This window comes from Rhea pennata, chromosome 4 (genome assembly GCF_028389875.1).
Source record: "Rhea pennata isolate bPtePen1 chromosome 4, bPtePen1.pri, whole genome shotgun sequence".
In the NCBI taxonomy this organism is placed as follows: Eukaryota; Metazoa; Chordata; class Aves; order Rheiformes; family Rheidae; genus Rhea; species Rhea pennata.
This window is the reverse complement of record NC_084666.1, coordinates 24,594,358-24,716,406: the sequence shown is the minus strand read 5'-3', so window position 1 is coordinate 24,716,406 and position 122,049 is coordinate 24,594,358. Positions and strand designations below refer to the sequence as shown.

The 122,049-nt window shown below is 39.1% G+C and overlaps 4 protein-coding genes across 10 annotated transcripts; 2 read left to right on the top strand and 2 right to left on the bottom strand.

Moving 5' to 3' along the window:
• Positions 1-3,937: 3,937 nt before the first annotated feature.
• On the bottom strand, positions 3,938-40,219 carry FAM114A1 (family with sequence similarity 114 member A1). 3 transcript variants are annotated; one of them, XM_062575440.1, is made up of 14 exons: positions 40,136-40,219; positions 38,100-38,441; positions 36,291-36,378; positions 26,905-27,018; positions 26,643-26,749; positions 24,828-24,962; positions 22,185-22,337; positions 20,348-20,471; positions 15,558-15,643; positions 14,241-14,411; positions 12,941-13,080; positions 11,592-11,664; positions 8,642-8,695; positions 3,938-7,030 (listed from the first exon to the last, which is right to left on the bottom strand). In XM_062575440.1, exons 2-14 carry the CDS (start codon positions 38,433-38,435, stop codon positions 6,929-6,931), a joined length of 1,683 nt encoding a protein of 560 aa, XP_062431424.1. In that variant the 5' UTR covers positions 38,436-38,441; positions 40,136-40,219; the 3' UTR covers positions 3,938-6,928. The 3 variants fall into 3 exon arrangements, with proteins under 3 accessions (XP_062431424.1, XP_062431426.1, XP_062431425.1); XM_062575442.1 differs by having other exon boundaries at positions 15,558-15,640; XM_062575441.1 differs by lacking the exon at positions 40,136-40,219 and adding an exon at positions 40,038-40,056.
• Positions 40,220-41,071: 852 nt separating this feature from the next.
• On the top strand, positions 41,072-47,181 carry LOC134140378 (toll-like receptor 1). The gene is made up of 3 exons (XM_062575439.1): positions 41,072-41,137; positions 42,682-42,881; positions 45,116-47,181. Exon 3 carries the CDS (start codon positions 45,177-45,179, stop codon positions 47,136-47,138), a length of 1,962 nt encoding a protein of 653 aa, XP_062431423.1. The 5' UTR covers positions 41,072-41,137; positions 42,682-42,881; positions 45,116-45,176; the 3' UTR covers positions 47,139-47,181.
• A 3,384-nt stretch (positions 47,182-50,565) lies between these two features.
• On the top strand, positions 50,566-59,021 carry LOC134139834 (toll-like receptor 1). Its single transcript, XM_062574601.1, has 2 exons — positions 50,566-50,612; positions 56,523-59,021. Exon 2 carries the CDS (start codon positions 56,613-56,615, stop codon positions 59,019-59,021), a length of 2,409 nt encoding a protein of 802 aa, XP_062430585.1. The 5' UTR covers positions 50,566-50,612; positions 56,523-56,612.
• A 10,121-nt stretch (positions 59,022-69,142) lies between these two features.
• KLF3 (KLF transcription factor 3) lies at positions 69,143-94,956 on the bottom strand. 5 transcript variants are annotated; one of them, XM_062575433.1, is made up of 7 exons: positions 94,896-94,956; positions 90,749-90,787; positions 83,926-84,022; positions 76,211-76,706; positions 75,578-75,728; positions 70,945-71,105; positions 69,143-69,700 (listed from the first exon to the last, which is right to left on the bottom strand). In XM_062575433.1, exons 3-7 carry the CDS (start codon positions 83,980-83,982, stop codon positions 69,519-69,521), a joined length of 1,047 nt encoding a protein of 348 aa, XP_062431417.1. In that variant the 5' UTR covers positions 83,983-84,022; positions 90,749-90,787; positions 94,896-94,956; the 3' UTR covers positions 69,143-69,518. The 5 variants fall into 5 exon arrangements, with proteins under 5 accessions (XP_062431417.1, XP_062431418.1, XP_062431420.1 ...); XM_062575434.1 differs by lacking the exon at positions 94,896-94,956 and adding an exon at positions 94,437-94,545; XM_062575437.1 differs by lacking the exon at positions 69,143-69,700 and adding an exon at positions 69,751-70,103.
• Positions 94,957-122,049: the final 27,093 nt, after the last annotated feature.

The window sequence follows — 122,049 nt, the reverse complement described above, 5'->3', positions numbered from 1 at the left end:
ATAGGGACAGCCCTGCTCCTTGTGACCCCAATTTAATTTCATTCCCTGAAATTTAATTTTATTATTCTTGCTGCCTATAGCCCCCCTCTTTCTTTTCCTTGGATGGCCAAATTGTGAGTTATTATTTTATTACTTCCCCTTAAAACCATCCATCACATTTGTTGTTCTCTCCCAATTTTTCTTAATATTGTTTCTTTCTTGTTACGGGTTTGGAGTACCAGTATCTGAGAACATCTTTATAAGCGTGGTGTCATTTGCCAGGTTGTGAGAATGACTTTATCACTGTTACTCCACAGCTTTCTAAATAGTTAGTTTTACTACCTTGGAAGTTTGTATGTTCTAAGTTACCTTTAGAAAACACCATGAACAACTGAAACCAAGAAACTTATAACCTTTCAATCTCCAGCGAGTAGAGCTTATCTTGTCTCCTAAGTATAAGCCAAACTATAGAAAAGCAAATAATGGAACAATGCAGAGACATTGATAAAAATGATCAAAAAAATGTCATATGATAATTCAAGTTAGAAATACCTCGGGAGGTCTCTAGTCCAACCTCCTGCTCAAAGAAGTGCCAGCTGTGATATCAGATCAGGTTTCTCAGGGCTTTATTCAGTTTGGTCTTGAAAACCTCCAAAACTGCTTGACCTGTCTGGGACTGCTTGACTATGCTCAAAAAAGTTTTTCCTCATGTCCAGTCTGAACCTCTCTTATGCCAGCGTATGCCTATTATTTCCTATCTTGCTGCCATGCATCACAGTACAGTTGATGTGGCTTCATGAGTGCCAGCAGGGACAGTCACCCCCCTCAACGTCCTGGCCGTGCTCCTGTTAGCACAGCCCAGGAGGCTCTTGGCCTTCCTTGCCGCCAAGGCACACTGCTGGCTCATGCCCAGCCTGCCGTCCACCAACTCCTCCGGGGCCTCCTCAGCAGTGCTGCTCCTCAGCCAGTCTGCCTGTCTGTCTGAATGGTGAGACAATTTTTTCAGCTCACTAAGGAAGAAGCACAAATCAAGGATGTACATATGCAAATGCCTCTCTCCGCTGCCAAGGTCCTGCAGCTCTCTCCCTTTTAGGAGAGTGTCTTCTCTCCACTCTTTTTACTTCTGCATTTCAAAAGAGAAGCCATTCTGGAATATGGACGTGTTTTGGAACCAAATTTTTGCCACGGATGTGCCTCTCTTTAGGGCTCAGAAATAGCCAGAACTAGCTGTGAATGTTACCAACATGGTCTGAGGTCCTGAGGGAGGTTCTGCCTCTTCCAAACCACAACTGGTGATGCAGCTGTCATGAATAAGGCCTGAGCTAGGTCGCTGTGCAGGGGCAGGAGTGAGATGCTCCCCTGAAGGAAACACTCCTTTGGCCGACTGCTTACTGCACTGAGGGAGGAAAGAGGATGCCAAAAATCAATGAGCCTGTCAGTTTAGCTTCTTCCCACTCTCTCCTGAGATCCTCTTGGTTGCTTTCTCTCCTCACATGTTCTCTTTAATCCCTTGTCTTCATCTCCAGCTTTTTAAAACTGAACATGTAAGTGGGAAAGTGTGTCCTGGTGCAGCCTCGCAAGCACAGGAAGGCAGGAGGGAAGACCCCCAGAAACTGGGGGTGGGGGGGAGCAGAGGGGAAGCTGGAGTGGCGCGAGGTGAACAAAACTGATGGGGAAGGCAGAACCAGTGGTGCTGCACAGGACATAAGGACAGAACTCATGAAGGCACTAGAGGAAAGACACAGACCACTTTAAATAGTGGCACCTTACAAGCTCCTGAGACAGTGTCTGAAATGAGCGAGGGCAGAAGGAACAGGACTGCATTTTTGCAAGTCCAGCAAAGGGGTTGAGACACTCCTAAAAATGTGTAAAAACTGTTTGAATGACCAAGTGCTCCAGCTTTCAGTTAGGTGACACGGCCTGACCCTAGAACTGGCACCTTTTGTTGAATATCTTTTAGCCAAATATTCCTCAATAGCGAAAGAAAAACAGCTCACATTTGTTTGACTAATGTCTTCACGCTGCCTTTACAGCAGCAGCAAATTTATTTCACAAAAAATTATGTCTAGTTCTTGCTAGAGCTTCTTTAGAATCCTGTGCACACCACTGTGGTGTTGCATAAGAAATATTTTTTTCCTCTCTGTGGGTAAAATCTTTGAGAGGCAGAATAAATAGCTAGTGCTCTGCCTGGAGTCTCTTGGAGCATCTACTCAAAAGATTATAAGGGGAAGCTGTCAAAAGGAGATCAAAGTAAGGAGACTAGCAAGAAGTACTTAGTAGGTCTGAACACAGTGATTTTTGGTGTTGCAATGAAGGGGGAATGAGCACTGCAGATCTACAGTGATCAAATTAGCTGTCGTCTTTCCTTTGAACTTGACTTCTTTGAATGTTCTTGCCTTGCCTTCCTTCAAGCCTGATTTTTATTTCAGAAATATTTTGTTTCTGATCCTGCTGGAACTAATCAAATGTCATCTCTTGTTTACTTTGAACAATGTTGAAAAATTATTTTAAAAAGTCCTTTCTCTAATCCAACCCATAAAAATTATTCCTCTTTCCACAAAGCATGTCCTTCTTTCCTTTGAATTTTTTTTTCCTCTCCTGTCTTTTTAGTACAGCTCAAATTTTGACATTTTATTTTGTTACTTGCAATACTGCACTCCATCAACAATACATTTCTAGAAACACTGTGCATTAGGTATGGTGAGCTGGGTGTCAGAGCACAGAAAACGTACAGGTCACACAATAAAAGCAGCTGTTTATATCCTTATAGTCTCAGTGACAAAGGTTTTCTTGAGGTAGAAAAAAATACTTGTGTAGAGTCCAAAAGACCTAGTCAGACTACGAGAATTTCAAAATAGGTCAGATTAGCTGATGGTGTCACTTTAAGCATTGCTCTGAGATTGTTTTTAAAAAAACTAAGGAAAGTCCTTTTCTACTCTTCACATTATTTTGAGACTAAGAAAAGAGACAGGGCTGTCACTCGAAATAAAAGTGGAGTGTCTCAAAGATAATCCTATGAGTAGGGTGACTGTACGATAAAAATCACTTCTGTGAATCAGAAAAAAGGGTAAAAAATCTCTATTGTGTATCATTAAAAATCATCTCAACTTGTAATGATTGCAATTAAGTATTAAAAGATAAAGGCACGTTTTAGAAAAAGATATTAATGGCTTCAATGGATGAGCTAAGTAGCATGAAAAAAAGTGAAAGAGCCAGTTCTTTTGTTTAGCTGTCTCATGCAATGGATGCTGTGCGCAGGTGCATGAGGAGATGTTTACACTTGAATGGGCTATGGGCTATACCCTAAGAAGCAGAAAACAAATTACAGCTTCGTTTGTTTTTTTTAAAAAAAAAGACCTGTCAAATAGTTTATTTCTACCTGATCCTTGGCTGATGACTTGTAATGGTGGAATATTTGCAAGTGTGTAAGTGTGCAGACATTCCTTTATGTTTCGTCTTGATAAATTTTTCACTACAGTCTGCACAAAAGATTACCTCAGCCAAAGCATTCTGCTCTGCTTAAAAAAAAGATGTGCTTACAAGTGAACCAAATGTCATGCGTTACAAAACTAAATAATGAATCTGCTCAAGTGAACAGGTGATTTTCAAGACCAACGTTATTTTTTCAGTAAGAACCTAAAGCTTACTAGTTTGATAACTGCCAAAGCACACTAAATATATTGTCTGGAAAAAAAGTGGTCATGAAAGAAAGAAAAGTCTCTATTAAAAGTGGCAGACAAAGTGTGTTTTTGTTAGACTCTCAGTGAAATCACAGTCATCACTCCAAAGTCAGTCATAGAATCAGAAAATGAAAGGCCTTCTCAGAGTATATCCTGTCATCCCATTACTCTTCATAACTTTTTTTTTTTAGTATATTGTATATTATTCAGTATCTCAAATGACTGATTTGGCTGATGGAAAAAATACAAATATAAACAAAATATTCTGGTTACATTTATACTGAAGGTTAAGTCACATCACATAGCACTTTTCGACTGAAATATGGACTATTTAAAGGCTAAGCATTCAGTTTTCCATGGAAAAGATGATTGTAGCTGAGATCAAATGCTCCTATTTTGCCCTGCCTATTTCCTTTCCTAAACTATATGGAAGTTAATAATTAAGTCCTATTTATTTATTTATTTATTACTTTACGGTAAAGTACTCATGTAATTTAAGCAAGGCAGTGAAAGCTCTGGTAAAGATTATCTCAGACAAGAAATATTTTTCTTAAGAATGTCCCTGAATAATTTGAAACAATATTTCCCTAAGGCTTCTAATACTATATTGTTCAATCTCTGTTAAAGGCTGCCACTATTAGACAATTTATGTTCTTGACAGGCTTAATGCTATATATTCTGCATTGCATTTCAGAGAAAAATAAAGATCCATATGAAATAGTAATTAAAATAACTTATGTCTAAAAACATTAACTCAGCATAGGAACAATCTGAAACTGCAATGGCTATGTTCTATGAGTGATTCATTTGACAGTAATATCACATAGATATCCAATGCATAACTCTACTCAGATATGGACAGAAAGGCTTCTTGACTAAAATAAATAATCAAACTAAAGTAAAAATAAATCCAAGATGTGATCGATAGGTGAAAACACTGGAGTTTTCCTTACAATCTTAATTTGAAAATTAAAAAAAAAATAATGAACCAGATATTATATTCTGCATGCCAGCACAGAAACAGAAAAACAACAACAGAAAAACGACTTTAAACAAGTAGGCTTTTTCACAAGCTATTGGGTGTTTTAACTGATGTCCAAGCCTTTAAAATTGAATACCGCTAATGATCAAGTATATCATCTTCAGTAAACCACATTAGGGAGTTTTTCTTCCGAGTCAATGCAGGTCTACCAGAACGGCTCCCTGTTAAGGAAGTTCAAGTGTGGGCCTGGCTCCTTCAATAGCCAGAGTGGACTACTAGGGACTACTAGGGAAGAGCATGTTCATTCCCCTCAAAACGTGGAAGCCAGAAAAGCACCAGATACGACGTAGCGTTTTTTAATCAACTAAACATTATTTTGTAATACACTTTTGAAAATAGGATTTCAGAAATAAAGCAATACCAAACAGAAGCATTGGGGATGCAATGCTCAGTGGGAGTCGTATTCTACCTCTGGGCTAGTGCGTCTGCTCACCAGTTACATTTTCCAGTGTCCCTCTTTTCTCCATGTTGCACTAACGTTAGCTGTTCAATATGGCATAAATACCAACGAATGTCAAGCTTAGTTTGCCTTTTCAGCTGCCGAGGGATTTTCATTTCTGTTCCCAGTAATATGCTATAGGCTTTTTTTTATGTTCTTGCAAGTGGATTGGAAGACCGTATCTTTTTTACTTACCCAGAAAGATATCTCAAATCTGTTAAATTATGGGATGCCAGAATATAAATTTTGTATAATAAACCTTCTTGCATGGAGAGTGAAAATTTCAACGCTAAATAACAGAAGATGGAAAAACCATGATGCATATGGCAGCAGAGCACGGACCAAAGTCACGTAAGATATAGAGAGACCTTTCTGTCATCTCTTATTTGAACTTACAAAAGACACCATATGCAAGCAGATACATGATTTCTCATTTCTAACAAAAAGACAATATTTACTTGTGTTCTGTTTGATTATTTTTTAAGACGTATGTACAGTGCTTCTACGATTAAACATTGTTAGATCTTAGCTACAGTTAAAAAGCATTTAAATAGAATTCATAAGTGCATCAAGAGGAAAAAAAAATAACCACGAAAAATGTAATAAAATGAAAATCCAGGAGAATGGGCTACATGAAATATTGGAAGGTTCCTCCTGTCTATGAGGTAAACTAGACTAAATAAACTCTAAGGATCACAGCTGAGGATATTAAGCTAAGAATATGGACACATTATCATGATTACTAGTGTTATTCTCAAATGTCAACTCCTGATGTCTACTATGTTACAGAGCGAAGTTGGTTGCTTTGACATATGGCCTCCCTACCCAAAGCAATTCTCTCGTAACTTCTCTTCACAAGTTCCTTTTTATGCCTGCAAACTGCATTTCCAACCTATTAGTATCAGTAATTCGATTTGATAAAAAGCTTCATGATATTTACAGCACAAATTTATGTGGTAAGCTGGGAACACATTTTAGAGGAGACTATTTTGGATTTTTTTCCTAAACAGTTCCCAGACAAAAGAAGGAAAATTTTCTATTCCATGTACTTTTGAAAAATCACTTCAGCCTGCAATGTTGTTCAGCCACTTGATATCAAGAAATAGATATAAATGAATATAAAATAATGGGTCAGCAAATATACTGCTATACCCATACTCTAACTGGCCAAATTTCTTTTCAGTATATGCAAATCCTCCATAATTTTAATTAGATAAAGTTAATGCTTATTACTGTACAGCTCTGAACATTAAGTGTTATTTAAATGGTGATTATTACCAAATTATTATTTGTTACTATAAATAACATTCAACAAGCACAACACTAAGATAATTTGTTCACGTTGACTAAAGTTAAATACTGAAACCAACTTTTGAAATAAACATTTTTAACTGAGTTCAGATTCAAATAATGGAAATGGACTAAAATGTTCAAAAAAGCATTACATTCTAATTTGCTTCATACATCGTTTATAGATGAAAGGGTCAACATCTAGAAACTGTATTTAAGTCAATACTGATATCAATAAACCATTGCTTCAAATTAAATTAACGCAAAGGATATACTCTAATGAAAAAGAAATACTTTACACACTACATCTGAAGTCTAAAAGTCTAAATGAGATTTAAAATGTTATTCAATACTGTATGTGCAAAACCGCGTTTAGTGTCCTCAGAGGACTCTTAAGTGGCCAGACATCTCTCACAGCACCTCTTCTATCTGCAGACATTAAAGAGATTAGGTCTGTGGTTTCTATTAAGACCAGTAGTGGCAGCTGCTGGGAAACTGTCACTGATGTGTTTTCAAACAACTGGTCTGGATATGTGAAATCTGCAGAACTGGAAGCAATAGCTGGAAAGCATCCTGAATATAAGTAGTACTGTTGCAACCCTAATGGGAGAGAAAACATGGTCATTAGTATAGTTGTCATATAACTCAGGAATTATATTTCACCTCTTAAATAAACTCCATCTTTCTTAGATTGTCATCCTGCTATATTAGGATACATATTCACTCAAGGTTTTAGAATCTGTGGACTAAAAAAACTGTAATTTACAACAATTTATAGCTAGTAAGCACAGCTTGAATTATTATATAGAAATCTGATCGCCACTGCATTTGAATGTGAATCACTTCTTTGAGTGCTGTGTGTGTAATCTGAGTGGAATAAAATGTCAAGAGTGTTCAGAAGGAGATATGACTTTCTTAAAGCAAGCCAGCAAGCATTTCCATCGACAGAACTAAATCTGGATGTGGAATAGGTGGGAGAAGTGTCACTGAAATTAATGATTTAAATGATTACAGCAGTTTAAACACATTGTTGTACTACTTACGGAATTTCTAATACTGAACGGTATAGCAACTTGTAATACTCCACAAACCTCGGCTGTGCTAATACACATTTGTATACAAGTATCAGGGGCTTAAGCAGTACAAAACAGCTTATTCCCAGATTTTGGACATTCCTGGAGTTTGGAGTTCCTGGAGCTCAGAAAGGTATGTCAGCTATAAGAGCAAACCTATCCTACAACAAAAGGAACTACATAATAAGTCTTATAATCTTTACCACACCTCTATTCAACTTTCCATAATTTTCCTTTGTTATATTGGTATTGTTAATTCAGTGCAAAATCGTTTATTCTAAACAACCTTTTGAAACCTCTGTTTCCTCATTTTTTAAGGAAACACAGTTGCTAGGAGGAAGGTACAGAATGACAATTTGCAATCAGGATTTCATTTTTTTAATGTTTAAAGAGAAGTGTGCTCTAGTTAGTAAGAGTTAAAAGAATGCATGTTGCATATATATTTCATTTTAGTGCTTTATAAGCATATTACTGCCTCTTGACCTCTTCCCTCCAGAAAACAGAGGCATATTTTACTCACTGTGCTTTTCTGATCAAAAACAGATCATGGTGTCTAACAGAAGTTCCTCATGAACATTTTTGTGATGTCTGACACATGGTTATCCATGCGTTGAGCAAGCTTGCTTCTTTCTAGATAACTGTGAATCTTTGTAGAAATCTAAATGCCTGTGGGTGGGAAACATTGCAGCATTCCTGCAGCTCAAATTTTAAAGAAAAGAATAGGCTGAAACTATTTATCAGTAAAAATTATTTTGCAAGGTTAGAAATAGAAAACAGAGCAGTAAGGATAGGCTTATTCCTGGAAACTTGTGAATGGGTTAAAAAAAGGCTAAGCTTTTAAATAAACAGCATACTGCAAATTGTCTGCTGTGCTCTGACAAACATCAGAACTTTAAGAGCTAATCAGTCTCACTTCAGTCATATCATTCTTAAGAATTCTCAGAAAATGTAGTATTAGTACAGTGGTATTTGTGGAAGAGGCTGAACACAAAACTGAGGTTTATAAGCTGGCATTCAGCTACCAGAAGAATACTGATATTCCTTTCTATGTAGTTCTTTATTGCAATATAAATGTGACTGTTCATTTCAAAATCATCTTACTAGCATATTTCCTAATGTGAAAAAGGTGAAGGCTTACCTCTAATATTACAGAGTTGACGATGGGGTTAAGAACCTCTGCCTTCATACTGCTCTGTAAATCAGAAAACAGGGTTGCCAGGGCAAGAAATATATTTAACAGGAATATATTAATTTAGCAGTGGTTTTATGGATTCTAGAAAGGTCTTGTTTCAGCCTTCTTATACAGGCTATTTATTGTGGTATTGTGGTATAAGTGTCTCTACATTTCATACACACTTCAGTAGTATTTCTATTACCGGGTACAAAAACCTAAGATAGGCACATGGTTTTACCTTTTGATTAATTCAAGAGCCGCAGAGCTTCAAATTGCCTGATTTCCTATGGATATGAGATTTATGTTGTCTATCCATCTGTATGTTAGTCCTCTTTTCTCTCCTAATAATTTTTTAGTCCACTGCTTGATTTCAAGGTAACAAGACGGAGAAATAGAGGTCAGAAAGAATACTTAAGTTCTTACAAGTTTCATGTAAACCAGTGATTAGGTATAAGTGAAATGCCCAACTTCATTCCCCTACTGAAGGAAAAACACAGATGAAACTCAGATCCTCAGACTGGCAGTAACGTGTGTTGAGCTAGACAATGCACACTGGCCAATGAGCACGTGTGTGACTGGCTCAGCACACACAGCATTTTTCTCAACTGCTAGATAGGAATAGAGATGAGTATAATATGTAGTGAAGTTACTATGCGCTGCAGAAACCAAATCTCTATGAAAACAAACTTCATCAGTTCTTCTGCTTTTTAAAATGGCAAAAATCTTTTGCTTTTTTTCTTCTCACTGTTCTTTGCATTGTGCTTTTTGACAATGATAGCAATGTCCAGGAAGATTTGCTTTCTTCTAATATCAAACAGTGAACTTTATTACACTAAAGGAAATACAGTACCAATTAATTTCACCAAAACAACCTTATTACTTTTATATTATAGATTTAAAGAAACATGAAACATCTTAATTTTAGATTAATTTAATCAGTATCTAAAAATTTGATACTAATGTGTGACATGATAAAATGAACATAATCTCTAATGGTACAGGAGAGAAAGAAGGCAAAGGTGTTTGGAGAAAGGTGGAGGAGCAAAGAGAAGATGGTTTGAAAAAAGAGCACTTTTACTGTCAGTTACTAGAAAATCCATTACGTAGTGTACTGTTTAGTTGATTGTCAATAAACTGAAACATAGGGAAAACAGTATCAAGTACTATAGATTGTGCAAATCAATGATAAGTTGAAGTTTGAAAGAGAATTTGCATAGCAAGCAAAGCTGTTATTTCTTACTTCTGGATTACTGCTTTCTCTCAGAAACAGGGCCAACATTGTAAAACATAGGCACAGCCAGCACCACACCTGAACATCTGAATTGTACAGATGTAGATATAGTGATGGCACTGTCTTTGAAAAAAAAGTATTTTCTATTCTGACTCATTTCTCAGCTTCTCATGGTTCAATGCACACTGCAGGATGCTGGAATGCGTTTGTGAATCCAAGTGCCGATGGCAGCTTAAGAGAGAAGTGGAACCATTGGGACATGCGGGAAGATGCAGAGTTAGTAAAGTTCTGTGTGATGGCTGCTCCCTGCTTTTCTGACTGATCATGGTGAGCAGAAGGCTCACATCATCCTCCAAAAACTTGCAGGGATGGTACAGCACTTAAAGCTCACCAGACAAGCTAGCTAAAAATGTCTTCCGTATAGAATATGTTGGCAGTGGGAAGTGTCTTAGTACTCAATTTCTCATGGGTCTTCACAAACATCCACAAAAACAATCTGGTCTTAAAAATCTAGTGTAACGCTCATGAGAGCTTTAGTTTCCAATTTTCTGAGTCGAGGAAGCTTCGTATTTCATAGGCAATGTATTTTTATGTGTCTGTACTCTATTTATTGCAAGTGTCAAAGAAAGATATGCTAAAATACACTCCCAAAATGCAAAATAAGCAGATTCTTCCAGAGTAATGGGAAGGAATGTAAATTATTCAGAATAAAGGCAATCCAGTAAATCATGTTCTCTTACAAATAACTCTGACAAGACTTGTTCAGAGATGTGCTGGAAGAGCTCATGGGAGAATAGGGGAAACTTCCTCTAATGTGTTTTCACCTTCTCCTGGGGGTAATTAGGAGAGACAGAACTGGATCTTCTCTGACATTTACAGAACAACCTCAGCAATGATACAGTTTTTGTCTCTGAATCTTGCTAGAATACTCAGATGCCAGTTGTTTTTGAAACATTTTGAAAAGCTGGTACCACTTCTGCACTACAGGGCCCTGCAAAGGCCTTCACTGCTCCTCTACACGGGTCTCCCCATCTGTCATCATATCAATATCCTATCAGTGTGAAGGGGAAGGAGAAAGAAATTATGTTTTTAGCAAGGAAGGTCACAGATAAATGATCCCAAATGGAGTATCTTGAGATACAAGATAGTGATTTTTTAAGATAAAAGACCAAACATAGATTTTTTCATCTCTTAAATCTTTCACAAATGCAATGACCTTAGTCCAGGGCAGATAGCAAAGGCTAAGAGGACAGCTGGTGAAACCACTGAAAGGTATTCGAAGTATTATTGATGACTTTTACACACATGCATTCTAAAGCGATAGGCTGAGCAGAAGAAGATGTCCCCAGGTAATGGAACTTTTGCCATTCTTGGCAATGTGGGCCCCCTTCAGTGGGAGCAAGTAAGGACTACTGAATAGAAATAAGAAAAAATGTGAAAATAGTCTCTAGAAAGAGAGATTTCAGAAGGCAGGGGACACACTGCAGAGTCTCTCCAAGCTCACAAACTTCCTCTACTGCAGGGAATCTGCTACAGAAATGCTCCGCGTTCTTGAACTGAGGAAAGAAGTACCCCCTTTGCTGCTACCTCATATAAAGGCATAGCATTTCAGTAATAATACCTGTTTTAAGAAGTGAACTATATTTATAAAACCCCAAATGCAAGAGAAAACAGTTATCTTACCCCAGCTGCCGTTAAAGAATCAGAAAACTTCTTTGCTAAAGATGAAACTTCATTGCACATTGCACTTGTTAAGCTGGTTTTGAAAAAGAGAGACAAATATAAAGATACATACTTGCCCTGTCCAGGGTAAAAAGTCTATGACTGTTCCAGGCACCAAACTTCATCTTGAAGGTCAAGAATGTTCTTAAGGCAATTTTGCTTCTATTCATTTTTTAAGTGTCTTGAGGTAGATTTTGCTCATAATATTTATATTCTTCCACTGAAAATTTCAGTGCTGACTACAGCAATAAAATGATGCCATGTTAGCTCGGACATCAGTCTCTTTTGATATAGCAACTTTTTAATTTTTTACTTTCTAAACTTTTAGTTTAACTGCTGATGACTAAAGCAAAACAACTCCTAGAAATACTGCTACAAATAACTCCGACTTTAATGAGAATAATAAGTTTCCTCTGCAAGCATAGAAAACATCTCCTCTATACTAAAAGAGGACATACTGTGGTTAAAGTACAAGAGACCAAGGAGATATAGTTCTATTTCTAGATCTTCTACTGTTTGCTAGACCATCACAAGTTCATCATATAGCACTTGATCCTGCAAGGTGCAGCATCTCTAATTTTGCAAGGCACTTGGACAACTGCTTTATTTTAGACTGAAGTGTTCCTATGGACTTTGCCAGGGTTCCAACACTCCTAAAGATAAACACTTAAGTACTTTACTTACTCAGGATTCAAGTGCTTAAAACATCATAGAGTGTTTCAGCATACTTAGGAGGTAATCAAAACCCACTAAAATCAGTAGAAGCTCCTACTACAGAGAGCTTTTGATCTGAATTCTGAGTCCCATTATGAAGACTGGCTTCCTAAAGTTATGTATGTTTTGTTGTACAGTAGTATGAAGTTGCTGACAAATTTAGTCTTACTATTTAGAACCACTGACTGACTTTCGTATATTTGTGGCAGATAAGCACTAGATAAACGAGACTCTACTGGCAAGTAGTAAGGCTGCCTTATGCACCATAAAAGCAAATTCTGTTCTTGCTAGCACAGTACCTTTTGCAGAGATAAAGGAAACGCATCCCACATGAACACATACATATATTAACTTCCTCGAGCAGCAACAAATTACAGCTTGTGGATAGGTCATGTTTTCTGAACATACAGATGTTAGCCATGTCGAAAAATAACAAGCAGACTCTGTGATTTAATTACCTGAGAAAATACAGCAACAAGAACCCTAAAGCCAATGCTGTTTGTTGGACTTACCTTGCCTTTAAGTCCCATTAAGCTCAGCAGAACTGCATGAGTTTTAAGTAAACATTCTTATAAGAAGAAATCAACAGTACTCACTTCGTCAGTACTTTTGCTTGATCTTCAGCTGTTTTTTCAACTTCTTGCCCATGTAGGATTAATTCTGCTACTTTATGGAGCTGCTCAATACACCGAGCAGTAACCTCTGCCAGACTTTCAATGGACAGCATGTAGATTTCCTTATATGAAATTAAAAACAGGCAATAGTATCACCAATAATATCATCATCAATATATATACACATATATATAAATAAAATAATTTGAAACCTAAACCCTCCCACCCCACAAAATTGGAAATACCAGCACATACAGAGTGGAATAATATGTCATAATTCATCCTCATAAAAAATACTGAAAAATGAAATATCCATCAATTATAAAATAAAGACCTAACACTCATTCTGGAAAATCAGTGAGAAGAAATTCACCATTTATTTCAATCGGAGCTAGGATAGGCTCTTAGATTTTCTAAGACATCACTTTTGAGCCAGCCCCAATAAATACAAAAATTTCTTTATTCTTGAATAGAATGCATAATTATTTTAATTTGGAGCTGAAAGTATGGAGTCAATCCTCAGTAGCAGGAATAGATAACATTCTCAACAAAAAAGTATTTTTTAATAGTAACACTAAAAAATTCTACCTAGAACTCTGGCATCACAACTTTTACAAGCTTATGCCAGCTTAAAATCTGTATTCACATAAAAATCTGTGATATATACATACATACAGTGTGACTCAATTTACTTATTTGGATTTTTCTGCAAAGAAATATGGGAGATAATTTATTAGAATTCACTCAAAAATCTTGACAAAAATCCCAATCGTATTTAATGGTGTTATAATTTAGTGGAAGAAATTCAATCACAATTAATCACATCAACAGAAGGGAGTTGTTTAAATGGACACAGTACACCTGGTTTTAACTAATATCATTCATAAAGAGACTCAACAATGCTGAATAATACTTCTATTTTGTCCATCTGTGACAAGTTATTTGAGAGTTCAAAGAAAGTTTCAGATTTTTTTCCATCTATTGTCACTGGGAGAAAGAGATTCCAAAGAATGTTGAGATATGACTTTCAGTGAGCTACAGATATTATGTCACAGAAACCCTCAGCTCCTTGTACTTGTTTACTTGTACTTGTTTACATGCATGTGAAGACTTACAGTAAAAAAAATGTAAGTTCTCTATTTGAATTTATTTTAACAGTTCCAGCAGTTTAAAAATAGTAAAAAACAATATATAAAACCAACACACAAAGAAGCAATCTTATCTATCTTATCTAAGTAAGACAATTTGCTGAATCAAACTTATCCTCCAAAAGCTATTTTACCTCCACAGTTTTGTTTTTAACTACTTCTGTTTTATCACTGCCAATTTTGTCTTCTCCTTTTTCAGTCTTTTCTTCAACAGGTTCTTCAGGTTTTTCTTTTAGCTTCTCTTCCATGTCTACTGTGGTGGAAAAATTGGCTTCTTCCAGCCACTCATGAGCTTTTTTTCTAGCCTGCCAAACAAAGAACCCGACCCCAAATTACTTTTCAAATAGGGAATATCAAATTATATTCCTGAGCAACCTATTAACTATATTTACATATTTTCATTTTTCATTCAGAAGTTTCATTCATGTTAGTCCTCTGGATAATATTTAGTCAAGTGTATACTTAAGAAGTTGTATGGAGAAGTACATCCGACTGCATAAAGACGGATCAGCCAAAGATAATTCAGTATTCAATATTTTCACAAGTATAATGTTCCTAGCCAGCATGCAGAGTTAACATTAATACCAAGTCACTGATACTTCAGCTTTATCTGAAGTTTTTAAAGGAATTTACATGGAAATATTTCCCAAATTAAAAAAAAAAGATGGTGGTATAAAGAAAGGAAAAAAAAATTGGAGAGGATAAATGTCCTAAATTCTTAAAGAAAAAGACAATCACTGCATCTTCATCTACCTTCCCAGGCAGGAAAGCAGATCAAAGTGGAAAATTCTTAAAGTTGGCTTCAGAGATATGTACACCTACTGCTATGATTAGCAGGAAATTTATCATTTTTCTTTTTTAGTGTGAAGTTGAATTAAAATATGTTGGGACCTAAACCTAAGCTAGCTATCTGTAGTCTATCTATGTGTTTAGAGAGTGCTAAACATTCATCTCAACCTAAGATCATCAGATGAATTGCCTCTGAATGTTGCCTGACTAGAAAATTAGTTTTTAGCCATATAACTTTTAAATAATTAAAGCTAAAAGTGATACATCCAGGATGTTAATTCTAGCTGAGAAAGCCTGGAGAAATCCCTCGGAAGAATAAACATGAGGAGCAAGAAAAATAATTCTGAATCTGAACCTTGTCACTGTTCCTAATATGGTAGACCAGATCTGCTGTGCTCATAACCTCTGTTTTGCTGTTTCAAAGCTTTCTAACATGGCCCATTGCACTAGCTAGACACTGCACCCCTAGTGACTATCTAATCTCACTTCTTCTATCAAAGATTCCCTGCTTTTGTCACATTAGTCCCACCCTCCTAATCCTTGCTTTATGAACTGCCTGAACCAACCTAGTTGGCTCCAGTAGCTCCTTGTCAGATTTCAGAACACAGCCCTCCCCTGTCTTCATCCAAGAAACAGAGGGCAGCTCACTAACAGGCACGAACCTTGTTGAGTTTGTCAGGAGTAGCAGCAACATGCAATTCAAACAACAGCTCGGTGAGCATGCTGACAAACTCCTCTCCCATATCTGCTGCAACAAGAAACAAAACATTTTTTTTGTTAGGGTATTATCACTATAATATTTTACACAATCAGATACATCCAGCTGAATTATATTCCCAAGTACTCTTGAACTTGAAAATAATTTTGATTACAAACCAATGACAGTGACCAAGAAAGAGGGGGAGATAATGTTCACAGAAAAAAAAGAGAAAAAGCAACTGAAATAACTATACAACAAGAAATTCCAGCTTGACATTATGACTGTTCTTTCCACCTCATTCTAGATTCCGCTGAGCTTCACTAAGGCAAAGAGGCAAGAAGTAGCATGCTCTCTAGTTACCTGACAAGAATACACAAGCTACAAAATAACCAAGGAGGAGATGCCAACCTCTTCTTTCAAGATAAGAAATAAAAACTGCAGCAGGCTGAGATACAAATATAGTTTCGGAGAAAACGTACTAGAAAACATGTTCTCTACTTGTTCTTTCTGCAAACCACAGTTAAGAGGTGTGCTTCCTTTCTATTTTAAGGTCGAGCTTTGTTTAAGTGAAGAAAGTGTTCTGTTCTGCTTCAAAGTAATACGCCTTAAAGAATCTGCACTTCCACCTACTTCAAAAATGATTTTCTTGTTTTGCTTTGTTCCTACTTGTGTTTACTAGGCGGGCCAGTTTTTCATTTTTTACCTGATTCTCACTACTGACCTTAAAAGTGGAGGTTCATTACTGTCTCTCCGTAGACCTTTGGGATTTTGGTAAAACTATTTACAGTCCACAGTACCTTGCAACATGTGGAAAGGTGGCAGAATCTGACACTCACGTTATAATCTCCTTGAGTCAATGATACCTCACCCTTACTTGTAAAGGGAGTGCATATTTTTTGTGCTATATAGTAAATTGATATTTAATATCAAGAACTCTTCTGCTGCACTGACCAGGAGACTGAGCTTTCCTCTTAGTAGGAACTGGTCAGCCAAAGAGATGCACAGAATTCATTTCACTGCTGCTCTCATCAATGAGCTTCTCCAAAAGGTTTTTCACGTTTCATTCATTAAGACAATGCCAAATTGTTTCATAAAGTGCAGAATGCTGAAAACTGAGAAGCTGATCATGAGCTCAGTGCAGCAGTACCAAAACTGGTGATAACTGGCATAATCAATTCAATACCCAGTTTGGTTACCTTCTCCTTTAATTCACATGATTGCACATTAGTTATTTTGTCTTAATGCCTTTTACAATGTAAGTGGAGCTACTTCTACAGGTATCCTCTTCATTTCATAAATAACTGACAGGAAAAGAAAGTGCTGGGAAAAATACATGAAAGAGTTCCAAAATCAAAGCTAGAAGAAACATCAGAGAGAAAGGTAAGCATTTGGTGTTCTCCTACTTGTGTCAGAGGGTATCCTTTCCTTTTCTTTCTTTCGTTAGGTATTGGTTTTGCACCTGATTGATCTGAGCAGGGACAAAGGAGAGACTTAAAGACTCCAGTTTCAAAGTTGCCAAGAACAAAGTCTAGCCCCTATCCTTTTCTAAAACAGTCCTCTAAAGATCACTGCACTAATTCCTTTTCATAGAGGGCTGAAAATGTTTACAATAGAAACTAAAAGCAGCACTACCATCTCTGAATGAGATCTTGAGGGTTTAGGATAAGAACGTACCCTGACAGTTTACATAAAACAAAACACCTTCATACACTTAAATGCAAAGTACTGGTTTTCCTCTCTACTATTATTTTGAAGATCTATACACCACTGACAAATGACACCATATAAATAACATGACCTAATCATAAAAAAAAAGGTAGCAAACTAGCCAATAAGTAGTAATTAACTTGTTTTTAAATATTGCTCAGTGGCTAGGTAAGATTTAACATCTTCAAACACTACTAGTTAATCACTGCCTTCTGTAGGGGCATGCCTTCATTATGAAAAGGAAGAGGGGAAGTAGAAGTTATAATCCTACTGAAGACATGGTAGCTGTAGTTTTAAACTATTTAGCAAGCAGAATTAAAACACAGATACCTCAACAGATTTTAACAGAACCTGTTACTTCTTACTAAAATGACAACCATCTTTTAAGTCCAGTAGGACTCAAATTTAGATTAGCTAGCTTGCATAAAAATACATTTGAAAGATTATATAAAATAACAGAAAGAAATATGCCTTTAAAAGAAAACATGGCTTCATAACTTTTTTTTGTAAGTGTATATTCTATTAATGTGCTTCACAGGACCTTAACTTGCATTAACTAGCTTGAGCTAACAACATAAACTAGAAAATTGTCTCTTTAGAGCAAGATATGAATTGCATTTAACCCTGATCAGCCAACTTGTTCTTCAATTAGACTTTTATCTAAGCTATTTGCCAAATTATGTTTAAAACTTTTAACTAACATTACACACAGACCATTTTCTTAGTGTAAATATAGTTTATGCCACAGAAATATGCCTAAGGCCCAACGAAGTCATTTCAGGTAAAGAGTTCTAGTTGAAAAAAAACAACCAACCTAAATCCTTTAGGATCAAATGTACTGCCAGGAGGTTACATATCAATGCACCTCAGAAAGCTAAACTTATTTGTAAAATAAGACCAAAAAGTGTAGTCAATAGAGTGTCACTGGAACCCATTTTCAATTACATATTAGTACACATTGCACAGTAAACATTAGCAAAACAAAGTCTGAATGAAAGATAAAAGAGTTTAATAAAATCGCGCTCTATCAGGACAAATAGATACGCAAATTGCATATAGCATTACATGTAAAGGTGCTGAATATTGTATTTATCTAAAAATGACAGAAAATTGCCATTTAAAAGCCTATCAATTAAATTCTTTAAGTTTTATAGGCTTTTATGTATTTGCTGCCTTAATAAAAACACTTAATATACCGTGCATTAACAAATTCAGGAGAAGGCCTGCTTTCCTTGTCTCTAGTGATCCTATGGGGATCCTAAGAAGCTTTCACTCACTCTGATATATCTCAGTGAAGTTAATATCTCTTTTGTGACTGGGAAGGTTCACACACTAGGACATTGTCTACAGGGTCAAAGCACTGTACAGTGTTAAAAGCAGTTTCTCTGCAGTGGTGCATGTACTGTGGGTTATGTGTGAGAGGCAGAAGAAAGAAGTAAAGGCCGTGTGTCCCAGGTTGGAAGCCTCACAACAGAACTGTCAGCTCAGTCCTAATAGAAAGCTATTTTGAAAAGTAATTAACCTTTCTAGTCTTTTTCTATCCTCCGGTGGAACCCAAATTAATCCAACAGAATTACTGATGTATGAAATTTATTGGTAGCTCAATTACTGATAGATTTTTGAGCCTGATCCCACTAAAGGATATGAGTCATTGCAACCTAAAGTAACGCCCATTCAACTGTAAGGTTGATAGAACTTTTGTGTGGTTATTATTTCCGCTGTCGCAGAGGGGAGGATACATTTCACTTCTGATTGATTTGCTTTTGCAGGGGAAAGCCTGCAGCACTCTTGATTTTGTCCTTTTCTTCAAGGTGCTCGCTGCCTTGGTCTCAGCATATTTAAAAGGCCAGATAGTGTTTCAAGATAAGGACAGCAAGCTGCAGCTCTGCCTCACTGCACATCATTCATGCAGGAAACAAGTTTTCTTGGGGGGCTGGTTTCAAAGCAAGGAATATTTCCACTTAAATTAGTGAGTGACACACATCAAGTATCTTTACTCCTAAATATACACTACACTTTCTTGACTTCTATTTCTTGCAAAACCACAGTAGGATGTGGGCTTGTAAAGAATAACAAGGGGGAAAAAAGAAACAGCACAAACCCAAAACTACCATACTAAGACTTTATACTGAACTCTTGCTGTCCCCAGGAAGAAACAACAAACCACCTGTGACAGATGTAAAGCATACTCACTAAACACCACTAGAAAGAACACCATCTGAGTGGAAAAGAATTTCCTGTTAGAACATGTGGATGTTTACAAGAAAAATTTTCTAACTTTTCTGAAGGTTAGAGAAATCAAACCTCACCATCTTGCAAGATGTAGGTTGTATGGACAAACATCCCTGAGAATAGAGCAAGATGATGTGAAGGAAATAGTTTTAAAGTCTCTGAGTAAAGTGTGTAATGGCATGAGCCAAGCCTCAGTCAAGTCAAGGGGATTCTTTCTACTAGCTAGAAGAAGTTGATACAGATCTCAAAGGCCTAGAAAAATGAATCATGGTAGCTTTAAGCTGATGACTTATCCTTTTGATCCCAGCCTGTCCAGGAGATGGCCAAAACCCTAAGTCTGTTAGAGAGACCTCTTTTGCCCTAAAAAAAAAGACCTTCCTATTTTATGGTAACTTTTGTGAGCTGATTTACTGACCATCAAGCTCCTCCTGATCTCTTCAATGATGTGCACTATGACCCAAGTAAGGCATGTTTTTGCTATTTCAACCTCTTTCTCACTCTCCATATGCCATAATTGACAAGCAATATCTAGAAGGCAGCTTTGCCACTATTTTTCAAAGTGCCTTTTCTTCAAAAAGTTCAGGTTTTTAAAGTCCTTTTACTATACTCTAACCTTTTAATGATCATAAAGGGGAGGATGCATTGTGAGGATCAAGTTGCTAAAACAGAAAAGCATTGCTAAACTTTTATTCATTTTAGTTACTTCTTTATGAAGAGTACTAGAATAATACATATTTAAATGTAATTTGGATTATATTTTTGATTACTATTTACAGATTTAACAAGTCCTCAAATCTCTACATTTCTAATTACCTTTTTGATCCTTCACCACTTCATCTTCTGTATCTTTTGGAACAAAAATCTCTTTGATATCAATTAACGCATTTTTCACAGTCTCCAACTGCTCTCCATCGAGTGTTGCTAAATATGACTGAATCTGTGAAAGCAAGCATAGTGAGCACTCTTAACCAAATAACCTTTCTTAAATTGCTAATTTTTAAACCAAAACAGACCAAGAGATAGAAACTTCCATTAGATGCTCAAATCTTATTTCTAACCTTCCAACTCATGTTATGATTTTTTTAGCACTCAACAAAATTTGATGAGTATTGCAAAAATTACACAAGTCTTGCAAGCTCTTCAAGTCTCTGTCTTCTCCCAGAACTCTTATTTTAGATTATAAATGTTGGGTCTAATTGTAAACCACAATAAGTATTTTGGGACTGCTTGAATGAGAACAGTAGGCAAGAAGAACACAGGCAGAATTAATGCTCAGCCTGAGCAATCATGGAGGAGTTGGGAGAATAAGGCTGTTTCTCCTCCCTTCAAAATCCCACCAAAATTATAGGTAGCCTACCAGTCTCCCTGCTCTGAGGAATATACTGACAAATCTCAGATATCTTTGGGTGTCTTAGATATCTAGTATGGGTTCCTTCATATCTAATGGGATGGTATCCAAGAGGAATGGAAATAGATTCTTTGAATCACTGCTTGCGTTCTCTGGTTGCCCATGGAACCCAAGAGAAGGGTCTTTTTACGTTTGATACAAAGTTTTACTTTTAGGTTTGTTCTCAGTTTACTTTTTTAATTTTCTTGAAAGAAGTGCAGACTGGTACAGTTAGAGACTGGAAAGACAAGATACTTTTTGTGACATTATATTCTCTTTGGTGCCCCCTTGGTGTATCCAGCTCACATGCTCGGAGTTAAATGGCAAATTGGATTTGAGAGTCCCAACTCAGACAGAGAACTACTGTGGGGTTTGAATCTTACATGCAGGTTTTGAATTTATATAGTTAGACATAACTGCAAAAAAGAAAGAAACTACATGGACAGTAAGTACATACTTAATAACAAAACAAGTCTCTATTTGTGACAGATAATAAAATGCTAAGAAAAATAATGTGGTTATTTTGAATAACCAAGAGGATTATATAGTGATAATTACAAAAGAAAAAGGAAGAAGAATATAATTTAAGAAATGTGTTTAGAAAAATGTTTCAGTATAAAATGTTGCTTCTGAGAATTTACAAAGGTTCTACTGACCTACTGTGTAGCACAGCCAGTAAGCTGACAGCTGAAATTAAAATACAGATATATAATCATATATAGTAACCTTAGCACGTTCTTCAGAGAGATGTATAGCATTTGCATACTTTCAGTAATTATGTCTTAGGGCAGTCTTATGAAAATTTAAAAACTACTCCAATAAAGAAGAGTTAGAAATTGAGTAAGTAATCTGGAATCCGTTTTAGTTCATTAGCCTCCGGGGTAGTAGGTCTAGAATTCTTGAATGCAACTATTAGTGTCTTATACAAAAAGAAAAGACTTGAACCTTCCTGCAAATTCTGAAAAGACTTCTGCATTATGTCATGAGCCAAAAAAACCAGGATATATATGTGGTGTTTTAAAAAAAATAACTTTTAATGGTGATTTTCTTTGTTTCTTTCGAGCTAGTTTTTGAGTTAAATACTAGGGGTATCAAGATAGATTTCCTGAAGCCAAGGACTGCCATTGGGATCAACAGTTTCAGCTTTCTCTGATGCTGATGGAAAACCTTCTATTGGTTTCAAATGCAGTTGTGCAGGCAGATTAATGTTAAGAACATTTTTTTTTACCAAACATCATGATTTATGTTGTTGATATACTGTACCTGAGCTTCACTTTCATTTGACAGGATTTCTAGAGCTTCAAGATGGGACAAACCTTGGAACTCATCAAAAAGCAGTCCATAATGTGCTGTTCTCTCAACTGTTACTTGCTGGGCCAGTCTCTGCTTCTCTTTTTCTTTAGCTTCTCGCAACAGCTGCAAAAATATACATCATTCCTGTTGTTTTATTGGTGGTGCTGTAGCCATGACAGATTTTATTACTCTCTGCTTCTTCTTGTCAAGAAAGTAGTAATAAAACTTGGGACTATATCACATCTGCAGTGTTGAAATTTTAGTCTCTCTGAAATGCCTAATAATTTTTTGATAAACTTATCTAATAAAATATTTAAGTAGCATTCTAAGTGTCTCTCTCCCAGTGGTAATTGCTATCTTTTTAAAATAAAACAATAAACAGACAAACATTCTTGCTTATATTCTCAAAAACGATGTCAGCTATGCAAAACATCTCATAAATTTAGTTACCAATTACAGTGGAAGAAAAATAAGAGAATAATTTCATACACAGCCTTAGAGTCATGCAATCCACTCCACAGACCACGAAACTGGAAGAATATTATTTCCATGATCCTAAAATATTTTTAACAGATAATAAAACCAGTTTTACATGATAGCAGGACTGACAAAAGAGATTTGCCTAACAAGGGTAGGTCTTCTACCAAGATGGGTCAGAACTACAATCCATATACTTGGAGATACTTTGGAGTGATCTTATATAGCAGACTTCCCAGGAAGGAATGGCCTCTTGGACAAATTTGATGTTGGAAGACTGGTAAATACATCCTAAATTGCACTTTAAGGTGCATATAAACCTCTGAGAACAGGTAAGCTCTAACCACTTATACCACTCCATCTTTCAAAATTTCCATGATATTGCCTTGTTATTCATTTGATACAAAAGACTTATGATAACAGGTTTTTCTAAGTCTCCCACTTTCCTTTTAGAGCATTCAAAATGTTATGCATAAATCAGCTAAAAGGAAGGCACTGTGTTACAAAACCCCCAACAACTGATTTATGTCACTGCCTGCCACATATTTTATATACAGATTCAAGCACATCATTTAGGATGTGCTAGGCTACCTATACAGTCAGTGGAACAGCACAGACTGCTCTAAAGGCCAGTTCAAAGCCAAAACACAATTTATTGACTACTGGTGACTACAGTTACTACATACAATATAGCTATAGTAGCAAATTACAGAGCATTGGGCATAGTTAGGGCACTGGAACTTGATTATTCATACCGTTAAATTTTGTTGTTTCTGAAAGCTTTGTCCCATATAGACAGTATCTTGCATATTTTAAGCATTCTTTATTTTAAATAATCTGAAGATTCCACTTCTCTCTACTTTGCATGTGTTTACACCTTTTTAAATGTTAAAATTTAAAAGAATGCAGTCAGATTGTTGTCCCCATGAAGTTAGCAATAAAATCTCACTGACTTGCACAGAGCCAGCATTTCACTTACTGTATCAAATACGCCTGCATAAACAGCCTTTTGTTTGAAGAAATGAATCTTATAATCTGAATGGCTTTTTCTGCAGTAAAAATGTTCAGATGGATCAAAATTTTGAGTCTCTATTACATGCAGCAGTCCTTTTCATCGCTGCAAATCTAATGCTATTACAGTGTGAAGTGCCTTGGGATGCACTCCCCAGAATACATTCCCCAATCTTAGTACCTTAGTACAATGCCTTAGTACAATGCTTAACACTGCAGCATAAGGCATGTACAGTCCGAAACCACATCTCAGGGCAGACTTCAGCTGTGATACTGAGATTGTAGTGTGTTATGTCTGCATTTATTTCCACTATATCAGTGATGACTGTTTAAATAGAGTGCTGCTGCAACAGACTTACATAAGGTGTACAGTTTTATTAATATTCTTAGCAATAGTTACTTTGCTTTTGGCCTACTATATCAATCTGTTTCCACTTGCAATGGCCAGTACTAAAGATGGAACATCTCCTTAAAAAAAAAAAAAAAAAAAATCACTCCTTTCTACCATGGGGTAAACATGCAGCAGCTTTGAAAATTTCTTTCATTGTCTATCACTTTCCACAGCCTCCCTCCCACCTGTGTCTGGAGAGTTAAAGTAATGTTGTACTGGCAGCAATTATATTTCTGCTCTATTCTTACCATATCTCTGAACTTTGAAAGATGCGAGTCATGACTCAACTCCTATGTAAGGGTACCATTAGTTTAAATGAACATAAGATGCAACTTTTCAGAGCTTTGATTTCTAATGAAACATATGCCATATTCCCGTACTACTCGTTTCCAAGGCAATACAGAGTGCTGGAGGATATCTATCTACAGCTGTTACCAAAAAACACTAACAATTTGACTGTCTCTCCAGAGTATAATGATTTATCACCACAGGTACTACCTTACAAAAAATCAACTATTGTACATGGGATTATGCAAAAAGGATGATTTTGCAAAACATGATATTTTGTGGTTCTGTGAAGAAAAGGGAATTGGGGCAAATGTAAACATAGTATTTATTTCCAAATACCTAGCCATGATACACTGCAATAAATTTAATCTCTCCCTGAGCCATATAAAATTCTGGGAACTGAATTTGAACCTGCATTGACAGAATCATATTTAAATAAATCCAACCTGAGATAAGGAAACTGTTCTTGCCATCAGTGTTTTGGTTCTTTTAAATCCAGGATCACTTTCTGCTAGGACATTCATGGTTGTCTTCCCAATAAATTCCAAAGCATCTAAGCCTCCAGATAATACACTTTTCCCCTGTAAAAAATAATAAAATATGGTTATTTCTTTTCTACTTTATGTTAATATGAAACTGTGAAGAGTATTGTTTTTGCTGGCACTGTCTTTGAGCATTCAACTCCTTATAATTTCTCTGCTCTAACTAACAATAAAATTTGTATGTTTATAAAACCATGTGACTGTGTTCTGGATATATTTTCAAAAAGAAAATGAACTATACAAATATTTCTAATTAATAAAAAGACTTGTACTGGACCTGCACTTCTAAAATTTTGACACCTGCAATGACTCCAGAGCTGTTTACAGAAACGTAGTTGTTTGTTTTGTGTTTTCTTACTAGCATCACACACAATTTTTCAGCTATGGTGAAGAATAACTTTCTGGTTAATGATCTCCATTCCAATCTGGATTCTGAATCTGACAGACTCTCACATGCCAATGTAATCTGATCTATAATGGAAAATACTTACAAAAGTCTCAGATGGCAATGCAGTTCTTAGGACTGACGCATTACAGGAATCTTTTTAGTTAAAGGCAAGAGTTGCCACATAACCACTGAGACCCTAAGTTGTTCTTTGGTGACATTCAACATGAATAATAATATAGTATAGTATAGTAATAGTATAATGGCCTAATAGTCTCTGTAGGTCTGCATTTGAGCAAATTTCCTTTACTCGAAAATCATACCTATACAATGGTCAGGTAATCTTACTGATGCCCAGCTCTTGCAAGCCCTATGATCCTACAGATTCTATAGCAATACTCTGTTTGGGATTGTCTATAAAAGTATTCCCCTGCTCCCAAATGTTTGATATCAGAATGATGAGATGCTCAAAGTGAACTGAATAGGCACTGAAAAAGAACCACCATTTCATAAAATATGCTCAATGGGGACTTGGTCAGCCCCTTCTTTAGCTGATGCTTAAAATCTTCCAGAATTTTATGCTAAACACCATACAAACTCAGGGGAAAACATCTGCTTCGATAATAATGTGCAAACACTGCTGGTGAAGAAGATGACATGAAAATTGATTTGGAAATACAATGAAACAAATAGAGGATTTTGAAAAAGCTGAAACACGGAGGAAGAGAAAAAAATAAAATGCAACAGAAAATATATGTGGAAAATATACAGAAAATACAATACAAAGGAAGGGTGGAGAAAAGATTTTACCTCATTGAGTCTGCAATCAGACGACTTTTTGGGAGAGCCATTATGAAATGAGAGACTAGAAAAAGACGTAAAGATAATGACTAGGGAATAACAATACAGAAGTGGGGTAGTTTAGTAAAAAACTTTAAATAAACAAATAGATTATCTACTTATTTTATCTGTCTTCAAAAATAAAAAATCTTCCTATCATGCTTCATCTAGAAGGACTTAACAGCAAAAATCAGATGATGGTATCATGACTATAAAAAAGATTTCCCAAGAATCTGCAGAATTGCATACAGTTTAGAAGACGACTGTATTTTTCAGCTGAAACGGCCTTCAATGTTAATTTAAAATCAGTAACTCCTTACTTGCATTTGACTTTTTTTTAACTCGAGCCAGTTATTTTGGCATGGAAAAGACACTTTAAATAGACCTACAACTGAACTGTTCTTACAAAGACCTATGACCCAATAAAGCTGATATGAAGTTGCACCTAAAAACAAAGAAGAACTAGCGAAGAGAGGCCCACTGAAATGACTCACTGTGTTCTGCACAACATTACTGATTGCTGACAACATCCCACGAGATCCAGATGAAGGAGAAGAGGGAATATCCGCAGAAGTGCTTTGTTCTGGAGAATCTTCTGCTTCTGACAAGAAAGAGCAAACTGCTGTGTATTTTCATATCTACAAGTCACAAATTACAGTAGGCTGGATTTGGTGATCAAAAATTTAGAATTTTGTAAATTTTTTCAGTTTGGCAGTATCAAAGAGCTTTGCCCAATTTCAGTCAAATTGAACTTACGTAACACCGATGTTTCAGCTGCAGGAGGATCTGCTGCTTCTGAAGATGCTGAACTTGCATTATGAATTCTTAGGGTAGTTCCTGCTTTTTCCTTTACTGCTGTTATCCCATGACCTGCAGCAGAAACATATTTCAGATTACATGATTTGAAAACCTAGCATTAACAGTGCATAGCTATGCTCCACATATGATCAATTAAAAATAGCTGAAAATCAGAACTAGTATTAAATCTACCTCACTCGCTTAATTTATTTTCTGTGTTACTAGTTTGCTTGTACTACTACATTCAATATATTAATGTACAAGAAATTATAAAGTTGATATATAATACAAATGGCACTGAATCTGAAATACTGTAAATCTCGTTTCAGTAGTACAAACAAGTTTAGCTCCTTGCTTTTCAGGATTCTGAATATGTTCTATTCCCATTAGTTTAAACAGAAATTAATGGCCCTCCTAATTCCATATAGTTTGGCCTCATACACTTTTCAGAAGTTTAGAACAATTACCCTCATCCTGCCTTTTGGAAGACTATAGGTGACTGCAGGATTGAAGGAAAAAATCTATTCTTTAGTCTGCTCCATGGATGTTATGGCTGTTGGTATGTTCTTTAGGAATGCTGATCCAGATCATCAATGATATTTCAAGACTTAAGTTCCTCAGGTGATTATGAGCCAAAGTCAAATTCTAAAGTGCAAATCCTCAAAGCTGCTGCTTGAAAATACTTCCTGAAGTCTGTAAATGTCTGATGGCACAAAAAGACTTCCTGTTCCAGTGGCAGCCGATCTAAATTATATCTCCCACAGGGATTTTACCACCTTTATTTGATGCATATATAGCGGCTTCCTGACTATGTTCTGTTAAAATGGTCTAGTCTCATGTAAAGAATTTAGATATGTCATTAGTGTTTTTATGTGAATCGCTTTGACAGAACATGATTGCTTTGTTGCTTTTCTACATAGATTCTACACCAGCAGATCACAAGGACTGATAATATCTAGCTACAGGAAAGGATGAGATTGGCTTAGTTGACAAATGCAGGCTGTAAATTCTTAATCTGGATCAGCTGTAGCTGAAAAACACTGCCCTCAAAGAAATTATCTGCCTAAATTTCTGATTCTAGATATATCCGTATGTTCACAATATACTTATCTGATCACAAAAGATCCAGCCAGCACATTTAAAAGTTATCTACCCTCAGCTGGAAGTTGCTTCACATAGCTGAGATGCAGTAAGTAACCAACTGACCAGGTGAGTCCTCCTATTTCATTCACAAAATGAAAAGGCTTGAGTGACCTTATTTTATTTTTTCTTGCGTGTACACAGTTATTGCATCTCATGCAAGGCTGATCGCTTCTAGCAGTAGGACAAGGCTGAGTAATTTATCTATCTCTCTTAACTATCCATAAGGAACATTAATGACAATTTTGTACTTCTCCACTTCTCTATCTTAAGCTGAAATGTAAAGAAATATATTATTTAAAGCCATTAATACAGATGCTCAGGAAGATACCTAGTCATTTAGGGCATAAAGATTCATTAAATATTATCCATACTTTCCCACAATTATGTTAATTTTCTATTAAAAAAGTTAAAAACATCTTTTCTTAATTATTTTCATTACAGTAAAATATCTTATTGTTTGCTGGTATTCTGTATCTGGATATATGAATATAAAAATATATATACAGTCATCGTGTATGCCTCTTGAATATCTAATTAAGGAAAGGTGCAGAAAAACTATTTGGAATGGAATAGGACAACGGGAAGTTTAGATTTATGATCCTGTGACTGTCAGATGGGTTGCACATCAGAAGCTCTATGAATTCAATAATAAATACACTTTAGAAACCATATGTGAAGCAGCACTATTGAAAGATCACATACAGGAAAGGCAGGGTATCTGGAGGAAACCACAAAATAAAGAACAGATGTCCTTAAGGAATAGACCAGCAAAAATAAGTGATTTTCTCCATGGTAGTATATACTGCATAGGATCTTGATATTTTACACTGAAACAAGGACACTAGGCAGGTAAATGTTTTCACCCGTCTAAAGAAAATACAACCTTTGTTCATTCTATCTCACATCTTACAAAATGAAACATATTTCCAAACGTACAGGATGTTCTAGGTTATCAGTCACAGAAATATAAGTCATCCATGGGTAACTTCCTGTCTATTGCAAAATCTGTTCCAGAGCAGCTACTGAGGAGTGGAGTATTACTTTGTCTAGCCCTGGCCTCCTGCACAATGAACCTCCTGTTCAATGAAAATATTTGCATGAATACATTCTGGAATAATTTTTACTGAACAAATTCCTGGGACTCATTTAAGTAACTATTATTTGATCTTTTAAACTAACATAATAGATACCGTGTCACATTCCTTTCCATTTCTCCTGCTCACAACTTTTTAAATTACAAAAAACTCCATTCTTTACTTTGACATAAAATTTTCTTAAGAACTCTGACTTCATAACAAATATTACTGTCTTGTAGTTACATAAAAATGTAACTAAGAATATTAAGCAAAAATTCCCTTTTAATAACTCTTAAAAAGTGATGGACTTCCAGACTAATTTTGCAATTTTTTTCCCTGTATATAAAGAGGGTATTTTTTCACATTCTGTAATATGATTCTCCGTTTTGCAGATAAGCTTAAATAAGTAAATTCGTATTCACGAATTGCTGTATTATATTTACATAATTATGAGAAGCAACATGTTTATGGCTGTGGTTACATGCACTAGAATGATAAGAAAACATTTCAGGGTAGCTAGGGGCAATTTTGCTGAACTAAGCTACATGGCAAGTATCTCTGACTACAACACAACAAGATGAGATCAGAGTACCACAACTGAAACAGGTCAGCACTCTTAGAGATATATAAACGCATGAACTCTGTAGAATTACACACTGCTTTGGAAATAAAAATCATTATTTGTTATTTCTCTGCTTTTTACAATAAAACATTTGATGGGAGATAAGTCTGCATTTCAAGAGATAACGGTATGCTGATTTTGTTACACTGGGAGTGGTGACATAATTGAATTGATATTGTAAACTTGGGAGTATCTCTAATACCTCCATCTACTACTCCACTATAACAGCAGAGATAGAACAGCAACAAGACAAGTTTTTTTAAGTGCTCACTTTTTGGAGATAACACTTTTTTTTCTTGGTTGGTCTCCATTCACTTTAGAGCTTTAGTAAAACTGTCTTCCTTTAACTTAAAAAAAAAACAATACAGGCTCAATTCTGATAGTAATTATGCCATTCAGCCTGATTCAGGAACAATTCCAATTAAGTTGGCAAACGAGACCTCATTATTGCAACTGATATAAGGTTTTAATAATAAAGCAATAGGCACAAGATTGTTACAATACATTTTCGGTTCTCAACCTCTTCTAAATTACAAGAAAGTAAATGGGATTGCAATCCCCAAAAGCACATCCACAATTCCTCCTAGGCCTACTAGGTCTGTTACCTACATTCAGTATACTCTTAAAAAAGAACAACTGCGGAAAATAAGGGGGTATTTCTACAGCAGCTGTAATTTGTTATTTACAAAATAGCTGAGTAATCACCATGTGGCATAAATAGTTTTTCCTTAATCAGTTGTAATATATGTAGTGAAAGATATATCTTCTGAAGGGATTAACTGTCCTTTTTATGACCACATAAGGTATGAGCATAACATCCAGCCGTTGTTTTTTGTCATTCTTTATTTCCCAACAGGGAAATAGTATCCATAGGGCATGAAACAGATTTTCACATCATTTCAGTGCTTTAATTTCACATTATCTTAAGCATTTCCATTCCACATAGCCTTAAATTTAAGCTATATAACGTTGATTATTGCATATATCCATGTGTAATAATATTCATGTTCATGAACAAAGAGACATCAAAAGTGGCATTTCATTCTGTCATACTGAGTGTCAGGAAAAGAAGGAGCATATAGCAGAGATTTATGGTGTCTGGTATTTCTGTACATCCTTCTACCAGAGGAAGAATGAAAAAAATAGAAGAAAAATGTACATTAGCTAAATACTACTTATGAACAATATATGAAAGTTGCATTAAGTGGCTTTACAGTATGAATTTTAAAGACCAATTAAACAGGTGGGTTCTATTTCTTCTTACTTTTATAGTATAAAGGGTATTTACAGATAATAGTCTTACAAATGGCACCTGAATTAAAAAGAAGAAAACAACCAAACATACAAGGAGTCCAGCCGATGAACACCATGTTAAGGAATAGACTTCGCTTGGGAATACAGCCTGTTGAGCACCATAACTTAGGCAAAAATATGAACAATATAATTCATCCATATGAAAGACTACAGCATTTGAAAGGCAAAGCTTGTGGGAACAGGTAGTAACTTTCACTAAGCTAGCTGATAACTTAGCTGGAAAAAATAAACAGGCAAGCTCTCAAGCATACGATCTGTTTTTTAAAAAACAAGTTTCGAGCCTCAAGTATGAACTGAGAATACATTTTGCCTGACTTAAGTCTTGGGGTAAAAGGTTTGATGCCAGAGCTGAAGTGATCTAATGGCTTCTTGGTGCTGGTAAGGGAGGTCTTGCATCTCCTATATTGCCTATTTGTCCCTTCTGCTGGCACTAACTTCCTACACTTATCTCATCCCACACAGAGTTAACTCAAGGAACTAAATAGGCAGAAAATGGATCTTTCCTTCCTTCAGGGTTACTCTTCTTCATGAAGTGGTTTGCCAGAAGTTTGAGAGAACATGAGTGCTGACACAGAGAAAAGGAAACACACAGGGAGAGGTGCAGGATTATTCATTTCAGAGGCTGCTAGCCATTAAATTGGCTTAGCTGTAAAGGCAGCCCTGTGTCAGAGCAGAATTTTATCAACTTTACTACTGAAAGAATGGATTGTGTTATTTCTGATTTATTAAAAAATACAACTTAAATGTAAGAGGGTAAAATGACAGCAACAACTGCAACAACAGGGCTGTGTCTTAAAAGCACAGTAAGCTTAATTCTCCCATCTTATCATCCCAGTAACTATTTCAGTGGAGCTACTCCACTGTGGTTGCACAGGGTAGAAAACCAAACTTTTTGCACCCTTTAAAAACAAAACAATACTCTTCACCTCATCAGTGACAAAAAATCAGTGATTTTCTTAGTGTGACATCTAGCGTCAGACATTGAGCATGGTTTGAGGCACTGACTAATCCAAAGATATTATGGAACCTGTTGTGCAGAAGGATATCACACCCGCCTTTCACAGACAAAAATGTCACGGAAAAGGACCTCAATGATCGAAAAAAGGCCAAGGTCAGTTCATGTTTCCTTTAGAAGACAAAACCATCCTCAAAACAATCACTGGCTTTACACTAGCTGTGTAAAGTTAGTTAAGGAGAGATAAGATATATTTTATATGGAAACCACTTTATTATTGGAAATGAAATAATCAACAATGCTAGGCATATTATAGCCATGCAAAAATGCTAATCTGTTTGGGAGCTCTAAATGAGGGTTTGAAGGATAATGAAACTGAGATGCCTGAATAACCATTTCAGTCCAGTCTTAAAGAAATATATTTGGTAAAAGATGTATGTATGTGGTTACCTCTTCAAAATGTTTAGTCAATCACAAATGGTTTCTGATATTTCTACATTGTACAGTTGGTTTAAAAAAAATCAAAAAACAAAACAAAAAAGCTTGACAAGACAAACAGCTATGTTCTACAAATATAATGATAAAGAAAAAGAAAAATCACATAATGATGGTGCTGCTGGTAAGTCTAATTCCAGAAAAGCAGATTTATTTGTAACACTTGCTACACTGAATAAATAAGCAACATTCAAATGTCCTTGATCATGGCATGCCCATTTTCTGATGAAAGTAGATGAAGTGTTGGTTGAATTGTTCAGATACTAAACCTGGTAACTTTAAGGGGAAAAATAAATATTACTAAAAAGAAGAAAACTTGCAAAGATTCCCAATAGCTTCTTTCTCTCTCTTGGAATTATCATACTGAATTGGATACATGACAAACCCAGTCCCACATCCTGTCTATGACAGAGACAGGCAGTAAATATTTCACAAGCTCAAGCATGAATATCCATAATACACAAGAAGAAAAAATCTCTCTATATCAGGAATATAAACTATTACCTCCTTTAGTGATTTTTTTTAAGACCAAGTCTAAGATTATCTATATGGTCTTCAGAATTAATTTAGTTCAGTGAGCTATATTATAATATTACAGTCAACATCACAAGTTGTAATGTCCTAGAAAATAAATGTAAATGCTGTTAATCAAGATTCAAGGATCCAGTATTAGACTTAGGACACCCCTCAGAAGGAAAAAAAACACCAGAGTAAGAACGCAAAATGTAGTATGTCTGACTATGGGAGGCAAGAATGTAAACTTGACTTCTATTTTATTCAAAGTCTATTTTACTAATAAATTCATTAGACAAAATTAGACACAGAATTATTACACAGTAATATGTGGATTCAATGCCAGGGTGAGGTATTCTCTAAGTTGCAGGTTTCTGAAGGCAGGAGCAGAAAACAGGGGAAAGGGCTTCTTTATATACATCTGGTATTTGGCTGTTTCCAGTTGCTACTGGCCACTGCCAGAAACGGTGCCTTCAGTGTGATATTTTTCTTTTTTTTTCTTTTCTTTTTTTTTCCTTAGGTTGCTTCACCTATTCCCATTGTGCTCTTTTAAAAGAAATGATAATCATGATACAAATATATACTTGGGGATCATATTCCTATTTAAAACAGATATCATCACACCACCATATCAAGTCAAGCTGCATACACAACAAAAAAACTTGTATATTTACATATAATGAAGGTAGTAATGATGCTGATACAGTTAGATGGTATGTTAAGAAGCCAATGTGAATTAAACATGAATTTTTAATGTATATGAACCAAAATGTTTTATAGCCTATACATGAAACAAGATCATGCCAAAAAGAAAGAAAGATAAGAAAGTCCACTGAATGTAACCCATAGAGATACAATGCTGGCAGCAGGTTTTATAGACTAAGTGGCCAAGAGCTGAGAAAGGGATCTTATTTACTTATTAGACTTATTATAAGAAGGGATACTGCACGCATTGTGGTTGGAATCCCAACCCTTTTCCAACAGCATTCAAAATTTTCAGAAAAGTTCAAATTAGTTTTGCAGAAAAATATGCAAAGCCATACTGCCCCACAGACAATGTATAGATTTCTTTGTGATACTAAATTAGTCCTCCCAGAGGCCAAGACTTTAAAGCAGAAGATTGTGAGAGAGATTGCCACTGCAAGCCTGCAAGAACAATGTCTGCTTGGTAACAAATAATCTTGCTACTCACAAACAACATTAGCATGTCCATTTGATAACATGTTATCTTCTGCAAAAGCTAAACTGAATAGAAATATGGAGATCTCACAGGCAAGATGGAATCACCTGAATGAGCTCTGTTCCAAGAAACTCATCGGTACAACTGTAAAAAATGAACTGAAATATTTATTACCATTCCAATTCCAACTGATCAAGAGCAAATTTACTTTTAGGCACATAACTTTTCCTGTTTGGCTACGTACATTAGGCTGAATTCTTTTCAGAATGCTGCTGTAGCTATGTAGTCATGAGGAGCTGAGGGCATAAGAGAGGCAAAGCTTGTGGAAGTCTGATAGTATCTCTTATTAGACTAGACACTGTTGCTGGGGAAATGATAAACAAAATTGTAGACACCTAAGCATCTGTAAGTCTGAATGAGAAGCACTACACTTTGTGGTTAAACACAAGTTGAGAACACTTAAGCAGTTCCACCTTTAGTTAAGTTTTCCTTGTCCATATCTGCATGTTCTGTAACTTCCCATCATTTTCCTTTTTTCCTCACACCAGCAGTAGTATTTACATGATCAAATGGCGAGCCAGATTACAAATTAAATAAGATTTTCATTTGGATTGATTTATTAGTTCTGTACTTTTCAATGAAATCAGTCCAGTTCCATAAACTAGCTCCCCACATCACTACACAAATACTACTGTTGGCATAAAAGAAGAAAGAAAAATGTTGCTGGGCCTATCTTGCCCCTTTCAGTAGCAGTCTGCACTTACGTCATTTTAAAGAAATCTTAGAAACTCGTTCTAAATTTAATTAGGTAAGTTAATTGATTAGACTTTCTGAAAGAAATGGTAGTTAAGACCTGCTGAATGTGGGTGTAACTGAAAAAGAACGTGATAAGGAAGTTCCCTCTTTCTCTGAGAAACAGACAAATAATTTATTGCCCATGGTACAGAGGGTGGATAAGAAAGAGAATTATTTAGCCTTATATATGGGATCATAAACATACTCTCTCTATTGAATACATTATTTTTAGTGATCAGTAATTAATTTTAATTCTTAACCTAAGAATCTTTTAAAGGTGTTCTGTGTATCTCTGATTAGAACTGAGAAGTTAGCAACTTAGTAGCTGAATTTTGTGATAAATAATTTCCCGTTGGTACTAAGTATTTGCATCCTTCATTTATTGTCTCTGTGAGTTCTCTCTGGTGGGTAATAATCAAGTTTTAGTTAAACTCTTCATGAGGACATTTTGGGCTGACACACTATCAGAAATGAGAGCATGGGGTCCAAAGATTTTGAGATTTCTTTTCATCTAGAACAATTCAATATATGTTGATTTGCAACAGTTTGCTTTTGCTAAGGCTTCACAAAAGATAGAAGATAGCTTGGTACAACTGCAATGTAAAAAACATAAGGCATATCCCACAGGTTAATAGAAATGGAATCTGTTATAAACACAAGTGACTTAGTTGATTTGAGCAGGTAGTTAGAAAGGGATTATGTTTGAGATTATGTTTTTTAAAATATTTCAATATGTTCTTCCACTCTCTAAAGTCCAGTATGATATTTTAAGAGGTTCACTGACTGGCAATGAAGGCTGGACTGATTTACAAGAAATGAATTCATATTTTACAGACAGAAGTTTTAGTATATAAACCATAAACACACACATGCATGAATCTGGGATGGAGGGCTTTGACTTCAAAAATCCTGAGCTGGTAGTAATTGTAGTAGATCATATCCTTTCTGTGAGGTAGCCACTATGAACTAACTCACTTGCTCTATACACAAATTCATTACATTGTCCATAATCTAACCTGAAGAAATATTTACGTACATTGACAGTTTAGGAAGGTCCCTCTTGCCATTAATGTCATGGCACACCATGAACTTGCCAGGCATACAAGGACAAAAAGATGTATGAGTCTTACTAATCAAGGCAAGCAGTTTGACTTTAGTTGTTGTCTTTAAGAGTATTTAATGATGCATTAAAATGATGAGCATAAATGATGAATAAATGATTTCCAAGTACTTTACTGGTTGAACACTTACCCACTGTGGCAGAAGCTGATGACAGGAGAGACTTGCCCCAGGTACCCCAAGCTCCCCATCTACTCGCTTTAGATGAGGAGTCCACGTCCTGTGAGAGGAAAAATATTACACCATTGTCTACGATGCATACTATCTGGAGGCAGGAGGAAAAATAATGAACCTGCCAGGCTTCTTTAGCTTTAATATAGTGACTGATTTTATTGCCTCTGTGTTCATAGTTCTAAAGAGTAGTTTTTTAAAGGTCCTCCTAAAAATACAACAGATTCTCAATGGGATCTTAATATCTTATGGTCATTGCCAGATTGGGTCTTATGTGAAGTTCAGACTTCTGTGCCCAAGAAAGCAGAATAGAAAGCTTAGTTCAAGTCTCCTATTCCTGAAAGCGCCTAAAAATTAGGCACTCCTAACAATTCAATTCAACCAAAACACCAGCCAGAGGAGGTGATGCTCTTCTTTTTCATTAATATGTGATATTGAACAATTTTCAGTATTCCATATTTAAATAATACTAAGAAACTAGCTGCCTTGATAACATCTCCACTAACGTATCACCTCTGTAGCTTGTTTTTTTGAGTTTATTGTGAAATATCTCAAGACAGCTCTTCATTCTGTACAGTATACATCCCCTGTAATCTCTTTGAGGCAGGTCATTGTCTCTGGTAGAATGACTGAAACAAAGTTATTTAAACCTTTTCCAACGTGTGGACGCCTGAATATTTTTCAGTGGAAATGTGAACTTCTTTTAGCTATGTCAAGTATATTGAATGCTTTGTACACTGTAAAAAAAAATGTTTTTGTTAGTTTTCCTCTAAAAAATTCTTACAGTTAATCAAAGGACACCCACAAATCTGAGGATCACAAATTGAAAATCACTGGCCTAGAAAAAAAGGCCCCAGTTCGACTAAGTCCTGTGAAATATACACTATTTAGTCTATGAAATCTATGATTTGAAAATTAGAAAGTACAAGATTTAGTACTGCAGGTGTAACTTAAGTTCTGCCCTTTTCCAGGTTCATTCTGTGAACTGAAAAAAGCAGGAGATCAGTACAGAAAATTAGCAATATATAACTACTTAACAAAATCACTGGGGTATTGTGTATCTTTATAGAATCATAGAATCAGTAAGGTTGGAAGGGGCTCTGGAGATCATCTAGTCCAACCTCCCTGCTCAGCAGGGTCACCTAGAGCATGTCAGACAGGGTTGCATCCAGGCGGGCCTTGAATATCTCCAGAGAAGGAGACTCCACAACCTCTCTGGGTAACCTGGTCCAGTGCTCTGTCACTCTCACAGTGAAGAAATTCCCCCTCACGGTCAGGCGGAACTTCCAGTGCTTCAATTTCTGCCCATTGCCTCTTGTCCTGTCACATGGGACAACTGAGAAGAGTTTGTCCCCATCCCCTTGACACCCTCCCTTCAGATACTTATACATATTGATAAGATCCCCCCTCAGTCTTCTCTTCCCCAGACTAAAGAGGCCCAGCTCTCACAGCTGTTCCACATAGGGCAGATGCTCCAGCCCTCGGATCATCTTCGTAGCCCTACGCTGGACTAGATCCTTAGTAAGACTTAGGCTCTGATATGGCTTTTATTGCATCAAGGTTAAAAAGACCAAATTCATATCATACTGATGAAAAGAAATTCAACTCTTACCAGTTTCCAAAAGCTTGGCATGGTAATTTAATTAATTAATTAATTTTACATACATAAAAAAGTTGTAATCACTGCAAACATCACATACGTTTTACAAAATTCTGTTCTCCTTACAAAGCAGGGAAGGTAGCTTTTCCAGAAAATAAAATCTTACTTACTGGACTGCTTTGCTCATGTAGTGTTTCCTCAGATTCAGGTTCAGCATCAAGGCTTACAGTCTCATTACACTCAGTGGGTATGTTTTCAGTCACCTCTCCATTGGAAGACAGGCTTTCAGTTACTTTTTCAGTCAAAGGATTTTCAGCAATAAATATGTCTCCTTCCTGTCCCCTACTGGTACACTGAGTGGCCTGTTCATCTTGTGAAGGTGCAGGCAAGATCCCAGCTTCCATAAGGTGTTGCACTGACTCATGAGGCAATACATCATTGCTGGGCATTTCCGTTACTTCAGGTTTCTCTTTAGATGGGATGCCATCATGTACGTCTTCAGACATTTTCAACTTTGAATCCAGAAAATAAATTATAAATTACTCTTTCTACATTCCATGAACCTTTAAATGAACCCAAAATATGCAGTGTTTCCCATGAACTACTGATGGAAAAAAAATGGGTGGGGTGGAGGGAACCTTCGCATAAGGTCTTCTGAAGTATGGAGCCCTGTGGCACATGCAGCATGGCTGAAAATACCATGATATACTTTGAGTACTCTATTCACCTTGCAGGATCAAAGTCAAGTATGAAGAGCAGCAATATTCTTTTGTTTTCCAACATAAAGTTTGGTGACAGAAAAAGGATGTTCATTTGTCTGGAGAAGTAAGATATGAGAGCTTCCACAAGATTAATTCCTATGCTCTTTAGAGATGTGCCCACTGGAATGCAATGAACAGGCAGCTCTTGGTCTCATTTTCATTACTTCCAAATACACAAGCTCCTATTAGCCTGCTACCTGATGGAGAGGAGAATGACATGGAGCCAATAAAAGTATGTGACTACTACTGTGGTGATAGTAACATAATGGAGAAAGCACATAATTTGAGAATATTCAAATTCTCAGCAGGCTGGGAATCCAGGAAGTGCTCTGAGCAAGCGCTCTGAGCAAGCGCTGCAGCTGACTAAGGAGCAGCACTGACAGAGTCCAAACAGAATTCTATACCTGATTACTACTACTTACTTGTTGGCAACAATAGTATGCCTGGCACTGTACTCAGAAGATAACCCTTGACAAAGAGCTGTCATTGCAAGGTCTTGTCTATAGGCAGAGTTGCATGGCAAAACTCAAGCAATCCTCTCTGTAGATGGTGTCTTTTCACTGACTCCCATATGAACTAAATATGGTCCAAAGCTTTGTACCTCTTAGGAAGGACTAGGTTTCTAAAATATGGATTTAAAATAACTCGTCCTGAGAAAGGTGGATTTAAATTAGTGTAATTTATTAAAGCCTATGGAATCACATAAATCTGTGGCCTTAGTAGCTTGTTTATCTAATTCAGATGTAGATCAGCTGTTTGAACGGTTCCCAAGAATAGCATTCAGGATCAGTGAAAAAGGGACATATATAAGTAAGTACTTGATGCTACTTCTATTACTTCAGTTTACATTGTAACCGAATTACCTTTAAAAAACCTGTGTTTACAAGTGAGAATCTTCACATTAAGTATTTGCAGTATTCCATTACAAATATACCACATACTAGACAAACGCTCAAATGCCAGGTAAATATTGCCACTGTTTTAACAGCGTTTATAGAGTGATGGGCAGGATTACTTAAAAGAAAAATTTTCTGTCAGTATACCAGATTCCATGCTCAGGTATGATCAACTTCTACTAAAGTCTATAAATCCTGAGTGTATGTATATAGACAGCTTCAGGACATACTACACCTGCATCAGGGTAAGATCTGAGTAAGAACAGACATGCCACCGGTAAAATTCCTCAAAGACCACATCCTGAACACGCGCACCAGTTGCAGAGATGTGCACAACTTGTGCGGCACTGGGCCGTGTACTGGAAAACCCTTAGGGCCAAGAGCTCCCCGCCACCCCGGGCGCCGCGCTGCCCCGGCCCCGGCCCCGGCCCGCCTGCCGCCCCTCGCTGACCGCAGTTTCCCTTTTTCCTCTGGGGCAGACGAATGCGCGAGGCGCCCGCAGACAGTTTCGAGAGTGGGAGAGGAAGAAGAACCCCCTTTGCGCCTTACCGCTCAGCAGTCCCCTTGCCGGCGCGCCCCCTGCTCCTGGCCTTCCCCGCCCCGCCACGTCGGCAGCAACGCGGGGGGAGGCCGGGCCGGGCCGCGGGGCGGGACAGAGGGAGGAGGGAAGGCGGGGTGGCGGAGTGCCTCTGAGGGGCCGCCCGTTGCGAGGCCAGGGGGGCTGCTCTGCGCCGCCGGGCCCTGCCGAGGCTGCCGGCGAGGGCGGGAGCGGGAGCGCTGTCCCGCGGCGCGGAGCTGCCCGGCCGCCATTACCGCCCCTCAGCGGCGGGGGAGCGGCGACGCGCTTCGAGCGAAATGGTGGCGGCGGGCGGCGGGTGAGGCCGCGGCCTCGCTGAGCAGGCGGCGCGGTGACGGGAGCGTGGTCGCTGGGCTGGAGTTCCCGCAGGGTTTTCCTTTTTTGTGTTTTTTGTTTTGTTTGGTAGAAAGCTTAATTCTTCCTCAAAACAAGCAGGGGCTAAACCCTGACAGACTGTGTGGCTGTGGGGTTAAGCAACTGAGACGTGGCTTTTCAGGTACTACTTTGCACCCTAGTTCTCTCGGTGTTTGCGTGAGATGGGCTAAAGGAAACTCAAGAGGCACATACACTATTTTCCAGTAAGTTACCGCCTGCCCTGGCTGCCTGCAGTCTTGTGTGAAATAACGTGATTAAACAAGGAGATTGCACACTGTTGCCCAACAGCTGGTGGTTCCCGTTCCTAATTCCTCACACTCGTTCCTCATTTTACTTCCTCATTTTGAGGCAAAGCATACCCTTTTACAGTAATAAAAGGCATTTTGGGATTCATCACAGCTGTCACTAGTCTGCTGAAGAAAGGGGAAAAAAATACCATTACCATAGGGAACACAAGAGTATATTTTATCAGTCACTATGGAGGTCTCTGTAAGAAGTCACAAAACCTCTGTTGTCGGAAGTATGCTTCACAGAAAGATGGATAAAGCTGTGTAACTTACATACTTAGCAAGCAAAATTCTCTGCAGTTTCACATTAAGGTAGGTGATAGCAGAGCAAGTGCTTATCAAAAAAAAGCCTTATTTTTAAGTAAGAATATAAATAACAGGGCATGTTGGTAGTTCTCACATTTTCTTTTAGGTTAATTTATTCATGTTTTTAGTAACTTATTCAAGTTTTTATGTATTTATGAAACACAAATCTGGAGTGATTCCTAAAGATTTACTCTGCTTGGCATTGGAGTTTATGGAAGAGTAAAGTCAAACTCTTACAGGGAGCCATGACAGAGGAAGCATTGTAACTGGAGACTTTCTTTCCTCGTTACGGATGATAATTTTGACTGTAAAGCAAATCTTACAGTGCCGGTTTGGCAGATTCTCTAGAAGTTCATGCATGTTTTAGACATGAGAGGCAGTATTGATCACTATTGTAGTAGAAATGTTTTTGTTCAAGATGAACAAATACTGCATATGATTAAATGTGTGTGTTTGGCTGTGGGATAGATGGAAGTATGTGTTTATTACTTTAATTGAATTTAGCACTTTAATTTTCTGATACTATTAACCCTTTCAATAGTTAATTTCACTTATATTTTCTTACTGCAGTAATGTTGCAAACAGCTTTTTGGAATACAGTTTACACAGATAATGAACAATAAATAGAGATGGGAAGTCTTCTACTTACTTCAACTTTCACTGAAGTCCATTCTTCCTGTAAATGGAGTGCTGTCGTCTTTCTAGTGGGTCCTTGATGGGCTTTAGAAAGGATACTTATCTTTTAACAAATAGATAAATATAAAGAAAAGATGGAAGAAAACAAGTGTATTATGTGAATCGATTTGACTATTTTTTAAAATATACAAAAGTATGCATAACGTTGGGGAATATGTTCATTTTCCAGTGATTGTACTTGTAAATCTGTTTGGTAAGTATGACAGCTAATGGCATACAATTGATGATAATATACTTATTTTGCTTTTTAACTTATGCTTTATTCATCTTTGTATGTATGTAGGCATAACTATAAAACTCAGACTATGCCAATGGCCGGCCAATACTGTCATTTAATGAAAGAAATAAGGATAGGTAGCAAAATCTTCCCAGCTAAAGACAAACAGTGATGTAGCTTGTGTATAACAATGTTTTAAAGTGTAATTCGGGAACCAAGTCTGAACACTGTTGTCCATATTGACTGAAAAGGATAAAGAATCTGTAGAGTACCTTAAGGCTCATAGACATCTCAGCAGAGGACATGATTTGTCCATGTTCTATGGTGTACTGCCTAAGCTGTCTTTCCCTTCCTTTATCTGACCGCTTTTTTTTTCCACCCAAAACTGAGAAATGAGATAGGAATAAATGTTAAAGCAATAAATAAATAAATAAATAAAATAAAAATAACTTGTAAGATGATTTCCTTTGCTTCCTGAGACATTGTTATGTTAAATCATGAATGTGTTTTGGCATATTAAACCCAAAAGGTAGATACATGATGGCAAAATTAATTCTGTATTTAGATCTCAGGTAAGATGGAATTTCTGAACAAAATTATAGAGAAATAAAGAGAAGCTGTTTTATGTTTTTGCCAGGACAATAACCCAAGTGTTCAGGCATTCTGTACTAAAGTCCCTGCTCTGTTTTGATTCAACAAGAAGGCTTGATCCACTGTCTCCGTGTCCACTATTTGACCAGTCACAATACTGTTGGAGCAGAAGAGAGAGATCATTCTTCCTTTCCCAGTAAACTGAAATTCAAATAAGACAGACTGGACCTTTAGAAAACAGCCTTGGTAAGAACTTGACAACTGAATTCCTATAGCTAAATATGCATATAGACTTAGATCATTATTAAATTCAAAGGGGAAGGTGTTTAAATTTCAGTGTAAAACTTATTTAAAAGAAAAAGTACTTATTCTCATATTACTTTGATAAAGATAGAAAGTTGGTAAATGGATGTAAATGAAGATTAATATTTTAACCTGCTTTGTTCATTACAAACCATAAAAATATGCAGTTTAAAAGTATGATCTAATAATGAAGAAGTTGTATTAATGTTGTATGTGGAAATAAATCTGGGAGGAGACAAATGCCATTTTATAAACTGTCAGTAGATGGCACAAACAAGTTTTATAGAGAGTTTGGGTGTTCCTAAGTTTTCTTACAAGGGTAGAGTTACAGGAAGTTTCCCTTTTGACTTTTCCTGGACACATTTCTTTCTTTATTGGAGAGCACGGTTTTATGGTGAGAAACTTTTCCTTTTTTGGTTTTATGTGATTACTAGTTAGCTAAAACTGTTTTATAGTCTGCGTTTCATTTGAAAATGAACAATGTTCTCCATAGAAGGTCATTATCAAAAATGTGTGGTGTACGAGAATAGAGCTGCTTTCGTTCCATAAGTTTACCAAAGAGACTTGCTAAATAGGAGCCTCTTTAGATTAGCACTGCATCCACAGTGAGAAGATTGCAGTGATTTAATGGAAATCACCATTACAGAATTCAAGACTGAGTCTAGTGACATGTTTCATCTCTGTAAACTATGTATTTTAACATTAGAATTTCTGCATTTGTTAGATTTCTTGACTATGTGGAATTACTAGTTTGTCACCAAGGTTGTCATGAGGCACTTCACAAGTTTAAGCTGTAAGTAGTACTAGATTTTAGTCAGTTTATACCTAGTGGACAAGCTCGTAAAACCCTTCAATCTCTTTGAACCTATAAAAAACAGAGCAGTTCCTCTCCACGTTCTTGGTTTGTGTGCCCTGTTCTCTCCTTATATCTAGATAATGCTCTTTTTGTTAAACTTGATGACATTTCTGAATGAAAAATGATATATAAAATATAATATCGTCTATGTTAGCCTGCGAATCACAAGTCATGTGTTATAACGGTTTTTAATTTCATTGCTTCATAGAGTAATCTAAACAAAGTATAAATGTATGTATAGTTTGACTGTGAATGCCAGAATACAGTAATGTGGAAGAAAATAGCTATAAATTAAGCACATGTGGAAGAAGGTGTGTACCCTTCTTTCATCTAGTTGCTGAAATTTTGTCTTAAGAAGGAATAAAGATTTGGCGGTAGATTTTTATTCAGCTTTTCTCTCGAAGCTGCACAGTTTGTTTGGTTATATATACGCTTTAGGAGTAGTGTTGCCCAAACAATCAGAAGAATAGTGTAGAGGATGCTGATTATCTTTTGTTCTCTGCATAAACCAAAACGTCTTTTGAGGTTTAGGATGGTAAAACTGCATAAGTTTTTTTCAAATGAAAGTCTAGAAATAAGACTGGAAGAGATGTGCCTCTCTGTTTTGGTCTTTCTAGATGGTTTTCAAGTCTAGTTTCATGCATTCTGTGCAAAATAAGAATTCAGTAGTCTCTCTGATTTGATGACTTGTTGAGATTTCTTAATATAAGTTGTGTTACATCAATGAAAATATGTCTCTTATAACCAGTAATGTAAGTACTAAGAAAGCTTGCAGAATGGGTAATGGTATAGAGACTAGGGTCTTCCAGGTAGCAGCATGAGTCCCACCACTGACAGTGAATTACTATCTCACAGTATCATCATTGCAAGTCATTTGTTTCAGTCCAGGTTTTGTAGTCGCAAGTCCATTTTTAAAAATGTATACTGAGTATAGCTTGCATCTTCAACAGAGAATCTGGGGAGTGGTTGATATAACTGATCTTTTCAAATTTTAAATTTTCTGATCAAAGTGTGTTACATAGCTCTGGGGAGCCTATGCAATACATGAGATCACAGTAGCAGTTTTGTGAGTAAGTGGCAGTCGTCTATGAAATTAGTAGACATATTTTATAAGAAATAGACTTATTATACACTAAACACCAAATTTTACCAAGCAGAAATTTTAGTGTTGTCCTCTAAATAAGGAATTCCTCTCCTAAATGATAATAAGTGCTTTAATTGCTTTTGAGTAAAAGGGAGAGACAGAAAGTTGGAACCTTACAAAATCAGTCCCTGTGAGGGCTTCTGGATAGCCACTTAATGATACAATTTTTTTTTCCAGGATTACAAAGATGGACAGATAAAATAGAGCACTGAGCATCTCTAAGGAATCATAAAACAATATGACAGAGAAGATGAGATATGTCAAAAGCTTTTTTCTATATGAATGTCTGTTTACATTAACTCTTTGGAACAGTATCAGCTTGTCTGTGGAAAATGAACTCTTTACATCTGTTTCTCATAACCTTCAAGAAGATGGTTCTGACAACAAAATCAAGAGCCTGCCACTCTTGTATGAAAATAGTTATGAGTCCAAAGCTAGCTTTGATTGGGTTATAATACAAAATACTACAGAAAGCCTATCACTGTCAGAAATCAAAGATAAAGATGTAAACAAATTAATAGCTTTATTATCAAATTTCAAAAAAGGGTCAAGATTACAATATCTGACACTTGCAAATATTTCAGTGGACTGGAAATATTTTACTAAAATTCTTCAGACTGTATGGCACTCATCCGTTGAGTACTTCAGTATCGACAATATAACACTGTTGTCAGACATTAAGCGTTACAATTTTGACTATTCCAGTACCTCTATGAAGGCATTGACATTGAAGAAGGCTTTAATCACAGGTTTATATTTTTCACAGGATGACCTATACAAAGTATTTTCAGACATGAACATTGCAGCCTTGACAATAGCCGAATCAGAAATGATACATATGTTGTGTCCTTCCTCTGAGAGTCCCTTTAAATACTTAAATTTTTTAAAGAATGACTTAACAGATCTGCTTTTTCAAAGATGTGAAAAATTAGTTCACCTAGAGAAATTTATCTTGCATAGAAATAAATTTAAGAGCCTTTCCAAGGTGAGCTTCATGACCAGCTATATGAAATCACTGAAATATTTGGACATGAGCAGCAACCTGCTGCATCATGATGGAGCTGAGGAGCGCTGCCAATGGGCCGACTCACTAGCAGAGCTGGACTTATCCTACAACCAGCTGACAGAGTCTGTGTTTGAGTGCTTGCCAGTCAATATCAAAATCCTCGCTCTACAGTACAACCAGATCGCCAGTGTCCCCAAGGGGATTGGCGAGCTGAAGTCCTTGAGAGAGCTGAATCTTGCTTCGAACCGCCTAACTGACCTGCCTGGGTGCAGTGGCTTTCCTGCTCTGGCAGCCCTGAACGTTGAGATGAATTCAATCCTCACACCGTCTGCCGACTTCTTCCAGAGCTGTCAAGGGGTAGGGGTGCTACAAGCAGGGCACAATCCGTTCAAGTGCTCCTGTGAACTGCGAGCCTTCATCCGCCTGGAGAAGCAGTCCGGGGGGAAGCTGTCGGGCTGGCCGGAGGCCTACGAATGCCGGTACCCGGAAGACTTGCGAGGAATGCAGCTGAGGGACTTTCACATGAGCGAACTGTCTTGCAACACCACCCTCTTGCTTGTGACAGCTCTGCTGCTGACACTGGTGCTGGTGGCCGTTGTGGCCTTTCTGTGCATCTACTTTGATGCGCTGTGGTACGTGCGGATGATATGGCAGTGGACGCAGACGAAGCGGAGGGCTTGGCACAGCTCCCCAGAAGAGCAGGAAAGTGTTCTGCAGTTTCATGCTTTCATTTCGTACAGCGAACGTGACTCTGTGTGGGTGAAGAACGAGCTGATCCCAAACTTGGAGAAGGGGGAGGGCTGTGTGCAGCTGTGCCAGCACGAGAGGAACTTCATGCCGGGCAAAAGCATTGTGGAGAATATTATCAACTGCATAGAGAAGAGCTACAAGTCGATCTTTGTGCTGTCTCCGAACTTTGTGCAGAGCGAGTGGTGTCACTATGAGCTGTACTTTGCCCATCACAAGCTCTTCAGTGAGAGTTCCAATAGCTTAATCCTCATTTTACTGGAGCCGATCCCTCCGTACGTCATTCCTGCTAGGTATCACAAGCTGAAGGCTCTCATGGCCAAGAGAACCTACCTGGAGTGGCCAAAGGAGAGGAGCAAGCATGCCCTTTTCTGGGCTAACTTGAGGGCAGCTATTGGCACTAACCTGCCAATGGCTGATAGAAAGAGGTGTGGGGAAAGTGATTAAGAATCTGTTTATTGCAGGTTTTTTTTTCTTGGTAAAATAATAAATATTTGGTAACTTTGATTGGTAGTCAATGTGTTTCGCTCTGTTACAGAACCATTTTTCTACATAGTTGTCTATGCTGCCTTCTAACTAAAGGAAAAACCAGCTTAGGAAAATCTCACTCAAAGTTACGTGGGATTGATACAGATAAGGCAAATCAGAAATCAGTGTGGAATGTATTTTTTTAAATACAGCTCAAAATACAGTAGTGAATTTTCTAAGCAGAATAATAACTTGAGAATTTGTAGTCATTTAGAAGGGAATACTTGAATTGCTGGAGAGCTGCATGAATCACAAGGCTTAGGCAGCTGTGTCACATGACTTCCGCTGTCAAAATCAGCTTGCTATAAAGAATATTACACGTTCTGTGAAGATGTCTAGAAAACCAGAGCTGGAGGCAGTTACTGGATGGAGTTTTCTCAGATTCAGGGAAGCTTAAAAGGAACAACATTCAGGAAGCTTACAAGGTTCGCATCCAGATATAGAAAGCTGTGAGTATCTAACATAGGTGGATGAAAATGGCCATGTTAGAAAAGAGAACTGACTGGGGATTGGGCAATGGGAGGCAGTTCTGGGGAGGAAGAGGGAAAACAAAAAAAAGGATGAGCTACTTCTCCTTTGGGGGTTGTAGTCTGGCACTGCTGGCAGGAAGAAGTGGTGAATTGACAATAATTCCCATCATTTGAATTTGACTCTATACTGGTATCAGCTTGATCCTAAGGTTTATTAGTGACCAAAGGATGTCACTAATGGTGTAACTGCCTCCATCATCATTGGCTATATCTTGAGAAACTCTTCTTCTCTACTTCATGCTTCTTCTAGCTTCTGACTTTTTTTTCTACCAATTGACCTATCTCTTTTTATGCCTTTGATTAGAAGAGTCTGTCCTTTTCAGCCAAAACAGTGTCTTTTGCAGCACAGCTTTAAGTTCGTGATCAGAAAAGCAATAAACAGAGGTTGAAAACATTTGCCAGGTCTTGGAACAGCTGGTAAGATCAGATTCAGCCTCTCTATTGATGGAACCAGAAATACAAGCTATATTTACAGTATTTGCTCTCCTGTACAGGAATATAACAGGCCCCTCTGCCTGTATTGTATTGTTTTACCTTCAAGAGGATGCAGATGAACTCTCACAAACATTCACAACTGCTAAAGATTATCACAGCAAACATTACTGTTGGAAGTTGAGCAAAGGGAGCAGGTGACCTGCATGGATGAACAAGGAGCTCCTGGCAAAACTCAGCAGAAGAAGGAAGTGCACAGAAGATGGAAACAGGGACAGGCCAGTTGGGAGCATTATAGGAACATCATCAAAGTATGCAGGAATGTGACTAGGAAGGCCAAGGCCCATTTGGAATTGAATCAGATGAGAAGTGTCAAAGACAGCAAGAAGTAAGCAGTACATCAGTAACAAAAAGGGGACTAGGGAGAATGTGGGCCCACTAATGAATGGGGTGGGGACCTTGGTGATGAATGATACAGAGAAGGCAGAGATACTGAATGCCTTCTTTGGTTCAATCTTTACTGCTAAGACCAAGTCTCAGGAATCTCAGACCCTAGAGACCATGGAGAAAGTCTGGAGAAAGGAAAACTTTCCCTTGAATGAGGAGAAAGATCATTTACACAAACTGGACATCCACAAGTCCATGGGCCCTGATGGGATGCACCCATGAGTGTTGAGGGAGCTGGCAGACGTCATTGCTAGACCATTCGCCATCGTCTTTGAAAGGTCATGGAGAACATGAGAGGTGCCTGAGGACTGGAAGAAGGTTAATGTCACTCCAGCCTTCAAAAAGGGCAAGAAGGAGGACCCAGGGAACTACATGCCAGTCAGCTTCATCTCAGTCCCTGGAAAAATGATGGAACAAGTCATCCTGGCTGGTAATCTCTAAGCATATGAAGGAAAAGAAGGTGATCAGGAGTAGTCAGCATGGATTCACAGGGGGAAATCATGCTTAATGAACCTGATAGCCTTCTACAGTGCGATGACTAGCTGGGTAGAGCAGTGGATGTTGTCTGCCTTGACTTTAGCAAGGCTTTTGACACTGTCTCCCATAACATCCTCACAGGCAAGCTCAGGAAGTGGGATAGATGAGCAAACAGTGAAGTGGATTCAGAACTGGCTGAAAGGCAGGGCTCAGAGGGTTGTGCTCAGTGGTGCAAAGTCTAGTTGGAGGTCTGTAGCTAGAGATGTCTCTCAGGGCTCAGTACTGGGTCCAGCCTTTTTCAACTTATTCATCAGTGACTTGAATGAAGAGACAGAGTGCACTCTCAGCAAGTTAGTTGATAATACAAATCTAGAAGGAGTGGCTGATACACCAGAGGGCTGTACTACAATTTAGAGGGACCTTGACAGACTGAAGAGATGGGCAGAGAGGACATCATGAAATTCAACAAAGAGAAGTGCAAAGTCCTTCACCTAGGGAGGAATAACCCCATGCACCAGGACAGGCTGGAGTCTGACCTGCTGGGAAAAAAACTCTGCGGAGAATGACCTAGGGGAACTGCAGGCTGACCATGAGCCAGCAATGTGCCCTTGTGGCCGAGAAGGCCAGTGGTATCCTGGCCTGCATTAGGAAGTGCATTGCCAGCAGGTCGAGGGAGGTGATCCTCCCCTCTACTCAGTTCTGCTGAGGCCACATCTACAGTACCGTGTACAATTCTAGGCTCCTCAGTACAAGAGAGACATGGAACTACTGGAGAGAGTCCAGCATAGGGCTACTAAGACGATTAAGGAACTGAAGCACCTCTCTTAAGAGGAAAGGCTGTGAGAGCTGGGCCTGTTCAGCCTGGAAAAGAGAAGCATGAGGGGAGATCTTATCAATGCTTGTAAGTATCTAAAGGGAAGGTGTAGAGAAGATGGACTCTTTTTCAGTGGCGCCAAGTGGCATGAGAGGCAACAGACATAAACTGAAACACAAGAAGTTCCACCTGAACATGAGAAGAAACTTCTGTGAGGATAATAGAGCACTGGAACAGGTTACCCAGAGAGGCTGTGTCATCTCCTTCCTTGCAGATATTCAAAAGTTGTCTGGATGCAATCCTTGGAAACATGCTGTAGGTGACCCTGCTTGAGCTGGGGGGTTGGACTAGATTATCTCCAGAAGTTCCTTCCAGCCTCAACCCTTCTGTGATTCTTCTGTGATACTGTTGCTCCCAAAGGACAGCTGTTTGCTGTCTTGAATACTAGACTTAGATGACCAGTAAGCAGAGTGTTTTGTTTTTCAGAATTTGCTTTGGCATGGAGAAAGAGGAAGGGATGTTAAGATTAAATCATTATTTAGTATAGAAAGTTAACATTATCTGATTTTTGTCTTCCATTATTATTAGCAAAAGGTTTTAATTGTGATTGTTTGCCCCAGGTCTAAGCAGACCAAGATCTGTTGATTGAAACCTTGAACCGTGGGCACCTGTTTAATGATTTACAGTGAAAAGGTAAATCTGACACCTTTACCACTCTCATCTCACTTAACCTCAATTAATATAACATACCTATTGCCATATTGCTGTCTCATTCGGCACTGCAGAAAGGAATGTTTTCTGTGCTTCTTCCTTCCCCTCTAACTAAGGATTCAGTGTATGTCTGTCATTTAGTTCTTCAAAAACTGAAGCTGGACGACTTAATTACTTTGGTGTGCCTGTTACTTTCACACAGCCTGGAACAGCTGGATTGTTACATGGCTTCCTTGAAAAATCTCTGCAAAAGTCTCAGAGTTTTAGTTGCAGCAGCTCACAAAACTTCTGAAATTCAGTTAGCCTTCTCATAATGTGTGAAGCTTTAAGAACTCATAGAATTCTTCTGTCAGCCAGAGGACAAAGTAGTATCTCCAAGAGTCACAGGCTGCACTAGGAAGCCTTCATGTTACTCAGATGAGAACACACAGCTGTTCTCAGAAACTAATTATTTTTTTTAGGAGTGGAAGTCTTTAGCAGGAGTTTGCTTACTGCTGTAGACAGAACTTGGGCACTTCATATATTTCTGGCAATGTAGCTGATATGATCATAACTATAAAAATATAATTACAGGTTTCCTGTGTACGTCCAAAATGAGTGAATAATGTTGGAAATGGAGACTTGTAATATGAGTGGTGAGCAATTAAAATTTGTATTTGGGGACCAAAAGCCCACATATTATTACACTCTTGTCTATATTATCTGCCAGATAAATAACAAAAGCATGCTAAACATGCAGTGAATTACTGCATCCATTTGATTTGTCAGATTCCACAGGGGAGAAGATTCCTCAAGAGATTATATATCAGGATATTCTAGACAATTATCTTGGCCTCTGCCATACTCTGAATGATTTCTGTAAAAACAGTTTTTAGTCTAAGGAGAAAATTTTCCCATATGTGGAGGCCATACATTAGCCTCACATGCTTTGTCAGCCTCTTCTCTTGGGACTTTATCTGGCATTTTGGAAAGCAGCCTTTTCCTGCATACACTGATGACCAGTCTGCAACTCGCTCTGCACAGAAAGCTGCAGCTGCTAATGTACTCCAGCTAGGAGGGAAAGGGAGTAGGTAAACACATTCTTACATCAGATACTGTATCAGAGCAGGTTCCTGGCATTTGAGGAGTCATCTCAGTGCCTAGCAACAATGTCACGTTTAGGTGCATAATACTATCAACACACAAAAGCAATAACATGGGGGTTAAACACCCTCTAAAACGCAGAAAATGTGCAAATGAAGTGAAAGTGGAAATATTTTCATATATATGTATGTAGTGCAAAGGAGATTGTCTGAACTATGGCAGAATGGAAGTCAATGCACAGCTGGGTTCTCCTGCTGAGAGCACAGCTCTTTTTTAGCCTTAAAATGTAATAGAGCATCATCCCTGAAGCTCTACGGCAGAGGTGTAGAGCAGCAAAGGGAACTGGGAGAAGAGGGAAAGAAATGGCACTCCATAGAGTTGAGGTGTTCTGTTAGGAGAAAGGTCAAAATCTCTGTAAAACTCGTCTTTTCACTCAATGCTTTGGGCTGGATGATACAGTTTTTATTTCAGAAACATTCACTGAGGTTGACCATAATGCCCATCTATACTCCTTGAACATGACCAAACACTGATCTAGCCACTTGCAGCTTTTCATAATTGTATTAACTTCTTAGAAGTGTTTGGATGAGTCCAGCAACTCTGGCTATGTTTTAACTCAGTGTTTTGCATGTGTAACTACGTTTCTGCAGTTTCAATTGGAGAGACTCTTCACTCCTTTGGGGATCTTGTTGGTCCTGAATAGCTTGTGTTATCCAGCCCACGTGTAGCTGCAATTCCTTTCCGGGTGAGCAATCACAAGATATAGGCAGAAATTTGGAATGTACCTTGAGGAAAGGCTGTTTGTGAAGATAAGTGCTTATTGGTAGAAATAAATTAATGAGCTGCAAAAACCCAGCAGTATAAACTTCAGAAATGGAGTGAGGTATCTACATGAATATATACATGTATATGTACTCACTATGGGAAGTACAGCATTTAGCCAGTGCATTAAGGGTACATAAATAGAAATACACTACTTTTTAGCTTTTGTGTGACATATAAAATGATTTAATCAGTAAACTGAGACCAACCTGCAAAGCTTTGTTGAATATAATATTATGCAATGCTCTTAATGAATTAACAGAGGTATTCAGAAGTAAGTATCAGTTTTGCTTCAGTTAGTGCCAAATTTTTATTTATGACTGATTGTTTTGAAATGTGCTTTGAAGTCTCATAAAGCAGGGAATTAGGGAAGTTGAACATATTGCAACTAAAGATGCGGCTACTTTTGCTTTTGGCAGCTCTGTGTGTACCAGAATCAATTCTGAAGAAATTTGGTGATGTATTTGATTTTTTGAACGCAGCAAAGATTTTTGAGTAATTATATTGGGAGTAAAACTGCCTTGGCTTCACAAGCTTTCATTAGTTTGATTATCAAATTATTGTTCTGCCAACAAGCACCTTCACTTACTCATTTCCACGGGGACATGGATTAATGCTGACCAATGAGAAGATCTCCCATTTAACCTGAATACAAGACAGTATCAACTGACAAGCAGATTTTTGCTGCTTATTAAGAAACATTCATGATCCCCAGTCTTGTCTTGGGTCACGGGTGTCTCGGGAACTTGATCTGTAATGATCTACTACTTAGATTCACTGCATAAAGGAAAGCAGAACAGGTTTATTGTCAGCAAGTTTCACTTCAGACTACTTCACTCATCAATCTCAAAATGAAAATCAGAAATTTTCTTCCAGTAGAACAAAAGGGTTAATTTCTTCTTTACAGAATTGGAAGAGTAATTGCAAAGAAAACTATAGAAGGAAACTAATGCAAACTTTAAATATATTTGGCACCACTGTTTAAATTAAATTTTCATAGGCAACCTTGAACGTTTTTCTCAGCTTCTTTAGCTGGATGCCAGCTCCCCTTCACCTCTCCTCCAAGGTGCTGTCCTCTGGAAGGGAATAAGCTTTGAATTGAGCCACAGTCGGCCAAACTCCCTCTACACTCCCTCAGCTAATACCTGAAAAATTCATTATATACTTCATGAATTTAATCTTAAAATTCATTAAGATTAAATGAGTCTTTAAAACAGAGCCTAGACTCTCATCTTCTTTCTTCCTTGTTAATTAATCTTACTGAAGCATGTTATATTGGTTTGGAGGCTTATGGGAATGAGAGGTTGTTTTCAGTTGTTTACATCTGCCTTTGAAATGCACTGACTCTCTGCTCTGCTGATTTGCTCACTAGGCTCATGCCTAGCTCAAAAAGTTAAGTGAATGACTGCTTAATCCTCCGTTCCCAGATAGTTTGTCTTACATGGCTATGTTCTTCGTGGCCTCAATACAGCTTTTATGTCATAGAGGATGTTTTCTACAGCACATTTTCTGTAATTTCTCGGTGGAAGTTACAATGTGAAGTTTCCATGATAACCACCTGAGGCGTATCAGGTGTCGAGATGACTGATGTAAGTTTTGAACCATGTCAGTTTGTCCCTGTAACTAGCTTTTGAGCTTTGAGTTTTGCAGTGTGTCCTTGTGCAAGCGTTAATCTGCTTGCTGGGGAAAAGAAGTCCCGAGGGTAGAGCTCTGATTCTGATAAGCAGAGAAGCTGGCTGTGAAAGTTTTACTTCCTGTTTTCTGGGCGTGTAAAAGGGCAACTGCAGCTGCCAAACTTCCAGAACACCTGGGTAACTGTCAGAAAGAGACACAAAATTAGCAATGCAGATTTATTTAAGCAGTCTTACTTTGTTGAGAATTCTGTACAGCGGATAGGTCCATTTCCTCCTAAGCTGTAATTATGTAAATACTGCAAGAGTAAATATATTTTGCGTTTGGGCTGTTAAAAATTCTTTCCTTTCCTTGAACTCTTAATACTGGCACTGTACTGAAAGTGAATGTATTCTTAGAATTACATAGCCTACGTAAGTAAATCTTTCTACTTCTGGCGGCAGCAATTATTAACTATTAAAAAGGAATTTTCATCTCTTGAGAGATTCCTCAACTTCAAGATTCCATATGTTTGAAATTCTGTCTTCAGAATATAAGCTGAGTATGCAGAAGTCTTTTGCTGTTTTTTTGCTCAGGGATGAATTTCATACACAAAAGGTGGGTTATATTTGCTGTATTATTATTTTTGTTTCCTTCTTGTTATATATGCTCTGGACTCCATCAGATAGGTGCTGGTATTTCTCTGCCATTGGAAGATAATCTTGCATTTTGAAATTTTGGTGAAAATGCTCGTCTGCGTGTTGAATTTCAACAAAGAAGAAAGGCAAAAAACCTTTTGGAATGGCAATTTTCTTTCTCAATCAACTGTAATTTAACACCATCATAAAATAGTCTTGGATGGGTTATTGCTGACCCTTAATATCGCTTTGTTAGACAGACCTGTTTTATTCTTTTAGTTTGGCCATCTTAGTGCTATGTAGTGTGGATGCTGCCTTCTTGCAGCACACACCTTAGCATGCACAGTAAATTAAAACTCATCTGGTAATAGAACATGGAGCAGAGATTCTGTTTCTGTTTTTCTCTCCTTTCAGAAAAATTCTTGCTTTGTTCCTGACTTCCCTTTTGCCCTGGAGTTCCTCCAGACAGTTCCAGGTCAAAGTGTTTTTTGATCTCAAGAGGTTCATTGCCAGCCCGGGCTCTAAAAAACAGGGTCAGGTACTCTTTGAAGGAAGCCGGGTCAGGCTTCCTTCTCTTCATTCTTCCTGTGAATCACATTGTACTTTGACAAACCATCTCGGCTTCACTTAAATCCCATTCTGTTCTCACATAGCCTAGCCCAACCTTTTGCAGGCAGAACTTGACTGTCTGTCAGTGAGATTCTACAGAGGTAGATTTCCACATTAGTGTTTTATTTTCTTATTGCTTTTGGTGACATTAACTACAGGTATTTTTGCTTTACTTCCTTGAGGAAAATGATTAAGCTGGAAGGGAGACTGGGAGGGGAAAGTTTTGTTATCAGTCCAATCTAATTATTTATGCACTAGCGCACTTTGTAACCGAGAACTGATAAAAATAGGCTTTTGATTTTTGTTGAACAAAAAATGGCATGAAGGATGAATTAAAACACTTTTTATTCTCCAAATAGAATCAGCACAGGAAAAAAAATGGGGAGTTGTTCCTAGGAAACCCAGGAGACTTTGCAAGGTTTTGAAGTAAAGTGTCTTTTTTCATAAGTAGCTTCACCACAGCTTCATACAGAGTCACTAATAGTGCTGTGGTTTTCCTGTAAAAGTGCTTTTGGATACACTGGCATTACAATATTCATGAGAGTATGATTCCTTCTCAAGCTTCTTGGCTTACTGGCAAAATGGACATCCCTGTCTTTGCTATAGCTAGCTTTCCTGATCCCTGACTTTGAGGGGGTACGTGGCCAAGTCCCTGGTCTTTGAAGTGCAAAGAGGAATATCCATTGGCTCTTCTGAGTGAAGAGGTTGTTTTTGCGCCAATTCCCTTAAGGGTCTGTGAGGCTTTTGGAATTCTGTCCCCAGGTGTGTCTGGACATGGGGCACAGGAAGCAGCAGATGGAAGCTTGTCTTGTTCTCCAATACTCCTAAATTTCTACCCTTTTTGAAGATTGCTGTGAAATTTGTATTTCTTAGTTTCTCTATATTTTTTAAAAAAGATACCACTGATTTTATTCCTCCCATTATAAAAGGATTTCTTTCCACCTAAGATGGGACCATGTTTCATCTGGAATTAAAGAATAGGGGTGGGAGGGATTGGTACTACCTTAGAAAAAACAACAAAAATCTAACTTTTATTGCATAAATTTTATATGGAATTTTATTATAGCAATGAATAGAGAATGCAACAATTAAGCCTATTCAGCAAATTCATTGTGTTTTCTTTCCATAGGATTGGACACTATATTGAGAAGTGTTGAACAGAAAACGAAACCATGCCTCTCTGTTTCTGTAAACAACCAAGATAATTCTGTAAGACATAATGGCAGCTCTTACAAATATCGTTGTCTTTGCCTGGGTCTTTATATTAACTCTTTGGAATAATATCCAGCTGACTGTGGAAAATGAATTTATTGCAAACTATTCAAGCAGTTTGCTAACTAGTGTTCCGAAAAACATTTTAGTCCATACTCGTGTATTAGATTTATCACATAATAGAATCTCTGAACTTAGTATCTTTGATTTTATGTCTCTTTCTGACCTTCAGGTATTGAATATTTCTCATAATCTAATTACAGAGCTTGACTTGAATGTCTTTATGTTCAATCAAGATTTAGAATACTTAGATTTCTCTCATAACAACATTTTGAAAGTTTACTGTCAAACTGTTGCAAGTCTTAGACATTTAGATCTTTCTTTCAATGAATTTACTGCCTTGCCAATCTGTCAGGAATTTGGGACCATGTTTCATCTGGAGTACCTAGGATTAAGTGCCAAAATGATACAGAAGTCAGACTTCAGATACATCACACATTTGCAGCTGCACACCGTCTTCCTAACCTTACAAGACTTTTCTAGGTATGAACCTCAGAGTCTGACAGCCTTAAATACAAGAAGCCTTCACATAGTTTTTTCAGCAAACCAAAACTTCAGTTTTTTTCTCTTGTATGATGGAATGAGCACTTCAGAAAATTTAAAAATAACTAACATGAGATATACCTTGAGCTACAAAGATTTTCCTTCTCCTTCTTTAAAGTTTCTGAAAAAAATCAAGACATCAGCTCTGATGCTTGACAACGTGGATTTACAATGGGGTATCATTTTTCAAATTTTCCTACTTATTTGGTATTCACCTGTGGAGTATTGGACTGTGAAAAATTTAACTTTTCGAGGATCAGTGGGGAAGCTGACGGAATACGAATATTTATTCTTATTAAGCTTTCAGGAAAAATCAGTCTATTGGAGTGGCTCCATGAAAGCACTAACTTTGGAGCATGCTCGTAATAAGGTTTATTATTTCAACCAGGGGATTCTATACAGACAGTTTTCGGAGATGAATATTGAAAATTTAACAATATATGATGCATGTATGCCACACATGCTTTGCCCCAAGAGAACAAGCTCATTTCAGTATTTAAATTTCTCCCACAATGCCCTGACAGATGAATTGTTCCAGAATTGTGTCACTCTGACAGATTTGAAATCACTTGTTTTGCATAGAAATAAATTTGAAAGCCTTTCCAAGGTGAGCTTCATGACCAGCTATATGAAATCACTGAAATATTTGGACATGAGCAGCAACCTGCTGCATCATGATGGAGCTGAGGAGCGCTGCCAATGGGCCGACTCACTAGCAGAGCTGGACTTATCCTACAACCAGCTGACAGAGTCTGTGTTTGAGTGCTTGCCAGTCAATATCAAAATCCTCGCTCTACAGTACAACCAGATCGCCAGTGTCCCCAAGGGGATTGGCGAGCTGAAGTCCTTGAGAGAGCTGAATCTTGCTTCGAACCGCCTAACTGACCTGCCTGGGTGCAGTGGCTTTCCTGCTCTGGCAGCCCTGAACGTTGAGATGAATTCAATCCTCACACCGTCTGCCGACTTCTTCCAGAGCTGTCAAGGGGTAGGGGCGCTACAAGCAGGGCACAATCCGTTCAAGTGCTCCTGTGAACTGCGAGCCTTCATCCGCCTGGAGAAGCAGTCCGGGGGGAAGCTGTCGGGCTGGCCGGAGGCCTACGAATGCCGGTACCCGGAAGACTTGCGAGGAATGCAGCTGAGGGACTTTCACATGAGCGAACTGTCTTGCAACACCACCCTCTTGCTGGTGACAGCTCTGCTGCTGACACTGGTGCTGGTGGCCGTTGTGGCCTTTCTGTGCATCTACTTTGATGCGCTGTGGTACGTGCGGATGATATGGCAGTGGACGCAGACGAAGCGGAGGGCTTGGCACAGCTCCCCAGAAGAGCAGGAAAGTGTTCTGCAGTTTCATGCTTTCATTTCGTACAGCGAACGTGACTCTTTGTGGGTGAAGAACGAGCTGATCCCAAACTTGGAGAAGGGGGAGGGCTGTGTGCAGCTGTGCCAGCACGAGAGGAACTTCATGCCGGGCAAAAGCATTGTGGAGAATATTATCAACTGCATAGAGAAGAGCTACAAGTCGATCTTTGTGCTGTCTCCGAACTTTGTGCAGAGCGAGTGGTGTCACTATGAGCTGTACTTTGCCCATCACAAGCTCTTCAGTGAGAGTTCCAATAGCTTAATCCTCATTTTACTGGAGCCGATCCCTCCGTACGTCATTCCTGCTAGGTATCACAAGCTGAAGGCTCTCATGGCCAAGAGAACCTACCTGGAGTGGCCAAAGGAGAGGAGCAAGCATGCCCTTTTCTGGGCTAACTTGAGGGCAGCTATTAGCGTTAACCTACCACTGTCTTTTGAAGCAAATGAGGAATAGAGAGTGGTGTTATTTTTACTAGTAATATAAGTCAGTGTATGAATAATCAATTATATTACAGTAAATTGTGTTAATCAGATTTTTATATTTTTGAAATATATTTTGCAGGTTGATTACATTCTAGCAGAATTTAATTGTTATATATACAGAAATTGCTATTGCTTTTTTAGTGGTCTAATTATTGCATCATAAATCTTCTCTACTTGTCCATCATCAAAAAGAAAGGGAGAAAAAATGTTCGTAGAGATTGCAGTTATTTTTATAGACTTGAGTTGCATTTATTTTGGTGTTTTCCTCTTAATTCTAGACATATTTGAAAATAACTAAAGTACTGATTTGTTGAATGTTATCAAGGTTGTAAAGTCTTGCATTTAATCTATGTTCTGTCTGAGATATTGTGGGGTAAGATGATAGGGATCTACTTGTGTTTAATTACAAAATACAAGCAAACAAGGAAATGCCTCCTGTGTAAATCCATTTCTGTAAATTTGTATAATAGATGACAAGAATACAATATTCTGAAACCTTCAGACGTCACTGGAACTTGTTAGAAGTCTGTACTAAGGTGGAAGGATTTGTTCAAAGTCCCATGAACTCAGTGGAGTTTTCCCTTAATCTCAGACAGAAGCTTTCTGAGCTGAAGGTTGGAGCCATTACGCCCTGTTTAACATCCTGGTTACTTTGCTGTACCTAACTTAACATTCCAACTTCCCTAGATTTACCTAGTAAGTCATGATTTCATGAAATTCGCTATTGATTATCTTAAAAATATTAATTAATATCTCAACTTGTGAAAAATTTTATAATATTACAGTATTGCTTCAATGAGCATGTCAAGCTATATTGGCTTGCTTGTTTTCCCTGTTTCATAAAAGGTAGTTATATATTTTCATAAAATATCTATTTTTTTATTATAGCCTCTCTCAGCTCTACATGGACAAAGAGAAAAGAGATCCCCTCAGTCTATTTAGTTACCGTTTCACTATGAAAATTTCCCTCAGTTGCACCACTGTAATTTTTATTATACTATATATTGTATTTCTTTCCCTCTGCAGCAGCTAATAATTAGTCTACATTGTATGACATAATGTAGTTTTGCAGATATTTAGAGAATATGTATTATATGATAATATTACAGGAAAGCCCCTTTTCTGTATAGAACACTGGTAATACTGCAAATGCACAGTAGGAGACAGAGCTTGCACAACCAGTGAGAAAGGATTGCATCACCAGAACTGTCACTGAATTAGCTCATTTATCCAGTATTTAAATTCAGAAGCTTCATGTTTTGGGGTGAATCCCCTTTTATCTCCAGATTTTCACTGAACTCTAATATCTTGCCCTTTTATCAGCAGGCGCTGAGAGTCATCATGCCAGCCGGAGAATTTTCATTAGCAAATAATCTCTGCTAAAGTCAAACTAATTAAACTAACGATATTTGTTGATAGGAAAGATTTATCATTTGCTACACTTGGATTTAATTTTATAATCTAATAAACCTCTCATTTTTTATCTGTTATTAGATTTACTGGTGTCATTTCACTGAAGATAAGTTGTGTAATTATGGTTAGCACTTAATGGAAATGCAAAGCCTGATCATAGCTGTGAGCAGCATTCAAAGTGAGCAAGCAAGTAGCAGGATGTGCTCCTTAACGCTTGCAAATGTGGTTGACCAGACACCTCCCAGGCATGTACGCAGCAGATGAAGGAGCAGGCAGAGAGCCAAGTGACAGCGTCCCGATCTTCAGGGGTGCTGAGAAACCCCTGCAGTTTAGCCAGATACCTCAGCCGGCTGGCAGTGCCTGGCTCTGAACATACAGCCTTAGAAAGGATGGCTGAAGACCTCTATTAAGTCTTACTTCAAGACAAATGTAAATTAGCTGCCGGCTTCTGTAGTGGCATGTGGTGAAGGTCTCCCCCTTGCCAAGGCCAGTGCCAGGTTCTGTTAGTGCACCTTAAAAAGGGCTGCTGAAATGCCAGCTCTTCGGGGGCAGCTGTGGGGGAGGCACGCTTGAAAAGTGGGTTGCTTGTGATTAGGGGCAGGTGTTTGAAGACGCAGTGGAGCTCAGGCCTCAGGGGAGTTTGTCAGGGAGGTTTTACTCTGCTTCGCGGGAGGCTGCTGCTTCGCGGCAACCTAGCGTGCTGGCAGCAAGCTGCAGACCTCATGTTCCCCTCAGCTGGTTACCACCACCGGCAAGGCATTTTCCACAAAAGCGGGGATGTTAAATCTGGGACTGCAGCCTGAATTCGCAGCTGGAACTGCTGCTTTTCCTTCTTAACAGTTTTTTCGCAACAGCACAGAGTTGCACTGGATAAAGATTCTTAACTCCTATAGTGTTACTGCATTACCTGCTATTAAGCAGTTGCCTGGCTAAACTTTAGTGGCTGCTTTATTTCAGCTATGGCCAAAGTTTTATGCAAGGTTTGAAAAGCCTTGAAAAGCTCTACAGCTGCTAGATTGTTAGGAATTAATCAGTAATACAGGGGAATGACTTAGGTTAGAAATTTGTAGCCTTTACCTCTGCAGGACTCCTCTGATCTTTACATTAAACAGCCGAGAACACTGCCAAAAATAACTGTTCCTCTATTTCCTAAAAGACTTTAGTCCTCCCACCCCCCACCCTGATTTAAAGAGTCTGAGTGTGATTAGCATTAATACTTATTGGAAATGTTACAATGAACAAGTACTCTGTCTGGTTTAACAGCTGTAAAGAGAGGAAGTAAAACTTCTCCAGCTAGGCTGTCCAATCTCTGCACATGGCATACAGTCTACAAATTGTTTTTTATGTGTTAACTAATGTATGGTAGTAATGTAATTATGTGTGTAATGCATGGGCCTTTGAAGATTTCTTCATATTTAAGACTGCTCTGAAACTTAAGCTGTAGGTAGTTATGAAAGAAATAATTTGGTTCAGTGAGTCTGCTAGGTATGTTACTTTAGAATATTAACTCCCAAATATCCCATTATAGCCTTCCTACCTCAAAAATCTCCCTTGCACTTGCCAAGTGTGTTAGTCATTTACGTATGGTAGTGTACCCTACAGCCACTTAAAATACACTTCTAATTTCCTTTGAGAAAGCAAATGTATTTTGTTTATTAGTTTAGCACCTGACGATGTCTCTCATCACTTTTCTGTTTGAACTTTAGCTTTTTTTTCCCTGAAAATGTTTCTGTTCAGGGGGTACAAAAAGTTTTTTTTTTTGGGGGGGGTGTCAAATATAGCCTTTTTTTAATTTTTTGTGCTTACTAAAAAATAACAGTAAAGATACAAAGTCCAATCTTGAATCCTTTAGCAGATTTCTGTGTGTGGTATGATTGGACTCGATGATAGAAGGTAAGACAGAGGTTAACAGCTTCATTTCTTAAAATTTTCTTAAATAACAATCTTGCAAGCGTCCTTTTTGTTGGTTCCTCAGAATAAGGCTGACACCCAGTGGCCGATTTAATTGCTGTCCAGTCCTACTGCATAGACTGACGGGAGCAGATTCTGCTTTGCTACCAAACGTGCTCTTACGAACTAAACTGCATGCTGTGAACACGAAGTCTTGCCTTATAAAGTTCCTTATTCTTGAGAGAGTCATCAAAATCTACAGGACACTGATTTCTCACATTTTATTAGCTGTTTGCAAGACTTTTTATTCCTATGTTCTCATTTCTGCTGAACCTGCTTTCACTTCTGCACTTCACTGAGATGTAGAATAGGTGCTCACTGTATTGATTTGCGGGGCCTTGGGCAGCAATACACCGATATCACCATGTAATCACCTCAGCAAGGAAGGGGAGTAATTGTGAATCTATACTAGATGTTTAGTGAATTCTTTGTTTCTTTCTTCAAAATTTGTTTTAAAATATTAGAGTATAGCTGTAACATACTACTTTGAAAATGTGCGATTTCAGTTTCTGAATGTTATGCAAAACATTGTTTTCAAGGTCTACAATCCTCTTTATCCACTTTGGAGATGTGGTATTGACATTACTGTCCTTCAAATAAACTTGCTTTCTCCCTAATTGGGTACGTAAAGTTTATCCGAAACAGACCATGAACTTTGCTTGGCCCTCTAACCAAAAAGCAGAAGGGTGTCGAGGCTCCCAGATCATGATGACTCCACACTTCTTTGTGGTAACATGGTCACAGATTCTCTGATCTTATCAACCCAGCACTGACTTTTGCATTATCGGATTGGAGCAGCTTGCACTGGTAATAGGTGTTGTCTTTTCTATATTTTTGGATAACTGTTCCCTCTAGATGAAACATAACTAGTCTCCTCAGTTTTTCTTTCAGTCTTGTTTCTCAGTCTTTCTTCGTTGTCTGTAGGCAGTGCTCTAAATTGCAGAATGTTTAAAAATAGAGACCCCGAAGAAAAGAGTACTGTGCACAGCTACTTCAGACTAGAACCATTAATCTTAGACAGGACTGGCAGTAATAGATAAATTACTGAAAGAAAGAACAGAGGTGAGAAAGTTAAGGCATATGGTAACAGTTAGAGAATGACAAATATGCAGAATCATGCAGGAAATGATTTTTCATTAGTAAAAAACCTGATGTGATGGAAACCTGGAAAACTTCAGAGAAAATGGAAGTGTGGTCTCAAAAATCTCTTGTTAATTGGAAAATGCATTTCAGTTGAGACAGATTTGGCTAGCAATGTGTTTAACATCCATGAACCTGGATCTGGAGTAGGTTCCTTCAGCAAAACCTGAGGCTATGTGCTGGGCACCTCAAGACCTTCTGGAGCTTTATGAGGGGGGGTCAAAACTTCTAGCCAGCATTTGGCATCACTGTAGTTTCTAAAAAGACTAAATGCTAAATTCTATGCTAAGTTCTAAGACTAAATTCTAAATGCACTCAGCTCTCTGCCAAAAAATGATCTCAGTGCTTTCTGCCAGGAACCTTGGAAAGACAGACAGAGTTGCGATCCGCTCGCAGCCTCCTCCATCCTGTCCCCCTCGCCCCCAAGGCAAACATCTGGCAATCTGACTGTCCAGGCAGGGTCTGCCTTTAAGTGTGCTTTTGCGTTTGAGAATGTGCTGCTGCAAGTTGTTAGGCACAATGTTGGCAACGAAACGATCTTTCTTTGTATTTGTTAGGATAAATGTACTGACCTGATAAGGCATGCTGACATGTGCCTTACCGTTAACAAATGAGAGTCTTAGAGGCACATGGGACTTCTAACACCAGAAGTGAGTATCTCTGTTTTAGTGAATTTTTCACATTTGAGCATCTTCTAATGCTTTAAGCTTTGGGATGGTTTATATTTAGGGTTTGTGATCTTGTCAACTGAATGGCAAAATGCCCCAAAATCTAAAACATCCTTCAGCAGGATCAACAAAAAGTTGTCAGAGGATTGGAAAACCTACGCAGAGGAAACGCTTGGTTAGCTTACTGGGGAGTCACTGTAGTTCTTGTCTATACAACTGTATCTACTTGCTTTACATTGTTAAAGCCAAAGTCTCCAGGATTACAACAGAATCTCTGTCTCCAGACAATAAAACAAATGACACCTTCTCTTATGAAATATCGTACACAATTGTCCTCTGATTTTGTCACAGTTCCTGTTTCAGCAACACCAAAAAATGCCTCGTGATTGACATGGAAGATGTTAGAGATCTGAAGCATGGTTGAGTAGAAAGTAGCTTCTTTTTAAAAATCTTGTTTGAACTTATTAGCATTTTATTCAGATTTTTTTTAAGACCGACACAAAAACAAACAGAAAGTCAGTCTACTTTATTACCTGAGACAGCATGTCTTTCATGGGTAAAGAAAAAGGCATCCTTCAGTCATGTTTCCAAATCACAGAATCACACAGAATCAGAGAAGGGCTGAGGTTGGAAGGGACCTCTGGAGATCACCTAGTCCAACCCCTGCTCAGGCGGCGTCACCTAGAGCACGTTGTGCAGGATCATGTCCAGGCAGGTTTTAAATGTCTCCAGAGAAGGAGACACCACAACCTCTCTGGACAACCTGGTCCAAATAACCATCCCTCAGCAAAAGCCGGGCCCATGGCTTTTCCCCGGCCCGGGAGTGCCAGGGCCGGCGGTGGGGCTGGCCGTGTGGGGCGGCTGAGGCCACACGGCCCACGGCAGCACCCCAGGACCTGCTGCCTGCGCCTGCAGATTACCGCCAGCAAAGCGGGCGCCCTGGCACGCGGGCCGGGGAAAGGCCACGGGAACGAGCCCGGCTAACGAATGCAGGCCCAGGCAGTGGCTTTGTGGGCGATAAAAAAGTTAATGCAGATGTTTGAGAACAGGGAGGACCCAGGTGTTGCGAGAAATGAGGCATGCAGAGAGGAGTCTGTTGGCCGTCTTTTCTAGGCTCTAGTATCAACTGAATATTGAATTAAATTCAGCAATGCTAGATGTTTTACTCTGCTGTTTCATGCTGATCTTTTAACCTCTTACTAGGCTCTCCAGATTAGGAATTAAAATTTTAAATACATTTTTTTAACATTACATTACATTAACATTAACATTTTAAATACATTTTTTAAACTAAAGACTTGAACAATGTTGTTGTTTATAATTGGTATGATTTTACACACTTCCTTCTTTGCTGACCACAGTTTGATTTTGCAGTACATGACAACATGACCACAAACAATATTCTGATGGTTTTATTAACAAGTATAATACATATGTATTGTATTCTAAATATAGAATGAGGACTGTACAGTACAAATTTATGTTCACAGTTTGACATGACAAAATGTCATTACTGAATTCCCATTGGACTACCAAAGTAGAAACAGTGAAAGTACATTAAACATTCACATTTTTAGTAAGAAAGATTACCAAAATGTCTCTTATTTGCAAGTTATAGTAATGCACGCTAGAAACCTTTAATTACCCAGTCTTATTAGCTTATAAAATATATTACATTTTATTAAAAAAATTCTGCATAGTTTATACAAGTATTAAAGTAAATATAACATTCCTGCTATACTTGCAGGTGAGAGATGCTAAGCAGAAAGATTATTTTTGACCCTCTAACATTTAAAGTACATAAATAGCGGAAAAGTGCTAATATCTGTAAAATATAACAAAAACTGATGTAGCCCTCAAGATATGTAAAATGCTTTGTAATTTTTATAGAAAGGATTTGCATTCATCTACATGTTGCTAACCTTGACAGAGACAGAACCCCAAGCAATGTATTTAGACAATCTGTGGCATTAGAAATATCACTGCAGAATGGCAGTGTATATTTAAATAAAACCACACATGATACTACCTGTTCAGCTTCATAGAATTGTCTTAGAAATTAGTTTCTAATGGTTTATAATCAAATGGTTTTAACAGACACATTTTAGTAAAACATAATCTGTTACACACTGCACAGTGCAAAACTGCTACTAAAAAACAATTTTTCTTTTTTAAATATACACTTTCTGGAGGATTAGTTTTGTGTATCTTTACATCTGAACTGGCTTCTCTTAAGATCAAAGAGGGAAAGACTGGCTATTTTTAGGTATTTCTTTAGTTTTACACATTTAAAAATTTCAAGACACCCCTCAATTGAAGTTTGCAAAAATGAGTCAATCACCCACTTAAGATGTAAATTCACATTTTCAACTACAATATGAAAACATACTTTTGATGTTTTCTGACATCCCATTAAAGCACACCGCAGACACAAGCAAAAAATCCTATAAACAAGGCATTTACATATTGAATAATCTCAAATTTTGATACTAAATATTTAAATTCATTTTGTCCTAAATGACAAGGCACATGGCTAGAGATAAAATTTATTGCAACTCCACTGTATTTGCCTATACCAGTGTCATAAATATTTTCAAGAAAAAGGAACACAGCAAGTACTCTAAATTTAATTATCCAGAGTAACTCTTAGTTGCAAAGAGTTACAAAGATCTGCTGTTATGGTACTTGATTCTAGATTTCTAGTTAAAAAAATGACAATACTTAAAGAAAGCTCTAAAAGAGAAAGAGCATGTGAAACATATGTTGCTTAAGCATCCCACGTTTTGTGTGTTTAAATTTGTTAAGCTAAAAACCAGGATCAGTTGTGTGTAACCTGCTTATCTGTGTAAATCTCCTCTGTTTTTCCCCCCAGGAATATAACAGAACTGCTTTCATCCTTGGATACCAACTATCTCTCCGCTCCAGAGTGATGCTATAAAAGCTCCACACAGCCCTATCAGTGACATGTCTACATTTACAGAACTATGATTAACATCTACAGCTTAATAAAGACAACTTATTTGACTCTGCATGATATTGACAGCATTAAAAATAAAAATTATCCAACAAAAAAAAATTCCCATTCTAAGACAGTTGCTCATTTATTTAATTCTCTTTCCTGGAAGTTTATCAATATTAATATCAAACCAGCCAATCAAGAAAAGATCAAATGATTTTCCAGGTTTTTCAATATCATAAATCAGCAGGTTAGGTTCAGTTACAAGAACATAAATGTGGTGCAACTTCACTTGATCCTGGTGAAGTCACTAGGATTTACAGTGGTATAACAGTGCACATAGACATTTGTCATAAAAGCTTTGCAGAGACTCGAAAAACTGCTTTGCAAATTCCCATTTGCCCCTTTGTGGAGCACAACTAAAGGGTCAACCTATTCCTAAAACAAAATTACCAGTTCCATGTGTCCATATACAAGAATTTGAACAATACTTTGTACTTTACGGCAACCCCTGAATGAACGTTACTCTCCAAGCAGCGCAGATCCCACCTTTCTCTGCTTTTATGGGCCAGCGGATGTCAGCAGAACGGCTGGTAAACTATACCGCCAAGGTAGCAAAAATGAAAAGGGTCTTCCTGCTCCAGCTCTTGCATCTGCAAGGTTATTTCAGTTTACTACAGGATTTAGCAGCTGAGCACACCTCTTCCACAGGGCCCCAGCATATCTGCCTGCAGATGGACACTCCAGCTGCCTCCTCTGGCAGAGGTTTGTGACACTCCCCTCCTCCCTTTTTCCAGTATTTTTTTTTCCAATAAAAAGGAAAATCTGACTATGACATGTTTAAATTTGCAGGGAATGGTGTTTACCTGATGTAGGGAGAAGAACAAAACCTCAATGTGCACAAGAGCTTACACAAATACATCCTGTTTCTTTGTAGTGCCACCAAAACTGCCAGCTAATGAAGACAGAAACCTTCCTTTCTGAGGGGCTCCAAAGGCCAGAACATCTCTAAGGTCAATTGCGGGTTGCTTCAATTCAGTTTATTTGTGTTTTATCTGGTTAGTTGTGTTTGTTAATTGACCTGGGAGTTAAGACTTGCTGATGTGACAAGTTGATGCAATAGACACTCCCACAGGAAAGCTCAGTCCACCACTGAGAGACTAACAGGGCTACAAATCAGAGTTATCTAGTGGGTTGTTTGGTACACGCTTTTTTCTTTACCCAAAACAGATACATGACTTATCATCAGAAGCTTTGTATTTGATGCCTTCTTGTCATAAAAATATTATGAATTAATAGTTTTAAGTATTGTAGTGTTATTAAAGTGGCACTTGCAACAATACAGTTCAGAGCATTTTTGACATGACAACTACTACGTCTGAGGTACAGCAAAGATAAAAAAAATTTTAGAGGAGAGGAAATGTATGGGAGTGATTATGGAGGGATAGTCTATATCCCTGAAACGAGGTGTGGTAGGTTTCTATGAATATCATTTAATGCCATGTTACGGGAGAGTACCGTGTGTGTTCCATCCATACAGCTGCACAACAAACAGACACACAGTGTCACACAAGGTCTTCATTTAACAAATCCACCAGGGCATTATGCAGTAAAAACAGGGTTATATACTATACTATAATACAGAGGACAGATGAGATATAGGTTTAGCCATACAACTCTATGCACAGACCAATTTCTGCTGATTTTTCTTCTTGACTAGGGTAAACTATGTTATGAATCAAACATTCTTTCTGTAAAGTTTATATTGATTAGATCAAATTTTACAGTATTATTCACTGTTCAGGCACAGGGTATTTCTGAATCAGGTGTCTTTCTAAACTGTTGTATTAAGTATATTGCAGAAACCAATGAGGATGGGAGAGTCCGTTCATTGCATTGTTGAGCATAAGAAGAGAGTGTATCCTTTACAGGGCACATAAATAAAGTCTCTGGCAAGGACTAGCATTCTGGATATTCAAATAACGTTTACTACTTTATCAGTATATGCTGGGTTGATTATATGAAGAAACCAACAAAAGCTGTTAGTTTACAAGTTCCCTTATTCACAAAGGAATACATCAAACATACTGTCTGCTGAAAGGGTTTGCTTAGCATCCCCAGGAAAAAAAGAAAAAAAGAAAAAAGTGTTCACATTCTTTAGGTCTGACCCGTGGCAAGGACGTAGAAGGGTTAGATAACATCTATTACTGACCATATGTAAGCTTTTAATGGTATAAACTCAGAGATTCAGACCAGCTGAATCCAAATTAAAATGCACGTTTTTTTTTTTTTTTTTTTTTTTTAAAAAGTGTGATGGAAGGCAGGCAGGGACAGAAGACACTCAGACAAGCATGTGGCGTTTTTTGTGAAGAGCAAGATGGTCCGAACGTGAAAAGCTACGGTCACAGTCTGGGCATTGAAAAGGTTTGATTCCAGTATGCTTGCGGAAATGCCGTGTTAGTTCATCAGAACGAGCAAACTTCCACGTGCATCCCTCCCAAGTGCATTTGTATGGTTTTTCACCTAGAAAAAGAGACACAGAATTGGTGATTTAAGACACAAATATACCCATAATTCAACAGATTTATCCTCTGGTCTTCTCAAATTCCAGCAAGTTCTTCCATGCTTACCCAAAAAACCTCCAACCAGCCCTGTGCTGTGGAGTGCTCTGCACTGCAAAACTGCGCAGTTAACATTCACAGATCAAAAAATTGTTTCCTGCCACAACTTCATTTTATTATCGTCTCTCTGTTCCTCTGCCATATTAGCACTTGTTTTGCCTCATCAAGCCCAGCAGTGTAAAGGTTTAACCATTTGTTCAACTATTTTCAAAACCAGGACCTCATATTGCAAATTACTTGGGAGGAGAAGGGTTATTTCCATCATTCAACACACCAGGCTGACATCCAGCTGTGACCTCTCAAACCTACCGTAGTAAAAATAAATGGTACCACCGTCACAAGTAGTTCAACTTAAAATTTCTCTCAATAATTATATTCTAATGTGTGATCCTCATTCTCACTTATACAATTGTGCTGCCAACCAGGTAAAGGTCTGGCTTGTGTAGATGTAAGACAGTTAAGAACTGAACTCCATTTTACCTAAAATGGAGTTCTTTGTAAAAAGAACTTTGTGTTTGTAAAAATCGAAGCCCTCTCTCTCTGTGTGTGTGTGTGTGTGTGTGTGTACACGTACGTATCTCGCATTCAGTATGCCACAATGAACATATCTACAGAGAACAGAGGTGGAGAAATCTTTATCAGAATGCTCACTCAGAAAAAGCACTAAAAAGGCACTCAGAAAAGTGCACTATCGGACCAATGGTTAGCATGTCCACATGGCCAGACCTACTTATATTTGGCACACAGTCCAGACTCTTGTAAATGGGCTACTCCCATGGAAGTCTAGGTCAAATTTAGCAGTGATGTAAGCATTGAGGTACTGCAATTTGACCAATTTGGTGTTTTCAGGGTGTACAGAGTGAGTAATCTGCAAGCAACTGGAAAGAAAATAAGCAAAGAGCCAGTGAATGTAAAGTATACCAGCAGAAACCATGATCCTGCTTTGGCTTAAAATGTCTTGTTTTGGGCTCTTCCTGTTACATCTTTCCTTCTCATGGCCTGTAATTATATTCAGAACACTGCCATATCTATCATATGTCATTTTATTATTTACACCTGTGCAATCTGCTGATCAGTGCAAACTAAAAGCTTACTCTACTGTTTTACCATAGACCTGATGAAAGAAAAGCAGAACAATGTTCAAACCTGTGTGTGTTCTTCTGTGGGCTTTCAGATGGGAGCTTTTAGTGTAGACCTTATTGCAGCCTTCATAGTCGCACCGGTGTATTCTGCGTTTTCTTTGCGTGTCCGGGGATTCCACAGGTAAAGGTCTCTTTCCTGGCTGAACTATAACTGAAGGGTGATTCCTGTGAAGTCAAATTGAATGTTAAAAATGAAAAATATTTAGCACAGCAAACCTCAGTTAAGATGATTCATGACAGAGCCCTTATTCGCTACCACTGTCTCTTGGCAGAACGAACAACATTACATGCATGTCGAAAAATTCAACAGGGCTTAGCAGATTTCATGGATTGTAGCAGTCATATTTTTAAATGTTTACTCCCTTTGTGGCATGAAACAGCCATTTTTACTGATCATAAGGTTTATCATCTTTTTTTAAAACTTAAAAGGGAAAAAAATCCTCCAATTATTGTTTCTCAGACAAACCCAGGTTTCCTGAACTAATAGGTTTGTAATTGGGAACAGCTTTCCCATATTATTAAAGAAATCGTATCTTCAGGCTTTCCAAGCAGCGCTCGATCTTTATTGTTCCAGCCGCTCCTTTTGCGAGCAATTAAGAATTTCCTGTTTGGGGCTGGCAGGAGGGTGCGGCCTCCCTGCACCGCTGACGCCCATTCCTAAAAGTGGAGTTCAGCCTGTGTGACGCACCCACAGGATGTCTGCACGGGCTCTCCACCTTCATAAACAGTGTATTTTTTTGCCTTGAAGCCCACAGGTATGATGCAGGTAAGAGAATCCTGCATTACGGATTTCTGTAATAAATAAGAGCATAAACATCCACGCACGTGAAAATGCATCCAGCTTTTTAAAAAGATGTCAGTAAGCATGGCTATTTAGGTTCAAGCAAGACCCTGGCTTCAGAATTGGGTCCAACTTGACTCTTTCTTCAGTGTCAATGTTAGAAAAAGGAAGCAAAAAGGTTTTTCAAAAACCTAAGAGGCATTACAGATCCTACAGCTTCACAAAGCAATACTTTTCAACCAATTAGCAGACTTGTATTAGCACTTTTAGATATTTTTTAGCTTTTAACTGAAATATATCATGTGCAGATATTAGCATTCCCTGTTGTAAAACAGCTCTTCCATCTGATAGAAATAAGCTTTCCAGAACTCCAGCCTTTTCTCAGTTGCTGTATTACTTTAGTAACACTTAGGTTTAACTGAAACTTAAAAGCAAGTTCCTTTAGGATCTAATTTTCAGAAATGTTCAATGCCTGCATCTCTCAGCAAAATCAAGGGCATGTGCTCAAGGTCCTTAGGTCAAGGCTTATCAGGCACAACAAAGAAGATCTCGTGTATGATTTAACCAGAGAAATACTTTCTAATACTCTCCACAGCAGCAGGCTGGCACTTACTGATGTGAGGAAAGTTTCTTCTCTGCTATTCAGTTGTTTATTCTGTTATCAGAATTACAAGTTTCAAATTGGGAGCTAAATTCTTTCTTGGATGTTTCTGTGACTGCTGGGTGGTGGTAGGTATGTACTCTTCAAGCACACATTAAATGTAGCTAAAAATACTGTAATGGCAGGAAACCCCAGATGGTGACACGTGTACATATTCTTAAATAAGAAAGGCAGGCTTCTTAGCTTTTAAAGAAATGCTTTTCTGAAGCAATGCTCAGTTGTAAACCTGCTGCATACTACTCTTTCTGAAGCAGCTCTGGCTTGGGGCAGCCAGAGCTGGTCCAGGTTTTGGTCTCTATATATGGAGGCCTGTCCTGGAGACACTAACTTCTGGAAAAATAGAGAAAAAAGATATTGACACTATACTACTTGTAATGGTTTTTGATCTACAAGTGTGTAAATAAAGCACTCAAAATTCATTGCTGTCTCATCTTCCCTTTAGAGGAAAGATGGTTAGTAAAACTACAGAATTTTACCAATAATCAAGGGGGTTTAAAACTGTACTTGAACTTGGCAGTTTAAGAAAAAAAAAGCTTGTGTCAAAAATCAGAAGTAAATAAAGACTCAATAATAAAAGTACATTCCTACCTCTTCACAGTTCCATTCTTCTTACACAACTACATATAAATTAATGCAAGTATAACCATGTGAGCATCATTTTGAAAAGAAGTAACAGTATCCTCCCAAAATCATGTTACGATTTACTTAAGCAACTTCTCCACCTCCTTTACCAATACACCATGCTATGCTGGCACCATGAGCCTGACTTCGCTTACACTCGCAAAAAAAAAAAAAAGATATTAAAGACGCTTCTTATATTTGGTCAGAGATTATAACCTAAAATTTCATTTTAGAAAAAAAAATACATAGTTCTGTCAATTACTAGCCATGTCAAAGTCCAGCAAGAATCCCCACATTATATATGTAATGTGTATGTGAAAAACTAATGTTAGTTTAGCATCAGTCACTTAAAAGTGAGACTGAGGGTTTCCTATGCCTCCTTAACGTGCCTTAATGTGTTTCAATAGTGCACTTTGGGCAGCTGGAACCTATGGCAAATGACAAAAAAAGAAAAAAATTCTATAACTAAGGCTCATCATGTAGAGACAACAGGTTGACGAAGCTGTGAGACAACAGGAAATATTCCACATTCTAAGCCTCCAATGTTGTAACTTGAATAATTTATATATTTTTTTAGATAATGAGAAAACAAAAATCACCACCTACAATCTGCTGGTTGTAGATCAGCAGCAGAATTTGAACTAAAAAAAGGCCTGCTTTAGGAATGAGCAAGAACTGCAGCTCTCCAGGCCAGCTGGGAAGCAACAAAAGTCATTCCAATAGGACAACATTATCTCCATAAACGTAATGCCCGTAGACTGGCCAGCAGAGTAGATGCTTTGGAGAGATGGATCATTCAAAGGATTTTGTAACAATGCTGTCTATAAAATATACCAAATTTTGTGTTCCTCATTCAATCCATGGGTTTCCTGTGGAAACTGGACTCACTGGGAAATAATTAAAGCAGGTGGCATCTGTACAAGTCTCAGCCTCAGAGGAAGGGTGTGGTACAAGCCAGGAACAGCACTTACTGGTTAGCGCTTGTTAAAGAGGCCTAACAAAGAACAGAAGTAAACTGTAGTGTTTGACAGTCCTGACCTGGAAGTTAATTCAAGTACAGACAGACCTGACTGCTGTGTGTGGCAGGTCCATTACAGAAGATAAATAATCACCCAGTAAACATGGATGCTTACTAGTTTATTGTAAGTTTACTGTAATAAAATATGTAAGGTTATTTTAAAATAACAGCATTCTGCTTTATGAAAGCAGGCTGGCAAGTGGTTAACTCTGGCATCTTCCCCGAGAGGCAGAAAAGGTGTAAGTACTGCAATTAAATGCAGTAACAGATGACTGCAAGGAGACTGCAGTCTGGCAACCATGTATAACCTGGCTGGAGACAGGAAAACCAAGAGGGCTAACTACAAGAGGACCATCAGCTCTGGTATTGCAATTCACCTTATCATGGGTAGGAATCACCCCATCTTTCTACACTCATGTGCTGGTTTGGGGTCCTTCTTCCCTTCCCTTCCTCACTCTAGGAAGTGAGGGCCCATACAACTGTTCCAAGGATGATGGTGAGCAGAAAGGAAAGAAACACATCTGGAGGTTGTGTATCATGAGCCCAGCTTTATTTCAATTCCTTGCTCCAGCTTCTACTGGAGCCACTCCAACAGCTGCAGGGCTGCCTACGGCAGTGCCTGCTGCCTGGGCAGGATGATGGGCGAGATTCCAGACCACTCCATGACTTTGGCAGAAATGTTCAGAATTGTCCCTAAATCAGGAAATGGAGGTGTGGCTGTGGTTCCTCAGGTACTTCCTGAGGTATTTTTTATTTTTCCAGTAAAAAGATTTCTATCCCAGTCTCACTTCTTGTTCCTAGTCCTTTTCTGCCTTCTGCAAATAGGACTGTTTTAACCCTGGTTAGTTCTGCTCTCCAGTTCATGAAGTGCTCCAATAATAGTTGTGCCAGTGCAAATGAGTTGGTTGTGGGGTGGAAACATGGGGCTGGGGAGGAGAGAGTGCTGCCAGAAGAAACATCCATGAAACATTAGTCTCAGGTAAATATGAAATATCACTGGTTACATAAAGAACTTGCAGGCCTGGAGGGTTTCTTTCCACTGGGTAGCCAAAGCTTACTAAAAGGCAGAGTAGTCCTCCAAGAAAAAGAAAAGTCACAAGAATATTTTTGTAAGAAATATTTCAGGCAATAAAAATACAGATAGCAGTATGAAATGTCCTTGCAGTATTTTTCCAGCTTGCTGTCGTTTTTTCATAAAGAGGTAGCACTGGCTTATTGGGAGTTCTGCTTTCAGTGGATTGTAGGACTGGGTCTAGTCCCACTTTAGAAATGCATTTCATAAATATGACAGATCTATATGCTTACTATATATAAATATGTATCAACGCTTATATTGCTGGACAGAAAAAGTTGAAACCATATCTCACAGCAGCAGTTGGGGGAAGAAAGACTAATACTTTGCTGACTTCAGCAACGATTAATGCTTCAATTTTTTTTGATATTTTGTCACATGTTCTAAAACATAGCAACTCTCCTCTCCCTCCAGAATTAGTAGCCACCCTAACGAACTTCATTACACTCCTCTGCTTATTTTGGGACTATCATTGGCTACTTACTCTTGCAACATAACTTGCTGGGGAGACAACGAAGTCATCACTGGAGGTGACATTTGTTCAGGATAGAAGTCAGTCTTGGATGGTTCACTTCCTGGCTCTACTTTAATTGTCTTCTTCAGTGCAGGCTTTTCGTAAGACTCAATGACAGGCACTGTAGAGGAGATGGTACGAAAGGGAAGACAAGAGATGAAAAATACTGCATTGTGTAAGTAAAGGATATGGGTAAAATCTATAGCTAGAAACCAAAAAAATCCCCCAGCCACTTTATGTTTAGTGCCACAGTTTGTATTAAAACACAAAACTTCCAACACAATTCATATTAAAACACAAGCCCTCCCAGTGTTTAGTCTATCTCCTGATGAATTAGAATTCAAATGCTCATTTTCATCAGTTCAAATCTCAGGAGGTCTACTAAGATAAACAGCTTTATGCAAGTATAAACTAGAGTAAAATATGACTTTGGTAAGTCTGGGAAAATATTCACACAGTAAGTTATACGCATTATTTCAAAAGAACTAAAAGGAATTAGTCCTCCATTTCCTAAAATGTAAAAAAATAAAACACACTAAGAAGTGCCTGAATATAGAGTTATTTTCCTGGGATGAGCTGGCATGGAAGTCTGATAACACCCACCTGGCATGCTGCTTGGATTCTCCATCTCGTCCGCAAGCACTGTGGACACCATGATAGGCTGCTGGAGGTGGGGCGCATACATGAAAGGGACGGGCTGGACCACGACAGGCTGGATAACTGGGAGCAGTCCAGGGCTTCTTAGTCCGTGGCGTGACAGTGCTGCGGCCATGACGGGGGGGATGGTTATCGGCATGGAAATAGGTTGTACTCCTGGAGGTGATGGTGTGAATTTACTGATAGGTGAGCTCGGGGAGGACAGGGCCAGTCCAGGTGAAGCTCTCCTGGCTACAGTCTGGAATTTCAGTGGGGAAGGAGAACTTCCACTTGAAGGCGGCGAGTTTCGCTTGTTCACCGTAAGGTCTACTGGCTCCACTTGGATCCCATTTGATAGTCCTTCGGGGTTTGAGTAGAATTTATTGTGCAACATACTTGGTGTAGAATAAATGACGCTGTATTTGTTTGGCTTTATTTGATCCATGTAATTGGACGGATATGACTGTTAGGAGGAGTGGGAAAAGGTAAGAGGGAGAAAAAGAAAATCAACACATGCACACACACAATTGCTTCTGAAAATGAATGGCAGTTAATAAAACTGAGGCAAAATGAAAAGGTTTCAAGAAAGCATTTTCATGTACTTTTTATTTTAAAAGTACATTAAAGAAGCATAATATTTAGCACAAAGTAAATTATTCAAGTATTGATTCACTATTTCAGAAGCAACATATCACAAATGATGGAAACAAATCCTCAAGGCATATTCAACTCTTTCTTCCTTAAAGAAGTGTTTTTCATACATTAAGCTGCACATATTTAATCAACCTGGCAGGTACATGGCATTACCCATAAAGTCAAGCAAGACAGCAATTAAATTGGACTTAGAATTGCAAGTAATGAATACCAATCAGTTAAACAAGTAATTGATCAAATTGATTAGTTGCCAAAGTAATCATAAACCAAAACTTCACTAAAACAAGAAAATATGTATCTGAACTCCCTGAGCAGTAAAAATTATACAACTGAACTATATGAGCAGTAGGTGAGAAAAAAATAGAGTACAACAGGTAAATTCTAAACTTTTTTTTTTGAGAAAGGGATTAAAAAAAAAAAAGCTAATTATAGACAGTGTGACTTTGAAAAACTGAGTAACCTAGTAGGAAAGAATAAAGATTTGGTGTGCTGGATGAATATTCCTGTCAATTAGTGGTAGTAGCTAGCAATTCTCATTACAAAATCACACAAAGCCCAAAGTTATTCCTAACCTAAACGATCATTTCCTCATTTTAGTAAAAACAATTTCTGTAAACCAAAAAGTATTAGCATATATTGCAGAGTATATTATTAAACCACTATCCAGATCAATTTTGTATTTAAAAGATACTTAAAGATACCTTTCATGACAACAGTTAAAGACATCTTATTTCTTTAGCATCAAATAGACTTAGGAAAGTGGGATTAAAAAAAAAACAATCTTCAAAATGTTAGGAAGAAACAAAGATTAGAACTGTAAGACTATTGTACTTTTATACAGTCACTTCCATGCCATTTCTATATGTTTTTTCTTAAGATGAGAACTTCAAGCTTTAAATCATCTTAGTTTCTTACCTCTGTCTTCCATGTGAGGGACATTTAGTTGATTTTAAATATCAATGGTAACTAGAAGTATTATTGCAAAATAACACAAATGTATTTGTCTTCCTTTTCCCCATTATTGTTTGAAACTGTCCTATGTGAGTTTAAAAAAATGGTGTATTCTTCTTTTGATTCATACTACTGTGATGAGAAACAACGAAAGAGTGGAGTCACCTGTTCTGTAAAATACTTATAGCTAAACATTAATTTCAAGCCAAATGGCTTGAAATTATGCCAAAATGGCACTTAGAAGAGAACTAGGTGGATAGTAATAAAACTCTTCTAAAAATGATTTCTTCAAATAGTAAATACTATATTAAAAACATTACAATTTTGTTTAATTAATCTTCTTTTGACTATTCTTGCAAATTCAGTCTGTGAAAAAGTCTGTCTTTGCTGGTAACTGGTTACTCAGAATTCTACTAAAATATCATTATTGCAAGCAATTCTGAGTGAGACAAGTTGTATGAACTCATCGGCATTAATGAGTCAAGCAATAATGAGAATTATCAGAAATCTAAGCAAAGCTACTGAATATTAATAGAGTTTAATATTTAACACTATTTAGTATCTACTAAGCCTGAGCCAAGTTATGGGTGTAAGCAGAAATTCAAACGATAAATGCATTAGAGATATGAAGTCCTTCTATTAAAACTAGTGTTACTGGTTTGGAGTACAAAGTCTACTCAGCTTCAAAAAACTGTGTAAGCGTTCCATAGTACAACTAAGCATTAGTGTATTTGCAGTTTTGCAAGTTTGTCAGGGATGGTCACAAGGTCACCATATACAAACATTTATTGCATTTTGTGAGGCATGTCCCAGTGTAGGTGAATGTGCACTTTTCATCCAACTAAACTACTGTTATATTCAAACCATAGTTATCTGAAAATAATAAACTGGTATTATCTAAATAGCCTTTCACGTATCACAGCCCACATGAATGGATGCACAACAAGAGCCTTACAATGCTGCACTTTTTAACAAGCTCAGTCTTCTGAAAACCACAGTTCAGAAAGATGCAAAGGAACACCAGAAAGAAAAAGACTATGAAATCTGAATCTCCAGGAACATTGTCAGTAAATTGAGTCCACTACAGAATGAAGCATTTCCAAGCTGTACCTCTACTATTAAAACAGTTATTCTCTTTCAATTCTTCAAATAACATTAAGCTGGTATTAGAAAAATATCAAAGTATTAAAATGTTATGTAATGGAAAATATAAGCAAAATAAATCTAGACGAGCAAGAAATACTCTTCAAGAATTAGGAATAAAACAATTGTTTTTAAAAAGCAATTATCTTAGGGACCTGGTATTACTCCGTATGCCTTGCATTAATTTGCAAAAAAAAAAGGTTTTTATTGTTGTAACTAAGCTGGCACAAAGTTAACATTCGTCAATTGTTTTTTGTTGCAGTTTACAAAAGCTGAATCATTTTCTAAACTTTTCTTCCTTTTGAGATTTTAACTGTCACGTTTCTGTTTGAACAGCAGATAAAGTCATGATACAAAAATGCGGGGCCTCAGATTATTTTCTTTACAGGAATAAATAGGAAATCTGAATTGGCAGAAAGACCACCTCCTTCTGCCTCTTGCACTTCTGTGAATAGAAAAAGAAAATAAAAGGAATTTCTGGAATTGATTTGTGCACATAATTATGAATTTTCCAAATTTGTATTGGGCACAAGAATGGTGAAAAGGGATTAGAAGGAGTCTATAAAAACCAAAAGGAGACTACCTGCCGTTAGTGAGGCAATAGATTAAACAGCGTCTGTTGGGTGGACTATTCTTTTGCTTCACTGTCGGAGAAGGGTGGTTGAAACTCTGAGTTAGTTTGGAATAAGCCACTTCTAGACACATCTCGCCAGTCCTATAGTTACGCTTTCTGTCTATAATGTAGCAAAGCTTCAGTTTCTATCTCCCTGGGTGACAGCAATCGCCATTCAGCTGACAGGAAGCACTGCTTTCAACTTCTCCCCCTTTGCTGGGGAAGTGACAGTCCTGCTTTGGGGATACAGACTGTGAGAGCAGGGGAGACCTCACCATCACCTCTCTCCAAGCTGGGAGTGTCAGTGATGGCAAACAAAAAAGAACAACTCCCTGCAACTACTTGGTTTTCTGAATGTCACTGATCGCGGCAGCCAGGCGTATATTAGGTAGCCTGTAAGAACAGTCCTTTAGTGCCTGTCCTGGAACTTCCCTCGTGGGCCATCACCCATTTTTGGAGAATCCTGGCTGCACGTGAAGGCTTGGCCACAGCCGCAGAGCAGAACAGAGACGGACCTCCGGCCCGGCTGCAGCCGAGAGTCTCACCGAAGTAAACAGATCAAATGACAACTGAACAATGATGTTAACAGTTAACTTGCGTTAAGACACAGACCAGGCCGTGTTTTTTAAGAATGTCTCGTACCACTTAGGAAGGGGAGGAAGGGAGAGAGAAGAAAAGGAGACTTTTGGTTCTCCCCACTTGTAAGCACTGTCTGGTGCAGTCCTTGTTGTTCAGCAAGGTTGCAGCCACACAGCTTTTCATCCTCACTAGATCTGCTCCTGATTTGCAACAATATGAAGTATCTGACATCGGCAATACTAAATATTTAGCACTGATTAGAAGTATTCTGGTGGAACAATGTAGAACTAATTATTGTTGCTCTGTTTCCTAAAATATTTAAGCTGACACACTTCCCTTGAACATCATTATAAAGATGTAGGATTGTATTTCAGCATATATTCCTGTACTGTCTCCAAACTGACCTTACCAAGCAGTTCATTTCTTTTCCCTTACTGCTTATCCAGAATAAAACCTCCAGTACTGAACTGACAATAGACTAGAAAATAAAAACAAGCAATTTCTAGTATTTTTGAGGCATCTTTTGAAAACATCCAGGTGGTTCACACAATTAAATCTATAATTCAGAAAAGAGAAGAAATCACTATGCTTTTCCTCTTGACAATCCATCAGGAATGAAGACTGGCCAAATGTGTCAAAAGCATACCTTTCACCACCCAGAAGACTGCAGCTTCCATAAGGTGACACTACAAAGCACTAATGAAGCACTAATCTGATATAATTTGCTGAATTCTGTTTTAACTGCCAGAGTGAAACACCCTTTTTGTTTTGTAGGCTAACAGATTTTGAAGCAATTCATCAAGTTTTTATAAACTACAAAACCCAATGCATTTGACTTTAAAAGTCAACCAGCTTGTTGCAAAAACAGATGATGATTCAGCTTACCTACTTCTGCAAGTTGTCAAATCAGTATCACATAAGAGAACGAATAGGCTTCAACTCAAGCAGTAGATAATACATGTAAAAAGTATTCTCATCATGTGAAATTCGTATTCTAATTGCACTAGTTACTCAGCCTCTCATGTAGCACATACCACTTTGTCTTAAAAAAGGGGTGAACCAAATAGTTTTGGGGACTGATTGAAGGTCAGAAAAAACCCTACTTATTTCAACTCATAAAAAAGATGGTAACCCATAAAAAAGCAACTTCTGTGACTGAATGCTCACTGGTATTTGTCCAAATTTTCAAAAACTGCTCACAGCGAATACTGAGGTAGGACTGAGATGACTGTCACTATTTCATTAAGAACTATCATAAAGTATGCTTCATAGTTCAATTTGACAAATAGTTCGAGCTGTTGGTAGAGTGATGAAATACTTCGGGTGCAAGCTTCAGTCATTTGAGAAGTATAGTTAATCCTTTCAGCCACACGCCCTGAAACGCAGTGGTGCCAAAACTATAATTTGTTTGTGTCTCCCACCCAACCAATCTTTTTTTTTTAAAGACAAGCTTTGTACCTACAGACAGTATATGTTCATACACTTCATTATCAAAACAGGTAAAACAATAATTCCTAAGGAGCTTTGTTTTATTTGACCTCTAATGACACTGTCAAAATGACAGATACAATACAAATAAATCCTGATTTTCAAAGGCTCTAAGTCAGGAAAAAAAAATCACAATTTCTCCTCAAAAGAAGGTCAAGAAAACTAACACACTCTGTCTGTTATCCTTTGCTACGTTCTCTCCGTATCAAGATCCCCTCCCTCCCTTTAAAATTGTTTGCAGAACAGTTTCAGCTGAGTGGTCCTTGGCAGCCAGGCTCCAAGGAAACCACGTTACTGAGAAGCGCAGGGCAGCCAGGACCTCAAGGGCTCCGGATGGAGCAGCCAGCGCACGCACAGGAGCTGAGACAAACACACCCCCAACCTGAGGAAAATCTGAGTAATGTTCACAAGAGGACCCTCACTCAAACGGCGTCCTTTCCTCTGAACTCCCTCAGGAAAGAATCTAAGCAGTTTTCCAGTTTGTCTCTCCTTCTTTTATTTCACATTATGCAGTAAATAAAAGGAAAGCACACACATCTAGTAAAATGTTCTACATAGTATCTAATAGTTAGTTAGAGGTATATGCAAGACTCCAGAAGTCCAATACGTGGAAGGTGTTACACATCTGTATGTAGCACCTGGCATACATAATTACTCCTTCATCTTCCATTCTGGGGAGGGGACTGTTCATGCCTTCCTTGATTATCTGTTCAAAGGACTGACCCTGCCCATTTTGCAGAATGGATCTTGTCTCTTGTGTGCACCATCGTAAGCCACTGCAGAGCCTTCTTTGGGAGACGAAGGCAGATGCATGCAAAGGACAGCTCACAGTGTCTCCATAGCGATTTTCTGTCACTAGTGTAATGACAGCTCCTTTACTGTGGATGTGACCTATTTTCTGCCTTTGACAAAAACAATTAGATACCCTTAAATAATCTTAGGCAATCACTATTTATCTTAGTAAGAATATATAATAATTGTGATTGAAATGGTAGACAGACTGACCGATACTAATGTACTTTCTTGACTGACAAAAGTGTCAATACAATTACAGCCTCAATGATAGACTATCTTTCTAGCATTGCTCAAAAGTAAACAAACAAACTCCATGAAAATGAAATTGTAATTTTACGATTTACATAAATTTAAGAGTTCACATGTGTCTTAATAGCACCAAAAAAATCAGACTCTTTACAGACACATTTAAATTTATGGCAATTGTTCTATATTTTAAATAAGCAGAAAGCAAACTTTCCACTGAAAGACACATTCAGAGTATGGGTTTAATGCACTCTAATTTATGCACACTGACTCCACAGTATTAATGGATCAGCCTTTCTACAGGTGCAGTTTCATGTTACACATAATCTGATCTAATTGCAGACTACAGCTGAGAGGGGAAGTGCTGTTCTCTCTCCCTTCTCCTGGCCATTGCTGTAGGCTGAGCAGCTGCAGAACAAGTCAGATCAGCTTTCTGATCTGACAAAAAAAAAGTATTGTTTTTTTTATTTTTGGTGAGTTACCCATACTGACCATTCAATGAGCTGATGCAAATGATCCAAATTATTCTGCCTCCACACAATTGCTAGACCTCAGGCAAAAGAGATGGTGGGAGCACAAAGCTGGGCGGCAGGGTGAAAAAACAGAATCTTCCCTTTCTGGGAAGTTGAATAGATGAAGTACAGGTAAGACCACTTCCTTGGCAGCCTAGACCAATGCAGTTCTCACTGTCACCTTTCCAGCTACGCACTCCTGTCCCTGTTACTTTATTAGACTCCTGGTTGAGCTGACCCTGTACACTAAGTTGATGAAAATTAACCCAATTAAAATAAAATAAAATAAAATAAAATAAAATAAAATAAAATAAAATGCCTACCTTCCTCTTTTTTCCCTTATTCTTCCTCCACTGCCTTGGTTCTCATCTGAGCCCATGGTAAGATAATTTACCCAACTTACCTAGCAGAAAGCCATTACTTTCTTTGTCAGTTGCAATGGCTAAGGAGTGCTTGGGTGTTCTCCCCGTGCTCTGGGGATAGGAGCAGTAGCAGAGGGGATGGGGAACATCCTCTAGGGACAACAAATTCATAAACTACTGAAAAAGATTTCCTAGAATGTGACTTTGATTGCCCTAAAGCAAAATACAGCTTCACAGCAGTTCCTAGAGTAGTCCAATGCTTACAGAAATCTTGGCATAAACTTAAAGGTGGAAAAATATAGCATGATCACAATAGTTAAAAAAATTTAAAAGACTTACCACTGAAACAGGTTCCATGGCCTCCTGCTTGATAGGGACTGGGTCAAACATTAGCATCTTTTTTATTCAGCTGTCCTGGTGCCTCTGATGTCCTGGTCTACAAGGGACAGACAATGTTTTAGAAAAGCAGGAAAGCCAAGAATTAACTTTCTGAATTGGAGAGAACTTATTATTTTGTCAGACTGAGTATTTATCTATAACTAGCATAGCTTTTAAAATATTTGACAATGGTTCATTTAAAGTATTTTAGTTATCACAACTTTATTCTTTCCCAATTGCCACTGAAGTCAAGGGACAACTGTTGTCTTCAACAGAAGTTAATTTTAGTTTTTACTGTGTGCACACCAGCACATCTATTCTCAACTTTCATTAGCTGTCAGTGTGGAAAGCAACATGTCATGGTTTAGACTATGCATTTTTCATCAACACTTCAACTTCAGAACAAACTTGTTAAGCTGATAATACAGTGATTTGATTCTGGAGAGGCTGCTCCTCTCAGAGTCTGGGCAGAAAGGTTGGAAATCATTGCATACAATGACACCGAAATCAATGCAAAAGAAAAGAGATTAAAAACCAGGACTAATTTGGAGAGGTGTACATGACACACTGCAGCAACCTCCCATAAGCCATACATTAGTTATTTCCCTGAAAGAATGGATTTACTGACAGCACAACAACCATTTGTGCTAACTGCGCAAACCCAACACTTCAAAAAAGTCTAGATTGTATTCTGTGCAGCCCTACTTCTTTTCTCTATCATTTTCTGCTTGTCCAATTCTAGCATATTTTGAACTGCCTGAGATAAAAGTACTTAACATAAAGCACGTTAGAGCTTAACTATCACATTGCACATCTGCCATGGTCAACTTGGAAAGACATCATGAAGGAGAGGAGGAGCAGATAGTTCTGCAGTGGCCCAGAAAGAGTCTAGAGAGAAGCCAAGGGAAGTAAAGGATTACTGTTCTTAATGACATTTAGGTGTTGATAAAGCTTTTATAAACTACTTGGGATTATGTATTTTATGAGGAAGTTCTGATCATACAGTATACCCTGCAGAGCACTGCCTAGAAGCACCATGACCTCTGTAGGATACAAGGATGTTACACTAACTCGGTTCCAACCAGTAGATGGCACTGGAAATAAACCAATACAACCACACTACCCCCCCCCAGGACAAGTTCATCCTAAGGAAGCGGGCTGAAGGTGCAACACCATACATGTAATTGTGGCCAGAAAATTCTCCCAGGTACTTATATCAAATGTTTAAGATGTATCTTCTCCAAATCAGAACAAATCTAATAAGCCTACCCTAATGAACAGTCTTCCAATATTTAACTATCATCTGTGTTTGTAGGTAAAAAATTAGTAAGAACTTCCAAAGTAAGATGGCATGAGTTGTTTTAAGTCTATCCTGAATTTTTGTGTATGAACAAAGCTTGATGACTTACAGAAAAATGTTACTACAGTATACTTCTTGAATACTGGGAATAAACCAGTTTAATTCCTAAACAATAAACGAAAGTATCTTCATAACTCTTCTTACAAAAGTCAAAGGCCTGATAAAACCAAACTGCAAAAATAAAGTGAACGGTTTTATTTTAGAAGTATTTTGTAATATGCTACTATTTGCTAAAAATTTACGGTAATTTTATGAATACATTAAGCATGTTTGTGAGCAAGTTGTGAATAAGCTATCATTTTTCCTTGAGTGGTTACAAAGTTTTGACATTTCTGTTTCCATGATGTGTATTTTTAGATATTAAAAAATATTTACAGTAAAATGCAACATTTCAGACCTCACATATAAGAATATGTAACTACTTGCTTTCAGGTTTCCAGAAACTTTCGATTTTTAGTTTAAATGTGCATAGATAAAGTCAACTATTTTAGTCAGCTAAAAGGAAAAAAAAGAAAGAAAATAGTTCCAAGTAAGCCACCATGCTCCCAGGTTTTTCTTTTTGTCATTTTTGTGGTTTTACAATTGGATTTTCTTCAATTCAAGAGGGTTTTTTTCTCCTTTTTCTCCAAGAAAGTGTATGAAAGATACTTTACATGCATTTCATATGTCATGTTACACATTTCAGTGTTTCTTGAGAGGGCTCTAAATTACTGTGCAGGAGTTAGAGACAATGAAAACAGAAAGTGTGCTGCAAAAGTGAAAAAACAGGTCTCAATCTTTGTCAGATGCAGTCATCTAAGAACAGTAGAGGAAAACGTTATTTTTATTGCTGTTTCATAGTATGGAAATTGAGCATTCCTTTAACATGCATTACTCTTAAGAGAGATAGGTTTCTTTTCCCAGTTTGACAATAAGTGGAAACAGACTTTCAAGAAAAGAAAATCAATTAATGTATGGTGCGTGGTCCTGTAGGTCCAGACTGGAGGGTCAGATCCTTATCTTGTGAAATCTGGTATAGTTGCTACAGAGTTAGTATAAGCCAGCTTTGGGTCTGGCATTTAAAATTTAGCTCAGAATGACTCTCCCAAGACTGCAAATAAACTCATGAAAAAAACTTCTTTGTATTTAAACAGAATGCTGCAAATTGATTGCTTGGACCCCATTCACTAGTGAGTAAGCGCGTGCACACAGACACAGAAATAAAGCATGCTACTTCCAATTAAAAAAAATACCTACTAATGAAAAAAACCTCCCCATCTTTCTCCTAAATATTTGAGAAGGGGGCAGTAGGGAAGGTAAACAGTCTTATCCATTTCTATTATACAGGAATGAAAAACAGTCGGGTTCTACTGTACACACTGATTTCATAATGTACTTGTTTGAAAGCCCATAAATTGTTTAGTAAATACAATTAATTTCTAGAAAACTGAAGTACCAGCTCTCATTCCTGAGGTACCCCGAAGAAAGCAGTGAAAAGACAACAATACATTTATATTCAGTGTACCAAAAAGCAGGGCCTGTCTTTCACATATTGTATAAACTATTTATTTTTATTATTATTATTAAAAGTTTTAATGTAAGTTAAAAGAATTTAAAATGCACGTAATCTGAAACTAAATAATTAACCGCAATCTAGTAGGCAAACATTCCGTCTTTTTTTTTTTTTTTTTGGGTCGCCTTCTCTCTCTTTCTGCTAACAAGCCACCCAGTTTTACTTTCTTGCCTCCTCCCATTCACTCCACCCTGTGGATCTCTGCCAAGGCAGTCCAACTTGTCCAAACAGGACATGGCTTTTGATAAGATTTTGCTCACACCCTGTACTTCAGAAAGACAAATGAAGCAATTGGTTTTTGTATGCAAATAAGGACAGGTGCAAGGTAAAGTCCAGTCAAAGTCCCTGAAGTCCACTGAAAACAGCAAGCAAAACAGAAAACAATAAAAACTCTGCCCCTTAATAATTAAAGGACCTTTTTCTTTAAAGATGATGGTTCAATATGCAGCAAATCATCCCTTCCAAAAGGAATGTTTCATTTTCCTGTCTGGACTGGAGATTTCTTGATATCAACTCCCTAGTACTGTATGGTGTGATAGATGTAAGTAAATGAAAGCTTAAAGGTACTTAATGTATTCTGACAACAAGGTTTTGCACAGATTATTTACTCTAGATGAGATCTGCTGAGCAGTTAAAGAAGGGCCTCAGATTATAGATCTGTAGTGCAGAACAGCTGCAGAGGAGCAACTGCAGTGGAGCTATGCAGGCTGTTCAGTGCACCTACCTTCAAGGTCCACCAACTATGAAGACTTGTTATGAAAGGAAAGGGCGGGGTGCAGGGCCCATCTTGACTGTGCACATCCAACAACAACAAATCCTCCCTCTAGCACAGAGCTCTCACTAAATCCCTGGAAGCGCCATCAGAGACCTGACGTTATTGCTGTGGACAGCGGGGTGGCAACCGTAACTTCTGCCCCTCTCCTTCCTTGCACAAAACCACGCATGGAGCTTGCTTTCTCAATCCTTGTGCCTGGAGAAGCAAGGAATGTTGCTCTATGGCACAGTGAGGTTCAGCTTAAATGCTTCCAAGTAGCACTGTTGTTGTTGGTATAATTACAAATTAATGTAATGACATCTGCTACATTAGTGCTGCATGAGTGCCCTCCACAAAGACACTGCAGCGTTTGTGGCATTGCTGGTATCTAGCAACCAATGCAAGTCATGTGGCCAAAACGCTTTGGCCCAAGCCCTTTGAAACTTACTCTGTTGTTCTGAAACTACTACTTCTCCTGTGAGCCTCAAGTCAAACTTCCCCTGATGTTAAGGAGAAGTGATAATATCAGAAGACTCCACTGATGAAATCCAAAGGGCAGGGAGGTTTTTTGGACTTAGGTAAGCAATCTTCTCCAATGCAACCTTGAAAGACAGTTAGATGGAGAAAAACAAGCTTCTGAGAACAGGACTCCCAGGAAGGGGTTGAAGACGTGTTTTCCAGAACTAGCGACAAGATTTGTTTGCACTTACAGTACCAGTTGCTCATCAAGACCTGAGTCAGCAAAAAAGTACCATGGACTTTAATGGGAAGTAAGCAAGTGCTTGACTGCACTGGGCCTCAAAATAGCAGCAGGCAAAGAATCTCTCAAGTTCAGCATAACAGTTGGATTCAGTCAAAGTAAGAGCAGGGAAAGGAATGAAGGCCCAGACTCAGCGCAGGTGGAATGAAACAGATCAGCCTTCAAAGAACACTAATGGGAAAATTATAAAGAACTAGTACACCAAGAAAAAATTTTCCTACTCAGTAGCCTTCTCTGCTGGTTTATTCACTGGATTTCCACTGGGAAATGGTAATAAAATGTTGAAAATGTTAGGGTGTGGAGTAAGAAGAAAATGATACCAAGGCACCATTTTTTCAGCTGAAGGTTTTACTTATTAGGCATTTAAAAAAAGAATATTTGGATCAACAACAATATTTTGTTTAGATTTCATTGAGTTGTGTCACTAAAAAAAAATCAAAAATCAAAAAACTCCAGAGTGCAATGCTGCATTCTAGAGGAGTGGCTGGACCAGATGACCTCAACAGGTCCACCCTATGTTATTTTATGATTAATATGCTTCTAAATAAGAAGCTTCAGTTCTTTTAATCAAAATTGTTATTCTTTTCTAATCCTTCATAGTTAAATGTTCCATTTCTATGTGACAAAATGTTTTTTGTCCTTTCTGCATAGCACGGAAACTCAGACTATTTATGTTTTTTATTGACCTGAAAATCTTTTACCTTTCTATTTTCAGAACTGCAAGCAAGCTTAAAAATCTGGCATTTTGCACAATTTGTGCATCCTAACTTTGCTGACATCGCTTTGTTTGACCTAGAACTATTCTGACATAATCATTTATCAGCTGTGTAGCAGACTAATCAGTATCCAATGAAATTTATGATAACACTTTTACAGACTCTTTGAAGCCACATGTCTGAAAATGGATCTCTTTTATGCCAAAATTCTAGGCAAAAAGTCCCTACAGTGTTCGTAAAAAGTGTCATTTTTACTAAGGAAAAATGGACCCCATGTAAACCCTGTTCACTCCTCAGTTCTATGTTTAATGAACCTTGCAGGGAGAGAGAGAAAAGGTCTTGAGGCACCTACATTAGACAGTATTCTCCCTTATCAGGGCAGACTGCTGTCTGGTTTCCTGTCTCAAGCTACTGCTTAGGAGGGGAAACAGTCTAGTAAGGATAGAAGATCAGACTTTTGAAAACAAGTAAAGTACATGGAATGGTATGATAATCTTACCTTTCCAAACTGAACTTTGTTTTTTGTTGTGTTTAAGAGGTTAATTTTCAAGATAATTTTAAAGGGAAAACATAAATTTTATTTATTACCGCTAGAGAAGAATGACAGAAAATACTGTTCTCTAACAGGGTTCTATTTGATGAAACATATGAGACAGAGTTTTAACATTTTTAACAGAATGGGGCGGGGAAAAAAAATCAAATCTTAAAGTAAGAAAGTACACATTTATAAATAATAGCTTAAGTGTTTAATCTGAATATAGGGCAGATATCCACGAACTTCTGTGCATCGAAGGAAATGGAAAAAAAAATGAAGGAGGAGAATAGTTGGATAGCGTAGTGGGCACAAATAAGACTGTGATCAAAGCAGCCTAGACTCTTTAGGAAATTCTGCCCTCCCTTCGTGTATAAAGTTTGCTGGTAATACACTGACTGCATGATAGGCAGACCAGACAGGTTTGTTTGTTTGGGCTTTTTTTCCATTTTTACTTGGTTTAGTATTTAAAAATCTGTTAGAGCTTTATTTTTCTATTTGGTTGGTGTATGCTTACATCTTTTTACCTCAAGAGATATCCACTAAGGCTACTGAAACCACAAAAGTAAGCCTCAGCATCAAGTGAACTCTTAACAGGGAAGGGTTAAACCTCTTCTAAAACCAGCTCGGCCAAACTTCATATTCTGGATTGGAAGCAACTAGCCTTGGAATGAAAACACAAAGCTTCAATGCTGACAGCACAAAAGACCTTTAAAAGATCTCCAGTTAGCAGTGTTAATTAATATTAAAAAGTTGGCTTACAAAACTGTTGTAATATTAATCTTGGTCTCAGATTTTGTAAAACTTCTGGTTGCAAAAAGGTGTGAGCCACTTTTTTTTTTTTTTTTTTTTTTTACATTTAGTCATTTACTACATTTACTACAATTAATACACTTGTTTCCAATATTAAACTACAGTTAAGTGCAACACTTTTGTTCTGTCACTGGAAAAAAAATAAATATGATTACAATTCTGTGCAAATTAACAGCACCAGAATTAGAAGATTTTTACTCAGGTTCTACTGGGTAACCTCATGAACAGTACTCTAAAACTAACAGAAAAATAATTAAGTAAAATAACTGAGAGTAACAAAAACAATGAACAACTTACCAAAACTGTGTGGCCAAACACCACCTCTTATCTGGATTTCTGAAGGGAAAAGAAACATGTTGATATAAGGATATACACATATTCTTAACTTACTAAAACATATTTTTCATATATAATTAAGTACTGAAAGAGGAAGTTTATAAAGTACACATTTCTGATACTTAAAAAACATAATAGGATTTAAGACACTTGCAGTGAGCACAAACAACTAATATTTAGCATCGGAAAGAGCAGCTGCAAAAACAAATTTACTTAAAGAAATGAATGAAATAAAAAGGAGTAGAATAAAAGAGTGGAAGTATTTCTGTGTGTACAGAAAACAGGCATATTCCAGCATATAAGTGACAGAGAGGAAGAAACAGTCCATCTTGCATTTTCATCCATGGCCTGATTCAAAGCCCATTGAAGTTAATGCAACTCTTTCTCTTGATTTCAATGAGCTTTGGCTCAGGTCCTTAGCTCTTCTTCGGTCAGACTCAAAGCAACAGAAAGATTTATGTTCTCTTTTTGAATTTCCTCTTGATGTTTCCCTATATCTGCCTGTAGTCAGGGGGGAGGAGGGAGGGAGAAGACAAGTAAGAATAAAAAATGCGTTTTTACTCTTTCAAAAATGCAAAATATAAGCCAGCCATACCTATTTATCCCCAAGAAAAGTTAGGCAGCAGTGCCTCATTTTCTGCATTAAATCTGGAAGACGGTGAATCTAGCTCAGACAGGGAGAAAGCAGGTATTGCTTTCAGGAATCACAGCTCCGACCTGAGCCGGAAACACAGGGTGCCCACGGCGGGGGTCGCGGGCAGGAGAAGGGCAGGAGCCAAATACGGCGGTGCAGGCGCGGACCCTCCGCTCGCTACCCGCGCCGCCCTTCCCCCCGTGCCTCCGAGGGGGCCCCCGACGACGCAGCCCGGCGCCGAGAGCGCGGCTCTCGGGCTCGCTCGTGGCCTACGAACGCACGGTGGCCGTGGGCGGGCGTCAGAGGCGAGCTCGGACATCCCGCAACGGCAGAGCGGGGGCACCCTGCGTGGGGGCGGCCTGGCCCGCATGGAGGGGAGGAGGCTGGCCTGGCCTGCGTGGGGGGCGGCCTGGACCGCGTGGGAGGGTGCCTGGTCTGGCCTGGCCCGCGTGGGGGGCGGCCTGGACCGCGTGGGAGGGCCTGGCCTGGCCCGCGTAGGGGGGGGCCTGGCCTGTGCGGGGCGGCCTGGCCTGGCCCGGCCTGCGTGGGGGGACCTAGCCCGCGTGGGGGGGCCTGGCCTGGCCCGGCCCGGCCCGGCCCGCGTGGGGAGGGCCTGGCTCGCGTGGGGGCGGCCTGGCCCGCGTGGGGGGGCCTGGCCCATGCGGGGCGGCCCGGCCCGGCCAGCGCGGCAGGGCTCGGGCCCCAGGAGCCCGCAGCCCCGGACAGGAAGGAGCAGCACACATGCCACCAGGAATGCGTGACGCAAAGCCCAGCCTTGAAACAAAGAACAGGAAACGGCTCCGCTGGCTGCGCCGGGGAGGGAGCGCAGCGAGACGCCGAGGCGGCCCGGCCTGACCCCGCGCCGCTCGGGAGCAGCTGGAGCCGCGTCGAACAACAGCGCTGGGTGGAGGTGTTTGTTCACTGGGTGTGAATAAAAACACTGTCCTCATGCAGGGGACCTGCCCTGTTTACAAACAGCCTCCCTTAACAACACCAGGCAGCACGGGATTTTTAGACACCACAGGTCACGATGATTAACGTCCCCGGGACCGATTTATTTATTACGGGGCTGGAGAACGCCAGCAGCTCTGCAGAGCTCAATCTCCACTACGCCCCACAGGCGGCTCGCGGTCCAGCAGTAAGTACCTTCTCCACGGGCTGAACTAGAGATCAGATCAATACAACGGTAACTTTTAAAAACTAGGGCTTACTGGCCCATATCTCACTCGTCCTGTGCAGTACTGCCTAACAGCTGAGGACCAACGTAACTTAGTGCACCTAACAACACTCTCGCAATATATTGCACTTAGCAATCCAGCTTTTCTGCATCTTTTCTGCATATACCGAGCCTTTACTTTGGGACCTAATTTACTACAGGTATGTTGCTTTTGTTTTTGAATCACCCCCAATATACAGCTCAATAAATGAAATAATCAGGCTGATGATATGAGGCAGAAAAAGGCATAACTTGTCCAGATGCCATATACTAGAATAACTTAGAAATTTGGTTTCCTTCAAATCTATGGTTTCAGTACTCTCTCTCCTCTTACATACTTTGAACTGTTTATACACATACATACATTATGTATGTAATGTATGTGTATACACACTCCCCCTCATGGGTCAGACATCTAATATTATCAAGTATGAGAATGCATTATTGCAAACTATGTGAACTACTATGTTTTATGCTGATAGTATCAGTTCCTTACTTTCTTCACATTGAATATCTGGAAATATAAGTAATTTGGTAGCTGTATAACTCCTATCTGTAGTATCTTAAAACTTTTGCCTAATCGCACTCACACTTACATCACTACTTATCTGAGGACTTTTGCAGATATCGCATAGGTTGAATACTTATAGTACCTAAGGGTTGTCTTATAGTTTTATTACTTAGATGCAATTTTGTCCAGTTAAGTTTCTCATGGAAGGAAGAGACCATTTATCATCTTATTTCTCTGCCCTCACCATCAGTCTCCCTTGTGGTCTGTAACACATTACCTATTACCCACCGCATGCAAAAAAAAAAAAAAAAAAAAAAAAGTATTTGCCTGCTTAGACAAAAAGGCCACTCAAATCAGTTTCAGATTTCTGTATTTTCATAGTAGACAAAATATTATATCCTTAAAAATACAAGAGGAAAGTTAGTTTGAAGTAAATCTCTTCTGGGTCAGGCAGGATTATCAAATCCAGATGTGGTTCCTCTCATAAAATAAGTTCCTCGTGCAATTACCAAAAGACTGTATCTTAGAAGTATTCTACAGGAAAAAAAAACATGACTGAGCAGCCCTATTTAAACCTCTGTTTTCAACACAAGTAATCAGCATTTTTGGATATATTAGTTTAAATAAAGTCAAGTCCTCAAAGCTCTTCCATCAGCCATGCAAATTTAGCTTATCATAACAATAAAACTTTTGAGAGTTGAGCCTTACAAACAGTGACACTTCCTGAATTTTCAAAGGCTAGGAAGTAAATAAAACACAGCAGACAGTGCAGGTACAGAAACTGAGTTACCAGGGGAGTGTAAAAAGCAGTTTTAATGCATTTTTTTCATATAGCTCTTGAATGATCATTTGAACTATCCTAGGATAGGTATTTCTCCCAGTCTGTGATATCCCAGTGTGGGCTCCTGAAGATCAAGCCTTCCTTTTCCAGGATTCCACCTAGCTGTGTAAGACACACATCTGACAAAGATCCAAAGTAAATATTCCTATTCCCATTCAGGCTAAATAAATAAATAAATAAAAAGCATTTAGAAAAACTAAGCTAATTACGGTCATCATTTCTAATTCTGTATTTAAGTCACGGTGCTATCCAAACAGTGTGTTTTAACTCCATCCATATCACGATTAAAGACCTTAAATCAGATGACAATACGTGAGACAAATACATTTTTGAGAGCCAGTATCACCCTTAACTGCAGTTTTACAGGGGACAGGGCGCCACTGAACCGCCTAGGAGCTACTGCTGAAACGCAAAAAAATCCACCAAAAAACAAACAAAACCCCGCACCGTTTCGCCCTCCCGACACAGCCGAAGGAACTCGCTACACTCTCCAGCGCAGTTTTGCGCAGTTCTCTCCCCTCAGCAGCGACCCGACGGCACTTTAGTCTCGTATCGGCAGAGCAGCCTCTTGCCGCCCGGGGCACAACGCCGGCGGCTGGCGGCAGCGCAGCCCGCCCGCCCCGACGGCGCGGCGCGGCGCGGCGGGAGGGGGTCCGGGCGCGGGAGGGCGCCGGCGGCGGCGCCGCGGGCCGCGCAGGTGCGCGCACGCCCCGGCCGCGGCCGCCCGCTCGCCGCCAAGTTTCGCGGCAGCCCCGCGCGGGCCCCGACGTGAGCCGCTCCGCCGCCCCCAGCCCCCGCGGCCGCTCTCGGCGCCCGGGACCTCTCCCCCGTGGGCACGGCCGCTCAGGAGCGAGCCATGCCGCCGCCGCCCGCGCCCCGTCCCGTCCCGCCCCGTCCCGCACTTACGCTCGGGGGGCGGCGGGGCCGGGCGCGGCGGCGGCGGCGGCGGCGGCAGCGAGGCGCGAGGCCGGCGCGTCCCAGGGCGCCGTGGCTGCGGCTGCTCGGCGGCGGCGGCGCCGGGTCTGTGCGCGAGGAGGAGCGCCCCGCCCGCCCTCCGCCCGCCCTCGGCCGCCTCCCCCGGGCTGCTGGCACCGGGCCCCGCCGTCACATGACGCCGGCGCCGCTCGCCCTGCGCGGCTCCGCGGCCGGCGGGCGCGGGGAGGGCCGCGGCCGGGCCGGGCCGGGCCGGGCGGCTCCCCGCCCCGGGGTGGGGGCCGCGGCGCGGCGCGGCTCGGCTCGGCGCGGCGCGGCCCGCCCCGCCCCGGGGGCAGCCGGCCTCGTGCAGCCGCCAACGATCCCCCGCCGCCGCGGGGGGAGCGCGGCGCGGCGCAGCGCCGCTGACGAACCTGCCGGGCCGGCTCCGCTGCCCGCCCGCGCGGCGGGCAGGGGCGTGCGCCTGGCGCCCGGCCGCGGCCCGCACCCCGTGCCCTGCCCTGCCCTGCCCGCGCACCCCCCGCCAGCCTGCGGCGGCCGCGGCAAAACAGCGCCGACACCCAGCGCCGCGGGGCAGGAAGGGAGGTGCGCGCTGTGGGGCGCGGGGCGCCGCGGCGGCTCCCCCGGCCCGGCCCGGCCCCAGTGCCGCGCCGCGCCGGGGCGGTGGCGGTGGGTGGCGGCTGCGCCGTGCCGCGGCCCCGCGGCGTTGGGCGGGTGCGGGGCAGAGGTGCGGGGCCGCCCCCGGCCCGGCCCGGCACGGCCCGGCCCGGCCCGGCGGCCCGCCTGCCCCGGCCGCGGCGAGCGCGCCCTCCCCAGCCCCGCGGCGGGGGGCCGTGGCTGTGGTGAGCGCGGCGTGCCCGGGCGCTGCCGCGGAGGGAGCGGCCCTCGCTGGAGGCAGACGGGCACACAGGGAGAGGCGGTGGTAACTTTTTTCCTCTCTCTTTTTTCTCTTTTCTTCCCTCTCTCTTTTTCTTCCCCCTCTCTTTTTCTTCCCTCTCTCTTTCTTTCCCCCACGCTCTTTTCCCCCCCTCGCTTTTTTTCTCTTTTTCTCTTTTTTCCTTCTTTTCCTTCTTTTCCTTCTTTTCCTTCTTTTCCTCCTCTGTTCCCAATTCTTAAGTGATGCCTCTAGCCCAGATGTTCCCCTGCACACTTGTACCACGGGCCTCTGAGGTGTGAATGCTGGCAGCTTAGCCCACCTACTCAATGTGCCCAGGAGGATCTAGTTCCCCCAAACAAACTAAGTGTTAAAAATCTGTGAGGTGGCACCGACTTTAGGCAGATTTCACTGGAGCCTAAATGGGGGACAAGCTGTGGTCCAGCCCCCTGGTTTTCCCAGCCTTTGGGCTTCTGTCCCAGCCAGGACTGCGCAGCTGGAGCAGGGAAGCTTTGGTCCCTGCCCTGACACAGCTCCTGCCTGGAGGACTGGGTGCTGCACAGTTTGTAAGGGAAAGCATGGCCCCAGGGAGCGTACGTTAACCAACAAGGAAGGTGGTTCAGAGCAGGGCGAGCGGTAGTTCTGAGGGCATCTCACATTCTGGAGCAGCATGAGAACAACAAGGTGTACGATGGCAACGTAGGGACAAAATCTGTCCGAAGACTGTGCTTGCTGTTTCAGATGGGAATGTCAGTGGAGCATGCTGCACATACAGCTTGTGAAATAAAAGCCACTTATTTAGGTAGTCAAGTATAGACAGAGGAACTTAACTTGGGATATTGTTATGTAGGAAAAAAAAAGGCTACTATCTCAACTTAGGCAAAAAGTCTGCCGCCAATTTGCCACATTGAACTTACAGTTGTTACACACTCATTATGAAATAAAAAAACACTCTCCCCTTCTGATTTGTGTAAGGTACCTAAAAACTAAAGCAAGAAGTAAATTTGGCACTTGACAGGGCACTGATCTGCAGTGAAAATTGTGTAGATAGATGAAAAGCCAATGATAGTTTCTGTGGGTGGAGAGGTCCCCTGTGGGACTCTGGTTCATGCCTGGTCTTCTCGGTAAGGCCAGTGGCAGGTGCTGAGCATCTCCAACTCCTGAAGATCACACTGTGTATTTAAGTGCCTACAGAAGACTCTAACTTAATAAATCTCTTTTTGCGTGTTTTGGTTGTTTCTGTTCTTTGATTATTATGTTGGTCAATAGTGTTGTAAAACCAAAAAAAGAGGGAAGAGAATAGGATCAGGGGAAATGTTTTTAAGTACTCTGCTGTGTACAAGCACATGTTCAGACTATGTCTTTTTATTTCTAGGATGTTTTAATGCATCCCTTGACTTAGCTTACTAGTCTGTATGGCTTTAAAAAGTGAACTAAGACACTAGTTTGAAACCCCGAAGGGTATGACTCAGTGACACAACAATAAATTGTAGCATCTCCTGCTAAGCAATTATACTATATCATGTCACAACAAGGTATTGTTGAAATAATATCATGTAGCTCTTAAAGTATGATTCTTTTATTGTGCATCTATAAAATAAACAAAATTGTAGTTTTAGAACATATATATGGGCAAAAACCATCGCATTAGGGCTGTGAAAGGGAGCTGCTGCTGCAGTTTTCTTATATGAAGGTGCTCAAGATAAAGTAGCTATGTCTCAGTTTTGCACAGTTACATGGGTAACTGAAACCACTAAGTCTGGGACAGAATTGTCTTGATGACAAATTGTGAGAAATACCAAAATATTTAGAAGTAATAAGTCATGCTGCTGCTCCTGGTAAAGTTAGTGGATTTTTGTGTTAACTATTATTTGTGGTCTCAGATGAAGCTGTTTCAATCCATTGTAATTTCACTGTGTTCTGTGAAGTCACTTTGGATCTATATTAGCAAATGCGAGCATTTTGTCATCTTATGTTTGGTCTCCACACTTCAACAAATACAAAATTTGAAGGGATGTTCAAGGTATCAGTGAGCAGAATCTCATTGGTTTTAATAGGAATTGAAAGCCGAGAGGGGGAAACTGGGGACGCAGAAAGCCCTTGCCATCTGTTTTGCAGACTCAGCGGTTTTAACCAAGTCTGAGAGTATTTCTAGATCAAAGAGCTGGCTGATGGCAGCCCTTAACATCTTAAATCGCAACACCTCCTCCATCTCAACTCTGCCCTCATCCCAGCAACATTTCAAATGTTGACGTGCTGAATGACCTCTCTCTCAAAACAGAAGGAAGAGCAGTGGTACACGTTCTCTGGTATGGAAGGAATAAAGAGTATTGCTAGGGTCTCCTTTGGTTTGTGGGGTGAGGTCGTGGGGTGAGGCCTTGTCATGAGGTGAAGGATTTGATGGGATGTCACTAAACTATTTCTGGAATGAAAAAATGGAAAGAGAGGTCGTCACATAGCCAGCAGTATTCATTACTTGTGCTAAACAGTTCACATCTAGGAAGAACCACAAATTTCACACTTCAGATTGAACACTAATATTTTTGTACACCAAGTGTCTAATCTCAACAGTGCAGTAATGACATAGGCCAATGCTGTAATCCCAAGCTTTACGAATGTGGAAATTGAGACAGTAGGAGTTTAAATGATTTAGAGGCTTAGGTATGTCTACAGTGCAGTCACAGACATACCTGAGCTGGTTTTAAACTTGTCAGCTTGGCTACTGCTAGCAATCCAACTCTGGTACATGGGACTCGGAGTAGGCTGGAAAACATTCCCCCAAAGCTGGGTAAATACCTGAGTGGTTAGGTTGGCCTGAACTCCATGGCTAGACTGCTGGTGCCTAAGCTACCTAACTGAAAGCTGTCCTGGCTGTGCTTACACTCACTGCGGTCAGCTTGGCTGTAGTATAGACATACCTGCCTGCAAATTGCCTGGCTCAGGCCTGTCTTCTGGCAGAGAGCTCTCACAGTGCTGGGAGCTAGGTGGGTAAGGTCATCTCACTGGTCCCTGTGAAAGACCTTCCTAGACACTGTTGTTCAACACTTCATAGTGAAGGACAAGACACTTTTATTACATTAAAATTTCCCACATAGGATGGTGGACCCCCATCCTACAGCCACTTAGGCACATGACTAACATGTGAGTCAAACGTGTGTTTGCGTAATTTGGGCCGTTTTGCTCAGAGGAAGGGTAGGAATGAGGCAAGCGTCCAGGCTTCCCAGGACCATCCCATGGTAGGACCATGTGGGAAGGACACCATCAGTGAAGCAGGGTTGGGGCTGGTGTTGAGGCATGTGGGGCTAGGGCACAGTGTCTCCTCTCTGCCTGCCCCGGCCACCACAAGGGACCTGGGCAGCTATTGGGTTGCTCACGTCTGAAATGAATTCTCATTCGATGCAGAAACAGATTTCAGATGTCACAACAGAGGGATCTTTTGTGTTCGCTGCCTTACGCAAGGTAGGGCTGTCCGGCTGCTCCTTTTTGTCAAAACACCACCTATGCACACATGACTGCTTTTAATAATAAAAGAGCCCTCCAAGGGTCAGCCCCCTAGTCCTTGGCAGCAATTAAAATTACAGAGACTGCCTTAGTGGGGATTAGGTCTGTTTTGACAGGATGATGTTTTTAAGAACAAGCATGTTTCTACTGCAGTTGTAACTGGTACTGATGGCTGCTGGGCTTGAATTTCATTATTTGAGGTGTAGAAAGATCATTATTTTGAGTATATAGATTCAAGATTTATTTCAGGAAGACCTGAGATTTCCAAAGCATAAAGAATAGCAGCAATTTTAGCACTAACAGTAAATATATATGTGTAAATACTGTAAGGTCCAGAGACCAAGTTCTCATGAAATTTATGCTGATGTAAGCTCAGAGTAACCATGGATATTGATATGATTGAGATCACAGTCTGGTCATCTGTGCAGATGCACTGTCTCTCACTTCTTACTGGTCTTGAACTTTGCTGCTGTACAATTTTAGGAACTACATTTTCCTGAAAACTGGGATTGGAATTTCTTTTTGATGTGTAGAACAGGAAATGGAAAGATGATATGATTTGCTCGTACAAAAGAACTATACGTTTAGCGCCTTGGTTATAAAGGTTCTGTTGCTTATCAGTCCCCAAATTCCAAAATAAACTGTGAAAGTTTTGAATCAATGGGAAACTCAGAGAAGTCATTTTGCTCTTTGCTATCCTCAAATAATCTTGTTACACTTCAGTTAGAGAGAAAGTCAAACCCTTAACAAATGAAAGTTGGCTTTACTGTATCAAAAATAATTTAGATATGTCAATTTATGTCTGTTGAGATTCATATTATATAAAAGTTATTTCAAATTTGCTCAGTCAGGCAACTCAAAGGGTGCTATGTCAAATTCTTCCTAGTATAAACATACGATTTGGATCTGCCAGTAGATACTTAATTTATCTATGGTCACCAATTATTATTTGTTTACATGGCTATGGGAAAATAGGTGAATCTTAAAACAATCTGTTAAATGTGTGATTTGATTAAAGAGTTTCTTTCCCCATTTTGTCATTTTCTATTATGTATGGCTTCCACTTTATATAACTTGACTAGGGTACAAATTGACCTTTGGAGATACCTGAGACATCCAGAGATCATAGGTTTTTACGTGTCCTTCTACCAGAATAGAGGAGCAATTTGAATGATTGAGAGGTATCTTTAAAAAGAAAAGGCAGAAGCTAATACATTTTTGCAATTTTTTTCACATTTGAGGAGTTTGTTTACTTGAACAATTTAGGGTGTACAGTCAGAAATTCAGAGTCAAATTCAGGTCTGACATAACTCCATTGACTTACTGGAATTTCCACAGTAGTGAATGACTCATAATGCCCAATATTCATAAACAGTCTCCAAAGGCATGTACTTTTGGGAAACAATGTTTTGCTTTTTTCATGCACATCAGGTGTTGCAAGAAAAATATAACAATTTGAAAAATTAATGTAAGACTGAAAAATATTATTTCTCTTTTACTCTAATGTCATGAAATACTTACTAAATGGTTAGCACCTTTCTCAGCTAATTTTTGAGATCCTAAAATGTCTTATCAGACAAAGCATGGAATTAATTCTTTCATTTAAAGAGATATACTGAAGTCGGCATGATACTGGTTCATTCCCTTGTTTGAACAAACTCTGTGGAACTTGTCCAGTCTGGACAGGGTTAACCCGTGGAATTGTCTAGCTGCCATCTTTATCTAGGTTTATCTTGTATATTGTGTACTTCAGTATATTAAAAAAAAATTGACTAAAGGCTATGACATATGAAAGTATTTAGGCAAAACAATTGGCCTCACTCCTGTACTGCAGAACATTATTGGTGAGGAGAGGCTGAGGGAGCTGGGCTTGTTCAGCCTCAACAAGAGGCAACTGCCAGCACCTGCGAGAAGGTTACTGAGAACATGAAAGCCAGCTCTTTGCTGAGGAGAACAGGAGAAGGACAGATGGTGGTCATAAAAACGGAGGAGGGGAGTTTCCACTGTTGGGAAGAAGGAAAAATAATTTTTCTCTATGCATCTCTGGAGCAGGTTGCCCAGAGAGTCTCTTAAATCTCTGTCCCTGGAGGTTTTCAAGATCTGACTGGACAAAGCCTAGAGCAATCTGGTTTGAATTCAGCGCTGAACCTGTTTAGAGCAAGACGGTGGACTAAATGACCTCCTGAGGTGCCTTCCAGCCTAAGCCACACTGTAATTCTGGGATGCTATGCAAGGATCAGTCTTAGGGGAAGATAAGGATCATTATGTGCTTCAGAATCATGTCACTGCCTATAAAAAGTTGTATTTGTTAAAAATAAATCTGAATGAAAATAAATTGCAAATTAAATTTGCCTTAATTCAGACAATAGCAGCAAAGTAAAGCAACAGCTAGTGGATACAATCTTTCATACCTGTATGTAGTACTACATATTTAAGCAGTAACAGTATCTACTCACTGTTTTTACCAGCATATACCATAAATTTTTATTATTTTTTCCTTTACTGTATATGCTAAATATTAAAACTGAAGAGGTGTTAGGGAAAATACAGCTGCACACATTTTCAAAAATATATTTTTTCTTATACCAACATGTCTAATTTTCTGAATATCATTTCTATCTTCATGATGCTTCCAAATTATTTTTGTAATCAATGCTATTTAGAATTTCAAAGTATCAATAAAAAGATTAATGTCCTGGATGATATCAGCTGTAGTGTGAAATACACTCTCCCAATCTGAAATGCAATCTTTTGCCTCTTACAGAGACATCTAGTAATACCAATATTTATCTATCTGTTATAAAGAAAAGTTATTTGACAGAAAGTTTAATTACATCCCCAAAATACAATTTTTGTAGTGAGAAATATGTATCTTCCTATCTGCAGAACTAGCTCAGGGCTCATAAATTAATGAGATAATATATCTGTAAGATGACTATTGCTTTGGCCAGCAGCGTCTCACACTTCCAGCTACAATGTGAAGCATATATGAAATTTCACTATTATAATGTAGGCAAATAGTTTGGGACAGTTACAGCCAGCAGAAACTTGAGATGATGATTATCTTGTAGGTCTGGTTTTTCATCCTAGGTAGGGTGTGTTACCTTAATAAGTAAGCCAAATAATTACTTATTTACAGATTCAGCAAACGGTAAGGTCACACTGGCATTTCTGAGGAAGGAACAACACTGAAGACAGCTGATTGGTTAAAGTATCCTGAATTTCTTAGGAATAATCTTATAATAGTTAGAATTCAAGTGAAGTCTATGGGACTGTTAAAGAAAGGATACAGTAATAGGAGAGGACATGGCATTCAGAACATCTAGAGACATGGGATACTAAATAAGTATTCTGTCTACAATTCAGTTTATTATTCAGCATTTCATAGGGAAATATTAAAATGATAGTAGATATGAAATATATAATATTAAAATGATGTGGAAGAAAAGAAACTGTAACAATATGTGCAAATCTCCCAAGTGAGCTAACAGTTTTTCAATACAATACAAAAAGCATTTGTACAACGTGTTTCCCCAAAGATCATGTAGCATTTTATATGAATCAGTTTAGAACAGCATCACAGAAACATTCTTCAGACTAAGCTTTAAGGCAGGACCTACCATTTTTGCAGGTCACCATCATTTTGTCCAGCCTTATCAGTGCTACATCATTTTAATATCCCTCTTTATATTTACATAAACTCTGTGTTTTCAACATGCAAATGCAATGGGCCTGTCTCTGACTGGATTTACACATTCCATTAATTTAAGTGGCCTAACTGTACACTTATTTAGAATGCATTGCATGGGATCAGAGACCATTGCAAGTATGGTACTGGGTATGTAGCTCGCAAATATTTCAGTCATTGAAGAATATCTAAAAGGCCTTATTTGCATGGTTAAATATTACACATGGATTAAAGCCCCAGTGTCAGTATTTGAGGTGCTATGAGACATAAAACTGGGTGGCAGGTACATGCAAATAAACAGGAAAGATGAAACAAGTTCTGTTCGTGAAATCTGGCTACCTATATTGCTGTGTCATGTTAATTATTTCTTATTCACTTCCCGTCCTAAATGACTGTGTCCTATCTCTCTGTCTTGTCAAACACTCTCCTTGTTTCAATGAAGAAGAAGCAGCATCTGTAGTAGCTATAAAAGGAGCATTTGTAGTAGTTGCTAAAAAAGATGAGACTACAAATGACTCTAGTTTAAATAAAAAGCAGAGCTAGGCACGTTATGCGTCTGGGCTGCAGGGAATCTCTAATACCCTCTTTCTCCCCAAACCTCAATGCTCAGCATCATATACTCACTAAGGGAATTTGTCTTTGCTGTACTTCTATGAAATGGGGAGACGTCATCACTCTTTCATTCATGGAAAGCTGAGGCAATATTAACATGTAAAGGGTGAAAATTACAGCATTTATATCAGCAAATACAAACTTTTGAATGTCCATCTCAGTTTTGAAATGTGGATTAAGACTCTGGTATTTCAGAAAGCCAAGCGCTGAACCAAGATTTCTTTAAAACACTGGGAAACTGCACATAAATCGGCTAACCATCCTTCCTCTTCTTATATATCGGTGTCTGTTTTGATTCAATAGTATTTGCTATAGTGCTAGAAAATTGATCCATTCTGAGGCCAGTGAACTTCTTCTTAGTCATTTCCAAAATTATCAAAATGGTGGTGGCAAAGCCAAACACATTTCAACTTTTACAAGTTGGTTTAGAGACTCCTTTTCCCCCACAGTACCATAGAGACATATTCATGAGTAATGGGAAAATGTTTGAGGACATCCAGCATACCACTGTGGTTAAGTAATTTTGCTCAGAGTTAGCTCTGAGCAAGCTGGTGTGACTTGAACTGTGCCTTGCCCTCCGCCGCCTCAGGTCTCGGGCACAGAAGAGCTGCACCAGCACATCCCCGGCGCAAAAGCTAACTAGTGCTGCTCCTTGGGTTAATCAGCCACGTGCACGACCACATGGACCCTCTGCGTCTGGAGCTGGAGTTAGCTTGCGCCAGGGTGGGATGATTCCTCTGCACAGGGCTGTCCTGAGTGGGACGGACAAATGCAACGTACCTTGGTTCGCTTTAAATCGTACTGCAAGTCGATGGAACACAAGTGCCTAAGTCACTGTAGCATTTTTGAACGTTGTACCCCATTTCTGGCTCAGCTGCTGCTATCTCAGGTCTGCCACTAGCTTTCCCTAAGTGATGGAATAACTGTTTGTACACGTTGCCATCTCTTGATGTCTGAACAAAATCTGCTGTTCTCCTTTCAATGTTTTTAATGAGCATCCTGTGACTAGTTTCACACAATCAGTCCCAGATGCTTCAGATACGTTGGACCCTTATGGGTCTGAGGGAAGCCACACAGACTCCCAGGTCTGGTGTGAGGTATGAAGGGCACCTTTCTCTCGGAACGGGCTCTCGCTGAACGCTCTCTTCTGTGTATGGTTCTTATAGGAGGATGTTCCTGTCCCTCCTGACATCCCTGCCATTGCCTCTGCAAATTTGGGTTATATAACTTCACGAGGCTGAATTCCAGTATCTATAGTAACATTTAAACAGAAATAAAACTGTTACCAAAACAGGAAAAAGTTACTGAAAACTATCCAGAAGTGAGATCTCACCTCTCCTGGGTCACACAGACAGCAAAGCAGGGGTTGCTGGATCTATGTAAATCACAGATTATATTCTTATCCCTATACTCTTCTTTCACAGAACGCAGGAGAGAGGAAAAGGTCTTTACAAACCCCAGTTCCAGGAAGGAGAGATTTTACTTGGAAGAGGAACCAGGCATGACAGCTGCATGGCTGCTCTCCAAAGATCCTTTCAGAAACTTGGTATGAGGACTTTATTCAGGATGGGAGTGCTAAGAGTCATGGACATGCTAATAATGGCTGGGCTTTAAAGTGTATTGGTGCTGCTGCTCATGTGCCTGCTGAGGAGTCTTCTGGGCTGTCTAGATTACAGAGGACTGCTCTGTGTAGCAGAGATGACCAAGATTAGCAGAAGACGAAGATGGCTTTGAAGTCAAGCTTACTCTCCTCTGTCTGCATAGAAACATGCTCTCTTCATCTTCATGCTGGATTCATTTATCAATAGCAAGGTTACTCCTGTGGTGATCACCTCTCAAAAAACTCCTTCAGCAAAGTCTTTTGCTGGGACATGGTCAAAACAGATTTATGTCAATAGTGAAAATTCCACCTTTGGTGAACAGTTGTGTAAAGATACCATCACAAAGATCTTGGTGTAGCAATTCTAAAACTTGCTTTAAAATACTTGTGGCTGCTGAGTATTCCTCTTTGAGCACAAGAAAGTGTCCGTTTGCTTTTCTTCGTGTTTATTCGTTCTGTGCATATACTTTCAAGGGGCACTTGTGCTGTGTTTATTTCTGCAGGCATCCTATCTACTCTGTCGTCTCGTTGGTGCATACGGTATCCAAAACGTTCCTTTGGCCTTGGTCCACCGTGTCTGTTGCAATCTCTCCTTTTTGTGAAGCCTTTGGCAAAGGACATCAGAAAAGGATAACATATTATGCATACTTCTAATAAAAGGCCCAGAAAAAAACTGCTGACATACTAATCAGCCATATATTCCATGAAGAGTTAGAAAGGTACAGTTTTGGGGTCATGGAGCCTCCAGTAATTTATAGAAAAAAATATATATTTCCTGGGTAGCCCTAACAGTTTTCTTCAGCAGAACGTTTCAAAACTTACAGAAATTAATTATTGCTTATAATCAATTAGCAACATTTTGTCTTTTTTCTGTCGTATCTGAATGGAATGCTTGGCTTTTGAAATGAAAATATGATATAATTGTTGGATTATATTATGATGCAAAATTAAGTCTCTTTTTGGAGTGTGTTTGCAATAGTTAGGTATAAATTCAGAAGAGAACAACATCATATCAGATGTTTTAGTTATTGGATTTCACAGATGAAAATAAAATATTTCAGTTATTTGAAGTGTAAAATGATAGAAAAGATGCTTAAACCTAAGTGGGAAGCTTTAAGGAAGTATTAGTTTAAAAATTACGACATTTAAGTGAAATAACATCTCAGTTAGAGATAACATTTCAAAATCAGTTGAATTTTATTGCTTTGGGGAAAATAAATTGTTAAAAAAGCAAATGGACATCTTTTCTTGCTAAGGATTGAGTGCTTCCTGCAAAATTTGCTACTGAATGTAAAGTCTTTTAACTCTCAAATCTTCCCACAGATCACCACAAAGATAAACATTGGTCCTTTGGAGCTGGAATTTTCAGATATAAGCACTTGAGAGGCTTAGAGCTTCTTATGTGTATATACAGACACCATCACCTACAGAAGTCCTCAGTGACACACTTTTTCCACAGTACTCCAGAAACCAGGACTTACTCTATTAACAAAATAGCTTTTGGTTACAAAAGAGATTAATAAAAAGGTCACTGATCTATTTAAACTTTTTTAGCAGTCATGATCAGGGCTGGGGGAGAGAGGAAAAGGTAAATGGAAAAAGGATCAAATGTGGAATATTCTGACCACAAAGGTAATAAATATGACTACAAGTGTACAAAAAAGGAAAACTAAAACCAGTGCTTCTGGCAAGTACTAATGAAGAGCTGGGGGGATCAGAACTTCTGAAGTGGGAAATCACCGTATGCACCCACAGGACAAAACATATGAACAGCCAGCAAAAGCCCATTTCCCACACAAGTCCCATTTATCCTTTGGTTGGAGTTAATGCTATTAACAGTAATTTCAAGGGCTTACTCTAGAAGGGAGAATTTCATTCTTTGTGATTTAGTAAGTCTGCTGGATTCTGCAAAGACTTATGCATGTGCCTAACTTAATATCCTGCAAATACTTCTGGTGTAACAACTAGTAATGTGTAAATTTCAAAATGTTTGCTGGAAAGGGTAGGCAGAATTGGGCCCAAAGCAAAGAAATGCAAAACATTAAGAATACATCATAAGACCTATTTTTAAGTGTGTGTCAGCAGCACTAGAGTAGTTAGCATGTGCGTGGGGCTTTAGATATTCAAAGCACTGTATAAACAATGGTCCAGATGCATGATGTCAGTGCAACGTCCAACGTCTTCTGATTTCATTTCCACTGAAATTAAACAGGCTACTTTGGTAGCGCTGCAGAAATGAGACCATTCAGTAAGTTTTATGCATTACAGAATTAGTTACATTATTATCATCTATAGTTTACAAACGAAATAGACTGCTGAGGTAAGAACCAAATATTCTAGTATTTGCTGCTGCTGCTTCTTCTTTCTTTTTTCCTGTTGGTAAATAATGAACAAAGCTAGAAGAAAACACCTGAATCAATCGAACAAGTCATTCTTGCGTAACTCTATAGCTACGCATTAGCAAGGCAAGTTGCCATTCTAGCTTTCTTACTTTAAAATTCAAGCTATATGGGGACGCAGGTTGGGAAGCTTAACAAAGAGGAAAAAATGTCTATCAGATTTTCTTTTGTTCTTTAAAGATCCTGTTCAAGGAAGCTCTGAGCCAATAGGGTCACCAAAAGGTTGTTGCCCCTTCAGTGGAAAGCATTATGCAAGGGCAATTTCTCTTGGATGGGTGCCAGGTTTTTTTTAAGTCTTTCTTGTGCTGGGCGTTGCCTGAACATTGCTGTGCAGCCAAGCAAGCATCGTTTGCTCCAGCAAGATGCTATATCAACTTTGTATTTTTTCTGTGACATCTTCCTCCTCTCAAATGATGGACTATTAATTGAGCTGTTTTGTAGAAATGGGAAGCATTCAAGATTGGAAAGCATGTTCTGTGAACTGTGTTAAAGTCTATATGCCCATCAGCACCCTGACATTTCAGGCTGAGCTGACTGCTTTGGAAGTACTTTCCCCCCCTACTTTTTAATTTTTTTTTTACTATAATTTGGTTTATTGCTTGAACTTCTGTCAGTTTTTCAGACTAGAGCTTCTGTATACGTAGATAAGGAAAATACACTAAAACAAGATTTCTTTCAACCTTAAAAATTCATGACATATCCCAGTGGGCAGTGGAATACAAAGCACGTAGAAAGTTATTAGAAGAAATAAGGTGGAACAGATTCAAATACGGCTATTCTGCCTTCTTTCAGCAAAACCTTGAGCTCTTATTTCTAAAATAACTAGATACAAATCACAAAAAAAACCCATTGATTCAGTGGATACAGGCTATATTCCCTGCTAACTTCAGTTGAGTCTCATCAATAAATCATTTGCCCCTATAAATTTTACAGAATATATGCTTGAGCGTGCCAAGTGATAACTTGAATTGTGAGAAATCAAAGCCAGGCGAGATTCCCCTTTCAAACCAGTGGTTGGCACACTGAAGACCCTTGAAAACCTTGTTTCTCAGGGAGCGTATCTATGGAATTTCTGCCATCTATGTTCAACTCATTCAGACTGAGATCTTAAAACTGGCTTGCTTCAATTGAGTTTTGTTGTGCTCTTGGCATGCACTACACCGAAACCTCCCATCTGCAGCCTGCACCTGCATTGCACAATATTTAACTCCGAGAACTCTGAACTTCCTGGACCATTAAGGTGTCTTTTGGTTTGCAGCTTGCTGGCTAGAGCTGTTGCTTACCATACGAAAGAGATTTAGATGCAGTAAATAATGTAGATTTCCAGTTTCCTCAGTTTTGTTTCTATTCATTGAAAAGGAGCTTCTCTTCTGTATGCTGCAGCTTTTCCACAGCATGAATCATGGGATGTGAAGGGCAGAGCATAGCATTTGCAATCTGAACTTAAAATGCGATTGCTTTGCACTCTTCCTTTACTATTTCTGTGCAGTAGCAAAGTGAGTGTGGGACGGACTGTTACCTTTACCACCAAAAACCCCATTATTTTCTCCTCTCAGTTATTGAACTGTTTGCGAAAGATCAGATCCTTACAGACTGGCAGTAGGAATTCAAGGGTCCTATGCAAAATCTGATATGCCATGGCTGAGCTCCCCTGTGGCATGCCCTCCCCCACTGGCAAGGACTTTAGTAGCTTGATGGACTAGAGGCACAGCATGTATTTGCCCAGGGATTTTTGAACTACGTTACACCACCGATTATTCACCTCGATTTTACAGCCATACCTCTCCCTCCCTGGACCTGTGGGCCTCTTCAGTGCTCTGAAGGCTGGTTCTGGCTCTATATAGGAAAAAAAAAACCCTCTGGAGTTCTAAGTGCATACAAACTTCTGGTGAGCTGTATACATTGTTACTAACACCAAATTATTAAATATCAAGAATTTGTTCCTAAAGATTATAAAATTCTCTCTGCATATACACACACAAATATGCATATGTACATATATAAATATAGATACAGAGGTATTTATTTATATTGGCCTGGTTACCTTGTGAACTTGAAGGTCCTTGGCCTGACTTCTCTGGATGGAGGATGACCAGAGGTCTGCGCTACACCAGAGAATGTTTTTGGAGATTTCTGCACACATTTGGCTATACTGGCAAGCCTACCATAGTTTATTTGGAGAAATGATGTTTTTGCTTATATACCTTCTTTGCCTCCCAAGCCCCATTTCTGCTACAATTCTGTCTCCACTGGGATTTTATTGGTTCCTGAACATCAAGGGATCACTCTGAACCTCTCCAGATCTTGTGCTTTCTTCAGCTGGGTCACAGTAGTAAGCTAACATGAACAGGCAGACTAATTCCAGGGAATTCTTTCTATTAGCACTTTTTATTGCCAGTCAAAGATAAAGCACTGCAATTAATAACCCGTATAAAACAGTTACTGAGATATTTGCTGGCAACAAGAAGAAAGATGTTTGTCAAAAGAAGCATGGCTTGATGGTCTTGACACAGACTGTGGTTAAGGATCTCCTGCATTCTTCTTGTGATTTTGACGGTGATTATCAGTCTGTCTTTTGACAGGCTATCTATTTTCTGTGTGCTTCTATTTACCTTCCCTGAAATGGACTAGGGAGAGTTTTACTTACCTTATAAGAGTCAGAATTAAGTAGTTGCTTTTTACAAAACATTGTCAAGACGTAATACACCAATCATCAATCTCATCTACCTTTAGTTTTCTGAATATTAGTGTATAGTCTGAGATGGTTAGAGAGACATGCTCTGCATTCATTGGAAAGTGGCATCTCTGGAAGGTGAGATCTCCCCCTGTCTTAGCATAAAAAATGTTTTCCTGTGGAGGAAATTTTGCCTTTCCAATCTTTATGACTCTTTATGAATCTAAGTGACTGAGTAAGGCTGACTTTTGCGTGGCTAAGGTGAAGTGAAATGAATCCCATCCTGAATGCTAACAAATACATTTAGTGTTGTTTATACACTGTACAAAGAAGCAGACCTTACCCTTCCCAACTCTAACCTCTGAAATGAAAAAAACTGTATGAGTGAGAGGGATCAGTCATAGTTTCACAAGGAAGTGCCTGGAAAAGAAAGATTCTAACCCAAATGAGAAGCAAAATATTTAAATAAAGTCTTCCAGCAAAGCAGAGGCATCCTCATGAGTGACGATGAATGGGCTACAGGGCTACTTGGAAGTTTAGGAATGGAGTGGGGATAGCGGCTCATGAAGTACTTCAACAGCTCACGTGACTGCCTAGGGAAGAGAAGATACAAAACAAGAAAAATAGTAATTATAGATATTATCATAAATATGTGGTAAGGCTAGTGCAATAGCTTGATGGCAAATACACTATACTAGTGGGAAGCTGAACAAGGGAGAGAGCTTTAGGCTGCCACTCCAAGCAGACCAGTAGAGAGTTAGTGCTCAGAACTGATCTCAACTGCAGGAGGCAAAGTGCCAACTGCATTACTAACTGTCTCCTTTGCCAGATGATCTCTTTGGCAGCGTTGGTGTCAGCAAAGCAAAACAAAGCTTAATGACATTGCAGAAGGAACGGCAGGCAATTGCTGGAGATGGACAAGGCTTCTTTTGGTATGGAGTAGCCAACTTTCAAAACCATGTGGGGTTCACATGGGGCAGGTGGGCCAGAAAGTGAGCTCTGCCTGGGACCACCCCCTTCATCAGCAGGGACAGTCTTTGACGAAAACAGGCTGAAATCAAAGAGCTGGGCTTGGAAAGCTCAAAGATCCACAGCTTATGTAACAGACGGTCCTCCTTGCTGAGAGCCAGAATTTACAAATCCTGGCTGGTTGCTTACACCATCATCTTGATTTGCTGCATGTTTTATGCCGAGTTTCCAGTTCCATGAGTGTTTGCACTCAACACTGAGGAGCTTGCAGAGGGACCACATTATGTGGCTGGGCCATGGACCAGGAGAAGGGAGTGACCCCCGCACAGCATGCACATGAAGTAGTCTCCACTTCTTGACTCAAGGGGCTTTAGGCATGGACTACCAACAGCAGTGCAGATGTAGCCGTAGCAACCCTGAATGTTTTCATTAAACCAGTAAATAGGAGTAGGCATTGCCTTAGAGCTCTCAATTTAAATTTAAAAAATGATTTTGAAGTGCTAGTTCCTGCCATCTATTGCAGTACCTGAACCATTGATAATGTCCAATCCTCTGTGGTTGGTTGATCCACAGAGTACCCGTGGGATACACTTATCCATATAGGATGAATACCTATGTCATAGGATGATATAATTCAAAAGGACCTTGACTTGGGTCATCAAGGTTGAGCCTCTACTATTGCAGACAATCACATCATAATAAGTTATTTTAGCTTTCTGCTGTTTGTATTTTATCCCTCTCTGATGTTCTTTTAACTAGGTTAAACAAATGAGACTATTGTATGGTAGCCAATCCATTCTTTGGAACATCCCAGTCATATGCACTATTTTTGCTTCTTGAATTCATCCTTTTTTGAACAATGGATGGTCAGAATTGTATATAAAGTGTTTCAGATGGAGGTACAGCAGTGCGTCGTGCATTGCCATGAATATTACTCTATTTCTAATGGAAATGTTTTGTCTGAAATATCCCAGGACCACATTGCTTATTTCACAATTACATTTGGGTCTAATAGGCACCTGTGATCCTAGTACATTCAGGCTTCCCTGTTACCAGTTGATAACTTCCAACCCACAGAACAAATTCTTATTTCCAATCCTTAAATGCAGGAATTAATAGTATTACATTTATTTATTTTTTAACCTAAGGCACAGTTTTTGCAAAAGTATAGCTCAGTAGCAGGACAGTTTAATCAAAGTTGGCTTAATTAATAGATCTTTTGCAATTCAGGGAGTATGACAAGGTTGCAGAAAATTAGCTGAGTTGAAATTCTCCAGCCTATAGACCTAGAAGGGCCAAATATTATTTTTGGTAGAGGACATTATGGTGAGTTGCACAAGAACTAGTGGCTGTCTGTGCTGTTGGAATCACCAATATTTCTTCTGTTCATTTCTGTAACAGATTCCATATCTGAGAAGAAATACAAGAGAGTTCCAAGAGAGTTAAGGGAGAAATTTTATTTTAAGACTTCGTGTTCTGCCTTTGAAGTGCTTGATTTCTCAGACTCTGTGGTGGCACTAATGGCATTCTTTTTCATGACAACTGGGTGTATTTGTGTGCATGTGTACTTTGTATATATGACATTCAGGATGATGCAAAAATATTATACATAGTGCAAGAAGGACTCATTCATGGTCTTTTTATTACTGGCTGTTCTTGAGAAATGGAAAACGATGCCTACATTTTTTTTTCTTTCCTTTTTGCTCTATTTCAAACCTACAGAGATGGGGCCTTTGGGAGCTATGACACTGTTTTTACTACTTCGAGAAAAATGTAGCTGTTATTCAGCAATGCCTTATCTGCCATATTTTCTCTGCTTGATGCAACACTTTATAGAAGTACTTGGTTATAGGCATAAAGGATCTTTGGCTACTGAATGTCCTCTGGCTTTAAAGGTTATTCCAAAGAATTTAACCAATCATGCTTCTTTAAAAACCAAAGGTCATTTTGGTGATAATGCTGTTTGAAAAGCATGATAAAAAAGTGACAGCACAAAATATTAACCAGCTCAAAACAATGCCACAATCTCCAGAAATAGTTCATATTTTGAGTCAGTTTGAGTTTCACAGAGGAAAGAGAGTCTGGCAGGGAAATACGGAGCTTTCCTTCTTCTCCAGCTTTCAGCACAGTGACTGATAGGGGAACCCAAAGACTGTGGCCTTGATCCTGAAGCCCCTGCCGTCAGTGTATGTCACTGTCCTCTGAATCCAGCAAGTTTTCATTTTTATTTTTATCTTCTCAGGGTCTTGGGATCTGTTATATGCAAGTAACACTTGTCTCTCTTGGGTATTACAAGATTTGATTCACTAATCTGTTTAAAGGATGTTAAAAGATTTGTATAAGGATTACTATAAAAACTACTAAATATTAATATTGATTGGGATTTTCAAAAGTGTGGAAGAGAGGTAGGTCCCCAAATCCACTGAAAGCCACTAAACAAATTTAACCATTAAAAATTCATTTTTCTTCTGGCAAGCCTTGCTACTCTGTGCAGAGTGTACATGTGAATTAAGATATATCGGATATTACATGCCAACAGTAAAACCATAAATGTCATCTGGTTCAGCTCACAGGACAATAAGGAAATTGTGGATGAGAAATTGTGACTATTTCATCCGATAAAAAATAAAATCATAACAATTCAAAAAGAGATATTTATGTACATATTCACAGAATCAGAGAATGGTTGAGGTTGGAAGGGACCTCTGGAGATCATTTAGTCCAACCCCTCCTGCTCAAGCAGGGTCACATACAGCATGTTGCACAGGGCTGCATCCAGGCAGGCTTTGAATATCTCCAGAGAAAGAGACTCTACAATCTCTCTGGGCAACCTGGTCCAGTGCTCCATCACTCTCACAGTGAAGAAATTCCTCCTCATATTCAGAAAGAACTTCCTGTGGTTCAGTTTGTGCCCATTGCCTCTTGTCCTGTCACACGGGACAGCTGAAAAGAGTTTGTCGCCGTCCCCTTGACACCCTCCCTTCAGGTACTTATACACATTGACAAGATCCCCCCTCAGTCTTCTCTTCCCCAGGCTGAAGAGGCCCAGCTCTCGCAGCCGTTCCTCATAGGGCAGGTGCTCCAGCCCTCTGATCATCTTTGTAGCCCTATGCTGGACTCTCTCCAGTAGCTCCATGTCTCTCTTGTACTGGGGAGCCCAGAACTGGACACATTATTGCTAAAGCATGTCTCCTTCCAATCTCACCTCCTTTTCAAAGGTAACATATGAGGAAATAGAAACTGCATCTTTTGACCCTAAGTCTCTTTTTTCTTTTGGTTGGCGAGTATCTGACACGCCATACCCAAGAGGATTGTGAAGAAGCGTTTGAAAGAGGAAATGGGATCAGAGACAGAAAAAAGCAGAGGGCTGACTTGTTAGCCTGCACCCACTGCTCTGAATGTGTGCAGTTTTAAGGTAAAATCAGAAGTAGGTTCCTTATAGTTCAAATTATACTTTGAAATTATAGTTTCAAATTATAGTTTGAGAAGAAATCATGAAGGAAGTGTTTCTCTTTCTGTACGCTGTACAGTAGTGACACATGCAGTTTCTCCTACTTTGAGCTAGCCTGTACTGTTCCAGCAGGAGAGCTTTGGTGTCCATATCTGGAAAACATCACTCCACATACTCAAGTAAACAAAAAGCAACCCCCAGTCCTGCAAGCTAAAGTGAGTGGATGAACTCTTGTGCCCTTGTGGAGCATCAAGGTCAAAGCCTAAGGAAAGGAATAATAAGGGAAGGGCCTCCAGTGGATAGGGACAGCATTCTGCTGAAAGTAGCAAAAGAAACTATGATATTTATTTATTTTTAAAAATTTGCATAATAAACATTTTTATTGAACAGTTATTCTATTCCAGACAAAGTCATCTTTGCATTTGCCGACCCATTTTTATGTTTTTCTTTGAAGTTTTTTTCTGTTCAGATGAACTTGCTTATTTCTCAGAAAATTATTTCCTCTTTCTATAAGTAGATTCATGAAGCAAAAATTAAGGCTTCATATTTCACAAACTCCACACCCTTGGTATTTTATTGCACTGCCGGTACTTTGGTCTCATTCAGATGTTTGCTTACAAGGAGGTATGGGTATCTGGTTGTGATAATAATTTATTACTTGTTTTATTGTTGACATTTGTCCTATGATTTTAAAGGTAACCTGAAATGATTTCTTAAAATAACAGCTTATTCTCAGAGTTGTGTCCCCACTCCTCAGGAATGCTCAACATGCTCAAGTGTCTGTATGTCCAAATGAGCCCTGAGTAGGTTTAATATGTTATCAGGTCTGAGCCAAGTACTAAATATCTCACACACATACACACAGGCCTTTCAAGTAATTTAATAGATGATTTAATTCAGAAGAAGCTTCTTAACATTGATTTTGCAGGTAATGTCAAATGACTGTGCAATTCACTGCATGGGCAATCACACATAGCTCCAAATACCACCATGTCTGGAGCACAGAAGAAAAAATTTGGTGGTCTAGATGCCAACATAATGCTCAGGAAACCAGCTTTCATCTTCTGGGCTTTGACATCTATTTCTTGTGTGATTTTAGAAAAAAAAACTTCAGAAAAGTAAACTGCATTTTGAGCACAGACCTGAGCCTGCTCTCAAGTCCAAATTTTATCTATGCTGGACTGCAAGAGCCAACTTCAGTTTTGCTACTGCATCTCCTCAGCCTGCTGCAGCTATATCACATAGGTAGACTTGGCCAGCCAAAAGGTCCTGGTAGCATGTCCTATGACAATGAATGAGATGTACAGGCAGCTAGCATTCAACTTGCTGTCAAAAGGGGATGATAATGCAGCCCAAGCTACAGGCACTGAACATCTGGTAATACAAACATGTGGAGAGAAAGGCAGGGCAAATACCCCTGCTCAAGTCTGATCTTCAGTGGGAGGGCAAGGGGGAGTCACGAGCTCCTCATGCCTCATACCTCCATCATTTAAATGGGACTAACTGACTACCCTTCTTTAGAGGGAGGTTGAGAGGAGGCTTTCTTTGAAGTTTCTGCAGTGCTTAACAGAAGATGTACAAATGGATGGACTTCTGAATACAGGGAAAAAGCAAATGGCTTTTTTTATTACTACATGGGATGGGTATGGAAGGTGGAAAACCATAGTTATATTAGAGTATGAAAGAAGAGCACTAAAGCCTTATTGCAAAATTATATAGCAATATAAAAATGGAACATATCTTATTCCTGATTTTCTGAGTATTTCCTGAATTTTAACAGCTGCAGATTTCTTCTAAGGAAAAATTCTCCCAACCTGACATCACCTGGCCATTTTTTCTTTCCTTTGCTGCCATACAACTCTCCCTTATTCTCTCAGTCAGAACAAAAATTTTGTGTCTGGTCTCTACTTTAACCTCTCCTCAAGGCTTAATGATCACATCCCATTTCTAACCTCTTTCAGAACTCCTCCCATCCCTATTCTCCTGTATTCTTCTCTGTAATTGCTTTTTCTCTGCTGTTTCTTTTTCATTTCATAATATAAGCAAGCTTTAGTCTCTCCCATCTTAAAAAATATTATCCACCCTGACCTCACTTGCTTCTCTAGCTGCTACTCCTTGTTTCTTGTCCTTTTCATCTCAAACTCAACAAATGTGCAGTTTTTAAGCACTGCTAGGATTTCCTCTCTGTTTCATGAGAGACTCCATTTGGTCTAACTTGCTGGTCATTGCAGCACCTTGCAATGCTTTCAGCTGAGTTTTGGAACCAGATTTCCAGCCTCGTTACCTTATCAGACATCTCTGACACATAATCTGGGTTCTCTTTCCTCTCCTGGTCCTGCTCTTACCCCTAAGTGCTTCTGCAACATAACCATCAGCTCCTCGCATTGGTTTCACTGGGAGTCTGTGCTTAGCCCAAGTGTGCCTAAGCCTTGCTGATTCTTTTGCTTTAGCATTTCTAAGATATGACCGTTGTTATTAATCTAAAGAACTAAAATATTCATTCTGGTTTCTGTTATTGCGTACCCGGAGTCGTGCACAAAACTGTGTAACAATTGCATCTATGACCATATGTGCAGTTTTCACAAGCACAGGTGATAAGTATGGGTGTGAAAATGCAGATAATAGAAAAGAGCAAAAATGCAAAATCTTGTTGGGTTTGGCATGGCAATTTTGCAGAATTTCTGCAGTGTCACTCACTGCCCTCGTAAGAGCAGTGGTAGGGTGCTTTTTGCACATATCTTGTGAGTGTACCTCTCTTGTTTGAATAATGACCTTTACTGTTCTGTGCAGCACCTAGGGGAGTTACATTAAATGATAAATACACACGAGAAATGAGAGAGTGAGCAGTAACAGAGAGCTGTTTCTGTTAAATTCAACAGTTGATGTGGATCTTGCTGATCAAAGAAACACTGTGAGTGAGAAGGTGGGTAAGCTTAGTCTCACTAAGAGTGAAATAGAGTTGTTTCAGGTTTATTCCTTACTAGGTTTGACGTTCTTCTCAGGCTCTGCTTGCACAGCAAGTGGTCATTTAGCATTGCCAGTTGGTTTTCTTTCTATTTTTCTGTAATACAGAGCAAACAAGAATTTGTTGTTTCCATCTTCATCAAGAGCAGCAGAGCTGAAATAGTAATACTCCACATGCAGTTTGTGGAAAAGGCCTTCTCAGGGTTGGAGTAAGAATTTTACCATTTCTCTTACTATTTTGCTTCTAACTTTCATCCCTGTGTTTTTCTCTTTGTCTAGGAGTCCTAATTATTCCTGACTTTTCAGGAATCTGAATCTGAACTTCACTATAGAACTTTTGAATCAGCTCAGCTGAGGTTGAATGTGCTAGAAATTTGGACAAATTTGGATCTGAATGGTATAAACTGAATTACATGGCTTTTATTGAGGCAAATCATGTCTGAATGGAGCTTTTCAGTCTGGGCCTGAATTAATTTTAAATCAAATCTGAATATCATTTTGAAAAACCTACACAGATGGGAACATTAAATCCAGATCCCAAATCCCAATCCCTGAATTTAGGTGCTGTTGTATTGGACATTCTATTTTCCCACGGCAGAGAAATATGAAACTCAGATCTATAATTTTCTCTGTGGCCTATCTCACAGTTTTATCCTGTAAGGAATGTTTCACAGCTCAAATTTACATCCCTTTTCTGATATGTATTAACAGTCCTTTGCCTCTCTGTGCTTTTGCCAGTAATCTGCAAAAGTACCAGATCAAGTTTCTGTAGGCTTTCTGTAGGCTCCTTCTTTAAACATTGCTACTAGGTGTGTCAGCCTGTTACATAAGTCACTGTACTTGTCACGCTCACGGCACGAGTGAATGAATTACATACTTAGTATTAAATCTTCGGTACTTGAGCTGCAACTTTGATATTTCGTATACCTCACTCTTCTACTGCCAGCAGTAAATTCAGACTTTCCCTGTACAGACCTTTCAAGGGAGAGTTAATGATAAGGGTTCTGATTCAATTCCTGCCAAAGTCAATGGAAAGAACTCCTTCGATTCACACAGGATCAGAATCAGCCCCTGCCTATAAATATACAATATAAATATAATTATAAGTAGCTATAAATATAGTGGTCTCCTTTAGAAGATTTCTCACTGAATGATTATCTAATCATAATAAGGAGCAAAACAGTTCATTAATTTTTCTATAAATGGGCAAGTGAGACCTGGGAAAAGGTGGTGACTAGAACAGGAAAAAAATGACAGAGTAGTGAGGTGGGCTTTTTCATGTCACAGATATCTCAAGATACACTATTTGACAGGCAAATTGCTACCGTGGAGCACCCTGTTGAGTCTGTAGTGGGAAGGAAAGCCAGATTGGGGGTCATGGCCTGGCTGCAGCATGAGACTGGAGTGATCTCTGAAGTGACAGTAAAGGAGATCAGACCCTGGAGGGGCTGGAAAGATGGAAAAAATGAAGAGAGGAAGCCAGCAGGATGTCCAGATGTTCTAATAGGCTTTGCTTAGCCATTGAGCCTGAGCCCTGTTATATAAATAAAACTCAAATCCTAAATTTTGGGACTTATCCAGAAAAATCTTTGGGGAGTATCAGGCACTGATGAAGAATACTATAGCTTTGCTGCATGCATAACAGTCTCATTTGGAATCTGAATTGTGGAGCTCTTAAGACATTTTTATTTTCTCAAGATTAAAGTTAGGCTACACTGAGGATTAATTAACCTTTCTGCTTGCCAAAAAGCTACCTGGAAGTTAGCCACACTGTTCTCATTTGACATTTATCTGCAGAAACATGAGAATTATGAGGCTGCATTTTATTTAAAAGTGCCAGTTTATCATGGCAGAGTTTAATTTAGCAGTCAAGAAACTCCTTGGAATTACTAAGATCATATTTTGTATGGACCTCCTGATGTAAAAGTTGACCAGCTTGGGTTTGTTTAAGTGTTAGGGAAACACATTGGTCTTTAGCTGAAATTAAACATGCTAGATTTCACCGTGAATTGATTTAGGAATGCCAAGGCATAAACAGTGTTACCTGTAATGAAAGAACTTGCTCAGCCAACACACTTTCTACAAGACTACATGAAAATTCACAGCCACTACCATGAAAATAGACATAAAAAATGATGGTAAGTCTACTTGCACAAGTGGAATTATTAGGGAAAGAAGGAGAGACCACCTTCCGTTCCTCTTGCCCACTGAGCCATCTCTCATCCACAGTAATCATCAGCTTCTCTGTGAATCAGTCAGATAAGGCACATTTCAAAAAGAACTTTGGGTGATTGGGTGCTGACAGAAATCACTGGTTTTGGCAGAGGTACTGATTAAGGAGGGCTGGAATTAAGAGAGGAGCGAAAGTGGAGTAAAAGTATAGAGAGGCAGTAAAAAAGGATGATGAAGGAATTATTTTAATTTGCCATATACTTAGAAAATATGTGATATTTTATCGCGAAACGATTTCACAATTTTCTCGTGGAAAATATCTGTTTAGCAGGGCATTTGAGTGCTGACTTAGTATGTTTCTTGTAAAGCATGTTAATCCTTAGATTGCTTTCAAAATTAGAGTCTACGTGAGGCTTTCAAATGCTAAACTGAGGAGACTAGACTTTCACCTGTATTTTATCACAATTCTCAATATTTGGTGGTTTTAATAGCTCCATTTCATAAATGAATTTTAACATCATTTTGTGATTTTTACCCCAATCTTAGGATGAAACTAGCATGGAGAAGAGCTTTCCAAAGCTCTTGAAGGCCAGTAGCAATGGGAATTTGAAAGGAGAAGGCACGTAGTGCTTTCTGCGGCACTGTTAGGTGGCAGTGGTCACAGAGTGCGACTGCAGAGCTACTCCCCATGGCTGTTCCCACTCCATACCGAAATGTGGGAAGCAGAGCCAGATTTGGGGAGATTCTGAACTTCCTGCTGTCCTTCAGGAGGCTGCTATGTCGGGATGTTTTATGCTAGACCAGCTCTTAAAATTCCTCGGATAGGAGGAGGCTGAAGCGCCCTTGGCTCCTTGCCAACCTTCTATGTGCTTCTCCTGGATGTTTGTGTCTTGAGCAGGATTCTCTGATGGAAGTGGGACTTTCTATTACAAATTCCTGCTGCAAGACAAAATGATTCCTGATTCCCCTTAGTACCGTAAGCATAAGTTTTGGGAGAGGTCCTGTTCGTTTCACCTCTGAAGCACACGTAGCCTCTCTAAACACCCTCCCTCAGGTCTCTCATCAGTGGAGCTACTGCAGGTAGCACGCAGAGCTAAGCCAAATGAAAAACGCTTGTGTGTATTGTCCTGTGTCAGTCTTCTTGCCATTCTGGAAGGTTATTTCATCTGCCTAGGACTCTGCTCATGTAGTTTATGTTTTCTTCTCCAAATCATATTCATATTCTTGTAGTCATCTTTGCCTCTACTGTTACTGTCTCCTCTCTCTTTCTGCTGCATCTGGTAAAAATGGAATTTTGGGGGGAGGGGGACAAGCCCAATTTCCCCTTTCAGGTGAGCTTTTCATTAACATCACCGGACCACAAAGGCTCCTTTTCATGTTTGTAGACCTAACCACAAACCAGAACAATTATCTCTGCGGTAGTTCTCACTTTATCCAAAAGTATTTGCTAGTTGAATGGCTGCTCATCAGCGTTTAACGATCATTTCCTTTTGTGTGCATGCTGAAGAGGTAAGATTTCTCTGAGCATTTTAGACAAATAGGGAAGCCTGGGGGAAAAGGCAAATCATCCACATATTCAAAGTGGAGGTTGCAGTGACCAAGCAGAGATGCAGAGACTCATCCACACTCAGCCAGGTTGCCCAGTCTGGCACTCTTCTTGAGGGGAAATGAGTAGAGTAGAAAGCTGTGGAATGGGAATATTGGCCATTTTGTCCTGTATGTTAGCAGCAGCTGAAGTCGTTATTGATTTTGCTCTGTACTATATATGTAGGGCCCATATTGCCCAATTCTAGTTCAAGAGTACTTTTTACTCATTTATTGGCAAATCCTGTTACTCTGTATGTACCCACTGAGTCCCTACAGTTACAATACAATATAATACAATACAATATAGCTGCCTTGACTCTGTTACTTGAATATACTCGGCTGCAGAGAGAGAAACTGGAGAAGGAGTCCCTGTGTGTGTTGTGCATGGGAATTACAGGCGGAACAATGCTTGGAAGTGGCATATCCAATGGGTTAGCACAGCACCGAAATTAGGTGGCTTGAAATGCTGCGTGGGTGGCTGTTGTCTCCTTTGCAGGGGCAGGAGAAATCCAACTGCACACATAGTTCGGCTGTTCAGAGGATGGGGATTTTCTTCCTGACCTATGCCATGACTTTTGTGTGTGTTCAAAACAAAGCAATTATATGAGGCTGTACTGCATGAAAACAATGAAAACA

Bases quoted from the DNA above. Each gene is read 5' to 3' on its own strand.
- LOC134140378 (XM_062575439.1), top strand. From the start codon at position 45,177: ATGACAGAGAAGATGAGATATGTCAAAAGCTTTTTTCTATATGAATGT.
- KLF3 (XM_062575433.1), bottom strand. From the start codon at position 83,982: ATGCTAATGTTTGACCCAGTCCCTATCAAGCAGGAGGCCATGGAACCT. The intron at 76,707-83,925 runs GTAAGTCTTTTA...TCCTCCTAACAG, and splicing joins CCATGGAACCTGTTTCAGTG to TCATATCCGTCCAATTACAT. The intron at 75,729-76,210 runs GTGGGTGTTATC...TCTCCTCTACAG, and splicing joins GAATCCAAGCAGCATGCCAG to TGCCTGTCATTGAGTCTTAC.
- FAM114A1 (XM_062575440.1), bottom strand. From the start codon at position 38,435: ATGTCTGAAGACGTACATGATGGCATCCCATCTAAAGAGAAACCTGAA. The intron at 11,665-12,940 runs GTGAGTACTGTT...TTTCAAAACCAG, and splicing joins CAAGCAAAAGTACTGACGAA to CTTAACAAGTGCAATGTGCA. The intron at 8,696-11,591 runs GTAAGATAACTG...TCTGATTTACAG, and splicing joins ATTCTTTAACGGCAGCTGGG to AGCAGTATGAAGGCAGAGGT.
- LOC134139834 (XM_062574601.1), top strand. From the start codon at position 56,613: ATGGCAGCTCTTACAAATATCGTTGTCTTTGCCTGGGTCTTTATATTA.